The sequence below is a fragment of the Drosophila teissieri genome, chromosome 3L (genome assembly GCF_016746235.2).
Source record: "Drosophila teissieri strain GT53w chromosome 3L, Prin_Dtei_1.1, whole genome shotgun sequence".
Lineage (NCBI taxonomy): Eukaryota > Metazoa > Arthropoda > Insecta > Diptera > Drosophilidae > Drosophila > Drosophila teissieri.
Window position 1 is genome coordinate 14,449,011 of NC_053031.1, and position 121,354 is coordinate 14,570,364.

Below are 121,354 nucleotides of genomic sequence, written 5' to 3' on the forward strand. Positions count from 1 at the left end.
TATTGCACTGAAAAGCTGCTCAGAAATATACTATAATGTAATCAATAATGAATTGATTGGAACTTGCATCTTATATCAAAGATATGCAATATATAATATTCAAAGTAATATAGATATATATAATATAATTTTTGTAAAAATATCATTTGTAACGGTTTGATTTTCAGTGTATCTTGTGATAGTAAGGGGGAGACCGAGAAAAAGAGCCTTTTTATGCGGCGCAACTTTGGCGCTTTTTATTAAACAAGCCGACGAAGTGTAGAAGCGAAGAATAAGCATAGCGCGAGGGGGTGGCGGTGGGGGTGAAGGAGCCAAGAAGAGAGCGGATAAAAAGAGCAAAGCATAAAGTGAACTTTGCCGGCTAAACCGGTAACACTTGTTTAACGCAGAAAAGAGTGCGGGAGAGCCGGGCTTGTGCTGAAAGAGAGCGACAGAGACAGAGAAAGCCTGATCGGAGAAAAGGGTTCTACAGGTGACAAAGACAAAAGACTGGAAGACTCCTCAAATGTCATCATTATTGTCAATATAACAAGTTTATTGACTGCCAGCAGATGCCTAACTCCCCCCTCAGCCCCCTTTGGCGACCCACCACGGGGTCATTAGAGAAATTCCCGCGATAAGTTCTCTTCACTCATGCTAAGGCGCAGATTAAACGCAAGTTAATGACTTAATTAACTGTCGGGGGCAAAAAGAGAGCAAATAAACAAACGACAGCAAAAACCAAAGATAAAGATAAATGTTAAATGGTAAATGGTGAATGCAAGTGCGCAGAGAAATTGTCGCAGAAATCGAGGAAATTAACGCGTGCAAATATGTATTTCCACGAAGAGAGAAAGCCGGGGAAGAGTAATCATCATAGGTCCATTCCAGAGGAGGGCTAATGTCTTCTAACGGCACTTGCAACAGCTGAAGATAACCGACGAACAATGGGAAGTGTAACGGGCATCGATGGATTGATAAAAAAAGATAAGACGGTGCGATGACCTAAGCATTATGATATTTTGAAAACTTAAAAATATTTCGCTGATATGAATGTAACTCTTTTAACATTTGGTTGTATATGTTCATTTTAGCAAGGATTTTAATGGCAAAATGTTACTGTTATATCTATTTTGGTTTGCTTTTAATTTATAAATTAAAAACATGAAATTTTAATTACAACATAAATGTATTTACCAAATTAATACCGATAGGCTCAAACGTTCTCCATCGATTGTGGCCAACACCTAAAGGCGGATATTGCTTCCGGCCCTAATTTTCTATTAGCATAATTATCTTATATTCTAATTAATTAAATGCTCCCGTATTTAGCTGTTTGTTGATGTTTTCTTTCTCCTGTCGGCTAATCAACAGGAGGCCAAGAAGTTGAGAGCAGAGAGAGTGCGAACGGGACAGCATCCAAACAAATGGCATAACAGCCCTGTCTTTCACATCGCTCTCTCCGACTCTCCCTCACTGGCTCTCCCACCGAGAGTGTCAAATTCAAGGTCGCCCCCAGTGCTATAGTGCACAACGTATGGCTGAATAAAACCTCCCCTCCCGCGCATTATGCGAAAGAGCGCATATTCAGCGTGGGAGCGCGAGAGCGAGTCGGCGAGAGAGCGGCTTGAAAAGAGCCCCATGCATTCAGTTCCTCAGTTTGTCAGCGTATGCCCTGCCATGCGGATGTGCTCGCGGATTGAATTCGACTCGAAGTCCGGCTCCGTTTTCGTCTTTTAACGTAAGTCCCGTGCGAGAGAAGTGGAATTCGACTCCGCTTGTTCGGTTATTTTTTGCGCGTTTTTCGAAAAAGTGGAAGAAAATAAAGAAATTCAAAAAGCGGGGGAGGCATAAATGATATACAGCTTACGGTATTTATGCGCAAACAGAATGATAAAAATGTGGCTGCTAGAAAAGTAAAGCCCGGTACTTTGCCAGATAAAAGCCAGCGCCAATAAGTTCTAAAGAGCTCCAAAAATTCAATTTTGACACAATAATATTTTGGCAACAACAAATAGCAACAGTCGAATTCAAACGGTTAAACCAAATGAAAGCCTGCAAATCAGCAAAATAAGTCTAAACAAAATTCAAATCAAAAGAAAAGCAATCGCAAATAAGAGAATAGAGATAAATATTTATTATTTGCTTATAAGTCCCAAACTAAATATTTGCCGGCGGCAAATGTTGAAAAGGTGTTAAGTGTTTCGTGGGAGTGAAGTTTTTAAACAGCGAAAAATAAATCAAATAAATATCCAATGGTGTACCATTGAGTGCACGAAGTTGAGCAACATGTGTGTGTGCTGAAAGTGTTTAAAGAAATCGAGTGAAAAAAACCCCAAAAGTTCTTTGACAGCGATACCGAAAAATTCCAAAATGTGGCGTCAGATCCTGTTTATTCTACCCACCCTAATACAGGGTGTCCAGCGCTACGATCAAAGCCCCCTCGATGCGAGTCCATACTATCGCAGTGGCGGCGGATTGATGCCCAGTTCTGGCACCGAACTGGACGGACTGCCCCATCACAACCGCTGCGAACCCATCACCATATCGATCTGCAAGAACATACCCTACAACATGACCATTATGCCCAATCTTATTGGCCACACCAAGCAGGAGGAGGCCGGCCTGGAGGTCCATCAGTTTGCTCCGCTCGTGAAGATCGGCTGCAGCGATGACCTCCAGTTGTTCCTCTGCTCCCTCTACGTTCCGGTCTGCACCATTTTGGAGCGACCCATTCCGCCCTGTCGATCTCTGTGCGAATCGGCGCGCGTTTGTGAAAAGCTGATGAAAACCTACAACTTCAATTGGCCGGAGAATCTGGAGTGCTCCAAGTTTCCCGTCCACGGAGGCGAGGATTTGTGCGTGGCGGAGAACACCACATCCTCGGCCTCCACGGCGGCCACGCCCACCAGGAGTGTGGCCAAGGTCACCACCCGTAAGCACCAGACGGGCGTGGAAAGTCCGCACCGGAACATCGGGTTCGTCTGTCCCGTGCAACTGAAAACGCCGCTGGGCATGGGCTACGAACTCAAAGTTGGCGGAAAGGTGAGTTAAACTAGTTAAAATAAATCTATTAAAATGCAGCGGATTTACAGAGCCATAAAAAAATAGGAGGTCATTGGGTTGAAAGAGCGTATAGGATTTTTTGTTATTTATTTTGATTTCTGTGGAATGCAGTAGTTGGGTTTAGAACATTTTATTGTAAACATCTCTTTAGCTGAATTTTATGATTTTAAATCATTATTATCAGTGTTAAAATCAGGTGCAACCATTATCCGACGGCTTATATTAATCAGACAGTTCATGTTTAAATTTCAACTGTTTAATGAGTATTGCTTGTTTTTTATTTATTGCTTTCTGTACTAAATAAATGTTTTAAAGCCCCAAACCCATTAGCTAGTATTGCTTTTATTCCTGGAAGTTAACATGCCAGTCTTTTGTTGGCCCCATGTAGGTCAATGATTTTTTATGTCTTCATTTGAACTCCAGACTCAATTTGTAGGGCAGCGCAGAGTAGGGAAAAAATGCATATCCTGTTGCGTCGAGAAAACAATTTCCAACCACCAGGGAAAACAGCAGGAGGTCCTTGGCAGGACAGGAATAACAAAAAGAAGGAGAGAAGAGCGACGAGCCCGCATTCTACCTGCCAGCAGCTCACAAAAGATGGTTAACAGCGGCAGGTAGATCGTTTTTTTGGCTTCGGCAGGGGAAAGGTAAACCAGTTCTTTTTGGAGCCGTGTAATTTGTAATGCCTGCTTAAGAGTATTCCCGAAGAGAAGTGAAAAAAATATGTAACATGAACCAAGGAATGTTTAATAACTTGAACTGAGGGTCAGCCTGTTGCATTTTCACGTTCCTTAATTAATTTTCCACCCGTTTCCTTCAGCAGCTTTTTTCGTGTTCTTAAGCTAAGCCCCTCAGCAGACTGATTTTCCACGATTTATTTTCTGTTTGTTTTGGATGAGTGATGATCATCAGCTATGTGTTTCCAATGTGTATTTCTTTGGCTATTTTTAGCCGTCTCTCTGTTGTTGCCGGCTGCCATAAGTAAAGCGCATTAAATACTTCGAGGCAGGATAATTCACACTTCCCTCGGTGTCTGGGTATCTAACGGATACATGTGTATCTTTTAGCTACTTTAGCATTGCGATTCCTCGGTGTTTTTTTTTCTTCTTTCCTCACACTTGTTTTTTCTTGATTGGTCTGGTTTTTCCTTGGCTGTGTGTCATCAGTTCCTCTTGGCCTTGCTGCCTTCCTTCCTTCCATCCTACCATCCCCATATCATCATGGCTGTCAGCATCTTTGGTTTAGCCGGAGTCCCCAGACCCCGTGCTTAAATGCCTTTTGAGAGCTGCGTGCGAAATTTAGCAGCTTGTTTGCCTGGATTGCATTTGGCCCACATCACGATTGTCTGTAAGCGGAGTATCTGCAAATGAATCCGTATCTGTATCTGTATCTGTGCTCTGTGTGTTTTGGCCCTGTTTGCCGTGCCTCATGAGCTAGATACGTCTCTTTGTCTGATAATGATAATGGCGCCGTGTTGAAGCGTGAATTAATGTTTATTGGATAGATAATGATCCGACCATATAAACATATAATTGCCATGCTAGAAAGCAGGGGAATTTAAACTCGATTTATAAGGGCTCTAATCGTAATGGTTTAACAAGTTGATAACTTTATCATTATAAGATTTGTATTTATAAATAATAAGTTTGTTTTTTTGAAAGACTTTTGATAGGTGTAAAAAGACTATTGAGTTTCCACGTGCTTCCCTGGCAATTAAAGAACAATAATATTTGTATGGCACTCCAAAGTAAAATCATTAAATTGTCGATTGGTTATTTCATTTCAAATGCATAAAATAACATTATTGCCCGACACCTTTGAACGATTTAACCCAAGGGCAACTCCTAACATTTTCCTTAAAGTCAGCAGAGTGTATTAAATATTAATTCCATTCAACAAGGCTAATTTTTCAATTTTCATCTCCGAAGTTTCCCGATTGGCTTGTCAGTCAGACCTTTTTGACTAAATTAACCAGTCACTCTTGTTGAAATTCGTGCAAACAAAAATCTGGCATACGAAATATGTAATTTCGCAAATCAATTACCCAAACCAAAGGGCAAAACACGGCCGGATGAATTAGAGTGAGAAATGCCGAATGGAATTAGTTGAGAATTCCCTCGGTCTGTGCTGAAATAATCATAGGCAATAGCCAGGCCGTAGGGCATGACACAACTCAACCCTTTTGCCGCTTTTCACAGCCCTTTTTCTTGGCCTTTTCTTGCCCCGAATCCATTATGCAGAGGCTGCCGCTGCGCTGTGCGGGGCAGGAAAATCTGTTTTCCTTCTGAACGGAAACTGAGTGGAAAGCCAGCAGTCATAAGAGGGCACAATCAATTACGGATTCGTCCACAATTAAAAGTCCTGGTCGGGGGCGAGTCTCCTCGCCGGATGAATCAATTTAGGGCCTACAAATAATCCCCAAATCGGACTGATTCTCTTTCACTTCCACTTCGCCCCTCCAAATGCGTCGAAAGCGTTCTAAATGAGGCTTTTAATGGATTTACGATTTCCTAAACAACCAAACTGAAATCCTTCCCGCCTTTCCGCAAACTAAACTGTTGTCCTTTCGCGCTCTTTGATTAATTTATTTTCGGCTGCCATGGGCTTTGGCAGTGTTTGCGATCGGAGCTCGGGCATTCTGTACAAAAGTGGGCGGTGGGCGGTGGGGTGGCAAGCGTCTGGTTACCCGGTTGTCTACACATGTTGCCATCAATCGGACATTGCCCCACGGTAATCTGTTTGCTCTGAAAAGGTTTTGACGTCATCTAATGGTATACGTTTCGGCGCAATTCGACACGGAAAAGGGATAATGATGGCCGGAAGTAAATGGAAAGCTCAGTAGGATATGGAAGCCATTTTCTGTTGGGAAAATACACCAACTCAAACAGCTGAGCTGAATAGCAATTTCAAAACAATTGGCAGGATGAACAAAAATCTATAGAATCATTAAAGTCTTTATCTCTCTTCAGAATAATTGCTATAATACGATATCAAAGAATATGATTTCGAATTCACATAACAACAGTTTGGAAAACAATTTGTAGTCCGATTGATTACTTTTTTATTGGTGTTTTAGTATATTTGCTTGTAGTCTTATCTCAGTTGAACATTAAAGGTAAAAACAAAAAATAAAGGAGCATTAACAATATATATCAATAATCCCTAAACTACTCTGCTTATTTTTATTGCCCGGACCACTTTTATACCCTGGCAGTTATCGACATCATTACCAGCAGCTCATCAGCAACAATTCACCGTTAAGCCGTGGGATAATCTCTCGTTGGGTTTTCCACGCAACCTTCTTGTATTTCCATTTCCTTCTGCTATCTGTGCAATTTATCCCTTAATTTGGGCCTTAATATATGTACCAAACTATGTAAGAGGCTTTTGTTGTTTTCGCCATGTCGGTTTGTCTCCATTAAAACTATAATCCACTTTATATTTCACGCCTGAGCTGTTCAATTTATAACCAATAAATGTTAAGCCGATGACGATTATTTATTTATTTTTACACGTATCTCATTTTGCCCCCAACGATGCGTGCAGAAATTGCAACAACAGCGTTTTCAACTCAATTAATTTGACGAGGGGGGAACGGGAAAATCTACTTCCGGCTACTTAAGCACAGATAAACAATGATACAGGAAGTGGGCTGCAGGAAAGCTAGCGTGTCCTGTAAATCCATAAAAATGACCAGAGAATCGGCAAGCAATTTATCCGCACACGCTTTTGTTAGCTGGCCTGGTCCAAAGCGATAAGGACAACAATATCGTTTTGTCTAACGCAAGCCAAGTCCTGCAGGACATTGTAACTGTATGCGATGACAAGGCGAACTCCAGTTAGTCGAGTGACAACCAAGAACGAAAGTAAAAGCTGAAAAATAAAATATTTACCAAGAAACTACAAATATTTTCATTCATTCGTACACTTGAGACTTCAGTCCCACACAGAAAACGCTTTGGAGCTGAAGTTACAAATCGTAGATTGAAAGCAGTCCCCGTGCTCCGATTTTATGACACAACTTTTGGGCCGCCCACAGAAGTGGATTTTGTTTTGACATATATTTTCATGCTCCATCCATTGAATTCGAGTGGAAGCTGCTAACAATATGCTAATGCTTGGCTTTGACTTTCGGCTGACAGCGGACCAGTAAAAATGTTTAAATATTTAATTACTGCTAGCCGTTTAATGACAGTCCATTTGGCGGCCAGCACAGCCCATTTACCATTTGCTTTAATAACTCTGGCCAACCGCACCCCAAAAATGCAATTCACAATTCAGTTGTCACCTTTAACGGCTCCCCAAAATATATATATTTTTTGTATTTTTCGTTTACTAAAACTAAACGTTTTGCAGTTGGCCATTTTGTGTTCGCTGCAATTTAAATGCAGCACAAAAAGTATCTTGGATATCTAGCAACGAAATGTTGAGTTTTTATTTCTGGTTTATGTGAAAGACAAGCTAGAAATAAAAATGTTTATATGTTTTAATATAATGCGAGTTAGTAGAGTAAAGCCATTGATTCTTGTTGAAATTCCTTTAACAACTTTAACAATATATTTTGGTTTTCTTCTTTTTTATATATCTCTTCATAACATCATGCCAAAGAATATCCTTTTTAGGCGCACTACATATAGATATATACAATGTTTCTTCCGAAAAAACTTGTATTTGCTTTTTAATTTTCGCAAAACTTTTCTGTTTCCCTCAGAGCGATTTCCGCTTTTGTCGGATGAACTAGAGCATGAAACTGAAACACATATTCGCCCATATTGTTTGTCCCTTTTAATCAGAGAACTAACGCCCGTGTGCTGAACTAAGCCCCCACAAAAGCCCCTCAATTCGAACCTACATCGGTGGCATTCACATCTTTTTGTTAGGCTCTTGCCACAGGATTCTTTCAATGAAGTGGCTTTCATTTGCACCTATGTGCACCGCAGTGCTCCACTTTGCGAAAAGTCCACCCTCTTCGGGCCATACAAAATTTGACACAATTAAAAACAAAAGGAGAACGAACACAAATGTCAACCTCAGACGGAGTTTTTTTTTTTTTTTATTTTTTGCTTCTCCTCTGTTGTTTGCTGTCTGCTTTGCTGTTTTGCATTGTTCTGTGAAGCGCTGCGCCATTTTGCGATGGCAAAAGGCATCTTACGGATACTTCAGATACCCCCAGATTCAGATCCAGATACATTATGCAGGACTGGGGCCCGCCGTATGTAAGCCAGTCTGTCTGATGAATTTATAATGCCCATTGTCTGTTTGTCTGTTTGTCTGTTTGGGCCCAGACAATGGGCAAACAAAAGTAAAACCAAAGGAGCCATAACTTCTTTGAACATAAACTGAAATATTTGGGTCCCGCCAAAGATGGCTGACTGACATACTAAGTGGACCCTTTCCCGGAGGCCAATAAACCTCAATATTTTTAGATTGGAAATGGAACTCCTCGGAGCTACAAATTGGCTTCGTCCGTTGGAAGTCAGTTAACACCTCGCATAGCCGACACAAGACTTAATTAAAAACTCAACTGAAATGGGCAAAAAAAAGGAAGCCACGCAGGCGCTCGAAGTCCACAAATGGAAAGGCTGCAAACGAGTTTGTTGGGGACAAAAAATAAAGCGGGCAAACCGAAAAGGCAAATCATAAATTTTATGCTCCTCGGTTGGAGGAAAGGAGGAGCAGTCACACAGACCCGTCCTGTTTGCATGTAGGCTGAATCGTACCTATATATAAGGCATATGGTATATGGTATATATGGCGAAGAGAAAAAGAAAGAAGTTAAATGTCAACGGTGCATCGCATATGGACTGGATTTCGGACGATCAAAGTGGGATTCATTAGGAAGCACTGGCGTGTTCCGAGATAAAAAGATCATTTTCTCCTATAAACCTTTATGGAATGCTGGAAAAACATCCATAAAACGTGCCAATAAAGTGGAAATGACTTTAGACGGGAAGTATACGTTAAAAAACTGCAGTAAACAATTAAGATCGGTTTTAGTTCGATCGTCTAATGAAACCAAGTGAGCTGTTTTTTGATTTATGTTGATTTATTGGATCTTATCAGGTTTGTGGCTTCATTTGAGATTGCAGTCCTTTACATTGTCTTAAAAAAAATGTTTGCTTTAAATGATATGATATAAAGGATTTGATGTGATGTAAGAACGGTTTCTATTGATCAATATCAATTAAGAAATAAATATCCCAGCCTACGTGGCTCACGTATCAAAGCTCCCTCTTCAACACGCGATTAACGATAATCATCAGAAATTCTCCACTTTTTCTGAGTTCCGTAGCACTCCTCTGTGAAAAACTTGCCACAACCAAATAGAGAAAGTTCTGTGCAACATACTGCTGGCATGTAGGAAGAAAAAAGTAAAACGGTTCTGGAATCTCAAGCAAGCAAAAATCATTCAATTAACGTTGAACCCGCTCCCGCCCCCAAAAACTCACATGGCAGTCTGTTGGAAAACTACGCAAACAGCCATTAGTTAGATATAATTTAGCTGTGTAGTTATGGCCATAATGCAGCTACTTAAATGCAACTCAAATCTGTGGGCCAGTGCGGGGGCTCTTGGCGGATGCTTTACTCAAAAATGCTGACAGTGGCTATTAATTAAAGTGCAGACACACCACGAAACTGTTTGTGGAGATCCAGATGAGCAGCCGAAGCCGAAGACCGGGGACAACTACAAATGGATAACGATCGGGGTTTTCCGCGGGGGAATGGGATGGGGGGGTCTTCAGCAGCCATAACAAGGCATCTGTAATCATCTTCAATCATAACACAGACATTCAGGCACGCACACAGCCATTTGAAGTAATGTATCTGTGTGTGCCACTAATGAACCAACTCAAAATTGTCATAACTGTAAATCATCTCGGACTTGTGGAGCGTGCATATGTGGAGCAATCAGTTAAGACCTCGAAGAAGACAAAGCCATGTGGTCGTGGGCGTGGGGTAGTATATAATCAAAACAAATAGAAAAACGCGGTATTTTATGTAATCAAGGCTTAATTGTAGGAAACTATAGTCTTACGTCAGTTTTCCGGGAGATAAATACAATGCACACTTCTGGATAAAGGAAAAATTAGCTGAAGCAGAAAAAATATCTGCTGCGATCGTGCCAAATTGAAAACTCTCTCTTTAGAAACTGTTAACCCTTTTGGATCAAGGGCATAGATTACTATCTGATAAAGCCAATGATGAGGGTAAAAATAGATCGCCTTGGTGGGCAGCAGATAATTATGAAGCTGCATGATGGCCAACTGAAAGCCAAGAGTCTAGTTGGCCCAACCGAAAAGGCCAAATGGTGGGCAGCGGCGCTTTTGGCCATTTTGGACATCTGATGTCTGATGTCTGACTGATGTTCGGATCAATCATGCGACATTTGGCGACTCAAATTGGATGGTCGCGATAATTGCAATGAGGGAATCGGAATGGGAATAGGCCAAGAATGATGAGAATTCATCCTGATTTCCCCTTGTGACGAATCGCATTGCCAGCAATGATTTGTGATTCGCCTGTTTACGGTAGAGCAAAATTGCGTTTGGGAGATAATCTGCAGCTTTCCTTATTCACCCCCGCCCCCTTGGGCTTCCTGACATTACGTCAAATGAAATTTCCCTTTTTTGACAAGTGGAAATTGTTTTCTTTTTTCGACTCCATTTTCATGGGTATGTGCGTTGCTATCGAGATTTGCGTGACGCGTCACAAAACTTCGATTGTTCCGAATGGCATGGGAAGGTCTCTTTTGATTTATGTCGGAGCCATAAAAACTAGTTCCCATTTTGCCGGAGAACGAGGGTTTTGGGGATGCGGAGCTATGGAGCTGTGGAGCTGTGGAGCTGGGGCGTTGTTCACATTACAGTGAGAAATTCGGTGTAATTTGGCGCATGTTTTTAGCTAAACGCTTCTTATCAGGCAAATTGGTTGATTGGCTGTGTGGCAGGAGAAAATAGAGCTTTGCATGTTGATGAATTTTTGGCGTGTGCGTCGTCTAAATCGTGACCAAATTGTGTTGGGTTTACGAGCCCCGTCTATGGAGCCACATTTGTGCATGTTTTTGTCGGATAAAATACCCCAAGACACGATAGATTCACTTTTTTTGGGGAGTGGGTAAACAAGTCAAATGTTTTGCGAGCCCCGTGAAATGTGGAAAAGGTTATTTATGTGCTGAAATGAAAGTGGAGAATAAATGGTGATATGGGTCAGGACTGAGGGGAAAATTAGGTGGATAAGTCAGGTCAAATGCGAAGGTGCTTGGTGTGGATTTTGAATGACTTTATTATGAAAAAGAAAGGATGTTAATCCCCTTTTCATGATAAATATACATCTTGGTTTTTGAATTTAATTTTAATGCATGTTGTTTGGTGCTTGATACACAACTGATTTCTCTCACTGCAGTCTTCAAATGGTTGTTAGCCTTGGCAAGGCAAACCAATTGAAATATTCGCATCCACACGGGCCTCAAAAACCCAATCTCTGGCAATCAATTAGGGGCCTCTTCCTCTGGCAAATGCACGAGAATAGCAACAGAACCATTTTTCATGCAATTAAAACCGAAGCACAGTCCCAGCTTTAATTGAATAACACAAGCAAGTACAGACTGGTAGCAGCACACAAAAAAATTGTCGTAAAAATCGTACGGCCCACAGCCCATCGAGAGATGTCGATAGCACGAGATGCCGGCCAGTCCGTCTGACACGTGTCGCAGAGTAAAGTTTAATTTAATTAAAATCTCTGTATTCACTTCGAGGGTCCGAGGCAGATTGGCACAGGGAGTCCCGAGTTCCCCTGCAGATCATCTGCAGCACGCATGCCGGACAAGCAAACACAATCAGAGCACCTGCAGATACTGGTTGAAGCTGCAGTCTCAGCATCCATCTGAGGCTGACTCTGACTCTGTATCTGGATCTGGGAAATCGGGCTGTGTGTCCCATCTCGGGCTCAAAAATACTTAAAGTGCGGTGTGATAAAAAAAAAAACTAGCCCGCATGACAGCCCTTAAGGGTCTTTTGACTGGTTCTTGAGGTTGTGAGGTGGGAAAATTCGATGTTGGCGCTCTTTGATTGAAGGCAGTTGGCATATCACACAGGACAGATTGTCTTGTGGGACAACCTACTTATATACAACCAGTAAAAAAAATATAATGCGTAATGTTTATGCTTTAAATATCATTTTTACATCAAATACTTTTCTTAGTAGTAAAACATTTGTGTTTATATTTCGTCATTTCCTAGGGTATTCAAAGCTGACCATCTGCTTGCAATAAAAGCCGTTCATATTCAAAACTGTCTATATTCTAGAACCCCAGCTCAGTCAGTAGTCTAGCACACATTTACTCACTTCCCTTTCGCCTGCATAGCAGGTGAGCAAACAATCAAGCAGAATGCTGATTTTTTTCCAACATCCGTCGCAGACTGGACATATTTTTGTGGTCAACTGTGGCCGGTGTGTGTGTGTGTATGCCCCACCTGCTCTCACCTGAGTTCCCCTCAGCTGGCTAAATGCGACGGCAGCTCCTTGGGCTTATGCATAACCAGCATTGCATGTTGGCCACCTGTCAATGCATCGAGTGAAAATTGCTGGCCATGTCAGGGAGCCGAGGACCTTATATGGCTGGCCGGCATAACGCCTATGGCCATCGAACTATTACCAGAGCATTATTTTAATGCCGAGCCAAAAGCAAAGCAAGCCGAATCGAGCCATTAATAGTCTGTGGTCGATATGGTGTGCCACTTTTTGTGCGAAAAGATTTACAATTAAAGTTGGCGATTAAATTGTTGCGATAGCCTTGCCTCGATTACCAATATGCCTTGCATCGATTATATTATTTGCCGAGTGAAAGCCCCCGACTCGAATTCAAACTCAATCTCAATCGATGGCTATCTGAGCCGATAGATCGATCTGAGCACATTTATCTTGGGCATTGGCTCGTAAGTGTAACTTTTAGTGCGTAATTTATGGCCATTGCTCTGACTGTGAGTTTATCTTGAAAGGAAATTTGCTCGGCGATAAAACGATAAACGATAGGCGCGCTTGCTTACTTACTTGCTTACTTACTTGCTTACTGCTGCTTTTGGTGTGTCCGAAGTGGGCGGTTAGGGGGCGGAACGGCCACCAAATCAATTTGCCACGGCTAATATGGGTTAAATGCCATGATTTCTATTTTTTGCGATATCGAATTACAACACTAGCAGTTATTTAGCACATTTATGTGCCGTTTTAATGGCACGGCTCAAAATATGGGTATCCGCTTTGAAGGTGAAATGAATGCAAATTGCCGCTTTAATAGCTTCTGATGGTTCAAAATTGCTTTTCAGTATCGGCTGGCACTTACACAAGTGGGCATAAGTATTTGGACACCATTAGCTTGCAACTGTCGAGCAATGCTTTTCATAGTACAGTCAAAAAAAAAGTAATCTATTGATATTAAATCAAAGAGTGCAATTACAGTTACACGCGAGAGGTATGTTTTGCCGTTTACCTTTTCAATTATGCTTCTGCTGATAAGAAAGCTAGACAGACAACGTTGTGGGCGATGGCAAAAGTACTTAGACATCACATTAAATTAGTTCGCATTGATCTGTTGTTCGAAGAATATCAAATTTTTGACTTTTTTTAGATCAATTGAACATTTTTTCTTGATCACGTGTTACTACCTACTTGTATTTCATTCATAAATTTGTTAAACATGGTGAAAACACAGGAACTGAGCGAATTTATAAAAAATGAAATAATAATTAAGTATAACTCTGGTATTTCGGTAAAAAATATCATTGATTTATACAAAATTCCACGGGCAACTGTGTATTACCAAATAAATAAATATAAAAAAACACACACAACCAAAAACGTTGCCCGTAGTGGCCGACCACGTAAAACAACTAAAAAGGACGATGGTTATATTTTACGGAAGTTTAAGCAGAATGTTCTACAAACTCCCCGATCGGTTGTCAAAGAACTAAAAGAAGGAGCCGAAATCGATATTAGTGAAAGAACGGTTCGCAGACGTCTAAAGGAAGCCGATTTTGGAACATATGTTAGCAAAGTTATACCACTTATAACTCCACGAAATAAGTTAAAGCGCCTCGATTTTGCCAAAAAATATGTTGGTCAGCCTGCATCATTCTGGAACAATGTATTGTGGAGCGATGAAAGCTCTTTTGAGTTTCACTGCTCAAAAAAAAAAATGTTCGATTACCGAAACAATTCCGGAAAAAGTGGCACCCCTATGTCCGAGAATAAGTCATTCAGGAGGGTCTGTTATGTTTTGGGGATGCGTAGCCTTCACTGGATTGGGAGATTTAGTTCCCGTTGATGGAACCATGAATCAAACAAAATATTTGGATGTCCTAAATAATCATGCATTCCCCTCTGGTGATAAATTGATCGGGGAGTCCTTCATACTCCAGCAGGATAATGCCCCCTGTCATAAGGCTAAACGGATTACGCAGTTTCTGAGAGATGTTGGCGTAAACACATTGGATTGGCCACCTCAAAGTCCAGACCTCAACATAATAGAAAACCTCTGGTCATATATAAAGAAAAAAAGATGTGCAAACTTATCTAGAAGTCGCGAAAAAACGATTTTGGAGATTCAAGCCTTATGGAAGGATATTTCAATAGATTATATCCACAGCTTGGAACAGTCTGTACCAAAACGTCTCCAAAAAGTAATAGACGCTAAAGGGGGATGTATTTTTTATTAATTTGTTATAATTTTTTAGTTCACATTTTTCCCTTTTTAATTTATGAAATTTAAATGATTTGTCTAAATACTTATGCCACCGATAATTTATAGAAAAGTAATTTTTCTTAAATCAACAATGAAGTTATCCCTATGTTTATATTACCTAATTTAACTACGATAGTCTACCTATTTACTAAAATTATTAAACAATTTTCCTGTAAGTAAACAATAAGTTACAAACAAATATAATGAATATTTTTCTTGTCTAAATACTTATGCCCACTTGTGTAGTTTTGGGTTTTTAGGCGCTTTTATTTTGGTTGCGAAATTATTGTTGAGAAATAATGGCCTCAGGTTGTGGAAAGCCTTTACAGAAGTTGCTCACCTTTTATTGATTGGCAATTCGGTTATCGCTTAAACTAAGAAACCTTTTTAAAACGTCTATTCAATAATTTTTTAATTTTTAATTACCATTATTAAGGAGTAAAGAGATTTTCTGCTGCAACTGCAACTGTGATTTTATTAAATTATATACTAGCAGCAGAATGTTCCTAGTTTATACTTCCGCGGAACAGTTCTCCTTTCCTTGACACCCAGATTAGGTACACTTAAGTACTGACTTGGGGGCTTGGCCAGCAGTCACTAGTCCACTCCTCAGATAGCCACTTCCTATGAGTCGTTGGCCCCACGGTAAGCCAGCCCCATCATTTATAACTGTCAACAGTTTTTGTGGCCCAAACGGGCCAAGCAAATGCGGAAAAAAAACAAACTGCATACATCTAATATTTAAGCCATCAGCGTAGCCGGCAATTGCCACTCGACTTCAGCGAAGACCACCCCTTCACCTCATCGTGGCCACGTTAGCTAGACAAACAAATTATGGCTACTGTCAATAGACGAGCGTTTCTAAGCCCAGACACTGGAAAAACAACAGCCAAACAAGTCCAACAGGAAAGGCGCAGAATGGAGGTGCAAGATGCACCCACAGTTGCTGCAGTTGGACATTTGACTGATGTCTGGAGAGGAAAAGAGGCGATTTCGGTTGCATTTTTTCTTTTTTTTACCATTCTCCACTGCCTCTTGACAAACTGTGAAAATTGCCAGCGGGCAGTTTGGGGCGGCAGCCAAAAAAGCAACAGGCACTGGCAACTGGCAACTTGCAACAGCAAATCAGCGACTGTGCAACATGTTGAGCTTCTCGCCAAATTGCAAATTCTAAGCCAACTCAATAATTGCCATACCAAAACAAAACAAAACAGAACAGCAAAATCACAAAATGGCCTGCGTTTTTCTTTACCATTTATCCGAATTGTATTTTATTTTATCAAATTTTTTTATTGTTCAGTTTATTGCCTCAGGAAAATTTACCGAGAGATATTCAGGCCAAGCCAACAAGTTTGTCTGGATTTTGTTTTTAGTTTTCATATCCTGCAGCATTTATCTGTTCTCGCTAAATTATTTTTTTTATATCCATTTTTCCTGTTTGTTGCTAAATATTTGTCCATTCTTTATTGTTTTGCAGACAAAGCTCAAAATGGCAGTGTTTTAAAGTGGCTTAAAATTTTATAGAGCTTGGGCAGGCGTTTTAGAAATGTAATATTTCATAGAAATGCGAAAAAGCTTTAAGTATGCTTTAGTATGCTAAAGGCTATTGAAAACTTTATAGCTTGCTTGCCAAATAAAATCTTTATCCATAAGTACTTCAAAGTGTTTAAAGCAAATGACAACTAAAAGCATTATGACATACATATACGTTTAATGGAAATTTTATGAAATCTCTTACGATATTGTTCACCAATACATTGCATTTGAGAAATGTTAACTTAAATGGTTGTTCCTGATAAAAACCACAGCAGACTAAATTTAAGCCCTTATGATTTATTTCGGAACCATTAACAGATCTATTATTCCTCGGTGTTCAAATTTACATACAATTTCTGTTGTTTTCCTGTCGGCAAAACTGCAATTTGCATTTGACGAATGGCCAGACAATGAAAAAGCTGACTGGAGTTAAGTGGAAATCGCAGTCTGCCGCTTGGAGCGTATCACCGAAAATAAAGGGCGCCGGCCCCAAGACACGCCCACAGCTCCACCCGCCCCCTTTGGAGTCCTCCTCGAACCATTCGCTGGCATAATTAAAAACGTGCTAAGCGTTTTAACGATTCTTGGACACTGATGGCCGATCTGCTGTCCCTTTTCCTGCCCCTACTTTTGTCTCCTTCCTTTCACATGCCCCATCTCTTTCTGCGGGCCCGACTTTTGTCTATAGCCAGCGATGATATGCTGGTTTCAAGTGCTTCATACACATGATGAGAGCAGAGCCAGCAGGGCACAGAATAAATGTTCAATTCAGTGCTGCCCTCTTTGTCTGTTTTGTTGTTCCATCTCTTTCGCGCTGTTCCGTCTTTCTTAAATTTTTTGTTTATTTATTTTTCATTCTATTCATTTTTTTCGCTCTTCAATGGTTTTAAAACTGAGTTTCCAGCTTCAGATTTGTTAATTTTTACACTGAAAGAAACAGGTAAAAACAAAGTATAATAAGTGTTGGCTACAGTTTCCTTTTCACATTTTCAATCATAAGATACATCATTTTTTGAGAAATTAATGAACTAATTATTTAAGAAATAAATTAAGTTAAACGTGTTTTTGCAATGTAGTGAATTTTGTTGGTCTCAAGAGTTTATGCCACCGTTAAATGGGCGGGGAAGGGCCATGATGAGGCAGCCTGCAGCCACTACGGGAAGTGCTCTAATGAGATGAGACTCGGACCCTGGCCCTGCGAATGCTCCCAAGGCAGCTGTATTGCATGGCTTATATTTTTTTTAATTACGAAAATTGGATTTTTATGTTGACGGCGGGATGGGGGAATGGGGGGATGGGGGGATGGGGGGAATACGAAACACACGAGGAGGGGCTGCGGCTAAAAACACTTGACATGCTTGGTGACGATGAGTGGCCACCAGGTTCACAGCCACATGCTGCATTCAATTCTCCGCTCCCATTTCACATTTCACATTCAACTGCAAATGAAAGTGTTGAGGTCTGCAGCCAGCATAGTGGTCCATTTGATTTTTTATCTCCGGCTTAATTGAGTTGGTGGTGACTGGGGAGCCAGCACCGTTCCCGCCGGCAAAACTCTAATGAAATTAGGTTAAAGCGGTTGTAAATAGGTGAGCATAAGAAAAACAGATGCCAGGGAAACGAACTCACGTTTTTTTTTGCTCCACAGCCTGAACAAGTGATTTGGTTCAGCGATATCAGCATGTGTACAAAATTACAGTCGACTCGGTTGGAGTGTCCACTTTATGGCCCCTGGCACCAGCAGGGGGTTAAGACCTGGGTGAAAGCATCGAGAATGCTTCGCCACAATTGCCGGTCATCTGGATTGGGAGGCGGTCTGGCTAAAATGCTAATGATAGGATAGGTTTCTCGATCCGCGAAGGAAAGCGGCTGGTTAACAGATCGTAACTTTGAGAGCTCTGAGAATTCGTGCTGAAATACTGTATGCCTTTGGTGAAGCATAAAATTGCCATATAAAATCGGTGTGCTTTCTTTTGTAAAAATTTGAATGTTTTCCTTATGAAACCGTAAAATTTTATTAACAACTTAGAAGCATTCAGAAAGTGCATATGTGCTTTAGCGGTACGAAATTATTTTCAATAATACATTTGGATTGTTACCTTTTCCATTTTTATGAGGCTATAAAATATAAGCACAAAAAAATATACAAACGAAATTACCCCATATAAAAATTTAAGTTTATAAATAAGCAGGTGTTTTTATTACCATTATTGCAAGCCCCATTTTATCACCCTTTTCGTCACCTTTTTAAAGCACACACAAACACAAATCGAACCGCTTAATTATGTGGAAACTTAAAACTTGTCACGCTGGGCTACTTCCTGTTTCGAAATCAAAAGGGATTACCGGCCAATTGTTGCTACCTCAAACCCGCAAATCTCCACTCCTTACACCACACCACAAAAAAATATTGAAACAAGAACAATGTGAGCTTGGTGTCTGGCTGTTTGTTTACCGCATATCATATCATGTTTCGCAACCGGCAAGTCCGACCGCAATGTGTGCTATGGTGATACGTGGCTCTCCACTTCTCAGATTTTCTCCCTTGGGTTAGTTGTAGTCACCCTGGCAATGACAACCACATTCAGCTCAGCTCCTGGTGCTGCAGCTCATCATCTTAGCCCTCTTAGTAAATGGCGCCCAACGTGGGACCCAGCTCCCTGTACCAGCAGATACGCCACCACTACTTGTACTTTGCAGATCCATCTTCATAATGAAACGTGTCAATTTACATGAAAATGATTTTTCTCCTCTCCCCAGCAAAGTGGCAACGTGTTCTTAAGCAACCCATTAGGGGCTTTCCTCCTTTCCTACCGCCTCTGATTCACCTCCTTTAAGTGATTTTTACGGCACGCTCAAACTTTTTATGGCTGCCTGCCTGCATTCTGTGATGACTCTCACGGACTGCGAGGAGAATTCTCCTCTTGTTTATTATTTAAAGCAAATTATCAAAATGCTTTTGCATATCGTAAAAAAGGATTTTTATGTTGTACATCATTAAGCATAATAATCTTGCCACCGACGGAGGAGTGAGTTCTTTTTATGGCTACTAATTTTTAAGCTGATTAAAAGCCATCAAAATGAAATCAGGAATCTTTTTGAGTGATTGTATCTCTTGCTTAAGGTGCACGGAATTCTGATAAGCCAAGAGATTCGCTAGATTGTAATCGTAAAATTTTTAATGCTTTTTCAAGGAGAGATTACTGGCGATGGATAGTTCATTTAGTATTTCGCCAGCTGTGTAAAACTTGAATTGCAACCCCAAGGAATTGATTGTGTGTTAATGAGTGTAAACTTTTTTTTTGCATTTGTGTGTACTTCATAACTTACTAATTTTTATTTTACTTTTTTCTTTTAGGTAAGTCTTCAAATCCTGAGTATTGGTCTTTAAACCCAAAGTGCATGCTTGGAAGCCTTAGCATTCATCGAGAGTGAGTGTCAGTAACACAATTATTTTCAAATCTATGTGAGGCACACTAACTCAAACCTAATTCTGAGCACCAAGCCCTGGGCATCAGAACTGCCAGAAACTTTCGCCCAAAGCCAATTGCCAAAAAGTTTTCTACAGAGGGTTGAGAGTTTGGACCTACATAAGTTGAGTGGAGGAGATCGTGGCCCGAAAAAGGGTCAGCCATAAATACGCAAATAATTCGACGAGCCAAGTGTCGCACTCAGTTAGTTGGAATCCTAATAAAAAGTTTTATGGAGTCTTACCTGTAAGTCCTTTAACTTAACCCCTGTCAGGTGATTTTCAGAGTCAACCGTGTGGCAAAAGTTTTCGGTTTCCATTATCTGCAATGAGCCAGACGCACAATTGGTATTTTTATTTTGGTTAGCAATTACCAAAAACCAAAATTCACTTCGAGTTCTCAAAAGTTTGGCTTCCCGTATATATGCATGTTGTCAGATAGCAAAGGTTTTTTCATCTGTTCGGGATTGTCTTCGGTTGAACAAATTTGAAACAAACATTTTCTTGATTCTTTGTCGAAACTTCCGCAGCCCTATTTTATTATTTTTTTTTATTTCGACTACCCATTGTGGCAGGTGATGCGCGGTTCTAGTTTCGGGAACTTTGGTGGAATTCGCAAAAAATAACCATTTTTGTATCTTCTAATTTTCCTTTTTTTTTTCGCTGGAATGGCTTAATTTACTTTTCATGGAACGGAATATCAACAAAACAAACAAAATTCAGAGTCTCGTTTTTTTATTTTCCTGTGCTTTGTTATGCGAACCATTAACTTTTATATCCAGAGATGTGGAGAACCCGAACCTCATCGAAAAAGAGCCGAATTGAAGTTTTTCTACTGCCATTTTGTGTGTCGTACTTTTGGCTGGCACTGTTCACGCTCAAGTGAAGCGATGTTGTTTTTAGCTATTGCCTATAAATTTTCCTGTGGTCGTCGGTCTACGGCGAATGAATGGGATTTCGGGTTGAGTTAGTGTTTGCAGGGGAAGGCGTGTTTTGGGGTTTCGGTACTCGGTATCGGTATTTTTGGTGCCATTTTTGGAGCAGCCATCCGTTCACCCATTCTTCTCCTGCTTTTTTTCCACCCCTGCTTTCTCCGTTCCCTCTTTCGTGCAGAGGTGCGTTGGGCAACGCATTTTTGCATGCCCCATCCGCCACGCCCCAAAAACACCTACCACGCCCCCGTCCATCCCACGATCCCATGTGTTGACAAATGGCTTAAAGTTTTCGGTCATGGGTCGCGTCGAGGGTAAGCTGCCTTTAATTTGAGGCAATTTGGGGGACCAGAGAAGATGGCATAGGAAAGAGAGCAAAGGAAAACTAATGTCTCTAGTAGGAAAGGGAAAAGCAAGGGAGTCAGTGTATCCATCCACTGAAATTTGTTTCTTATGAAGTGTTCTATGTTAAAAATGAAGACTTAAAACATGAAAAAAAAATTATAAAGACGAAAAACTACTGTGTCATTTTAATGACAATTGAATAATATATAAATGTTATTTTAAACATTTTTAAAAACTCTTTTAAGTTGTGTACTTATCTATTACCTTATCATATTCTAGTCTCCTCTTCGATTACAATTAATTTATGTGGCAGACAGATGAGGCAATTAATCAAACCTCAAACACGAAAGCTTTAGATTTATTTAAACCCTCGCCGGACCAACTTGAGGTCCTTCTGCCCATCCCATCGTTATTTTCAGGCCACTTTATTCAACGTCTATCAGTACTCTATCTTATTGAAAAGCAGAACCTTTAAGCCCCGCCAGCGATGACTGATAAATGTGGCCTGCGAGCGGCATTCACAATGGATTCAATGCCAAATGCTGAATCACTTCCACAGGAACTCTATTCCGAATCCCGTTCCCCGATGGCCAACAGCATTTCCCGGATCAGGTGCAGGGCTTGAAAAGCGTTTCCTGTCCGAGCGGCAGGTTGGGCCTTCATTAGCAGATAGTTTTCCATGGACGACGCAAAGCATTTTCCAGCAATTGAATATGCAGAGAGCCACACAAAGCATTTGAATGTTGGTCGGCACATCGACGTTTTTTATTTTTTCCTTTTCATTCACTGTTGTTGCTGTTCAAGCGGAAATTAATGAGACCGACAGGCTTTTGACGCAATTTGACGCAGTTTCTGTATTTTATTTTGTGTTCCCTTTTTATATAGCATAATATTGAAATCATTTATCAGCCGGGACAAAAGGAATTGAGGAATGAGGCATGGGTCACCGAGGAATACGCGAAATCAATGAAAGATTTTGTTTTGTGTTTTACTTTATTTCGTCTGTTTTCCTTCCAGTTCCATGTTATCGCAGTGCAAAAAACACGCACTTATAATAAATGGAAATAAATGCTGCATAAAAAGTCGTCGGCTTTATCTTAGTTTGCTGCTCTCGCCACGGGTGCCACAGTCATTGTCCGGTACCGCTGTTTAACAAAAAAATATGGAGAACTTTTGCACAAACAACTTTTGCATGGCAGTCGCATTACCAATGCGATTATATAAAGTCCGAAAATTAATCAAAGCATTTCGGATTAACTGCGGATTGCATTCAGTAAATTGAATCGGCTTAAAGTGTTCAAGGTACTCAAAGAGAGGCTGAACGGTTTCGTCTGAAAAACAGTCGGTAGTTCAATCGCAAAATTGGGTGTAGTGCGCGAATATCCTTTCACGGAATGAAAAGTGACTGGAAAAGAGTTCCAGATGAAAAATAAAGTCTATGGGTTTTATAAACAAAAAATAAAGATTTGTGTCTATGAAAGTAATTATGTTATTTGCGATTTGAATAGCTTAGATTAGCTTAGAAAACTTTTTACATTCCTACTATAAAACAAGTTTTTGAAATTGGTTATTCTCATCTCACATAAATGATATTGCAAATTTGTCTGCATAAAAATAATGTAATATTAGTTTAGGCAAATTATTAAGCAGCAGCAGATGATCTGATGGTCCAGAAGTAGGACAAGTAGAGTCTAAGCCTATGGAAATGCAGTTTCAGGAATCCGACTAGTGAGCACTGAACCCATCGTACATCAATGCTTTGCCCTCAAGCTCATCAATTACGGACTTTTGTACCATGGATAGTCATGTTCAAATGGTGGAACCGAGCAAGCCCGCATAGATAATTAGGCTAACCTCACCAGAAATTTGCAAAAGCGAGCAGGGAGGGCGGGGGAAAATTGGTACTGGTAGGGAGCTAGAGCGGCAGAGCCTCTTGATCCAGAGAATTCTGCTGGGCTGTCATCGATCCGAGCACGGTTGAAATAAATACGAAATCATTTGTATATTTCCCGGAGTTTCGCAGTTTGTGTTTGCCATGCTGAAACATTTATCGCTGTCGCAGGGTTAGACAGTCTGGGGAAAAGGGCCAGGAACAGAGCCAGGGACCTGGACAATGCGGATGCGGACTTGGCAAATGGTCCGGCAGGAGAGATGAGTCCGATGATTCCGATGAGCCTGCCGCTGAGCAGCTAAAAACTTCCCCACGGGCCAGTCGGTTTTGTTTAGACTGCAAACTGTGAGATAAATTGTGGCGTATATCTGTATCTGTATCCAAGCGAGGCATCTGCAGTAAAATGCAGAGCCGTGCACTGCAAAAAGCCGCCTTTTATTGCCTAATAATTTTAAGAGACGAGGATCCCATATATAAAAACAAACTAGGTAATTTTCATAACTTGTGATATATGAAAAGGAGTTTAGGAAAAACATTCAAATAATAACACTTAAATATCCTTCTTTTAGAGCCATCCCCGCTTTTCAAATTATTTTGTAGTGTGCAGAGTCGAAAACGCTCACTCCATGGTTGATTATAAAGCGTTGGGCAGCGTACTGAGAAATGGAAATGCACTGTTGCATCCACGAATCCACTATGGCCCATCGGTATAACCCATCTAGCCCATCCTCATGCCCCAATCCCCCTCCCGTCTAAACGTCAGCGTTTAAAGTGTTAAAATAAAAGCAAAAAAAAGCACTGGACCCCGTTCATCTGGCTGGGGTTTTGTGTGAAAAATTATGGCAGCTGACTGTGAAAAATTGTTGCAAATAGTTTTCCGTAAATGTTTTTTATTTCGCTCCTCCTCTGTCGATAGTGGCGGCTTTTAGTTAATGCGCACTCGGCTTAGAGCATCCAACGTCAAGTGGTTTTGGTTTATCGGTGCTGGAATGAGGAATATGGGGATTTCAGCTGGAGAGCAGAGATTATGCAGCTAGCATCGATGGGATCGATGTCAGTCGATGAGAAGTGCACAAGTGCCTGGCATTCGCGTTTCGAGTGCAAAAGGTTTTGTATCTGACAGTTTGCATTGCGCGCTGGGAAGCATTCAGTATTCTCAATTTGTACGTGATATGATAACTGAAAGTTATCTATTCGGTAAAACGGTGGCTGCAGGGAGCCACCTAGCCATGCTGATTGATTGTTTTCGCCAATCACAGAACACGAAGCTTGAGATAGCTTATTGAAATTGAATAAAGTCGAAATGAAATTGGCACACGGAGGGAACGCTGTATAGGAGACTATGCTAAATAAAAAAGGGTGAATATATATGATGAGCATAAACAAGAAAAAGAGGGGAAGATCTATGCGTAAGCTGAAACAAACAGCTTATGTACAAAATACAGAGAGATTTTAGTAAGAGCTTCGTTTAAGCAGAGGATTTAAAACGCTTTGAGATTTCAGTATAGGCTTCGTTTAAGCAGAGGATTTAAAATGCTTTGCATTTGAAATTATATTTATTTATTAGTCCGTCTCCAGTTTCTAAAGAATTAGACTGGTTAAGTTACGACCAAAACTGCTGCTTCGCATCCGCTCCATTACCAGCCTCTAGCTCTAAAAGCTTCCATAAAATTCCCAATAATTAAGCTCCTAATTCATACACTAAGTATATGGCTGAGAAAATACCCCACTTTGCTTCGCTTTAAGCAATGACATCTGTTCTCTCCCTTTTCGCGGAAATCGCACACAATGCGATGTGAATTGGCCAACCCACCTGAAGAAACTCCAATCACAGTTTGATCTTTCATTTCCTAGACGTTTTGTCTCGGCACGAGTATTTCGTTGATGTAATTTGATGCGTTATTATTAAAATGATATATAATTTCCAGCATTAAATCCGCAGCTGACAGACCGGCTCGGTCTCTGTTCACATTTCGCTGGCTTGGTTTTCATGGATCCCTGGCACCTGCCATAACTTGTTGTTCTTGTAATTATAATGGTACAGCCCGGTGTCCAGGAGCGAGGAAACCGGCTCTGCAAACGCCTTCGTCTAACTGTACGTGTAGCCTGGCATCTCCACCCGATCCGATCCCATCCCATCCGATTCCATCCCATCCTATCCCCAGTACATACGACACCCCCCATCCACGGCCCCATCCCATCTCCATTCCATCTTTGATGTACGTGCATGTACTTCAAGAGCGTCCAGCGCACACTTTTCGCCGTTAGCCGCGTGGCTTGTGGCGTATCTGTATCTCGGATGTTGCATGCCACAGACGCCATCGCCGCGGCGTCCCATCGCTGTTGGAATCGCCGTCGTCTCGAAATCGTAACAGTAACAGGCTTTATGCAAATTGTTGTAATATTTTGTGTGTTCTATGTTGATTTCTCCTACACTGCGGCAAACGAGAAATGGTATTATGAAACGTTACAAACATGAGTCATACACCTTTATAAGCCTTCGATTTAAAGCAACTAGTTTTATTCCTTGGATATAAAGAATATTTTCGTGAGGACTTTATTTTTATATTCATAAAGGATAGTTCAGCTATTTGTATGGAGGTAAATGACATTTTTTGTCGGTGTACACTTAATACCCATGATTTTGTTCCTATTGCGTGTAACCAAAGATAGGAGCTGCGGGGTAGGTGTGGCGAGTGGTGTGGTGTGGTGTGGTGTGGCATGGCGTGGGGACGAGACTTCAAATGGACCGTTGGATGTTATGGGCTTATAGGCGACACTCCATGAAACCAAATTACCGTTTTGGTAGTTTGAATCTGACAAAGCTCATTGGGCATCTCAGTTTATAGCCTCGACTTTCTGCGCTGTGCCGAGGACTATTTACAGTCCACTTTGATATATGGTTAATGATCGCAGTTAAGCTTGGATTTGTCGCAGATGGGAATCTATTTGGTTGCTCCTACAATTCCTAATGATCGAGCAAGGTTGGACTATCCAATCCTGGTTATTATTATCTGGTATAAAATAATAATACAACGTAGATATGCATTCATAAAAACTATGTTCGTTTTATCTTTATCTCTCTGATGAAAGCTATGAAAACTGTGCATTAAATAATTTAAGCATTAGCTTTTAAATGCCTCTTTCTGTACAAGACCATCAACTCAGTTAAATCAAAGCCGAAAAGTTTGAATAAATTATCTGAAAACTGTGATAAATGTTTCACAATTTCATGGACAAATTCTTCGAGATATTCCTAAGCCTTGTCGTAAGTAACATCAAGATATTGCACCCATGTCTTCCCTCCATCGGCACCAGTCACGCCCACTTTAACAGGGGGTCCCCGCTACATGCCACCCCTCAGAATCGCCCTGGGATATTACAGGCATATAAATTTCAAGAGCAGGGCTACCACAAATTTGTGGCCAGCAAACACGTTCCTCTCTATTAAATTTCATAAATTTATTAAATTATGCCCCAACCGTCGGGGCTCAACGCCAGAAAAACGAAGACAAAACAGAATACCCGATGAAGTCGCTTAAATATAGAATAACATGTACACTCACAAAAAGTATTGCAACATTTTTGTATGACAGCATACATTTCTTTAATATATTCATGCTATTACCTTCTATGTTCTTCTTATATTCCATATATATAGTAGACATACTATTGAATACAATGAGAATTTTATTTAATAAAAAAACATTTTCTTTATGTGTATATTAAAACCCAGTGAAATGCCACCAACTGAGACGGTGCATTGGGTTAGAGAACAAAAAGTCATCTCAGCAGGGGGGCATATGTCTAAAAGGAGGTTTTCAGTACGGCTACCAAAAGTGGGAGTTGGGAAAAGTCGATGGTTTTCCTTTTCTTTTCTGCCTGCTATGCTCATTAGTTGTTGTCATTCAGAGGCTTGACAACCAACTAAAAATTAATATGTCAAATTATGCAGCAGTCCCCGACTGGAAATTGCCTGTGGAAAATGGGGGGAAAACCGAACTGAAGCGTGTCGAGACAGCATGCAAAGATGTGCCTAACCTCTCTCACTCTTTCACTTTAGTGTTTTTCCAGAGTCTTACCCGCACTTTTGCCCCTTGTGCAATTAGAAAGAAGCGGCTGAAACGGCTGCCAAAATGTCAAACCAAAAATTTGCTGCGTTTGCTGCTGTCTGCATGTCAATGTCAAGAAAGAGATAGCGCGCGGTGAGGAGAAAGAGACGGTCATACTTGGCCAGGTACAGGTTTCGGTAGAAAGTGGGAATGTTCTCCTTCTCGCCCTCTCTTTCTTCCCACTTATGTCTATCTCTCTCAGGCTGCACCTGCTAGCCCCACTTGAATTTCAGCAGCAGAGAACTTCTTAGAAACCGTTAGCCACCAATTTGGCCAAAATTTATTGATAAGCTTTTATAGCAATTAGAAAATTATTCACATCTGTGCCTAAAAGCACCAAGCACTACTACAAATTTGTGTCAATTGGGAAGTTGAATAAAACTTTATTACTCATTAGAAGCTTTAGATGATGTATTAAAGTTTATGTATAAAAGGCATTTAAGCGATTTGAAATAGTTCATGTTTCTGTTCTCCCTACCTAGATCCTATGGACAACTTTCTTCTTCTTGTCTGCCAGCTTTTCTGCATTTTCCAAGCTCACAAACATTCCTGGCAGCATATTTGCAACTGTTTTCCCAACAAATGCTTCAATTTGCATTTGACTTAATGCCCCGTGATGTTGAACGATGTGTCTGCAGATCAGCCACGCCCAGCCGCCCCCATTCCCCACATTATTCATGTACATATACGAGTATATATCGGTTAGCATGGTTAACGTGTATTCGAGGCCGTCAGCTGGTCAATGAGTGTCAGTGTCACGTTGTCATCTCCCCTCTCCATTTCCAACAATCCGCCAGCAATCCGCTTTCCCATACTCTGCACTCCACTCGGAACTACGTGATGTGCATGGCCGATAAATATTTGTTATATACTCAAATCGGGGGGCGTAGGATATCCTTGTATATGCGTAAAAGTTTTGTGTGGGAAATGCTTTAACTCGGGCTTAAGTTGGTTTTAAGTTGTAAGCATTTAGTTGACATTAACTGGGATTTGTATTCTCGAGGGGGAGAGCAACTTGACTGGGATTGTATATCGCAGATGATAACGGGGGCTAAAGTATGTCTTTGCCTGCAGCGAAATGGGATTAATATGATAGATGGAATGTTTGTTAAATTGTTTAGGTACAGAACCCAGCAATTCAAGCAAATATAGATGCATATATTTTACTAAATTCGGTTTGAGTTGCAGTGCGAAATAGTATGTTGAATATTATTAAATAACCTAACGATCTGGAAATAACAGCTATATAGAAATTAATGATAATGTTTAACTGTCATAACGAGTAATGTGCCACACTTATTTTCGCGAGCAGTGACAACCTTTAATGCATTTTAATTTAATGATGAATATTTTAAGTAATTAGTGAACAGTCATGGCGGACAGCCACTCACCTCAACAGCGCTAATTCTTCATGTGCAGAGCCCTTTTTTTCGTAAGCTAACTACGTAGGTTCTGAGGGAGGTGAGGGTAACTGCGGAAGGGCTGCCCACCTGTGGTCCTTTATAAATATTATATTCATATGAGCGACGCAATGCAAAAAAAAAAAATCCCCCAGCTTAACACCTTGCATGTAATGCCGCTTTTGTGCCTGCACGTACCTTAACCCAACTCCGGCCCCTAAAAATGACCCGACAACAATTCACATGTCCCCGGGCCTTGGACCTTGTGCTGTGTCACCTTTTCGGGCGGGAAAATGTAAGAGGAACGAAAATAAGTAAAAATTCAAAACAGATGCTCATTATAAATATCCATTAAAATTACATGGGCTGTAATCAAGGGGTGGACGCAGTCTGCCACAGGCTTTAAGGAGATGGAGATGGAGATGCCCATGCCGATGCCAGTTAACCCACCTCAGTCGTCCTTCAGCCCATCGACCACGCCTCCTTTTACTCGGGTTTCTCTTTTGTGCCCTCGCTTTGGGCATAATTTGCATGTAGTCAAGTGTAGGCCTTAACAGCCATTTCTGTTTGTCTCTTTGTGCCCTTATTTTGGCCCTGAAAGGGTTAAACGCAGCGCCGCAGCTCCGACAACAACAAAGAGGAGGCGTTAACCCAAATGGGTTAAAAGGAGGAAATCGCGCCAAAAGTTGTTGGGCCTCCGGTTCCTAAAATGCCCGCTCCTTCCTCTTTCCATAAAAGCAACCAACATATGGATGGGTCGACATTTTATAGCCTCCGGATCGGTTTCATTTTTTTGGCAGACCGCAAGCCCCAAAAAACGTTGAGCTGAAAATCCTCCAATATCGAATCAAAGTCCTTTAAACCCTTTTCTCTCCTGCCTTTTAATAAAGTGTCGACATGTGTAATTTGTGAGGGGGGTATGCGAGTTGTTCTTGGGGGGGCAACTTGGCTGACCTCCAACCAATAATATTAATAAATTATGAGCAGGCATTTTTTCGGCGGCTTCTTTTGTGTTGCGGTCAGCAAAGTAAAATGTGTGACTCGCTTTTTATTTCTTTGGGATATTTCGTGTCTGGCTTTTTGACTCCTCTTTAATATAATTCTGGGTATTTCTGAGCATTTGAACTCTTGACCTGAGTGGGAAACGTGCTTGGCTTCTTCGTTTTGCCGCTTCCTTATTGAATTCAAATTGTTGTTCCTGTCCGTCTGCATGGGTTTTTCAGCCTGTTTGGCTTGCAAGGATACGAACAGCAAGGCGAAGGACCAACAGCTCACAGCCGTTCCTGCCTATATCTTCCTGTTCGAATCCTGTTCGAGTCCTGTTCGAATCCACCCCCAGGACATCGAAACCCTCCGTCTCATTTTCCTGTCTGTTTGCTCTCGTTCCTGCTGTCTGTTGCTCTGTCTATTTTGACTTTAACAACGTCAGCAACACCCCCGAAATGTGCACACAGGCTAACATATCCCGTCTATATGGCCAGAGTCATCATTAACGCTGTTCGAGGGTTGCCTGAAAACTCCTAGAAGGGGAATCGATGTCAGGAGAAGGCAGGAGGTTGTGGAAGTCTGGAAACACAACTCTGATCTGAGGTACCTTCAGAACAAAGTTTTCCAACTCTGGCCGCACAGTGGCATGGAAATAGTTGTTAACAAGACATCGGTGGTAAACTATGGGACTATATTATACAAGGGAGAAAAGTTTGTCAAAGTAGTTGAGAGCTATGGATAAATAACAATTCCTAAGAACTTTTGCACTGTTTGCAGTAGATTGATAAGTAGTGTTGTAAACGACTTTAAAGCAGTCCCATATATTTCCTAAAATATAATTCTCGTAAATAAGAAAAAATAAAATTTGTTATGTTTTATTTTATATTGCAAAAGTGTGCGTCAATTTCTTGCCCACTGTTCCCTGTGCGATGACTTTGCCTGTCCGTCTGTTGCCTCATCTCTCGGAATCGTAATAATTTGCAGCTTCCACCATCATCATCAACACGCCCCCAACTAAAACACGAAGTGAAGGCCAGCTGGAAGATTCCCTTAGCTCTGTCCAAACTCCATCCCCACAGACCCTTTAGCACCACATAACTCGCGACGGCATAAAATTTATCTATAATAAATTAAAAACTCCTTAAATGTTGGCAAAACTTGGTTTATGGCTCTGGCTCTGGCTCTGGCTCTGGCTCTGGCTCTCCTGCACTCGGAAACCCTTGCCCATTCCTAATTCCTTGCCAACCTCTTATTTATTGTGCTTTATTTGTTGCCTTTGGCGCAAAAAAATACAACTACTACGAACATTTCTATATTGTTTCGGTCTTGTAGTTGCCACTTTTAGCCAACACAACGAGCAGAGTATCTTAAACAGCTTAGCACGATTAGGTTACTAGAAAGTACGGGAAAAACATAAGATATTATAAATTGCATATATGTATCAATCAGTTTGTTACTTAAATATCGAGATATTGTGAGTTGATTTTAATTGCTTGTACTTCACCTTCACATAAAAGAAATTCAATGTATGAGAGTATTAATTTGTTTTATAGCCACTTTTTATTTTTTGTGTACATGGCAAAATGTGGAATTCAAGGAGGAGGTGGGCGGCTAAGTCGGACTATAAGACTATACTCACTTTAGTGACTCTTGCAGGGCAGTTTAGCCGCTGTCCGGTTCTTGTTTTACTGTTTCCACAGCTTTTAGCTGCTGCTGATGGTCGGATGCTCACGCGGCCGGCATGAAAACTTATGTCGGCGGCCTTTGGGCGCAATTATTTATACATGCCTCATAAAAATCGCAAGACAATGGGACCACGGCCTGGGACCCTGACCAAAAAGTATATGTATGTATATATAGAAGGGACTAACAATGCAAGTCGCCCGACTCCTTTTGTTGTGGTCAATGTTGCAACTAGTTGTTGTTGCCGCTCGCTCAAGGGGCACTTTATTCGCAGAGGTACAAGAAATGGGGAGGGGGCTGCAATTACCCGTAGAAGAGGCAGTCTGTTTGATTTTGGTTCGGTAATAAAGATAGATCGATGGATCGGCGGATAGATCTTTCGGCCAGGGAGACAGGAAGTGATTGCTGATAGAGCCAAGATATAAAATGTTAAGTGGAACGAGCCTGATAAATGTTATGGCGATATAGAGAAGATTCCAAGATTAGATGAACAATTTAATTATATTTTTGCGCTGAGAATAATTGGCCCACTACGAATATTGGGTGAGAAGAACATGAAATGAATTCAAGCTTTGTATTTAACTAGGGATTTACAAATATATTTATATATATGTATATTTACAACTACATGAAAGAAATACAGTACAACAAAAACAGAAAATGTTTTTAATTATATCACGAATATTGTTTAATAAAAAGAGCACTTTAGTTCTTCTGCAAAAAGGTCGCTGAAATGTTTAATCTAGCTTCGTTTGCCATTTCCGCTTTTTTCAGCCCTTAAATGAAGTCCCATTTTCTACCGCTGGCCAATTCGAATCCCTCAAAATTAGTTCATTAAAATTTAAATTTAAATTTTCATCTCTTTCCTGGCTTAAAGTGGCTTAAAAGCTCGGAGGATAATTTCAGATAAATATGGCTGGACAGACAAACTGAAGGCAATTTAGCAGAGTCCCACTTTCCCCATTTCCCTCAAGAACCCACGGATCTGGTGCTTTATGTTATTGTTGCGGATCCGCATCCTTATGCCCCCCAAATATGCGTAAATATTGCCCCAGTCAACAGTTCTGTGCGCTCCATCTCCCTCTGTCTGCACTTGCTTATCGCCACCATCGATGCCCCCCCAAAAAATCTCTCCCTTTTCGCTGCTCCCCAAAAGCAGCAGAAAAACGCAATTTGCGCCGCTAACCTAACGATGATTGCCAAAAACGTTGAAAAGCCAGGGGCTGCTGTGCTCGGGGGGAGGATTTTAAATTTTTAATGGGAATTTGAAATAAAGCACAGACAGAGACAGAGATGGAGACAGAGGCAGTCGCTGGAACAGGGACACTCAACACTTTCGGGGGAATTTGCTCTTTGACAGAGAAGCTGACGACTGCAGCAGAGCTTTGGATCCGTAATTCTCTGTTTTTCCATGTTCCAAAAGGGTTTTGCACTGGAAAACATATTTGCTGCCATTAAGCATTGCACTGCAAGCCTGCTTATTATCATGCATAGGCTTCACTCTTTATAAACATTTACCCAATTTTGAAATGAGTATACAACCATATTTTTGTATAATATCTTACAGCTTTCTCATTTAAAAATATGCATTTACTACAACTTTATTGTTAGTTCTGTTTAAACGTATGTTTATAATAATGATTCCACAGATCCGGTTTGATTCCAATTAAAACATCTTTTTTTCAGTGTGATGTATGTTTTATAGTGTGAGAAAGGGGGACAGAGAGTAGCACTGCAGTCCGGAGCTCTTCTTCATCTCCAAGCCGATTTCTGAGCTTACTTTGAGAGACTCTTTGCGGCGAAGCCATGCAACAATATTTTTTCGTACCACTTCAGTCCCTGCCCCTTTCTTTACTTTTTGCCGCCCTCGGGGTTTTTGTTTGAGTGTGTTATGTGCGTGCGTGTTATGCTATCTAAAATTCAAATCTCTTGTGGTTTACAATGCGCCAGAACTCCGAACTTCATTCCATCTGTCCCGCGCTGGGGAATTGCCTTGGACTGTCTGATGTCGGGTACAGTCAATAGTGCCTATCGCGAACCAGGGCCAAATGATTTCTTGGTATATTTTGGAACATTATCTTCAGTTTTATTGAAACAGCGCAATTGATAAAGATGTTAAATGTGTTAGTTTAAGTCAAACAAACTGAATGTGCATTTTCAATGCCGACTGCGAAAAATTCTTTTTAAAGAGGTACTACTGTGCATGCCCTTAAGAGTTTTTGTGTGTGAGTGCGTTTGCATTGTTGCCACACTTCGTAATGCAATTGTTTCTGCGGGGGTTGATTTCGCCTCCACTTTTTGAGTTCAAGGTTGAGTTGGGGTATAGATTGAGTTCGGATCTCTGTACCGGGAAATCTCATTAAAGTGCAGTTATTGTTTGAGTCCGGAGTTTGGACTTGGATGTGCAGAGTTGTCAACCCGGTGAGATTTTTGAAAATGGGGGTTGTTACTTTGTTTGGGACTCTGATAACATTGGTGTAGTCACCCTGAAGGCACTGTTTTGAAATTGTGTTCCCAAATATATGCTAATTTGACCTCTCCAGATATTACCAAATTTTAAAGTGTACCGTGTAATTATAAAGGAATAGGTTTTTGTTTAGTTTTATCTCTTATATTAATAATCAGAAAATAGCTGAGAATATGAACCGGAACTGCCAGTTATGTTATAGAGTTGTATAAACATGTACAATGCATATATAAGATGGCAGATTATTAATTAGTCATTTATAATAGGATTTGGGTATTTTATTCATCAATCCGTCTGCAACTTAGGCTTTCAATGCATTACTGCTTACATTAATTTGTGTGCTTTTTGTGTAAGCCTCCTCCGGTAATCCACTTTAATTACAACTCTCAATCCAATTTGGGCAACATTTAATTTAAGCCATATTAATTAATCTCTGCCTGCAAATGAATTTCGTCCTTTGAAAGCGACTTGCTCCCACTCTTTCCCGCATCACTTCACAATTTACTTACTCGCCTCTGTTCATTGTTCCTTTGCAGGATCTCCATGACTGCGGAGCCCCATGTCATGCCATGTTCTTCCCGGAGAGAGAAAGGACTGTTCTTCGATACTGGGTTGGATCCTGGGCAGCGGTCTGCGTTGCCAGCTGCTTGTTCACGGTAAGTGTTTACCACTTCAATTGTACTAAGAATTACAAGGAAACGCGGATTAACCACTTTAAATAGTTGTATTGAGCTCCAAATAGCTTTAAAGTTTGATTAGGTGGCCTATGTCAATATGACAAATTCGACAAAAATAGTTTCATGACTAAGGTATCTCAAAGTGCTCCTAACTATATTGTTCGTTATTGGTTCCCCTGCCATTTTCGCTTACCCTGAGTGCCTGAGTGCTGCCATATTTTCTTTAGAGCTGAAAGTAAACATCTTCTACGGAGGCCAAACGAGTGAACTCCGCTCCAACAGCAGGTCTATTATTCTGGGGAAAGGGGGAAGTACATATAAGGCAGGATAGGATGCCAGGACGAAGGCGTTGGCACTTTAGCAAATCCCACGCATTGACATATTACCTGTCAGCGCATATTTTTCAATAAACTTGGCAAAACATATGCAGAAGCCATCCTATCAAGGACGCCCACCTACCACCACCTACCCACCCATCAAAAGCCCCAAGGCCTTCTTGGCAAGGCAGGATACCTTTGATGAGGTTGGGATATTGTTGGCATGTCGAATATACCCAACCATATAGGGGAATAAAGGGACACGAAGGCTCCTCTGCGCGCCTTGGCATGTGGCATGTGTGAATGCGGCTGTGGGAGGACAAATGGCAGAACAAAAGTAAATTTCAAATATTATTAGAATTGCCCTTTGATATTTCGGAATGTCCTGGGCATACCATGTGCCCTGCTCCTTTTGATTCGACTATATTCGAATGCCTTCGGGATGGATCAGCTCTGAACTAATATTGCAAATAGTTTTCGCATTGTACTATGTCTATACCTTGCCAGTCTCAGAGCAAGGAGCTGGAGATGGAATGCGAACTTAAAGAGTTAAAGGTTATAGGTCAACATGGTTGAGGGGTCAGAATAAATGTGACAGAAATGTGAAAGGGAAAATTACGTACACATTATTAATGCTTGTTTGCAGATAAGGTTAAAGAGAATAAATCAAGTGAAGTCAAAGGATAAGTCGGATAAGGCTTATTGCTATAATAATTTCCAGTCTAGCATGTGTTAGGATAAATTGTATCTAAAGAAATATTTAAAACAAATTTATTATTTTTATTTGTTATTATTTATTTAACTGAAATACAACAAGTACAGCCTTCCTTTTTTTTAAACACCACTTATTCCGCTTCGCCTGAATATGTCCCATGGCAATAAATCAATCAATTGACTTGTCTAATTATCTCATCTCCCTGGAACTATTCATCATGTGAAAGGACTTGTGAGGGATGCTCTCTGCCCATGCCCCACTCCGTTTCCTCCATCACTTTCACATATGGAAATCAACTTGTTAGTCAGGCATTTGCCTGCATCGGAAAATGTGTTCGTTTTTTATACGCTTTGTTTGCTCTTGCTCATATCCATCAAGTGAAAAAAACTGACAAAATTTGAATAAAAAATCAATTTAGGTGCTCTGGCCCCAGCACATGACAGGCACTAATCAACAGGAGAAACAAAAAATGAATATGATCAGCGTGCTTATAATTCCCAAGCAATCAGGCGGAGGAAAACAAAATGTAGGTATGCGGGTTTATAAAGGATAGGCGACCCGAAAAGCACATCCATCAAAACTGGAGAGGTTCTGACTGACTGGCTCACACAAACACACACCCATCATGTAGTTGCGCTACATCTATCAGCCCCAGAGAAATAAAGGACCTTTTTTGGGGGGGATTGGGGGTAAAATTCACCCCTTGAGAACATTGTCACTCATATGGGGACATGTTTTGCATGGCATCTCCTCCGCTCTTTTCCGTCTTTTCACTATTTTCCCTCCGTGTGTGTGATAAATTTTTGCCATTGCATATAATTTGTCGCCCATTGTCAGTGCCAGATATGGCCGTCCTTCGTGGGCGTGGCATATCTGTGCAACTCATAATAGCAAAACAACAACAAATTATATGCAAATTCCGAAATTGTTTTTCCAGGGCCAACGCAGAAGACTTTCAGTTGGGAGCTCATTCTACTTACTTTTTACGATTATTATTATGTTCTCTGAGTGCTTTCCATCTCATTTTCATTTTCATTTTCATTCGTTGGATTTTTGCAATTTCCACGCATTCATCAGTTTCAGTTCATGCAAATTTCGCCCCTATGTTTTGTTATTTAGTCAAGTGCAACATTTTGCCGGTGATGATGATGGGAATATTCCCATTCCATTACATCAGTTTATTTTATGGAATTCTCTGATTGATTCCAATGCATGAAGATCATTTAATTGGAATTGATTGGATTTTCTACTAATGTATTTTTAGTGCACACAGAGGTGGGAAAATTTATATTTTTGCTATACTACTTCACTGCTTGAAAAGTAATTTATTCATGAATTTTAATATTGCTTTACAAGCTTCGACAGAGAAGAAGTCCTTTTTGTGCACTTTGGGACATCAATACAAGTGGCTTTCAAATTGAAGTTGTTGTGTGAGGTATTTTCCCCACTTTCGGTTGTCTTTTAAAAGTTAACCCAAATAAGCCTTCATAAACCCTGGAAAATGCTCTTCCTCTGGCGCACACACATTAAATATTTGAATGGCTTTTTATTTGGCTTCCTCTTGCGTTTGCTATTTCCCCTGTTTATGTGAGAATGCGAATAGTGCTCAATACATCTCAATAAATTCCCCATGAAATGTGGGTTATGTTTGTTTGTACTTTTTGTTGCTTTTAATAAACTTTCTCTTTCCCTCCATATATGTCTGTGTGAGTGTGGAGGGATAAAAAATTGCACATCAAAATATGTCAATAAAAATGGAAACAGCAAAAAAAATGCATACGAGAGCATTAGAAAATTTCAGTTTATCCTTTGGTTTAGATGAGCAGGATAGAAAAACACATATCAACAAATATTTGTCGAACGATGAATGTTTGGCTTTGAGCTTGAAATGCTTCTAATTTTTATGGATTTTGTTGTGACATTCAGGCGAGGCTCGGTATTAAATAAATAAAGTGCTGACCTACTTGATTGAAATGAAAACAAATGTGTCAAGGAAAATATTGAAATGTGGTTGATGTAAAAGGTAATGAAAATACTTGAATATTCAAACAGCAATTTTTGTAGAACGCCATAAATGTTTAAGGTGTAACCTGAATAATCTAAGATATAAAATGGTCTGCAGGACATTTTTCAGATAAAGTTAAATTATTTTAATATCTGGTATGAGAACGTCAACCTCAAGCCAAGTTAAAGTTACTGAAGGAAAGTAATCTTAACTTTTTCCCCAACCAATTTCCTACGACAGTCCAACTTTTACTAACCTGGGAAAACCTTTGGGGCTTTTCATTTCAAGTATCAAGTGAAATTATAAACAAGCACATTTTATTTCAATTTGCGCGAACTAAAGCAAATATTTTTGCACCCGCAAAAAGTTTTACTTGTGCGACAGGTGAAATTGTTAGAGGAATTTTCGCAGAAGTAAACTTATGTGCGGAAAATGAGAAATGTGAAATGGGGGATTCTGTGTGTCACGTCAACTGTCAACAATCAACACCTTTTTCATTAAGCGCATTAGATGAGATGAGACAATGAGTGAGCTTTTCCCCACTCTCATCCTTCTTTGCCTGACATGTGTTTTCCAATGAAAAGCGAAAAGAGGAAATGACATTGTGTGTTTGCCGAAAGAGCAAATAATCGTCTAGTCGTTGACTTTGATGACATTTTCTTAATTACAACCCCTGATGCGAAGAACCCGAAAAAAGAGGAAATCGAAAGCCAGAAACTGAAAGTTCAGTGAGGCGCATATTTCGATAGTTGCGACTGAAGAAGATATGAGCAAATATGACAGCTCATGGTGACTGCATCCAAAAACCAGCGAACATGAACCCTTTGCTGCATTTTCCCTTTCAGACAGACTTTTTTGGCACAAATGTTTTGACAGCTGGCTTTTTTTTGGGGTTTTGGAGATATGGGATATATACAATGTTATTAATAGTCGTTAAATATGCACCAAATATTTAATCATTGATATGCATAAAAAACACATGTCATAAACATCAGATGTCAAAAACAGCAAATATAAAACTTCGCCGCAAACATTTGCCGCAAAATTTATGCCGTAATCTCTGTCCAACCTGACTTAAATGTTTATGTTAATAGTTAGTTATTCTAATGGACGATACACCCTCCAAAAAAAGCGAACCATTGTTGTTGCTTCCTTATGCAAATTTATACCATTTTTGAACGAGTTTTTTTTTTTTTTGTTAGTTGTGAGTTAAATCTAATTTATGCAAAATTCAAAACTGCCAACCGCTGGCGAAGCTCTCAAAGCTTTTCTGTGGCTTTTAGTTTTCAACACTCCAGCGAAGAAGAGGGGGCGGTGCGGTTTTTAGTTTGGGAGGTTAGGTGGGTGTAACCACTTTAGTTTTTGGGCTGATTTTAATGACCCGACTCCACGAAATTTATGAGCGCTAAAAATTGAAATTACTTTTTTAACTGACCATGAAAGGCGCGGCGGCTCGAGTTAAATAATTTATTTCCTTTTTGTTGATGGAATGTTTGCAAGAAGTTAAATTAAAGAAATGGGCATTATGGAAATCCATTTGAAAAATCCATTTGTTGTGTTAAGGTAAAAGCAATTTCAACAATTGCGTTACATGAGGCGCTGTTTTTAAGTTTCTTAGAAAAATGGCAGTAAATTAGATTGGTATTGGTAAACGGTATTAAGACTTACTAGAAGAACTCGGTCTGAAATATCAAAACAATTTTGCTGCAATATTTACGAGTGCCACTCAAACTAAGCTCTTCCTCGAGCCGAATTTCCACACAACTTCGAGTGGGTGTTGCCCAAAAAACGCTGCATGTTATTTGCCAAGTTGGGAAAACTTCCGCCCCCGATGACGCATAATTTGTGGGCGTGTCAACTTGGGCGCATGTGGCAGAGGGACAGAAGATTTTGGAGGAGTCTCTGCTGTTTGCCAATTGTTTCAGCATTTGCAGCTTATTTCGTTTCATTTGTACCTAGTCACACCTACTCGGGAGATTCGAGTTCCATTTTGCACCCATCATGCGTGGCATAACAAATTGCTACGGGAAGTTGAAGGAGATGGGGTTTAAACACCCTTTTTCATGTTGTTTTTGGCATAAATAAACAATTCTATTCAATTTCTCAGCTTGTTTCTTCTGCAGTGGAGCGTAGTCAACAAAAGGAGTTACAAACTGACTCACTTCCTATCCACATCTCCTCCCTGCCCCGCCTGAACGAATATATTTTGCATTTAAATGAGGATGGAAGGCACTGGTGGAGCAGAGAAGACAATGCGTAGGTGGAAATTAGATGAAAGCTTGGCTAAGAGGGCTATGATTTCAAGGAAATACGGGTCGAACGACCATCTATTCGTATAATATCGACAGACTTGAACTTAAAGTTGTATGAATTGTAAAGAAATCTAAGAAATCTATAAGATTTAATGTCAGAATCAATTGAAATGCAATAAGAATGTTTAAAAGAGAAAGTGAGGAATTGCCATTTATAAAATATGAAGTAATCACCTAAAGAGGTATTTTTCCCAGTGCAGCCGTGTGGTTTTCTGATGGGGACCGATGTTAGCCACGACTCAGAGCCGAGAAGTGCGTTCTGCATCTATGAATAATTCAGAGGTTTCGTCGTGGCAACAATAATACTCAGCACATTAATGCAATGCGAACAACTCAAACGCAAACACAGCCCACACACAGATACTCCCATGGACACACACATGCGAGCGCAGCACCCACACAAACCCAACTGCCAGCTAACTGTTTCTCTCTGATAGTTTTGTAATGATCAAATTAAATGACTTTGCTTGCGTTTGGGTTTAGGTTTGGGTTTGGGTTTGGTCGGGTTTTCTGGTCCGGGGTTTCTGGCTTAGACAAAAGACTCCTTGGCCTGGCTTAGTGAGAATGTTAATGAATTTATTTAAATGGCGCGTAATCAGACAAGCAACAGAGAAATTTAGAGCAGGGTGGTGAAGTTTAATGTGTGAGTTTGCGGCTGGGGATAAGCAGGGAAAACAGCATCTGTGTGTGGATTGTAATTGCTTTTACAGCTTTGAGGAATTGTCAACCATTATGCTGGCCTTATCTCGGGTTTTATAGTTGCCCGTATATACATATACATACGTACTATTGGTCCCTCTGGCAAGCCGGAAGTTGTGTCCGTCTGAGGAGAACCCTTTATTGTTGGTTAGCCAAACTGGCAATTGTTGGTAAAATGAGTTAATATACTCGACGTCTCAATTAAGGCACGATAGATATCTATCGATTTCTATCCACTTCTGCAGGGCGCCACACTGCGTATGGGTAATAAACTAAAACCGGAAAGTACTTCTTCGTCATTTATCTCCCGAAATGATAGGATCATTATAGTTAATTTCTGCTCTGTATACACATTAAGTGGTTGAACTTAAAAGCCAACGTAAATTAAGAGAAATCATGATAAATTAAAGTTTGATATTTGCAACTTATATGACGCTACAATTACGACTAGGAACTACAAATATTTGTTAGAAATAATTTTTTGAGAGACATGGGAAAATAAAGTGCTTATTTTTATTATTTGGCAGAGAAGTAAATATTAAAGTGATTAAGGTTTCCCCGCCATTTTCGGCATTTGTCTTAGCTCTCTTACGAAAAGCAATTCCAGTTAAGGACATCTCAGCCATATTCATTAAGGCCAACTTGCCGAGGGAAAAGAAGAAACCTTGCGAATTAAATGAGCCTCGGCCTTTGGAGTAAATGGCACAACAATCACAATCAGCTAATGTGTAGAGCCTAATGACCAAAAGGCGCCGGAGTGGGGGGATCTCCTAATAGGTTCGCTCCTCTCCTTTAATGTGCCCGCACTGATATAGAGCCTAATGCATTTTTAAGGGAACATCAAAGCATATTCGGGCTTAATTAAGGCGAACCTAATTAAATTTAAATTTATATTTAATACCCATTCTCCCCCTTTATGACTCGTTGCAGGTGCTCACCTTCCTGATTGACTCGTCGCGTTTTCGTTACCCGGAGCGGGCCATCGTCTTCTTGGCCGTCTGCTACTTGGTAGTTGGGTGTGCCTACGTGGCGGGCCTGGGGGCGGGCGACTCCGTGTCGTGCCGGGAACCATTTCCGCCGCCCGTCAAACTCGGCCGCCTGCAGATGATGTCCACCATCACCCAGGTGAGATGACCCCAGAGAAGCGCCTCTGCAGTAGCAGGGAAACCGGTCTTCAATTACTTGAAATGCAACCGAAAGGGCTAATTTTATTTGCTGCAGTTTTACTGCAGAGATGTAATCTCTTACAGACAGTGCTAATAAAAAACCAAACATATATAGAAGATTTATAACATAATTGATATATTACGATAATTGAAAATAATTTGAATGCCACGAATGTATAGTTATACTTATAGATCTGTCTTGAAAGCACCTTTGATTATATAAGTTACAAATATATTCCTTCTCTGCATGAGTACTTAAAGCTTTGACCTCCCACCGTGTTTTCAGTTAATTGTTATTTTATTGACCGAGTTCACTTCTCTCTCCTCCAACAGGGCCACCGGCAAACCACGTCCTGCACGGTTTTATTCATGGCACTCTACTTCTGCTGCATGGCGGCCTTCGCGTGGTGGTCGTGTCTGGCATTCGCCTGGTTTTTGGCCGCCGGCCTCAAATGGGGCCACGAGGCGATTGAGAACAAGTCGCACTTATTCCACCTGGTTGCCTGGGCGGTGCCCGCCCTGCAGACCATCTCCGTGCTGGCCCTGGCCAAAGTTGAAGGTAAGTTCGGCTCAAATCCCCGCCCCGATTATTATCGATTATCAGCCAGCAAATATACCAATGCGACCTTGATCCAGTGGCTCATTAATCTGCCCGTGTCCACATCAATTTCCGTCACACACTCCGCCCAAAACTTTACCCAGCCATCGGCTGCGGTTTTGGGCAATTTCAACGCGTAAGACGAAACCGTCATTAGACATCATTTGCGGCATTAACTATATCTATTTCTCGTGGCTGCGGCTCGGTTGCTGCTACCAGCCAGAAAGAGCTACTAAAATCTTGGAAAACCAACAAAAAATTAAAAATGAAAAAGGAAAAAAAGCAGTGGGACTGCGGCGTGTAGAAAGTAATGAATGTATTTCATCTACAGAAATAAACTCCTTATTATGAGAAGGTTTTTATATTTAAAATATCATCTACTTATTCTTTGTATTAAAATGAACCTAAAATCCCTTCTTCATATGATAATACATCTTCTGTTATTAAAAAAGTATTTAAAATATTCCTGGTGCCAGCGATACCGAACTTTTTAATCCACTTTCAACTAGTCTTTCAACCACTGTACAGATTCTGGTGCCACCGTTTGTCAGTCATTTTGTGGTTCATTTGAGAATGGGGTCTTGGGCTGGGCTCGGTTATTTGGGTCTGGATACCGAGATACTTTTGGAATCTTCTAATTCGGTTGTCCGCGATTTCTAAACAATTTAATGACCTACGTGGTCGCGTAGTCGGACAGACACGAAATAAATCTTGGCGACCAACAAAAAAAATGTAAACCGCGGAGGGGAAAAAGAACGTTGCCTGAAAACGGTCACGTTAAAGTGCCGTAAAAATTTGTGGACTTCAGATGAGTTGCCTGCTTTTTTTTTTTTGCTTTTTGTGGGGTTCCAAGTCAAAGAACAAGACCAAAACTAATTCGCTTAACGCGTAGCCACTAAGCCAACTTAGAGGCCTTCTCGTTGTTGCCCATTCCTGGGCTCATTTCACATTTTTGGGCTTAATTAGATTGCGGCTTAATGACTCAATTGTGTTTGCCATCCAAGCTCCAGTGCTCCATCCCTCTCGTCCTCTAACCCAACATCCCTGCTTCTCTTTCTATAGCCCGGACAATTTCCAATACGACCAGACCAGACGGTAGTAATTAAATACAGCAGCACATGATTATGGCTTGTTAGGCAAATCGAATGAAAGTCATAGACAATTTGGAGTGGCCACCGAGTGGGGTGGGTGGAGCTGCCCCGTTGATGGGCACTTATAGACCCGGCATTAACTGGCTCTACTTGATGACCCGGTTACGTAATTTCAGGGAGCGAGCGAGGTTAGCTAGGTGCCAGCTTAACACTGGATTACTGCTGCATTGTGGTAAACGGGGCAACGAATTATCCTGACAAGTGTCGGGACATGAGTTATAGGATTTGCGAATCAATGCCATACTCAAGAATTTGTACCATCAACATTATGATAAATATTAGCTAAGATATAATTTTTCAGGTTTATATTGCGATAATAACATATTAAAAGTATGTTATTGCGAATTCTATAGTACTAAATGACAATCTTTATCACTTTAAATCTACAATTCGACGGCACTCATCCCCTTCCAGCAATGAACAATTTTTCAATTGCTTAATAAATATAATCAACATTTTTTCACTCTATCCTAAGCGCACACAGACACTCGAGAGACACTCGCTAATGCATGCAAAATGCCAAAAGCCATAAAAAACATATTTTCCCCTCATCGCGTCTTATATAAATACATTAAAATCTCAGGCAAAGGAAAAGCGATTTATGGGAAAAGTCTCCGAAAAAAATTAAAATAAAATGATGACTTAATGCACTGCAAGCGACTGGCGACCATCGCTGTTGCTGTAAGGGGCACTCCTTGAGATGCTTCGCCGAGAAAATAACAGTAAATGGAAAGGAACAGGCGCAGCCGGTTCATACACTGAGATCAAATATTTGAAATTTTAAATAGTAGATAAACCTAAAAATATAGTTGTAAGGTCATAGAGAAGACTTACCATACGAAAGACTTCTCAATGCGTCTGAGCTAAACACATCTTAAAACCGAAAATTGCTGCTAAGAACCCCCCTTTTTTCTCGCGGTGCTGCAGCCCATTCAGAAACCATTCAGCGGCAATTAATGTTAAATTTAAAAATACATTATTTTAATGTGTCGTCAGTTTGAGTGCGACAGCGAAAGAGGGATAGGACAGTTGTTGCTTGGGCGTTGATGATGGCGGTAGACTACAACAACAACTACAACAACTACCCACCGAGGCAACAACAATATTAGATGTACATACAACATCGACTGCTCTTGGGTAAACAAAGTCTGAATCGCTCGAGGCGGGAAGCTTGGAAGCTTTGGCCGCCGGCTACGTGCATTGAATCCGTAATTTGCGCACGTTCGTTGCAAACATTGAATAATGCTCACAGATATACCCCCAGAAAATACATCCCCTCCTCCATCCACCCAGCCACTGGCACTCCCCTTTAAACACTTCTGGCCAAGTAAATGGCAGGGAGGATCCACTGTAGAGGGCGTCAAACGGGGAAGCTAACAATTTGTATTGACTCCACAACGCGTTGGCAGCTCATTTGATGGATTTTCCCCCCATTCTGTAGACAGAAATTCAGTGTGGAATATCGCAGAAAGAGACCTATGAATCACCTGAACCTGTCCACCTGCAAATGTCCAGTTCCGAGGGATTCCATTTGCTTTGTGCTGCGAATATTAAACGGGCAAAGTGGGTCTGCATTTGGATTTTTGATTTTTGGTCCAGTCAAACATGAACTGCTAGGCTTTCAAAAGTGGAACAAAATTTACTGAATTAAAGGCCCCAGATGAATTTAAAAGACTACTCATAATTGTGCGGTTTTTAGTTTACCTATTACAATATTAGATTAAAAGGTTGAATTATGATTTATAACCATCTAAAGGCTTATAACAGTACAGCATAGTATTACGATTTACAATGCGCATTTCTGTTCAACTCACGAAAATCTTAAGTATACCCCTAAATAGACGAGCAACCCAAAGGCAACAATTTGCTTTACTTGTCTAGAATTTATTACCATTTTGTAGACACGCTCAACAATTATTTTTCATTTATAAGAACGCGAAAAAAAACGAAGCAACGAAGAAAATATGCAAATTAACATAAACCGAAAGAGACGCAGAGCAAAGGAAAATTAACAATTTGTTGCGCTTTTGCGAAATTATATGCCTGGCAGTCGTAAGTCCGTTGAAGAGACTTCTCTGCCCGCCTTTTTCTTTTCTTCATTTGTCAAGTTATTAAAGAGCAAAGTGGAGTGGAGCAGGCGGCATGGAACTAAATTAACATAATTTATCCAAGGCGGACCTATTTTTGCTTACTGGAGAATGAGCGTTGAATGGAGAATAAACCTTTGTACAGTGACTATTGGGAATATGTTTAAAAAAAGAATATACATATGTAATGAAAATATAAAATGTTGTATGGTATAAACAAATCAGAAACATATTAAGCAAATTCACAAGCCTAAGCTATTTTGAGAAATTATACGTAAAGCTGAATATGTTGCATATGATCGCATTTAGTCAAGTTAATAAAGTTACATTATTTTTAAAGATCACAAACTAATCTTTAATAAGTTGCTAGCTGGCCTGAACCACTGTCCATTGAAAGGGATTCTCCAAAAGAAAAATAAGCAATTGAGAGCCACTTATCGAATGGCATAAAAATACTGGCGCATGAATGATTTATGAAACAGAGTGGTTTAGCAGGAAAGGCGGAAAACGGGGGGGTTTTCAGTGGAAGGGGAAATGCACTTTGAAATGCATTTGTCAGTCAGGTGGAAGACAGCTGGAAATGTTATGCAAGTGCTGGCGGACTTTTGTTCAAGGATCATACAAAAAGAGTTGGCTCGCTCTTTGACCTAACGTTCCGTCTCTTTCCTTTGCATCCCACCCATCTCTTTCACTCTTCTCAAATGGCCTCGCATAATCAAATAATGCGCTTTGGCATTTGCAGTTTCCATGGCAATCGTGCCAAACATAACCCACACAGAAACCAAATGAAATGAACGGCGCAGAATTAGAGTGAGTAGTGAGTAGCAGCAAATGAAATGCTAAAGTCGATTCACGGAATGAAGCACTTTTCTTGCATGCAAGTCACATATTCAGACAAAGGCAATCGACGGACGTAGCCTCTGAGAAATAGAAAGAGACGCAGCTTGTGCTGGCGACAGAGACGGAAAGTATGCAGCTCTGGGGACGAAAACGCAGTCTTTAAAGAATTCACAAACAGTGGGAATCGATAAATTCAATGCATGTCTTGAAAAGAGCGATACTCTATAAAGAAGTAGTGATCTTGGTTCTGCATAAATGGGATTGAATATCAAAAAAGTCATTTAATGCTTGCTCATAACTTTATCGGATTGACATCAAATACAATTATCAATAAAACTTAATGATTCCAATTATATTAATTCCATTTCAATGCGTAACAAAATTCAATTGCATTTTTCGCGACCATATCGAGTTTTTATGACATATTTTTAAAGATATTAGCTGCCATAATCCCACGGTCCGTAAAATCCTTGTTTAAAAATGGGAAAATGGGAAACTATAAAATTTGCTTCGTGTTAGCTGTCTTAAGCCGATAGCTCCCAAGTTTATGTACCCATTGAAATGATTGAAAGTCAATCCATATGAAGAAGGCTCCATAGCCGTTGACCGCAGCAGCAGCAGCAACAGCAACAGCATCTGCAGCAGCAGCAGCAGCAACAGCAACTTGCAGCATAGCAACACGAACAATGTGCGTTGAATGGCATGTGGCAAAAGTTATGGAGACTTTGGCGCGTAAAACCGGTAGCTAAAATGGCCGAAACAACGCGTGGAGGGGGGGAATGGTGTTTTGGGGGGATCGGCAAGAAACGGTCTTCGCAGACGCGATAAAGACAACAGCAAAAAGCGTGAAACGTGTGCGTGAGTCGCAGCAGCAACAACAGCACCAGCATCAGCAACAACAGCAATAGTAACAGCAGCAGCAACAGCAAAAGCAACAGCAACATTGGCGACAGCAGCAGCAGCAACTGATACGCAGTTTGAGATACCGCGAGGTTGTTGCTACATTGTACATTGGCAACACGACTACAAGTTGCTATTACCCTGGGCATATCCAAACGGCATCGGGCCTCAACTTCACTTGGTATTGCTGTTCGTTGTCATGGCTACTGAAATGGCATCGCTATAGCTTTCAGAAATACGAGGAAAGGTGGGGCAGGTGGGGCAGGTGGGGTGAGAGCCTTTTTCTGTCATCCGTTTGATTACATTTACAATCTGAGCAGTCTGCGCTACCCTAACAACGATTATAAAAATGCCAAGGCATTGAATGAATGGATTCTATCGTGCGTTAGTTTAAAGGTCAAGGGCACAAAATCATTAAACAAAATATCATACAAATAGCTATTACTTATTTATATAAGCTAATCTATTCCATAAGGTAAGCACAACTCGCTGTGCTATAAATAGCATTAAAGAACTCATTGCAGGGTATGAAAGGTGCCACATTTATTCGAAACAATTGCGCAGGCAAAGGTTTCACTTTTTCTCGCTTTGCGCATCATTTGTGCGGCTTCTGTTTCTTTTGCCCCGACTCGGAGATTATTTGTTTGATTTCATTTTTATATTTTGTTTATATGAAAGCTTTTGGCATCATTTATCTTAGCGGGATCCAGTACGTGCTCCATTTGGCTAATGTCATTTTTATGAGTTTTTATGCCGTTTTGTGCCATAATTTGATTGTCATGTCTGGTCTGGCCCTTCTTTTTGTGGATTTTCCTATTAGATGATTGGGCATCAAAGTGTTTGCCAAAACTCAAAGAGGCTCTCATTCACATTTGGCTGGCGACCAGAGTCCGGCATGAATTATCGTATAATTATATAGAACTCGTAACGGCTCGGATCATTATAAAGTCATAAAGCTTTTGTCGGCTCCGGTGGTCCAGCGTGCCCACTAATTTGCAGCAATTAAAATCATTAATTCAAATTAATATGATTCGAAAAGCATTAAAGCCGAGTTAGGCATCTTGTTGCCCGAGGGCGAATAAAAAATGAGCGAACTGTTAAAGGAGAAGAAGCGGCATAAGGGCCAATGACCAGAAGGGAACAATGGAGACCGTACAAAATGACTGGGCTAAGTGTGAAGACGGCCAAGTTAATGAATCTTCAACAGCCAAAAGGAAACTAATGAATGGTGTGTAGAGGTTGGCTTACCATCTTCATGCCAAAATTAAAGCTAGTCAAGAATATTCTTAGAACTAAAGGTGAGAAACCCGCATTGATTTACAATAATACAATTAGTACGCTGAATACCGTTTTCGTGTTTAAAGGTATTTTGGAAATAGTTTGGATTTGATTTGAAGCTCTCTATTTTCATATCATGTTTTTAAATATTTTCTTATCTAAACACCAATAATGTGAATATGAATATGAGAATATGTCAAAATGGTGTAGCTCTCTTTCGTTATTGTACTCGGTAGTTAATGGTTGAAATGGTTTATTTGCAAGGTCTTTGATTCCATACTGCTGATTTTCAATTTTATACAACAAAGTTAAAGATAATGTGTCCCAGAAGCACCCCAAAATGCTGATGACTTTCCATCGATCCGTTGCAGTTAAGAAAGTCTGAAACTCTATCACCTCCGGCGAATGGATTCGATGCCTACACAAACACCAGCCATATACCCTGTATAAACCGACTAAAGTACCTCCCTTACGGGCGGCATCCTGCTGTTCTGTTTATTTCTAATATCCTGTCAGATGCTTTTTTTTTGGGAGGGTAAATGCGAGGGAAAAGCGACAATAAACACGCCCACACGAAATTTGCGGACGAAATTGTCTTTTGCGGCGGCCATAAAGCGCAGCCGATGTCATTAAAATCTCTTTTCGGCACGAAAATTCGCACGCCGCCATATCGATGGGATATCCCTCAGCCAGGGGGCAATTCAAATGCTTCCTGCGGTGCTTGCCAACACCTTTGACCTGCTGGGTTAACGCCACGCCTTTCGCCCACATTTCGCCCAAATTTCTCCCTTTTGTCTAATTTGATAAGCGAAAGGAGGAAATCTTTCGGCGTGTAAATTGCTTTTTTCGTTGGGTTCTCCTTTTTTTATTTGTTTGGATGGCGTGGGTTAAAGTGCTCAAATCGCTGTTGGGCAAAAGATTTTCGTACCCAGCCTTCTTTGATTTCACTCGATTTCAATTGTGCGGCAGCAAAAGTTTTCTTAATTACGTTCACTCATAATTTTTTGGGTATTTTCGAAACTTTTTTTTCGTTGTTTTCTTGTCACGTGCAGGGAGCTGTCGCTTAACCCCACAGTGGTAACGCACAATTTATTGGCACAACTTCAAAAAAGTTTTCCACATTTTTGGGTTTTCTTTCTATTTTCCACTTAGTATTTCTGCTCTGCTTTTGTTCTAGGCCAACACCTTTTGCATGTTTTTGGCAGCGCCGGAAAATAAAAAAAAGTGCCAAAACTTTCACACTCTATCATGCTACCTCTCCCTCTCTCTCGCTCTCTCTCTACCCATCTCTCTTGCTCACGGCTTGCATGACGCGATGAATAGTTCTCGCAGTTTTTTGTTTGTTCATGTGCCAGGTGCACGGTAATGGGTTAATTAGCCCTCAGTGTGCACCGCCAAGGGTTAATTAAGTGGCATGAAATTTGGGAGAAAAAATCCCTGACCAAATTGATTAAAACAAGAAATACTAATAGTGACATCGACATTTTAAGGTTTAAATAGAAAGGTGAATATTTGCAAATTCAACTTATTTTATTAGGCTCAAATAAAGTTAGTGAGCTTGAGAATCACTTTTCTTCTTAAGTTCCTCAATATAATATTTTTTTAAGGGTGACTTTCGATCGGTCAATTTATACATCAAATAGATTGCCTCCCCTTAAGCTTCAATTACTTGAAGTACAATAACTCAATCCAAGATGGATAAACCCAGAAGATGACTCAGTATCCCACACTTGATAAGATTCCAAGAAAGCTTCGGAGATACCTATAAAAACATCCCTTAAAAATCTCCAGCTCCCTTTCAAATATTTACTTTATGAAGCTTACAAGTTCGTGAAAAAAATATTTTTGGGGGAGCCGCAGAATGCATTAGAATTGGTTGAAAGGAAGGAAAAATATAAAACCGAAACACAAAGGAACTAACAAGCGATTCCACCTACTCCGCCCACTCAGCAAACTCTTCTAAGTGATTTCAACCCGGAAATGCCCATAAATCGATTGGATCTTGGGCGCATAAGGGGTAAGACGAGTTTTCAGTGTCCCACTACACAGTGCGAAAAATGCTGATAAATATATACATAAAACCAATACTAACTTAGAAAATGGGAGTATGTATTTGTTGATATTCCTTATATGTATTATTTATAAAAAGAGTGCCAACCTGAAATCATACAATATAATATGATTCTGTTCTTTAAATATTACTATAGTTATGTGTACCTAAGCGAATACAGTCTTTACTTTAACAGCACGTTAAGTTACTGTGTTTTAAGAAGAATATATAAAAAGCCAATACGTTTCTCGCTGTGTATGGGTTTCTTTGGCTGCGGATGCATCTGGCTTTATGGGCTAAATGAATGAATTGAAATGGGTGTGCGGACGAGTGTGTGCGGTTTGTATCGACTTGTGGCACACTTGTCTGGATTTTCCAACCCCATCCCCTCCTCCTCCTTGGGAAACGCCCCCTCATGTGGGGTACAATGCAAATAAAAGTTCATTACAAGCTCAGGCCAAGGCGCTTAAAAAAAAAACCGTTGTAACCGAGGCTTTTGTTATATTCTCCGGTCTGTCCCACTTTGTGTTGTGTATTCTGCCTCTTTTATGGTCAACGGCCCCTTTCTGGCTCTCTAGATCGTGGGTGGGAAACGGAGAAGTAGTCGCCTGGCCGGAAATGCCACATCCGTGTACGAGTCCATAAAGTCAATAAGGGAAAATGGTAGAAAAAGCTGCGAAAGCGAAGGAAATTTTGAAAAGCCAAAGGGAAATGAATTAAGCATAAGCAATGGTTTAGCAACTTTGCCTTACTCACATTTATGATATGGATGTCCGGTTGGGTGTCCTCAGATTATCCCCTTCGATCGTAAAATCTCTTTAAACTATAAGACTTTTATGAGCGATAACTATGGGCGGAATAAAATACGACTTGGTTTTACGACACGTCAGGCATTATTAAATCTACAACCAGCATTAGCCATTAAATATATGGTATTTTTATCTATGACAACTGTTGAGAGACCTCCTCTTCGAATTAATTGAAAATGTCACAGATCTGTGGCAATTATCGTAAATTATGCACACGCGCCCGAATCCAAATATTATTATTATTTTTATTACGTGCGTAGGCAAAACAAAAATCAAGAATCTCTAGCCACCCTCTAAAATTTGATATCGTCTTCAGGGTGAGTGGTTCATAATGAAATGTCAACAAATGTGAACCAAAAAGGGGAAGTTGGCGAAAGTATAAAATAGGACCAGAACATGTTCTTTGTTTCAGCGGTGGTGGTTGCTCGACTTCCCTCGAGTCTTTGAAGTTGACTTGCGGAAATTGAAAACATAATTGGCAGAGCTGTCTTGTGATTCAAAGGAGAAAGAACAACAATAGTAGGGGGATTTCTAGATTGAATTTGTAATATTTCCGAATATAAAACTGTAATTGAATAATTAAATAATTTATAAACATGCAATATTTCTAAAAGGCTTTTTTACATACATGTAAAAACCAGCACCACGTCCTGAAATCGGTATCTCGTGCGAAAATCTCCATCGGTGACTCACGAGCAGACATAGCAAATAAATTCCCCAGAAAATCAGAACCAGCCAAATCCCGTAAATCGCAAATTTTCTATGCATTTTACCCGTTTGCAAACTCAGATGTGGAAAAAAGGAACCAAAGCAACCCCAGACAGTAGAATATACATATATATAAAACGAAACCATAAAAAATGCAACAGACCATAATAATTTCAACGTTTATTTTTTTGAACATTTTCTGCTTTTGTCGCAATCTTCCAAAGGATACCTCCCCGCCAGAACCCCCCTTCGTCCATCAAATTCAGGGTCTGACTATGCAAAAATGCAGCAGCCAAAAAGCACATAAAATTATTATGTGACGAGGAACGTGGGGAGCGAAAATCGCTGGTCCATGGGGAAGGGAAAGGGGAAGGGGCAAAAGCGGAGGACAACGCTCAAAGGCATTTCGGACTTGGCCAAAAATCAGACTCAGCATGTGCGCATAAAGCTCAAATAAACTCAAGTTGTTGACAAAGGGGTTAAAGGCCATAATTGTGGCCGTCGGCAGAGGGGGTTAATACGAAAGGGGTGGCCTAACCCCTCTCCATGAGGCACCTTCGAAACGTGCCAGACTGAAAGTGGAATTTTCATTGGATGTGTAAACAAAACCAGCGGGGGAAAATGAGCCAGATGATCTAGTCGGAAAAGCTTTTTGACGGCGCCACTAAAGTGAGTTTTTAAAAAGGCTATTCTCTGCCTTATGGCCGTGCTAATGGATTTCCTTTGGAAACATATAATTTGATTTTAGCAATGTAAATAATTTAGAATTCCTTTTGAATTATTTAAAATCTCTTAAACTTTTTAAGGTTCTTTTAAAATGACTATTTATTATGATTCCATAACAAGTGGCCAATAAATTCAATTTATTGTTACAATTATTTTAATAAACTTTCAAGTTTTTTTCTAAAACTTTCTCAAATATCCTTTTCCCCCATTTTCCTGCAAGCTTGCCTTATCTCCCACGAAAAGATTTCTTTACAAAGCTAATAAAATGTATTATCAAACTTTTGCAGAAGTTCTTTGAAAAGCAACTCCATAAAATCAAATTTATGTATTACCTGCATTGCCCCCTTCCACTTGCTTTCCCCCACTTTCCAGCTGCTTTTTTTATACACTCATTTCCCATATCGTCTTTGCTCCCCGAACTGCAGGAGGACAAAAGCTCTGGTCGCACTTTAAATAAGCATTAAATTGATACAGCATAAAGTTGTTTCCCTCTCCCTCCCCGTCGGTGTACCCCGCTCTTTCTCCCATGACGCACTCCAGACACTCTCTAATCGCTTTATAACTTCTAACGCAGTTTATCAGAGTCCGCAGTCCACAGCCCACAGCCCAAAGCCCACGGCCCCTCATCCCTTAATTCCAACACCCCCAAAAGTCATCCTTCCCGTGCCATTAAGGCGGCTCAAAGGCAAAAGTTATTGTCACGCACTGAAGTCGCTTCATGTGGAGTTGTGTGGTGCACTGAGAAGAAATTTGTTTATTTGCAAAATCATCTCATCCGTATGAGAGCTAATATATGTAAATGCGAAAGAGAATAATACGTATTCATATGTATAGTTTGAAAAGAAATACTTCGATTCAGAAACATTATAAAAAGTTGACGTGCTTATCTGAATTAGTTTACAGGGAATCACCATTAAACATGCACTTAATAAATAAGTCATACTCACTACACTGACAAGAAGACCACATTAATAAACAAGTATTGATAAGCAGAAATGATAACAAGAGTTTGTTTCTTTCTGTGCTTTTTTTTATTGAAGTTGTCGAAAGGGGGAATATACAATCACCTCCACCCATGCCAATCTTCATGCAAAAGCTTTCTGGTTGTTGCCTTCCTGCTCGCACTTTCTCTGCGATTGGATGGGTATCTTTAGTGTCTTTTTGGTTTTCCTCGCTTTTCTTCTTTCGTACTGTATTTTCTTATTTTTTGTTTGGGACTTCGTCTGGCAAACAAGGCGAAAATTATTGTTGGCGGCGTCTTACAGTTTTTTTTGCCTTTTAGGTTTTTGTTTTTCAGTCATCATCTGCTTGCATCTCCAATATTTTATTGCAATGTCAAATTGTTATTATGTCTGCGAAATACGTTGGTTTTTCTTATATTTGCTTTAACTGTCATTACATTCGTTCACAATGGAGAACAGAAAAGCACTTAAAACTTATGAATTAGTTGAATGAGTAATTCTCGCTCCATGATTGCGCAAAAATATTGCTATCTTTATAGCCCTATTGAGCATTAGCCATAGAATCGAAGTGAATCCCCAGTGAGTCAGTCGAATACACACCCCTTTCGATAAGATAAACCCGCGCAAAACAATCCTATCTGAATTGTCAAGCTGTTCAAGTGGATACTGTATATAAATTGGTCATATCTGCGGATGGGAAGTCAGTTCGCATTCAACAAGCACCGAGGGAGCAGTTCTCGCAAGGAATATATCAGTTTGAAAAGTATCAAAAGGATTTAATAAACAACTTAAAAATGTCGCCGCCGCATCACGATCGCCTGTTCGGAATCCACCTAGGCCTGAATTTGGGTGGAGGTGGACATCATCACCACCACCATCCACCACCGCCTCCGGTGCACCACCATCACCACCACGGACCCCCAATGCACCACCACGGACCTCCACCTCCGCCGCACCACCACCACCACTACGGACCCCCACCACCGCCGCCCCACTTCGATCACCATCATCACCACCACGGAGGCCACTTTGACCATCATCATGGTCCTCACCATGGACACCATCATCACCATTGCTAGGGCAATCCTGAAGGAAGGGTTTGGAGACCGCAGTCATCCGGCGGGGAAATGGTGAAAATAGTTATAAACGAATTTAATTTATTATATAACGCGTACTAAAAAACAAAAACCAAAAAAAAAACATTAAAACCACTACCTTAAACTTAAACCAAGGCTTTTATTTTTCCGAGTTGTGTCGTTTTAAGACATCTAACTAAAATATTTATAATTTATAATTCATGTAAGCATTTTATTATAAATGTAAGTGCCTTCTGCACACCAAAAAAATCTGTACTGCGCACTTTGCTAACAAATGTCGATGCGATAAAGTTTAAAATAAGAACTAATCTTATCTTGATTGACATGACACAAAGAATTCCGCAAAACATTATTAAACGATTCTCCAATACATACAAAGCTAATTTCAAGCCAAAGGCCAAAGGAATCAAGAAAAATTTTAGAACCCAATAATTCAAGAAATTCTAAGCCAATAAGAAGATTAATTGCGACCACAAACACGAAACAATACCGCCCACGAAAACAATTTGGTAAGCCGATAAATACAAATGAAATTAAATATAATTTTAGTATGGCTTAAATTCGCTTCGGGTGGGTCAAACAAACTGTTGGCCAATTACAAATCCATTTCGAAGTGTTTTTATATTTTTCTGCGGTTGTCACAAAACGCTAATTAGACAGCAGCTACCATATAAAGTGGGTCTCTCAATACCCGCATTTATTTGTCTGTGGGTTATGGCCTGTCATAAAATGTAAAATGCTGCCCCCGGCGTGGGTCGTATGGGTATCGACACCTGGAAAATATTGGTAATTAAAATTTGCCAGTTGTCGACCAGAAAGCCGAAAAAACCGCTTCCATTTTGGCCTGTCTAATAATGTTGTAAAACATGTTGCCATTAAGTCAAGCGAGCGACGCCGAAACGCCCCAAAGGTAAAAACTGAAAAAACAGGAAAACTAGGGAAAATGATTAAGTGCTTGTAAAATACCCTACACATAAATTACAAACTGAAGAAAAAACAGAAAAAAAATGCGATTTCAGTTATTTATTTTTACTAATCTAAAACTGTTTTAAAAGATCCTGTTTCACAACTATAAGCAAATTAACTTAATATTACAAAATTTATAATATTATTGAAATATTATAAAATTGAATAAAAATCTTTAGCTAAGGCTGATACTCAGCTTTATTTGTAGGATAAATTGGCGTACACTGTAGATCTTTCATTGACATGTCGCGCTAATGGAATTGGTAGCAGTAAGTGACACTCGAGCACTCTCTTCAGGTTTTCGGTCCAAGACTGTCAATTAAATATGGACGTTTTCGGGGTCTGGCTATCAACGAATTTTTGACAATTTCATGGGACAGCTCGAAAATTGATAGGCATGCGAGTAAAGTGCCCCTCCCCCTTAAAATGACTAGATGACAATTAACGTCTCAATTCATAAATGTTGCGCTCGGAAAAATCATACCTCAAACCGCGTGGCTTGCTTTTAATTAAAAAACTTAAATTATGGCCGAGGCCTAGCCTGATCCATACTTCAGCCTCAAATGGAGCTGGCTGGCAACTTCGTATATCTTAATTGTTATTTGGATTTAATTATATGGCAAGTCGTCTCTAGTTTGGCGCAAAAGTTGAAAATGTTGGAAAAACAACGGCAAGTGGGTGAGGAAAAGAAGTCAAGTCAAAGTTGCCTCGCTTTTTTCGTAATTAAAATGTTCACTTTACCTAGTTGGCCAAGTGTTGGCTCTACCAGTACAAAAAAACAAACAAGTGAGTGGAAAGATGAGAGAAAACAATAGAAATAGGAGTTGCTTGGGCATCCGTCAGAAACTTTCAGTGATTATGCAAGAGGAAAAACATTGCACATCACGATAAAAGTGAAAAATGTGTGAAAGCATTGAGTCACAATGACAATTACTCGGCTGTATTTCGGAATAAGCTTAGTGAGTTTAGATTATTATTGATTGAGACTTTATTATGAATATGATCTAAGTTCAGAAGTCTGTCTCTCCTGTCTTACACTATATGAACCCCCAATTAATAAAGCACACACCAGCAGACATCTCTTGGATAATCAGAGCACTAATTTCCCAATTTCCTCTTCTTTCAGGTATGTACTTAAGGCAGTTCCACGCCATAAACTAGAATTATGCAGAGTGTAAGTAATGAAATGTTCATACACTGATCACCAATTCGGCCTGATGGTCTGATGGCCCATTAATGAGTTTACTCAACTAAAGTACAAGCCAATAACGCGGAGCCCCAAAGAACGCCACGCATAGAGAGCAATCAAATCGGGAGAATAAACCCATTACCGCACTCACAGCCCATCGTGTAATCATAAGCCCATTTTCATAACAATCAAAGGCAATTTCAGGAATTCAGTTCGCAGGATTACTTCTAATAATTTAATAAACCCATGGAAAGTCCAAAATACGATAAGTACGGTGGGACAACGGGGTTATGGCCTCCTTCCGCGCGGTGCTATAAAAATTCCCCAACAAAACTTCTCATTAAATAAACATACCCGAACCGAAGACAAAGCCATTCCATATCGAGTACGCATTCCGAAAAACTAGTCCCAAACTAAGGCCGCGTAATGTCGCTTGTTAGTACTAATGATGGGCTGGACCCCGGTTCCTCAGCCATATCCTCTTGAAACCCCCGCCCCTGGGAAAACGCAAAAATAAATTTGTACATCTGCGATAGAAGCCGCGATATGGGAGCCATGGCCAAGACCTCGGAAGGCCAAGAATGAAAGAGCGTTGGCCATTTCGCCTGCTTGTCATAAATTGCCATGGAGCGCCAACAACAATTTTCCTTCCTCTTTGGAGCCTTTTAGGCCCCTTTCTGTTCCTAGCGATGGTAGCGTGATCTTTGGTATAAAGGTATATAAAAAAGTTACTCAAAAGATTATCACTGGCTCAAACAGAAGCTGTAAACTATCTAAGTGCTTATAAATATATTTTAGTAGTTATTAACAAAGACCTATATACCTTGATTAGAACATAGTCAACTTAATAACCTATTGAAAATAGTCTTTGATACAAAAGCTTCAAGTTCTTAAATTCCAGTAATCCAAATTTCTTAGAAACCATCTCTAATACTTTGTCATAGACCCCCAAGCCAGACCGAACCAAAACGGACTCGGCCACAGTCCATTGGATCCCAATCCCAACCGTCGCGTCCAGGCTGTAAAAATTAATAGCCAACATAATAAGCGGCATTTTATGACAAGCGTGCACCTCAGCACACTTACACACAGACACGCTCTCACGGACATGGGGGACCACACCCCCTAGACAGCGCCTCTTTTGTTTTTTTTTCGGCACTTGGGCTTTTGGGCAAACATTTCTCATAGACTCACACGGCAGAAGTCATTAGGTGAGGGATCAGTTGGCCACGCTTCTTCATCGCAGACACTTTGAAAATTACGCAAATTGAAAGTTACATCGTTATGTTGCCGGCAAATGGGGAAAATCAGGAGGAAAACGCCATCCCCCTCCCCCCCATCGACACCCCCTCAAGTAGACACCAAGTTGACCGGCAAGTTATGGACATCGTATAGGCGCTGCAAGATTCCGCTTTATGATAATTACATGCAGCGTTCAGATTTGTTTTTATACGATTTTGTCCAGGAAAATTGAAAAACTTTTCGCAGGCTTCGGTGTTTGTGTGCCATGAAAATAGATGGTCGATTATGTAAGAGGTGATATGGGAAGTTTATTTATATAAACAAGCTAATGGATTTTGTGGCTTTTAATTGGAAGAGAGCCATTTGCGAAATGATGAAGTGCCCATAAGTCATGACTTCATGCCGGTTAGGCTCAAGTATTAAACGGTAAAACTTCTCTTGAGGCTCTCATATTTATAGTTTACTACATAAAAACAAAATATATTCTTCTTCGATCTATACCACTCTAAATACTTCGTGTCATAAAGAGAACCTGCCACAAAAAATCGTTAGCCTGCAGCTGAAAATACCATTAAACTAAAGATCTCGGCGGGAAATCGTTAAAAGTCAAAGCCTGACTATTTAAGTCCCACTTTTGACCAAACGAAACCATGAAAATACAAATACGAATTCACAAACACTAAGCACAAAGTAACCAAGTTGAATCTTTAGATTTAACTTAGGCTTAACTTTTTATTGTCTTTATACGGTTAGAGTCTCAATAAAATTGATTGAGTGATAACTTCAAATGGTAATGACAAGAAACCAAATTTATGATGCTAATTTGCTTTGAATAAAGACGTGCCTAAACAAAAAATATTTTATCCTACGCCAGCTAATAAATCTTTCAACAAAACCAATACGAAGACGAATTACATAAATGGGGATTTGTCAAAATCTTTCGAAAGCCCAACGAACCCGTCTGGCATATAAAATGCAAATTAGCCACAAAATGGGTTATCTCTTAGCCTCCAGAACCCTCCATCCATTATTCAGTTTTCCCCATCCAGCACATTATATTTTCTTATCTCCCTCGAAATGCATTTTCTTGCATGCGTTTTTATTTATTTTTCCATATTTTTCGGCTTGTGGCTTGCATTTTTATTACTTGTCAAAATACAATAAAATTTATGGCAAGTTGGCAATATTTTTAACGCCAAATGCACAGCATTGGGTGCTGAGGGGATCAAAGGGTAGGGAAACTGCAGACAGAGGGCAAAAAAAATGCAAAGAAATCCCCCCATAAATCATGCAAGTGAAGTCTGGCCAAAAACAAAAGGAAATCTGCGAGGAAACGAGGGAAAACTGTAAAACGCCAGAGCGGAGCGCATAAAAGTCATAAAAATAAAATTAGCCAATGTGGGCGGAACTCGGGCAAGGGGAGGGGAAAAGTGCGGGAAAAACAAAAAAAAATTCACATATCGATGTTAATGGGCATGAAAATTGTATTTCCAGAGACGCAAGTGAAATGCCAGTCAACGCATTATTGTTAGAAATATACAATAGTTAAATGAAAAACCTTATACTAAAATACCTTTTCTTTTGTAAAGAGTTTCTTCAATTTTTGTTTCTTTTGTTTTAATTGTATAACTACCATTTAAGTATTTAACAATGAACGAACTTTGTTTATTTTTTGTCAGTTTTCACAGGGAAAATTGTACGTACTGTTAGTGCCAGTGAAAAAAAGTTCATACCCTTGGAAAATACATCATTGGCTTACAGTACGCAACACCCAGATTCATTAACTCGAATCGGGTGCATTTCCCTGAGAGCTTCGAGCCTAATAATTAATGCCCACACATTTTTCATTGCCCTTACCTGCGGCTCATGATTTTCGCATATTTCTCAAGAGCCTCGAATACCCGCCTCATTTTCCCTGCTCAACGCTTTGCTAATAATGTGAAAAATAAGAAAATGAAAGGCATTTTTGTCTAATGAATTTCCACGTGCCATCACCGTTTCTTCTGACTCTTTCAGCTGGCAGCCTGCCTTCATTTCTGTATGCGGTACGTGCCTATGTGAAAAGTGTATTTAAATGCGGTTGTGGCAAATTAGTTAATAAATCACATGTGGAAAATTGATGAGATGCCATTTTCCTCCTTCGGTTGGCAGCTGGAGGGATGGGCATTTCATTTGATTATTTGCCATTTGTTTGGAAAATTATTTTCCTTTTGCTCTTCGCTTAGCAGGAAGAGGAACTCCCCATAGACCCAGTCTCTAATTAAGGCGAGTGGCGTTACTCAATTGAATACCAAATGCTGATTATGATTTTGAGCACGAATCCGAAAGGGCAATAATCCAGCAGACAATTGCTGAATATTAGCGATTGATGGAAGGCAGCAAGAAGACTTACAAAGCTGAACGGAACTGAAAAGTTCATGGAATCCAGACTTACCTTAAAATTTAGAGACAAAAGCAAAAAAGCCCAAATGAACTCATTGCCATTGTGCGAGCAGTGTTCCCAATATCTCATTGTCATGTAGCTCAAATCGCTCCAACAGTCAACAAACTACAACAACCGGCAATCAGCAACTACAACAACCAGCAACCTACAACCAACAACGACAACTTCGACCAATAGGAAACAGCACAAACAACACTTTGCATGTGTAGCCGAGTCTCCCCAAACCCAAAGCCAGAACACTGCCACACAAACAACCAGAGTAGCAACCAACAAACAAGCCAAAAAAACCAGAGGGAGGTGAAGAAGACAAAAGCAGTCCAAACAAGTAGAACTTGTCTAGGCCTAAATCCAGAGGTGGAGATTCCAAAAAGGGGATTCTAGACTTATGTACGTCTAATAATATCATTAATTATATCTTAAGCAATATACATTTTCAAAGATTTTACTTAGATCTAAAGTAGTTATTCCTACCTTTTTACGAACGCCCTAATGAACTTTTTCCAAGAGTAGTAACCCTTTTAAGCCCGATTTTGCCACCACCCCTGATCATTTCTTGCACGACCAACAAATGTTTCTCTGGGGATTTGTTTGTATAGGTTTCTGGAAATAAGGAGACTCCAGCTTTGGCTTTATGCCCACAGGCCATTTAAATGACTTTTCTTTGGCTTTATTTGCCGGTTCAGTTTCGCTTAGCCTTATTTTATTTTTTTAATTTCGTTTTTCCTATGCACTGTGCTCTTTTCTGGCCCAACTCTCTGATGTCTAAAGTCAAGATCACAAACGTGATTTGTTGTTGCCGTGGCTTAAGCTTTTTGCTCATTTTGGCAAATGTTCGAGCGACTGTGGAAAATCGTGATCTTTAAGTTAAGCAACTCCGTGGCTCGAAGGCTTTGTCTTTGCATTGTTTTCTTAGGTTTCGTAGGTTTCTTTGCTATTTTTTCTATTTTTTTAGTGCTGTTGCTGACTCGATCAGTCGTCACTTTGGTACAGAAGAAACCAAAGCGAAGGAGACTTCCTTTAAACAAAACTTTGAAGTTTCTTGTGGTTTGTTGTGGTGTTACCCGATTTATGTTGTTCATTTATTTTGACAAAGCCTTTGGCTCTTTTTCGACCCAAGCAACATTGTGTGGGTGTTCCAATGGCTGTCTCCTTCTCCCTCTTAACCAGCCTATATCCGTCTCTTTTCAACTGTTCAACTGTTTGTGCGGCGCCGCCTCAGAAAAAGATTTGTGTATTTATGTAGAAGGAAAATCCCCTGACCCCCCGCCATTTTTTATTCAGTCCCAGTACACTCTGATTGATGTGGGGCACATTAATCAAGCCATTGAAGCGGCCGTCTGTTTGATGTTGGTCCGATTTTTGATCAAGCGATCTTGTGCCACTCATAACATCCCCCCCTCTCCAATCTCATTCCCTCTATAAACTCTATATATAGTATGACCAGGTCTGTAATCGAAGCGATCGCCAAGTGATTTTGGTTTCGTTTACCGATCGCACGCTCGTTTCTCACTTGACTATCGTTTTACTTTTCGTTTGTTTTTTGGCCAAGTTAATGGGCAATTTGTTTTCAATTAATTGGCGTGTTGTGTTAACTGCCTACTGATTACTCGAGTGCTTGGGGCTTCCGTTCAATCGGAATGTACGATCTCACCACCGATCTCTGCTCGTTTTCGTTTTTGTTTTCACTTGCACTTTTTCCCTAGTGGCTGATCATAAATTTTGATTCGAATGAGATGCAAAAGTTGCTGTCTTTTAAGAAAGATCAAAGCAAACGTGATGGACAGTGGGCTTTATAAAGGAAATGAGAGAAAGAGCGGAAGATCTATATAAGCAAATGCACTTTCTAGAAACTGACTCAATTTTATAAGGATTATCTAACATACATTTGAAATTTCAATTGCTAATTAAGAATTATCACTAATTCACACTGAGAACATCTTAAACTAATGACTGTGGTTTGGGACGCCCACTGTTTTCTAATGAATCCCAGACAAGCGATGACACAACCGCCGTTCATTCATCTTTCCATCCATCCAACTATTTGCCATCCTCATCAGACCATGCAAAATACAATTTATGCCACATTAACAAATGAGAGCAAAACTTTGGAGTGGTGGGGGATGGGGGGATGGGAGGAGCCAGGTTAGTCTGGTCTGCCCTTTTTGATATGCCGCCGTCGTCTCGGCTTTTCTTAGAAATTGTTTAGGGGCAAATGAGGAAATACTGAACGCGTAGAGTTCATGCATGGAACTCAGAACATTCGAAATGGAAATGATCGCGGATGGACAGCTCTGGAAACTGAAAGATGATGATGAATGGCAGATGGTCTGTGATGTGTCTTTGAAGTTGAAGTGCTTTTTGTTCATTAGCTCGTTGCCACTAATTTGGTTTCGGGCCACAATTTGCATACACATACAGTATAGCAGCTCTGAGAAGTCTTCATTGTTCGTTTGAAGTTTCGTGATGTAGATTGAAAAATATCTGTTCTGACAGGCCGGGAAAATTATTTGGGAAGTGTATATGGTTGATGAGCTCTGCTGATGCCCCTTGAACATTCAATGAAGTCTCAAATTATTACGAAAACAGTATCAAAATAGATGCATTCTAGGAAGGTCCTAGAAAGAAATGGAAAAAACGCGAGAATTTTGTATACTTCGAATAAATACGAAGCTTTAGTTTCAGTTCTCGTTCAGTTTCCATCCCATTAGCCCACTTTTCCAATCGCAACTTAACCTTATGACCACATTTTCCGAGTCTCGGGTCCGACCCAAAGATAATATCATATTTCCAAGTCGAAGCCCCGCACAACCCACAAAAACTCACACACACCTTTGTTGGATGTTGGCATCTTAGAAATTTAGTTACACCCAAGTATAACCAACCTAGAAAAGTGTCTAAGTAACTCATACAGTTAACCACTTAAAGGTGTTCGCTTACACCTCTTTGTTGTTTTTGCGTTTTGTGTTGGCTTTTTCGTTCTTTTGCTCTTTTTAAGCACTCCCCCCCTCACACCTTTTCCCAGACCCTCCCCCCTTCACTGTAAAATGCCTTGGGGCCGGGAAAGTGTGAAAAGACATAAGAAATGCCGCGCGCTTAAGCAAAATCTATACATAAAAGCCAACTTTCTGCACTATAAAAAAACCTCTCTTACATGACATGACACAATTTGTTGTCAGTGTCGCCTTGTTGTTGTTGTTGTTGCTTTGGTTGCTGTTGCTTTTGTTGTCGGTCGGACACTTCGACATGTTTGTCTGAGGTTCACTTCAGGTAAACCAAACTCCGCTGCTTTACCTGCACTGAAAGAAAATAGCCGCTTAACAAATTGGTTGCCAATCTACAGCTGCACCATACCATTCTTAAATACCTATCATACATAAAATACAATAGGATACAAAATGATCCAAATTTAGTATGTGTAAAAACAAGGAAACTTCCTTTTTAGTACTTATTCAAAAAAAAAAAAAATTTTAAATAGAAAAGGAAATCTAGTTTGTAGAAGAGTTTTCTAACTAATGAAGCATTTCGTAACTTTAGAGGGCGCCCTAAATATGTCAGATAATCTTTATGAGAAACGCAAAGAAACAGATTCAATTTGTTCCTTCTAGTCATCCTCCCCCCCTATTTTTTCGCAGTGTACTGTGCTGCCTGATACTCTCCTTATTTTCTGCTGCTGCTCTAGTGATATTTTGCCCGGTTTACCTCAGCGCTGTTTGCTCTGCCACCCCGGCGTCCTCTTCATCGCCAGCGCTTTGTTTATCGCGTGTGAAAATATTTTTTGCACTTTTAGTTTTACCGAAAAGTTTTCGGCACACATAAAAATGTTTAAGTTTTTGGCAGCAAGAAGAAGAGCATTTGCTGGGGAAACTGCATACGAAATTCATACGAAACGCGGTCTTTGCTTGTGTGATATATACAAACATACCTAAGATGCTTTGATGTGGGGAATAAAATAGTTTATTTTATCGGACGGGTGAACTGTTTTAATTAAAAGTGCGGAAAGAAGTGGCTGCATTTAGGTGTGTTCTTAGCTGCAATGGAATGAAAACATGAATAAAATCAAAACGAGGAAACTATTCACTTAAGATCCCATAACGACTTTAAATTATTAAATATAAATATGCCTTTCTGTTGATTTTAAGCTTAAATTGAAGTAATTAACAAATCAATTCTTTTCAATTGAATAAATACGTTCAAAATACGTACAAAAATATTTTTTTAAGGAAAGTCAAAAGAGAAAAAACTGCGCTCATAATCAAAACAGAATAATAAACAGAAAAATGAAATCCGTGCAAATATGTTGCACTGCATTGAGTAAATAATGACGATGAGTGTGTATTGTGATTTAATCAAAGTTTATTAATAAATCATGAACGAAAATTGAGCAAAAGCAGTTGAATGCATTCGATTGCTTGTTAATTAACATATCGGCAAAGTTCAATTAATTGGCAATCAATCATTTTTAATGAAACAACAACGGCAACAAGTCGGAGACTTGTTAGCGAAGAAACCACGAAGAATCGGGCGACATTATCGGCCCACAGCGATCTTGAACTCTGTGCGGAAAAGGCTTAAAAAACAGAGAGAAGGAAAACGGCAAAAACAAAAAAAAAATAGAAAACGTGCCTGGAGAGGGGAGATGCAGAAATAATGCTGCAATTCTATTGAGCAGCCAGCCAGCAGCAGCGAAACGTGCCACACGATTGACAAGCGGTTTTGGCCTGGCCCGGGGACTCTAGGCCCCTCTTCAACACCCCCCACCCCACCCCTGTTTTGTCCAACTCTTTCAGCCGTTGGCAGAGTGGCCTGCAGCTGCAGCAAATACAACGCCAATGGCAAAAGCTGCCAGCCAACCTGGCCAACCTGGCCAACGAGCGGCTCAGTTGCGGGTGCCACTGCATTTGGCATTAACACCCCCACGCCCCTGGCAAAAAGCATCCCATCATCATGGCCAAGATCCAGGGATCCAGCGATGCCTGTGGAAACTGCGACTTTTCCGAGCGGCACAGTGTTTTTCCCGGCCAGGGGGATGGTGGAATTTGTGGGAATAGTTTAAAAAGTCAGCGGAAAAACGTTGTGGGAAAGGCAGTTACTTAGTTGCAGAACTTCCAAAAGGTGGCAGGGAAAAGGCGCGGGGATGGTGCAAACTTTAATCAAAGTTTAACAAAACTAATTATTTTATGGCACACAAATATTTCGCTGTCAACTGGCTAGCTTTTCATAGAAATAAATAAGGGCTATGTAGTAAGTAGCCCCAACAAAGTATCTATTTTATGTTACTACAAAAATGTTGATTAGGTTTAATACTTACCCATTTAGGTTTATATTATTCCTTATAAAATAAATTAGAGCACCTCTTATAAAATTTGTGATCACTAATAGTGCTTCCGTCCCTCGATTTCTCGATAACTGTAATCTTAAAGACTACCGAACACCAAGAAACAAGATACAAGCTATTAAACTTCTCATTTGGCTGAGAGAACAGCGCGCGGAACCCTCGCCTGAAACTCCTCTAGCATATTTCAAACAAATTTATTTGCGCCTGCAATTTACGAGGCTCTTCCATCTCGAAAGAAAGAGACGGCAGGGAGGCGGCAGAAAGAGGTAGAACCACTCCCGAGACGGAGTGCAACAGAATCTACAGCAACAACTAACGGCCAGGCATAATTAAAATGTTACAACAGCATCAGGCAAATGAGGAAGCCAACTGGGAAATCTTGGGGTCTTGCGGGAGTGAGATGGGGCACAGAGGCCCTCCCTTTTACTTCTTTTCTCGGCGTATCATGCAACTGCAACACTCGACATTCAGATTTTGCAGACAAGTTGCGCATGCGCCCAATGCAAATTAATTTGCAGCATTTTTCTCTGCGCCTCAGCTTCTTGCATAAAGTAGACAGTAAAAAATTGCAACCAACAGCTCCTGAATTGGTTGATAAAATTTTATGAATTCTTACTATTTCGAATATATAAATTAGCAACATTAAAGTTAAGAAATTGCACGCCAAAATTAGAGAGCAAATGAATATACAAATTCTTCTTGAATATAATTTTTTTTCTGCAACTGTAAAGGCCTTCAGTTCAAGCTAATTTCCTGCCATTTTTCTTTGCCGCTCACATTGGCTTTTGACGAATTGTAAATTTGTTGGCCATGCTGGGAGCATTTGGAGCATGCCACAAAGTTGCTAAGCAATATCCTCCGCCCCTGAATTTGCCAATCAACTTGTTAAACTTTTGCTCTCTCGAAATTGCCCATGTGTGAAATGAAATGCAGGAACATGAGAACCGTGAAGAGGGAAAGGCCACGCACGCGCTTTTTCACTTAGTTTTCATGGAAGTGTGTGGGAAATTTGTTGATTAAACTTGTGCAGAACTTTTTAATTGCCTCGATGTAGTTGCAGACGACGGTGAATATTTGAGTTGGCCCGAGGTGAACGAAATATACAAAAAAGAGACAGCAACGTCGCTGAGAAAGAGACGGTAGATTGTGTGTAGTGGGTGGGGACAGTTTCCTGACAAGCTTACACGATTTTTGTGTGTCCTATGATCTACGTACTATATGAATACGCAAATTAGAAAAGTTTATTGAGCCTGGAAAAAGTGGGGTTTGCAAGGAATCTTTTAATTTATAATCATACGAAAGTTGCTTACACCCAACTCAACATGAAATACATTACATTACCCAAAATTTAAGCTCAAAATCAACTTATATCTGTTACAAATATCAAGCATCTAAAATCCCTGCCATCCCCAAAGTTTTCAGCTTATTAAAACACGTGTCAGTTCCAAATTGCCTTTGAAAATCAACCATGAAAACCGTCCACTTCTGGCCGGTCGTTGTCACATTTGACCTTTTGTCAAAGGACGGTTCAAATAAAGTTTAATATTTAATAATCCGCTTCAGTGCACAGAGGGCATTATCTACCCCAGTTCCCCACACTTTTGGGTGCTCCAAGGTCCAGGTCTCCCATACGATTTAGTTGCAGCCGTGTAATGATCTATGGCGCCTTAAGTCAAGATTTATGCCCTCAGCCTCGACGATTGGTATACTATATACGTACATGGAAAGAGGCAGCTGATTTGGGGGGGGGTATACAAAAATAAAGAAGCAGCAACAACCGAGAAGCCATAAAGCCAAAGAGGCGAAAAGTTTTATGCAGAAGTCGAGCGAGCGCCTTTTTTATACAATAAAATAAATAAAACAGACAGAACGCGAGAGTGGAGGAGGCATAAAATTGTATAAATTTATGAGGAGACCCAGTTTGGTAGTCCTAACTGCCATCGATGTTGGCTTCTTGTTTCTCGTTTTTTTTTTTAGAATTTAATTGGACATTATATCGCATATTCTTATATAGGCAAAATCAATGCCTTGCCATATATCAAACAGCGAAAAGTACCAGGGAAGTGGGAACAAACAAAAAAAACAAGAGACATCCAACGGTAATGGCCAAAAAAGCTTTGCCATTGTCTGGGTTAGTTTCAGCTGGTTCAGCTTCGATTGTTGCTCTGGGCATTATTTATGGTTACTTAGCCGACTGCCGAGTGCTTCCAGAAAGCCCCTCCCATTTCTCCTCCTCCGATCTCGGCGATGTGTGAACAAAAAGTTCCCGTATCTTCCATCCTGGGAACGGGACCATCTGGGTATGGGAAATCGGGAAATCGGGAAATCACACTAAAGCGCGGCCAACTTCCTTCTCTGCCTAATCACTTGACTTTTCCCTCCTTCGAAAAGGAACTTACAAAAGGAAAACAGATTTCACGTTGATGTGAAAACATTCATTCAAATGTAATAAGCGGATAAAATGACTCCAGCATATTCTGGCCCGTTTTTGATAAAGCACTTAAAGGAAAAAATATTCACTTTGAAAAACTCATCTAATAATTTCAACAAGTTTATTACACTTCAAGAACTTTTGCAGAAAATTGCCGACTATATTTAAAAGAAAATATAAAATAAAATAATATATGATACAACTTGAACATAAATGTAATTGGTATATTTTCTTCGTGTGTATACATATCTTCATCTGTCCAGTTGGGCAAAAAAGCTGTCGCATCTAAAGCGCCTTATCTTTTCTCTATTGTGTTTGTGAGCCGTGATGCAAGCCAGTGCCACGCCCACTCCTGTGTCGTCTGAACGCCCACGGTCGACTTAACTGGCGCCACTTTTTAAATCGGCTTAAATTATGAATGGCTGTGCAAGAATGGGATGGAGACTGATGTGGAATGAGCAAAAATTGTCTTTTCATTATTATTATTAAGCTGTTTACTTTTGGGACTAACGAGGTACTGCGCTTTAATTTGCTTAAGACGAGCAAAGTGTGTCTTAACATACAACTCGCTAGGTTAAGTAATCAAGTCAATTAAGAAGCAGAAGTGAGTTTAAAGCTTGGTTTAGTACAAATATTATTGTTCCTAAACTATTCCAAAGGCCCAGAAATCTTCCGCCAAAGTTTGCGTAAGCAATTAATGGCAAGAAATTTAGAAAAGGCATACTTAACAGATAATTACCAAAAAAGAAAAGGCATACTTAACATATAATTACCAAAAAAAAGGCTGTCAAAACAAATTCCTCCTAGTTGATTGGCATAACAAAACCCTTTGTCTCCTTCCATTTACGAAAAATATTCCGAACGCTAAACATCTTAATTGCTCTGTCCCCAAAGTGACCTGTTTTGGAGTCATATGTTTATCTGGACCCTGGACAATGTGGCACGGCATTAGATGCGAATAATACCGGACCCTAATTAATGTTGACATGGGATATGTATCTGCAGTCCTCCATTATTATTCCGTAAGCTTTTGTGTCCACTGTCCCCAGCTGAAAGTAGAAAGTATGGCAGCCAGGCAAAAAGAGAAATAAAATATAAATCTGCTAGATTAGTGCGTTAACAAGGGGTCATCAGTTGGACCGCTCCGCTCTGCTCAGGTCAGGTCAGGGTAAAAGAAAAGTCTACCCTCGTCTTTATTTGCAGATTATCAGTCGGTTTAATGGGGAAATTTAATTTCGTACCATTTTCCTTATTGCACTGAAAATTTGCCAACCTTTAACCTCAGAAACAGGTTTGGTGCTTCGCCTTTTTTTCGGCTATAATTAATTTCGAATGTCAAATTACAGCACGACGCCTCTGACAGGGCAGACAGGATGACAAGTGGAACTTTATACACATAATTAAATAATTTTCTTTTCACGTTCTTTTTCTGTCACTTTTTCGCCACTTCTGGGTGGAAATAAAAGTTAAGCTGCAAAGTCTGAGGGCTGAGAGCTGAGGGCTTCACCTGGATGGCAACTTTACTTGCATAATTTACAATTCTTTGGCGTCGCTGTTGCTCTTTTGGCTCTCATAAATTAAGATGAATCATGAAATAATAAAAAGTGAGAATGCGTCAATTAATTAAAATGCCTTGGTCATGTTGAAAACACAAAATGTTGAATAAAAGGTGAGGGTTGAGGGCCACAGACAAGATGACATCGAATTGAAAGTGTTTAATGTGAGGAAAATTGCTAATGTGCGTCAGCATGATTTTTACATCTGATTTTTTTATCCAGAAAATTAATTATTGAAGCCTTATTTATGCAACATTTAAATCTTTTAAGCATTTGTTCAAATGATTAAAGAAGGGCTTTGGGCTTATTGTTACAAGAATCTAGGACGATATCGAAGCTCATTAATTTCCCAATCCCACCAGTCTGCAGAATCCCGACAAAAGGCCCATTAATGATATTTCTTTGTAAGCGCATTTTCCACGAATTAATTGAAATATTGCCGGGGCGATGGTGCGCCGATTGAAAGGGAAAATTTGTTGCGGCTACGCGAGAGCATTGTAATCGCCAGAACAAAGGACACATAAATCTGCTGGCCGCCAAGGAATGCGCCGTATTCTTTTCAGTTTTGGTTCTGGTTTTGGTCATTTAAATTGCCCCCCGGCTTTGGGGACTTGGCGACTTTGGGCCACGGCTTTAACTATGCCGCCTTCTTGTTGCGCCTTGTTAACTCGACCAAGAAGAGCCACAGAAAATGCCAACCAATGACCAACAAGGCCAGAAAATACAAAGCAAAAAGTACAACAATTCAAGCGAACACTGTTTGGTTGAGAAGCTGGGGGAAAAGTGGAGTCCAGAGCACTTTGCATACAAGTCTCGTTCGGCTGCTGTTTCACGTGCCTTCTGCACTCCACTTAAAAAATCGTTAAGCATAAAAACAATAAAAATAAATACCTATAAACACTTAAAATGGCACAGCTCCTCACCGGCGAGTCCACTGAGTACGAGTACATCAGGCAGTAAATACCCAATGCGAGTTGGCCAACTTGGGGCCAGTTGTAAATGTCAAGCAAATTTGGCTCGCTGCATTTTTCGTTGTTCTCCCCAACTTTAACCCCCACTGTCCAACTGTCCAACTTACACGGCTTAACCCCCCAACGGACTGGGTGCTTTTTCTGTGACCATGAAGAATGGGCATTTCAATAAAAAGATTGTGATATAGAGATGGAAAATTAACACACTCGAAATAAACTTTAAACTTAACTTAATAATATAGACAAACTGAAAACTATGTGTTTTGGGCAAATACTAACTCCATGTTTCCCACATTCTTTTCATTCCAGGTATGTAGATTCCATCAGTTGTCTGTTGATTGACCCGAACGAGTGAGTAGGGCTACTCCTCCCAGGAGACCCGCATTGATTTATGGCACTGCTCCGGCTAATTTGCCATAATTAGACACGATAAACACACACAAACACAGCGCAAACTCTGCCAGTGGAGGGCACTAAATATTTATGCATGCATATATATTTACTGGCTAGATTACCAACATCGATTTGCACTCGAGTTCCTCTCAGCCGGCACTCACTTGACATCGCACATGGCACATGGGACCACAAATGGTGGCAATTAGGCCTGCTCTTGAGGTCTCGACTTCGGTCGGATTTATGAATTAGTTTAAAGTGCAATTGGGAAGGCAGAAGCTCACTTTGCTTCCCCTACAATTATGCCATAAAGTTAATTTTACTTTGATTTTGTTGCACAGCCGCTGGGCCTGCTACTATACTACTATAACTATATAAATGTAATCATAGATATTTAGGGGCATGAGGGGATCTTCTTGTAAACGAAACCGGTTAGGTGTGTACTTCACTGTGAGAAATGGCATACCTATAAGTAGTGGTATGGAAAACAGTAGCTTATTGATAGCATTGAAGAAAAGGAGATGGATGTCTAATACCAAGAAGAGGCAATCATCAGATATACATATATTCATATACTCGTACATATATGTTTAATGATTTGTTTTTTATTACCATTATTTTCTCCGAGTGTTTGTATCATCCTCGGCTTCTGAGGAATATCAATCTCGGTCTCGGTCTCGGTTTGAGTTTCAGTTCCATTTGCGGACTGTCGGCATCTGAAGTACGGCGCTTGCCAATGGGAATATCTCCCGATGGCAGCCCAGCACAAGACCAGAGCTCCTCCTGTCCCGATCCGTGGTCATGTCCCTCCTGTGGCAGGCATTCCCCTGATTCTCGCCAATCCTCCACTGCCCACTTGAGCTGGTATTCTAACGCACTCGAGACTGGTTTCTCAAAAAGCCACTCGAGCTGCCCGTCAAGTGTCTCTGTGTGGCTGGGCTGTCAATAGACATCTTGCCATGACTTGTGTAAAATATATATCCACAAAAAGTATATGCAACACTATATTGACGCGTATATACGGGCAGTATGTTTAGTTGGTTGCTTGTGCGCACTTGAAGAAATCATAATTATGGCCAGTCAACTTTTTTGAGTGGTCCCAGACTGGTTCATAAATTTACATAAAAGATAAGCACTGGCACCACCGAAACGATTGTGTATGTGAAATAAAAGGCCACTCTGTGTGTGAGCTGAATTTGGTGATCCGAAGAGATCTGAAATGATCTTGGCGCTCCATTAGTCATATTGAATTGGCTTCGGACACACACAAATTGCCTGATGGGATCGCTTACCGATTCAGAACTTTATTTGTGTTGCCCTGCCAAGCGGATAGCATCTACTTGTGTTAAATTTGTAAATTCATTAGAATGTATAGTATAATTGGAGCCATTTATTAGAAGGAACTGCAAAATTTAGAATCAATAATGATAATTTATGTAGTAGAATGTCATATTCTAGCCCAAAATATATTTATTCTAAGACACAACGTCATAGTAACGCCATTAGTAAAACATTAAGTTAAAAACCATTAACAATAGATGCAGTTGCTCAGCCAAATTATGGAAAATAATTCACACAACTTTATAAATAGGCTATTTATGGCCCAAACAAAGCCGTCCATTAAGACGTCTATTCAAATAAATCATAAATATTTTGTTGCATTTGTTTTTGTGGTTTCGAAAGTGCGTTTCGCATTACCGGGCCAAACTGAAATCGAAACTTCATGGCACACATGGCGCAACATGTGGCTAGATGGCTAGGTGGCAACCAATTAAGCGACTACCCACCTAGACTGTGGACTCTAGTCTAGTGTCCGCAGACCCGGGACTAACCCAACCCATTACGAATACGAATATGAATCGGTATCCGAGTCCAATCCCAACCTCAACCCAACCCAAACTGCAGCTGTAAATCAACTTTGCAGCTCTCGAGAGCGGCAAAGACATGCGTGGCAAGAAAGCCAAGTGAAACATACATAAATTAACATCAATAAAGCAGCAGCACAAACTAAACTCGGCTTATGAATACTGGATATACATATACGAGTATGCATACGATTCATACGATTCATTTTTTGCGCTGCCGCATATAAATCATTTTTAATGGCCAGATGCATGAGAGTTGAGGGCCCCACGATTGCCTCCCTTTCACACTGATACGGTGCATGTTAAACATGTGTAGGGTTACGATATGGCAGGACCATCCGAAGGACCCCCTTTCAAGATCCGGTTCGGTGTACAGTCGGGAAGTCATCTGTCGGCTGCTTCGCAACGCAGTTGATTTGCAAATTTAGATAAGTTTTCCACTGCAGTTCAAGAAATATGTGCATGACATCGTTTTGCCTTTTTGGCAAAGTGTTTTTTTCTACCCCAATATGTTTTGGCAGCACTTGCAAAAACTGCTAAAACAACTTGTTGTTGGGTGCGTGGCTGTGTCTGAGTGTCTCAGTACCGTTAACTGCTTAGATACAAATGCCGAGATAACAAATCGTTGTACAACGCACGCGTACAAAGTTTCGCCGCTTTCCTTATTTTCCAGATTTCGTGTTTTCTTCTCTTTTTTCGGTGTGTGAAAAATTGCCCAATCCCAGGCTTGGCTTACTCCATTTGTTTTCTCCGTTCCGATCTGCTAAGCCATTTTTCCCCTAGCCAGCTGCACTGAAATCAAAACTTCCCATCCTGCGATAAAGCATAAATTGAACCACATTTTTGTACTCAAATCAAAGTAACTTGAAAATAATCCGTCTTTATTCATCTATTTTATGGTTGTAATCCTTAAAATCACTTGGTATACCCACGTTTTCCTCAGTGATAGAACCTAGTATCTTTATCTGCAGGACTGCCATCTTTTCATCTGCATCTGCAGTTGTCCATCACCTGTCCCGCTTACTCGTTCGCCGGGATGCTGCTATCCCGCTCTAGCCATCTCCCTCCCATTTTTGTGAGCGACATTTTGACGCGGCCATTTCAAGTGCAATTCGGCGCTGGCTTTTGAGTTTGGCTTCTGACGTGGCCAAGATGGCGAAGTGGTCAGGGAGCCGTAACAGTTATACGCTCACTTTGGCCCACCTGTCAACCTGTCAAAAGGTAACCGGCCCACCTGACAGCGGGAAAAGCTCGCTGATTAACTGCATTTTGCAATTGTCACTTAGCTCGAGGTCGTTAAAGTGTTATATAAAGATAAACGAGGTTTTCATTGTCATTGGAATAAAAGTATTTAAAAAGTATTAATGCTATATGAAAATAAAATCATTTAGATATCCTTAAAAAGAACTCAAGTTACAAAAGTATTCTAGTAAACAAGTTAACTTAATGTTAGATTTTTATTAATTTCCCAACAATGTTTTCTTGAGATTACCCGGTAATACTCTGAAAATTCTTGCCGTAAAAAGCAGATATCTTTTAATCAAACTTTAAAGTTATGCATAATTAAGCCGACCTTTCTTGTCCACAACATTAGGGTCCAAATAATTTTCAATTATGCCCACCCTCCCAGAGGTCCTTTGTTGAATTACCAAAGGACTCCGGGCTGGCTGTGGATTATCTTCCCCTGGATGGCAATGGCATCAATCGGCCCTCGCTTATCGTGCTCAACTTGCTGCCAACTTCCGCAGCGCTTCATTAATTTTGCAAGCACATTAACAGTTTCATTATTGCTTCTGTCTGAATTTGAAGGAGCGCCAACTCCCCAACTCATGCCCTCAACCATTTTCCCAACGGAGCAAGTTCTGGCCAAAACTAATCATTTTTAATAACCAATAATTTATTTTTAATCAAATTTTAATGGAAACTTTTCCGCCCCAAAAGTGGGCGGTCGGCAAAGAGCAACGCATGAAAAATTCAACAAAACCTGGAAAGCTGGAGACGCAAAACGCCGATGACCAAGGACATGGGGGGACATGGGGGGAGGGGGCCTGAAGAGCGCCAAACATTTTGGTCAAAAGACTTTTGTGGGCCTTGTCATGCATAAAAATTAGAGTAGAACAGAAGCCACGTCATGGCAGGGGCCTCAATTCCCAAGTCTAAGGCGTGGACCAAGATTGAGCGGAAGATTTATTGGGCCCGAGATTGAAGGAGTCCGAGATGTGAGACTCGCGATAGCCCCAAACGAAGGTCGTGCAGAAATCAAACGACCCACCCGACAACGCTATCCACTTGCACTTCCAGTTTCGAGTGCAGAGGAAAAAATATTGCATCGTTTTGTAAAAATATATGAAACTAGATGGTACAGATGGGAAACTAATTGAATATTAACATCAATAGAATCACATTTAAGACCTCTAATTTAAATGTTTACAAAATACTTTAGGCTTTGGGAACCAATTTTAATGAAATCACTTTAAACAATGTGACCCTATTTCTTTCGGTGTCAGTGTGGACAACGTCGAGTGCGACGCCTCAATCGCTCGGCCCCTTGCCTTAATTAATTTTCCTTTTGCCGCCTCTTAGCTGGACCAAAAGGGTTACACAGCTCATTATTTCTGCCCCGTCCACCACCCCGAAATCCATCTTGAGCTGCTTCAGCTTCAGCTTCAGTTTCAGCTTCTGCCGTTGTCATCTCATCGCTTCAGTTGCTTCAGTTGCTTTATTCTGCTCCGCTGCCAGGCGACACTTGCAATTGGGATCTGAATCAGGATGGGATTGGGAATCAGATGGGATTCGCGTTGAGTTGGGGCTCTGCAATTGCTTTGATTGCCCACAACACACCGCCGAGCACCGAGCACTGGACAAGTAGAAAGCTGTGGGCGCAGTCCAGTCCAAGGGAGCTAAGACAAGGGCGTAGTCAAAGCAACACAGCTGCAAAGGGGAAGTACCTATGAAAATCCACAAATAAATTAAGTTATCGTGGCTGTGATAAGCTCGGGCATTTAGCAATCTCCCATGCAACACTGATATACAAATAGTACTACAAACTGTTGCTGAAGCTGTTTTACAACTATTGTCAATCGCATTCCACTTAACACGAACACAGAACACAGAGCCCCCCGCCGAATCGCGATGCCGCCGCCCCTGGCCAGCACTTTTACCCATGTTTGGTCATTCTTTTTGCGCCTCTCCCGGTTTTTCTTAGCCCACTGCAAGTCGCAGCTATTTGCCATTTAGTTGCTTGTTCTTGGAGTTGGCTGTTGGAGTTGTTGCAGGCTTTTGCCTTCGATGCGGCATCTCAAAAATGTCGCTGGTTAACTTGCTTTCAGTTTACTTTGCTTTTCTTTTCTGCGGTTCTGTCATGGACTTTGATTGTCGTCTTGCAGTTGGATCTGTAACGTGGACTGGGGGCCTGGAAAGGAGCCGCCCACTTGCCGCTGACCAGAAGATGAAGACGAAGATGATGATGATGACAATTATTGCCACTGCAGAGGCTTCCTGGCCGGCGCAGTCTCCTGCCATTGTTATGGGATATCTCAGCCTTCGTCTTCCCTTTTTTTTCACTTCCCCTTTTCGAACAGAAGTGTCGTCTGGCTGGGGCACTTTTTATGGCTTTTCATTCGAGACTCTGCCGCTGGGGAAAGAATCGGGGGAAAAAGAGGGGCGATAGAACCGCAGACTAACCGCCACTTATAACTATTATTTTAAGCAACGTGCAGCGATGAGGCAACAATTATTTTTCAACCGCCTTTCGCTGTCGCAGACACAAAAAAACTAGCAAGCGCGGACAGTTAAAGAAAAAAGTATTTAAAAGTTATTTTACTTCACTGAAGACCAACATATATACAAACAAATAACTGAAGAATAAGAATGAGGCATCTTCTGGTACTTTCGTTTCAAATTTCATTTCTGCACAACTAGAATCGTAAAAAATATTCATATTCTTCAATTTAAAGAGGATGCACCGCTAACTTTAATAAATCGAAGATCTTTAATAATTATTATGATTATGATCTCTAGATATGTATACACTTTTTGTCCCACAGAACGAACACATACACATTTGGAAGTATATTTTCCATTTTTTCCCTGTAGTTTCCCGTTCCATTTAATTTCGCGCTCTATTTCCCTTTTGGTTGCACTATCGTGACAAGCAATTAATTAAAAAATTAAAGACCGCCGAGGTTAGCTAAGCAATCCATCGGTTGATTTCCGTTCCATCAGGCGAACAAACCGACGTGGATGTCATTCACAGACCGCAAATATCTTCCTTTCTCCGCTTTTGTGTGGTCAACTTGATAATTTGCCAATGAGGCACATGGGAAATGACCAAAACATGGCCAAGTCGAGTATGTTTGGGCACTTATTAGGTTGGCCATTAGGCCATAGCCATATAGAGCACCAATCAGCCAGAAAGAGCGAGCGAGATGGGGGCTAGAAAGAGAGGTACTCGGTGACAGCTGTTTGAAGATGACGGACGACATTCGCAGTGGACAGTGTTTTGCGATGTCGTCGTTGTCGTCTGTAACTAATTTTGTGGAAAGATAAAACAAACAAGCCAGCTGCTGTTGCTATTTTTGCTCATACTTGATGCTTGATGTACTTCACGGCAACTAGATGGAAAGAGACGGCACTAGAGCCATGGAAAAAGAGGGAACTACTTGCTGAGTAGCAGCAACTTATTACAGACAACTAAGTGAGCCGGGCATATGCTAAATTGTTTTCATGATAAGTTGCTATCAGAGGGGCGGGGGGCAGTAGGGGTAAACGTGGTGGAGGAAGATTTTTGGGGGTGAGAACGAGATGTGCACACAAGCTTCAAACAAGACCCAACAAAATTTCCAAAGAAACGAGACAAAAATGGCAAAAAGCAAACATATAGTGTGCTGGGCCAAAGGGGCGAAGGGGCGAGGGAAGGCGGTGGGGGGAAGCCGGGCTTAGTAGCAAACAGCCATAATGGATGCAAGCAACAACAGCAAACAACTTCTGCAGCAACAAACGTACGAACGTTGACAACATGGCTCAAATGTCAGGCAATGGTCAACGGCTGTTCACTGAGTTATACCCCGTAAAACCCCACCAAACCCCCCAAAGCCCCCAAATCGATCCATATAGTTCCTCCAAGCGCTCCCTTCTGCCTCTCAGCCGGAGCTTGTATCTATTGTCTGTGCCTTTTTCCCCATACCGTTTTGGCCATATGTGTCCGACTCCGGCTGCGACACTGGGTCTGATGCGAATGTTTAGTCAGGGCTGGCCATTTTACCATTTTACATGTGTGCACTCCGGTCCTGTGTGTCCCCCTCAGTGAACACCCCCCTTGGAACTGTCAGCTTCCGCCTGCCAAAACGTAACATTTTTCGGAGAGTTCGGAGCATTGATGAGGGGGCGTCTCACGAAGGCAAAGATGTCCCTCGACAAACAGGCAAACAGCAGCGGCCAAGGAAGTAGAGGCACTCGAAATAATATTAAAGATTCTTACTCAAGATATTAAATGCCCAGGTTCTAGAAAAACTCCGACATGAAATTTATTATCTATGATTAGAGTAACATACACCAAAGACGATTGAAATTAATTAGCTGGGTCTGCAAAAAATATGTAGGCCATTTGATGTTAACATTATGTTGTCCATTAAATCACTGTCAGATATTCGTTTCTATATGGCCACGATAACTTTATACTTCATAAATTCCCAGATAATATCTGCTTGATTTACTAATATGTTGATTTAAATAGCGTCATTAATTAGTAAATAATTGCACTTAATTTTAAAGAACATCTAAACAAACACTACACACTATGCTATTGCATTTTTAAACGACAGAGAGGTATAGTCTTCGCTAGCATCTTGACCAGAGGTATTCAGTCATAAATGTATGTATGTCTGTACCAGTAGTCAGGAGGGGGTCATAACTTCTCCATAGAAGGGCATTACGGCTTGATTGGGGAAGAGGGCTCGAAGGGGCGGGGTAGTGGGAGCAGCAGCAGTCCGAGAAATTTGCATGCAAGGACAACGTCATCAGCTAGTAAGATGAGAGGAGAGATCTGAGTTTCCAAGGCTCGGAGGTGGGAAACTCAAGTAGCATCTGCACTGGACGCTGATGGGCGATGTATAACAGTGTGTATAACAGCAGGCAATGGGAAAATTTGTTGTCTTTGGGCAGAGTTTTGGGTGGTGGTTTCCTGTTTGGGACGGACACAGACTTCCTACAGGTGCAAAGCTGTCTATGGCAGTTAAATGCAACATTATGGAACATCGGTGTGAATAAGTAATGTGGGAAGTAATGTTGGCACTTTCTATCCCTGGAACTATTTAAAAATGTGTGACTTATGCCAACAACAGCTTGGTTATGCTAAATAAAAATCAAAGAGACGGAATAATATTTAGTAGTTAAAGCAAAATGTACATTCCGTATTAGTATTTGCTTTAGCAGCTTGTTATGACAGTTTTGCACGTATGTTAAACAGTCTGCAAAATGCTTTAAATTCGAAAGCATAAATTTACAAGCTATCGGCTGGCACAAACGCCAACACAAACCAACTCCCCCGATTTACCAGTAATCAAAACGCGGCCTCGACAGACATTAAGTCCTCATATTTATGTGCTTAATGCTCGGTTCCCTTGTCACCCGCGGTCTTAACCTGGTTACATGTTAGTTGGATTTATGTGCTGGAATTTTTATGTCTAATACATGCAGAGGGCTGACTTTTCCCCCTCCACTTTTTATCCCCTCATACGGAGGCCTGTTTATTAGCAGTTGCCCACCCACTGCAAGCCGACAGACACGTAAAAAAATATTCACATTTTAAAGTTGCGCCTATGCAGTTACAAGATCACCGAATCAAGCTTAATAAGTAATATCTCTTTTACCCATACAAATATAGGTAAGAGGTACATTAGTTTGCACACTGTAATTTCAATATTATATACCTTAAAAAACCCATTGAAGAGAAAAAGTTTCCGTGCACTCACGAATATAAATACGAGGCTTTTCAACTGCGGTTTGCTATTTTCTTGAGCGTTTTTATTATTTTTTCCTTCCTTCGCATCGCTTTGGTTTGTCATAATTTTTGTTTATTTTCTTTGCCACCCGCCGTTTGTTTGTTGAGAAAACAAAGCTAATAGAGGGGGTTTTCTGGGACGGAGCTTATGTGGGATATATGTATCTCCAGACCCTGCACAGCTGTTATACTCTTCCTTATGTCGAATGCCTTTGTGCGATTTGCTCATCTCGCCAAACTAACAATGCCCGACAATTTCCATTGTTTGCTGGGTAAACTTTTCAAAAGTGTTTGTTTGGTCAACATTTTATATAAATTTTCTATGTATTTATCCTGCTTTTCAGCCGCTCTGTCTGCCACTTAAGTTAATTTTCTACCCGCATGGAGATTTCAGCTGGAAAAGTCGAAACACACAAATTGATTAAACTGTCAACTGACTTTCTAACTGACAGACAGACGCAGGGGCAGCGTTGACATTTCGATTATTAATCATTTGCCAATCGAAAAGCCAACATGAGTGGATGTGAGGGGCGTAGTAGGCGTGGCAGGTCGGTGACACAGCGACTATCTCGCTCATCAATGCGGGCCAAAGTCGTCTTTTGACAGCGAGGCAAATTGCATAATCAACTTAAGCTCACTGGGAGAAAACCCAAAAATGTTTCAGAATGTACATAATTGGAAAATGAATCAACTTATGTGAATAGAATATTGTTTGACTACGAGATTTTTTGTAACTTGATTGGAAAAGAAAACTCAATATAAATCGAACTAAGTATTATTCCTAAAATGGAAGAACTTTTTTAATTGTGTAGCCAGAAAGCCTTATAATTAAGGGTATAGCTTACGAGAGACTTTCAATTCTGACTTTTCCCTTTTCCCCCTCTTAATAACTTTTACGCAAATGAGCTGAAAACTTTTGTCTCAAACTATCAACAAAATGGAAGAGGAACAGCACCTGTTGGTAATAGTAGGATAGAAAAGTAGGGTGAAAGTTGAAAATGTGTCAGGCACTAAGTCCCTCAGTTAGTTTTACAGCTTTGAACTTTTGTGTCTGCCAATTGTGTTAAGTGCATTTTGATAGTCCATAGAAGAGGTCGAAATACTATAAATGCAGTTGCCTCGGGTCCTTGAAGGAGTGTATTATAAATTGTTGGAGAAAGGAGTTCAGCAAAAGTTCGTAAGCTAAAAATTTGATTTTATTCTTGATATATTGACCAAGCAATTAAATAAACCATAACTTTAAAAAAGCAAACTGTATGTAAAAATAACAAATTTATTCGGGCTCAGCCTTAAAACTTTAATTTCAAAAACTAATGCTTCTAAGCTGAAGTGGCGAACTGCAAACGTGGAGCCCCTCGAAAGCCTGTCAAAGGAAAAGCGTCTCCCCCGGCACTCAAAACTCCTTCAAATGGCAACAATTTCCTCTTGGTCCCTCCCACTTTTCCCCAGCCCGCTTTTCACCATTCAGACAAAGCAGAACAACAAACACTTCAGATGTTAATTACACGTTACAGGAACAACTCACAAAAGCGTGAAGGCGAAAAGGAAATCCTCCAAACATTTGAGGAGCTCCGGGTGCGACAGAGACGGAAGCACAGTGCGAAAGAGAGGGGGCTAGCCCCGCTTGAGCCGGGCTTCACTTGAACTTAATGAGCTCAGCTGCCCGACTAGAGCGATTTCCCCACAATTTTCCCTTCTTTTTCCGGGATTTTCCTCTTTTGTGCTGTCCAGTCTGGAAATGCTACCCTATAATGATGCCGCAATGGAAAACAAGAAGCGGAAAACCCAAAAATACTATAAAATCACGTATAAAAAACAAAAGGGCAAAACCCGAACTAGCAAGGAGATTTTCGGAAGACTGTGGGCGGCCAGGAAGAGGAACTTTTTGCCCTGGGGAACGGTTTATAGTTACGACAAAAGCTGCTTAGAATTTGGGAGGATTCCCCGCCATCCATCGTAGGAACTTTGTTTACCTTTGTCTTAGTGCTGGTGTGTCTGGCTGTGTGTGTGTGTGTGTGCAGCTACTACCACGTTAGTTGCACATTTTGCATTTTCTGCCTTTTTTGGCCCGACTTTTGGCTTCCTTTCGCCCGTTTTTGCCCCACCACCAACCGCCTTGGCATTGTCTTGGCGCCCCCTGGCGGGCGCTTCACCCATCAATATTGCTTATTTGCAACACGTCTTTTTTCTCGGTATTGTTGTTTGGCAGTTATTGTACTTGCTGATGCTGCCGCTTTTAACTATTACACTGAAAGGCAAAGGGGAAAAAAATATAGAATTTATAGAGGAATTTAGAAAAACAGAACACTTTATTTGCTCTCTTAGCATCACTTTCTAGCCAAATGTAATTTAACTACATTTTTGTTTGATCATTATGCAAAGTTATACATTTTATTTAGTGCTTAATATTTTGTACAGTGCAGTGCCTCTTCTGCCTCTCTTTGTCGTTCATTCAGGGGAAGTCCCGCTGTACAAATTGCGTTCACTTGTTGCGGTGCTTCTTCTTGCTCTTATCCTGCACTGCTTGGCCGCACTGCTTCGCCCACAGTGCATCTTCTTCATGTGTCGCTGCTTGCTTCCCCACCCATTGTTATTGTTCCTTTGTGCGTTGATTTATGGTCTATGCGGCATGCAATGCATGTGTGTGGGTGGTGACTGGGTGCACTTGGTGTTCCGTGAGTTGCAGTTGTAGGAGCACCACCCCCTCCCCTTTACCACTCTGCCCTGGCAGAGCATACAAATTGGTTTTAGTTATTAATGGTGTGTATAATTAAGCGAACTGCCTTTTGTTGCCAACTTTGCCTGCAGTTTGCTAGAATGTTTCTTAATAATTTGTGCTGCGCATCCCTACAGTCTCAAGTGTAAGAAGGTCCTAACAACGGGAAAGAGAGCAACGATTTTCCGGGAACGAGTTTTTAATGGGCAATAGAGCGAGCTACAAATTTTCCGAATAATTGAAAACGGGAAATAAAACTTGTATGACTATCATAATGGTTTGAGGGAAGACTGTTTATTTTGGTGGCCAAGTTAATAAGGAGTTTTACGATTGTTTATACACAACTGTACCCATGGTTTCCCTAGTTAATATTCCCTAATTTCAAGATCCACAGAATAGGATTAGATTGGTTAATAAATCAATGCAAAAAAAGAGGCTAAAAACAAGAATAGGTCGTACCCTCCATGAATTTGTTTGCTATCAATCAGAGTTGTGGCCTTCCGGCCAAAACAAATTTACTGCATTTGATGCCCGAAACCTTTTTCAACCAGTGAAAGAAAAGTCTCATTACAAATGCAGAAGCCATACAATGTTTTTGTTCAGTCAGGAAGCAGAAAACAAATTGGTGGTTTGTGCTTTGACCTTTCAACGTTATTTGTTTCCATTTGAATTTATTTCTATTTGTGTTTACGCATCTGACGCCTTCATAAACTTTGATTTCCCCTTCGTTTCTCCTTTTTTTGGACACTAAATGGTAAACAAATGTTGCCCAAGCAACTTTTAATTGAATGTATACAAGAGCCCTTGTTCTTCGGAGCCCTGATAAAATATTAATAAATTTCCTATACAGATTTTCTGTGTGGATGGGCAAAAGTTTTGTCTGCGCGCTTTTGTGAGAGGCGAGAGCAAACTGGAACTTTTCTAATTTATTTTCCATATGCGTCTCTTGCCAGTGTTAATACATATTATATAATACTTGATATTTTTCTTTGCGCCTGCCCTGCGTTGCGCTTTTCCTACCGCACTTCGGGAATTTCGGCGCCTTTTGTTCTAAGACCAGCTCAGGATGTGGCGGAAAATGTAAGCAAAACTCTTGGGAAAAACTCCCGCAAAGTTTGCCAACTGTTTTCCAAGCGGAGTGGGCTGTGAAAAGCGTAAGGCACCGCTTACCTAGATGGGTGGGTGGGTTGGTTGCTTCCTCGTGGGTCTCAACACCGCTGGTGTTGACTGCTGTGGCCAAAGGAAAGCTTTTCTCCGGAGATATGTTGCCTGATTTAGGTCCTCTTTTTGTGACCCGTCTACTTTGTGGTCGCTTGGTGTAGAGTTTAGGAAACTAATCTGATTAAGACAAGAAGTTGTTATATATGTATCTACTAATATATGGCTTATATATAATAGTTAAATGTTATTATATAAATAAAATGCATTAAAAATAACTGCAAAATGTGGAAGTACTTATCCCAGTTACCCGACCAATTTGCATACATTTTCTGTTTTTCTGTGGCCTTAGCTGTACATTTTCATCAGCCCAACAATAATCGTTACCATCTCCTCTCCAGAGCATCACCTTAAAAATCACATTCAACATTTTCAGCACTCAAGTTGAATGAGGGAGCCAAGTGCTTGTACCTCCGACTGAGTAAACTCGAGCCCAAAACAATTTCGTTAAATGGAATTTCCCCTAATGAACATTTTTCTACTGCTCTTCGCGCTGCCTGATTTTTTATGCGTGGTCGTGTCGCTGGATAATTGAGCTGAAGCTCACAGCCAGCACGCGACAGTCGGCACGGAAGGGTTAAGGTTTGCTTGGGGGCCAGCGGGTTAAGGATGCGGAAAAGGGTTTTATGGGTCAGCCGCAGGAACCGCACGCGAACGTGGGCCAGTAATAAGAAAACGAGCGAGGAGATTTATTTCGCCCTGTTTTCTTGTCCGGAAAATGGAAAGCTAAGAATTAAAATGCCAAGGAGAGTAAAGAAAATAAATCTGCAGAAGGTGGAGAAAATAAAAGGATATTTAGGAGTTATTTCAGGGCCAACAATCTGCAAATAAAGGATTCCGGTATCAGTTTCCGGTCTCAGGAGGATTCCAATTAAAAACTGGGATTTCTGTTTTCTCTTGACTTGCGCTTCTCTTTTCCATACCAGCTATTATTATCTGAATGAATTTTTGTCATATAAATTCTAGATAATATATGTGTGGAAATAGAACCATAACTCAAAATTGAATTTAAGTAAAAAAAAAGGTGAAGACTATTTCCGTTACCTCGCATGAAAAGAAGTGGATAATAAAACTCACCATATATCACGATTTATGTCAAATGACTCCCACTTTTTTTTAAGCCATTCCCTTATTTATGGATCATACATCTTAAGCTTAACCCAATGTTAACCCACAAGCACGTTCCAATTCTATTTCCCCTCTCGACCGACCGCAAATACCAAAAACCGAAGCCATTTCATAAATTTTAATCCTTTTTTATTGCTCAGGTAGCACGGAGTAGAAGAAGACGCGGAAAATGGAAAGTGAAATACACAAAACTCATTTCCGCAGCACGTGCGACCGGAAAATGGGAAAGGGGGGCTCTAAAGGGGACACTCTTCTGCCGAAAGGGGAATGAAAAGCTGTGCTTAACTCCTTAAAAAATTGTACACTGAGGAAATATTCTAAAATTAAAGAATCACATGTTTAAAACCTATTTCAAAAGTTAAAACAAAGCTTTTAAAAGTGTTTGTACAAAGTTTGCACAGTGCTCAATTGACATTTTGGAATGCTCAAAATATTAAATAATTTTGGTAATTAGCAAATGCTTGTACAATTTTTTATTGTGTACAGCAAAGTGCATGACCACGTCCACAATTACTGGCGCAGACTGAAGAAAGGGGGGCTGAGCTTGGGGGGGTGGGAAAGTGGAGCTCTTTCGGCTGCTCACTAATTACTTTGCCACCTTCAGCGCATTATGAGGATGCGAGTGCTCGCCGACAGAGGGCGCCACACTTAATGTCAAGCATATGCCCTGAGCTCACTGCTTGCGGTTACCTCTATCTGTCTCTGTCTCTATCTAAGCCTTGTCTCCCCTTTCTCTCTCACGCCAGCAGCTCTCCTTCTCTTTCTCAACTGCTCGCTTTCATTTAAATATGACGCAAAAAAGAAAAACGAGAAATAGAGGAATGCTAAAACACAAAACGAATGGGATGATATGACGTGAGTGTGAGATTGGGTGTCAGTGTGCTCGTGGCGTTGAAAAGCGCCGTCAGTGCGAGTGAGAGAGGTATACATAGGTGCAGAGTCTGCACACTGAACTAAAACAAGTATACGCCACGTGCACCGGAGAACGGTCAGGGAATGGAATTCGGGGAAAAATCATAATTTATATCTAACTCAACGGTGTAACTAATCTTTCTTAAAAAAGAAAGATATCAACATATGCATACGTATCTAGTGTTCTTTGTGCATTAATATTACACGATTTTAGATGGATAATTTCTACGTTCAAAAGGAGGGTGTCCCTACAAAAGGCAACGCTTTTCTTTTATTGCTACCAAGTGCAATTTGAAGAATGAAAAACCGAGAACAGCGAATGGTGAAGTACTTTTTGTACTGCGAGCTGAAAAGATAAAGATCCGAATGATGGCAGGTTGAAGGATTGCCAAACTGCAGCATTTCTGCTTGCAATTATAAGTCTCTACCCCACTTGAACCACTACAATTCCCTCTCCTAACACGACTAACACAACATGTTCATTCAACAATCAGCAACATTCCATATGTTGCATGCCACACAAACTAGCGCAGAACTTGGTCCACTTCAGAACACTTCATGCCCACAGTGAAACCACCGCAACACAACCCTTCTGCCAACTAATAAACTAATAACTAAATCTGCTCGCACGAAACAAAATAAGTTAAAATTATTGGAATTTAAATGCTATTTCTAAATATTCTATTATTGACTTTGACAGTAGCATTTTTGGAATTATTTCGTTGGCCTTAGAACATCCAAATTAGATTAAGTTGTGTGTAGTTTCTGTGATCCCACATAGCTTTTCTTTCGACTTTGGGAGGCTCCACGGCCATCTCCGCCCCCACTTCGAGCACATTTGCTTACAACTTTGAACTTTCGACATCCAAGTGCGCTGGTGTGTGAGCTTGTAGTCGTGTTGGGGGCTTCCTCTACATGCAAATTGAAATTGTTTGCCTTGTCTCAGTGTGTGAACCGAATTGAACCTTGGCCAGTGTTGTTGCCGCCAGCTGTTGTTGTTCCTAATTGTCGCTGTTGTTGCTGGTTTAGTTGTTGATGGTGTCGCCGGTGTCGACACGTTATATAAATTCCCAACGAATTTTGGGACAAACATTTATTCTACCCCTTCCATTGCCCCCCCCCAATGTTTCGCATTCAAATATTTGCAGCAACTATATGTGTGAAACACGAGGCAGAAACAACACCACTTAATGTAACTTAAGGCACATGTTCCATCTACACAACAGAACTAAAGTTATATTAATAGTCAAAATAAATTTAATTCTTTAAAATGAATTTTTATTTAAATAAATGTGTTAAATACTAATATTCCAACCCGATTTCAACACTTCGAAATTCGTGATATTATCAGTGTCAACAACAAATTGCATTTTTGAATATATTTCTTTTGTTTACTGTGCACCTTTTTTGCAACATCGCCTCTGCGGTTGCCTCATGAACTTTTACTAAATAAAATACCCAACCAAATAACATCAAATTGTAAAAAAAAGTAATAATTTAAGCCTTTTTTAGGGGCAGTGGGTTGCTAATGACACTTGTCGCGTGTGCGGATTTTATGTTCCTGCTGTTTTTACTCTGCATTTTCCTGCATTTTCCATTTTGTGTGTTTCGCTTCTCCGTTGCACATTTCCATATTTAATTGCGCATCTTGATAAGAGTGACTCCCCCCTTCTTCCCCCACTGCCACGTTTTTCCAACAACAACGTTTTGCTGTTGACATTTTCAATGCGAAATTATGCGACACGGCAACTCTTTTTCCTCCTTGTCCCACTTGCTGTTTTTCTTCTTTTTTCGCCAGTTAGCGTTTTCTTTGTTATTCATTAGCTGCCGTTGCTGTTGACCTCAATTTTTATTGCCTGCCACGTTTTTAATGTCGCGTGTCGTAGGTTTTAGTTGTTTTTTTTTACGTTTTTCTGCGTCTTGGTTACGAATTTTTTCTTAAATTTAGCAGTTGAGCAACAGGTTGTTGAACCTATATTTTTGGCAATGGTTTATTCTGGTATTTCGCCGAAATATTTAAGTGAGTTCCAGATAATTTAATCAAAATGTGCATTACGTGAACGATTTTTTAAATAGCGTTTCAACATTTTTAATTTAAATTTGTTAACTTTTTTAATAGAGCGTCCATGTTTATTTGATAAGAGTAATTATAAAATGTTCTGAGTTCCAAAAATGTGTTTATTTCTGCGGTAATATACTAAAATGGTTATAAAGCCTTTTAAGTATGCTGTTGAAAAACCCCCACATTAGTTCTTAAATTAAAAGCGATTGTAAGAATACAAATTGCATAATAGACTACTTTTCCCCTAACCCCACAAAGTGGGGTCACTATTACCCATGGCAATTTTATGACTTTGTTGTCAAAATGTTTATCTAACACTTGAGAAGCATTGTCCATAAAATGATGAAAGAAAACGCATTAAGAGAGCAAATAAACTTTTATTGAGATAGAATTCTCGTTACTAAAACAGATGTGTCCCAGCTTTATCCCCCCTCCCCCATCCACACCCCTGGAGCCCCACAAGCCCCTCGGCGAATGGGTCAACACTCAGAAAGAACAAATAGCAAACGACGATCATGAGTTCGAGGGTTTAAAGGGGGCGGAATATACACTTCTATAGGGAGTGTAAGGGACCATCATCGCAGCTCGACAATTGTTTTATAATTATTTTATCATGAACAATGGAGAAAGAAATAAGTGAAATGGAATCATAAAACAACAAAAAAGATACCCTGCAATGCATTTTGAAATAATAGTAAGCTGAGCATATGCTATAAGAATATATAAAAGATTGGCAATTCCTTACGTAACATGTTATATTAAAATTGATTGGTTATTCAGGTGCATATATCTATAAACTAAAATGACTATGACTAGTAATGACTATTTTAGTATCATTGCCAAATTATCTAATTCAAAGAGGACAAATATTAAATAATTGCAACCAATTAACTTTTAGTTACGAATAAGCAAGATACGAGTTTTCCAGCATGCCCGAGCAGTTGGCCACCGAGTAGCGGGTAGCATAAAAGGAAAATTGCTTAATTTATGTGTCATTTATCTAAATGGAGCAGCCGAGCAAAAGCAATGAAAGCAAAGAGCCAATGACGCCTGCTCCGTCTCCCATTATTATTTTTATAAAGCTCCGCGATAAGCAACTGTCAGTCGGTGCAATGGAAGCCAAAGGGGGCCAAGGGAGCCAAAGGGGCCAAGGGGGAGGAGAAGGGGGCCTAAGGGGCTGTGGTGCCAGAGTAATTAAAAATCTTCAACTCTCGTTGTTTCTGCTGTCTTCTGCTGGCGACAATAATCGCCGACAGTGTGTGGAAAAGAGACACACAGGGGGGAAAAGGGCACAAGGCGGCGGGGGGAGGGACAGAACATGCGATTAAAATTTTAAATGACAGTTGACAGTTTCATCATCAGCATGTGTACAAGAGTTTTACATAGATACGAGGCAGATAGTGGCTTTCAGGGAGTTCCGGGGGCCGACGGCGACAGGAACTGGTGAGCAGGTGAAATGTCATATGAGATCGACTTTGCTGCGGAAACTGAAAACCAGAAAGAGGGCAGCCGATGAGAAGCAGCGCAAAGTATGCAAATGCTTCTCAGTTACCTGTATCTTGACTTGTGTGTGTCGCGAGGAATTAATATCAGATGGCATTTCTGATTAAAATATATATCGATAAATATCTGGTAACATAAAAGTTTCCTTTGAGATAAAGTAGATCCGTCAGAACAAGCACTTCAATTGTGTGGAATTGTCACCCGGACAAACAAATCAAGCGACAAAAGGTCACTTTGAAAGTCACTTACTCAATAGTTCCTAATATTTTACTTGAACAAAGCTATAGCTTTGATGGTGTCTAAGTTCCAGTATTGGGCCAACTTATTAACACCTTTTGTGATTATTGTCTTGCCAAAGCCAAAGAGCTAAAGAGTACTAGCAACCAGAACAATGGCAACAGTTGCAGCTTCTTCTCATAATGAAATGCAATGTGGCATTGGCTAAAAATGGAATTCTGTTGCATGCACTTCATCAAGAGGAGGAACAGGAGATGAGGGAGAAGAGTCCCTGACTGACTGGCTGACAGCTGAAAAAGTCACCTCACTCCCGTCCTATCCCCGGTGGAACCCGTTTCTCTCAGTGCAACATGCATTCCTCATGCCATACAAAACAATTGACATGCATTGTTGCTGTTGCTGCTGCTGATGCTGCTGATGCTGCTGCTGCTGCAGGCATGTTGCTCTTGCTGCTGGGATGTTGCTGCATCTCTCAGTTCCTGGCAGCCTCTCAAGTGCAGAGCCCCAGAAATTGTCACAGCAACTTGTGCCGCGCACAATTTTCCAAAATGAAGCTGAATTAAGTGAAAAAACTCAAAACTGGTTTCCAAAGATGCAGACAGAGAAAACACACTTCATAAAGAATCAAAACAAAACATAAAAATGTATCAAAAATCCGAAATACGTCCTTTCTGAAATACCAATTAAATCAACGATTAGCATAACTACATGTATTTAGTAGATTGTATACAGAGATCCCGCTGTAGTTTTCTCTCAGTGATACTTTTTGCAATAAGGACACGAATAGAACTGGTTCTTTGTATAGGCCCTGCTCTTCATTTATCAATACCTGATCGGAGACCGAAAGTCCGGTTTCCCTGGTTGGTGCATTTCATTTGATTTTATTCCATTCGGACTGCAAACCATTCTCAGGCTCAGATATAAATTAAGATCCATATCGGAAGGGAAACTGGAACTGCGATTGAGTTGGTGGAAATCGAAAGAAGCCAACGGCAGGTGGCATTTCGTATCGCAGTTTGGGATATGTTCCCGATTCATATCGAGACCCAGAATTGTGATTTATATTCAATAGTTGTTTACGTGGGCTTAGCTCGTTATTTCATTTGCTTAAATTTTCACTTGCGAAGAATTCTTCTACGTAAATTCTTCCTCCACAGAGGATGTTGCCGACTGCCCGCTGTTATTTATTGTATTCGTTTATCGGCGTTTTCCCGGTTTTCAGCTCGCTTAATTTGCCCGCTCCAGTCTCAAGTAAGCCTCTTCTGTTCGATTTAGCTATTTTCTCTCATTCTGGCCAAGGCAGGCTCTTGGTTTGTCAGCATGACATGACTTTTATGGTATAAAGTTATATTTCAGCCTTCCACTCGTAGATAACTTCAAAGGCTGGCGATTTGTAAAGGCGCCATCTGGCGTTGAGAATGCGAATTCAATGGCTATAAATGTCAGGCCATCGATGGGTTAAGGATTTATGCTAAAGGCGGTACCATTAAATCGGGATTACAATGTTTGGGGCTTGGGAAACGATTCCAAGCCACGGAATCCGCTTAGAAAAATTAAAAAAAAAGAAAATGTTGTAACAGATAATTAAAATAATTGGCTGCAACTTAAAACCAGCTTTTAATTTAAATTAAATATTTTATTATATTAATAATTGGTTATCTTCAAGAAGGCTTCCAATGAGCTTAGAAAGTATTTTATTATACGAATAATATTTTAGATATCTGTTTATTGTATTAATTCTTCATAAAATCTAGAACTCTTTGGATTACTTATTTCCAACGCCATATCATGGCTAAAAAACAAAAGTGGAACGAGACGCATTAATTGAAAGTATTTACAACTCAACGAAGCGTGGCAAATTTCCCAGCGGCAACAGCCTGGAAAAGCGCGACCAGTTTTATTTTTCCCAGGGAAACCGAAATTAACATGTCACCTATAAGGAGAAAAAGAGCGAAAGGCAGAAGCTTCGACGAGGGGCTAATCGATAATTTATGAGCGGAAATATGGCACGCCGAACGAATGATGGATTAATTTGTGGCACGGGAAGCGGGGGGCAGGTGTGAGCTGGGTATATTGTAACATGTTTATAAATAACGCTAATGAGCGGGGCAGCTCGGGTGGCGGGGGGCGGGGGGCGGTGGTGCAACCCAACCGCTCGTAAAATGTTTAAACAAGCGGCGCATTGACTTTGAACTGAAAAAGGGGGTGGGGGTGCGGTGGGGAGGGGAGGGCCCCACAGACGCTGCTGTTTGGGGTTATCGTTGGGTAAATATTTACAGCGAAAGAGGTACATGAAATGGTAAAATTAAACATTGTTTATCTCCCGCGTTTTCCCCTTCTGCAGTCAGTCAACGGGTATTTTCAACTCATATCCCGCGCAATTGTTGACATTAATGAATGTTTAGTTTAAAAGGTCAATGGGTTTTGTTGGCAGTGTCCCAATAAAAGAGTTTACCTGTGGTCTTAACCAATGATGAAATATCACTTTGGATTAACACCTTTGCAAGGCTGGCACTGAACAAAAATATCAAGTTTCAAAAGCCAGAAGAAATGAACAAATCATGTTGACTTACAAAATTTTATCTTTTTGAAGATGACTACTTACGAAGAGAAACATTTAATGCTAGACCTTAAAATACGATTCTTTTATTTGGTACATATTTCTGAAAATACAAATATTTAAATTTATTTCTTTTTATGTTACTTTCAGGTGACATTCTCTCTGGCGTTTGCTTCGTAGGCCAGCTGGACACCCACTCCCTGGGCGCGTTCCTGATCCTTCCGCTCTGCATTTATCTCTCGATCGGAGCACTTTTCCTGCTCGCCGGATTCATTTCGCTTTTCCGCATCCGTACGGTTATGAAAACGGACGGAAAGAGGACGGACAAACTGGAGCGCCTGATGCTGCGAATAGGTTTCTTCTCTGGACTGTTCATACTGCCCGCCGTGGGATTGCTGGGCTGCTTGTTCTACGAGTACTACAACTTCGACGAGTGGATGATCCAGTGGCACAGGGACATCTGCAAGCCCTTCTCCATCCCGTGCCCGGCAGCCAGGGCGCCGGGCTCCCCAGAAGCCCGCCCCATCTTCCAGATCTTCATGGTCAAGTACCTTTGCTCCATGCTGGTGGGGGTCACTTCCAGCGTTTGGCTGTATTCCAGCAAGACGATGGTCAGCTGGCGGAACTTCGTGGAGAGGCTACAGGGCAAGGAGCCCCGGACCCGGGCGCAGGCGTACGTCTAGTATGAGACGGGTCCGGCGGGCGGGGCCAAGTCCACGCCCCTTACTCCCGATCCGGAGGCGGCCAACGAGAGTTACTTAGAGTTTAGCACATAGACGGTCCCCAGCTCCACGTAAAAAGTAAAACGCAGTCGTAGTTCTTAGTGGCTTTGTATAAAGTTCATCATCTACCTACATATGTATGTCCCCGAAAATCCATGAAAATGAGAAAATGAAAATCAAAAGTTGACCCTAGGCTATTGTTTGAGTTAAAAGTACATTAGTTGATACGAAAGCAAGCTTGTTGAACCAAAACTACGCGTATAAGTTGAGACTCTAGCTCTAAGTCGAGTTGTATTCTGTAGGATTTCCTTGCTTTCGTGGTATACGAACCTGTAGCATCTATGGTACTTCATTTTTGACGCAAGTTTTAAGTTAGGTTCCGATTTTTTGAAAGCTTTAAATGTGCCCTACGATTAATGAACATGTAGCTATAAATTAGGTATTACGAATACGATTATTAATGTTAGGCATTAAAAGGATGTGAGCCTGGGCTGTTCTGCAGTAGATTTCATAAGTCAAGGCTTCAAGGCTTCAAATTTCATTCATTAGTCACAGAAGAAATTATTTTCCACCCAGACACAACAATTATGCATATATGGCACACAATTCGTACATAAAACAATGCTTCATCTATGTATAAACAAAAAGGAAACCATAAACTATATAAATGTATTATGTAGCAATAAATGTCCTCCATGTGCTAAACTTAATGCAAATACGATTATTATAATTTTAACCATAACTCTAACTGTATTTGTATTTGTAATTCTAACTGTAATTGTATATTTGTTGAACTAATTAATTCTAAACGCGTAATGGAATGATTTTTAATTCGATTTTTAAATGACGTTGTAGTCATAGCACATAAGTGAACAAACAAACAAAACACGCAAAAATTTTGTTGCCACTTTATGGAAATTTTTCCCTTCACCCCAACTAAATAAGAGTCGAAACTGCCATTTAAATATTTGTAGACACATGCAAAAATCACAAAAATCACCGAAACGAAGAAAGGAAGCACTGCGATGTTTGCCAACTGTTGAGCATTTGTTTTCAGCGCATTTAATTGAGTCCTCGATTTAAATTGGCACTAGTAATACGTGAAATTATGTCCAAGCCAGATTTGTGTAGCATTTAAGCTGATGGAAATGCATATTAATTATAGCAATTATCGATAGTCGGTGTAACATAGCGAATGCCCAGCGGCAAGCGAACAATTATAAGTGTATAAAACAAATATAAACATGCAGAACATCATTGAAGCATTCAATGGCAAACACAAACGGAAAATGCAAAAATAAAACTTTATTTTATTGTTAAAGACTGAAATATAAAAGCAGTGTTTTCAATTGGACTGGGAAACAACCTTAATTGAACCTGAATTGAAGTAAAAGTGTTAAGTGGCATTCTGATGGTATGGGAATTCCTTAATCTGTATCCTTTCTCATATCGCTCTTGCTGTTTACACCTTTATCTTTCATTTGCACTTTTTATTACGGCTATTTGTTTGAAAAGTATTTGAAAGCTATTGAATTTTAAAATATATATATGCGTAGCAAGCGAAAACGGATACATTGAACTAGAACGGAATGGATGCCAGTGTTATTGGATTAATCGTCGACTGAAGATCCTGCGCACATCAGCGTGTAGAGCCCTCCGCCTGCAGATCGGACAACGATGGGATCTGCGGATGGCAGTTCTGATGCAGTTATTCCCGAAAAGGTGTCCACATCGGAGTGAGACCACGCGATGTCCGCCATGCGAAGTCCATGGTGAGAGGCAGATGGGACAGGTAATGTCCTCTTGCATGCTGCTCAGCCGCCGTTTGAGTTCGATTAGTCCTTCGTGCAGCCGGTTCACATACTGACTCGTATCCATCGCTATACGCTGCTGTTCCGAAATCAGACTGAGTATTTGCATCTGCAACTGCTCCAGGATACGTGTACGCTCGGAATTGAACCACACCATCTGGCTGTTGAGGACCTCCAGTCTGCGGACACGTTCTTCTATGCTGGCTTCGGCATCCAGCAAGTGCTGCGCAGTCAGGAAAAGGCGTTCGGTGAACTGCATCAAGATCATCCTTGCCACAAGGGACTTCATACCGCTCAGGGGATCCGTGCTGCTCGACGACATTGTGTATTGTGACAGGTGCCTTTCTTGCTTGCTAGATTACTAGGTTATTACTTCTTAAAGTTTATCAGTATGACTTAAAAACTTTCAGTCAAGCGTTTGTATTCATAGAATATGCGATGACAAAGTTGTTGTTAAATCTTGAAGTGAATTTCCAAACATATAATTTCGGAAAACTTTTTAAGTAACCCTTACAACTTTCTGGGATTGTATCTTTTCGACAATATTTTTAAGCCAAGTCTTCGGGTTTCAACAACCAAAGCATTTTTCGAAATAAAGTTACCTGCCACACATTCACCTCTAAGAGCTCTCGAAAAATCCCGATTCTTCTCACCTCCATTTTGTTTGGGATAAAACTTTTCCCATTAGAAGCAACTACACATGTAAGGGGGCAGACAAACCATGGCCACAAAAGCAGCTCGAAATTCAATCATAACTTGCCAACACCCGCTGGCCAAGTTGCATGGCTTTTTCCACACCCCCCACACCCCCCACACCCCCCAGACCCCCCACCGCCAAACACTTGAAACACATGGCCGAAAGCCTTCAAATTTACGAGTCGCAACGAGAAATCCACGCCCATATAATTTTGATTACACTTGTTTTCTAAATACTCTACCATAGAAACCGCAAAAAGACATGAAAAGCATCGAAAAAAGGAAAACTCACAGACAAAAACAAAAGCATTCCAAACACATGTGTACGGTAAAAAGGCGAAAATAAAATCCAAACTAAAGACTATACTTCTGGGGGGAGGCTGGTGCAACACAGCAACAAAATATTGGAAGCTTGAAGTCAATAAATTTAAGATTTCCCGGATATTTCAATATATGTGAATATTCCATTTGATTTTGAATTACTTAGTCCTTGATTATTTTTTATTATATATTTACTATTAATTCCAGGTAATCATAATATATTCTAGGTCCATTTTTTTAATTAAATATAATTTGACAATATGAAAAATTTTTTCCCAAGTAGACTACGGGATGTATAGACGCTAAGCTCCTTGGCAACAAATTGCAGTTAAAATTGGGAAAGTGGTGAGGGGGGAAATCACTCTGGCCGCCCACGCAGAGAGACATGTATTAAAGGATATTAAGGATATGGCAATGTTGTACAAAACACGTGTGCGATTTAACAACTACAACAGCCACATAGAAAACTTTTTTAGCAGCACGGCGAAACAGAAACGGAACGGAAAACTGCACACGAAAATGGAATCCAATGTTCGGCGGTGAGTTTTGTTGCGTTTTTATGCGACCACCATAAAAAAGTTATTAATGTGTGGGATTCGCGAGTGTGTGTAAGTGTGTTAGCATGGGCTGTTCGGGGGCGCAGAAGGGGGCGGGAAAAGCCAAATGGGGGGAAAGGAAAAGCTGGGTGCACACGGCCACAAAATGGCGCGGGCGTGTGCAGGCGTTAATGTGGCAAAAAATGTTTCTGAACCAGGACGATTCTTTTGCCAGCCGACTGGGATACTCTGAAAATAGAATATTAAAGTATAATGACAACTTTTTGTATGGATGATATCTGCTTAACTTTGTCTTATATTCACAAACGAACAAATATTCTCTTTGTTACGTAACAAAAACATTAATTTAAAGCAAAAAAGTCCTTATTTGGCGTTAATTACCTTTCATGTTGTACTGGTTTTAAATTAAATCTTAAATCATAGATGCGAAATCTGTGGTATATAAAAGGGGGGAATATAGTTTTTTTGTATGAATATTTTGCACTTTTTATTATGCTATTTATTATTTACCCAGTGAATAGTGTATGCAATCTTCGTCATTGGTTTATGTTACGGTTCATTCGACTTTTATTATTTGCAGTGCAGTTGTTACCACAGAATGCGGGCGTGAAAATCATAAAGCAAAGCACATGAGTAGATGCGAAGTTAGTAAAAAAAAGTTAATAAAAAGAACTGCTTTGCTGGAAATGTCGAAATGCTTTATAGTACATTTATGCGACCGCACGTTTAGAACATTTTAAATGGAGCCAAGGATTAATTAGAGATTCTCATCTTTCATAGAAGTCGAATTAATCAAACCGGCGTGTGCCTGTAATTTTAACACATATCATTTTGAATTTGATTCTAGTAGTTTCACAATCATCATGCAGTCAACCGGTCATGGAATGAAATTCTGGCTTTACGTGGCCCTAATAGCCATTTTCGTGTTACATTTTTATGCTCAAAATAAGAGTCCGATGACTTTGGATGTTGAGATGACGACCAACACAACCATATGCAAAATTCTTTTGCAGATATTCCTATATCTGCAAAAGAATTTTGACTTTTTTATTGGTATGGTCAAGAATGAAGTAGAGGTGACTGTTAGAAAAGTACGAAGATTGAGGATGCTGGCCAGAAAGGAATTAGTACGTCGCCGGAAAAAGGGTATTCTCCGGATGAGGGGCAAAAGGGGATTGATCTGTCCGTAAGAATGCTAAATTTTTGATCAATTAATGGCAGCGAAGTTAGTTGCACCGCTTTTAAAGCGACCAAACAGAAGTTACACTTAATTAATTGCCAAATTCGTTGCGACACAAACAAGGTCGAAAAAAATTGGCCCGAACAGAAGCCGCTTTGTGAGCGCCTGGGGGAGTTTGCAATTTAATTGCCATTTTCAATTAGGCAACTGCACAAATGGACCAACGAAGAATACGCTGGGGGCGGAGAATAGTTTACTTAATTAATGTTTTGCTGGCGAGGGCTTAAGGGGATTCTAAAGGGGATTCCCAAACGTTCGGCGACACTAAAAAGAGACCCGGAAAGTATGCAATGGAATTGGTTCGACAGGAAATTGATGCAATCGGATTAATATAATAATCTAATGCAAGAACAGGCCCACAAAGTCGATCGAACATGCACGGATATCCATCTCTTTTCGAAATTGGGAAATGAATGAATACCCAAATGTATTACTACCTTCCATTGTTGAATACAACATTTGTAATCAATACATTGCAATACATTGTACACACAAGAACAGGCTTACAAAGCCTATCGAACATGTGCGGATATCAATCTCTTTTCGAAATTGGGAAATGAATTAATTCCAAAATGTATTACTACCTTCCATTGTTTAATACAAAATTTGTAATCAATGCATTGCATACTACGTACTTTGTATTTTTGTATTACTTATGTACTTATTCCTCATTTCTCAACCAGAAATGGTTTAATGAATTTTTGAGTACTTTAATCCATTCAAGGCATATACATATGCAACTATATATTGCAATTACGCATTTTCGAAAGGAGGAATATAAACATTTCTTTGAATATAAAATAGATCTTCAGCCATAGAAATTTATTGGCTTTCAGTTTGTTGCGCCACTCACGCCAATCTATTTTCAAACCGTGCCCTGCAAAAATTTCGACAGCTGCGCTCAACTAGCAATGAAATTTCATTGCCAAAGGGGGGCTGTAGCCCCCGAGAACCCCATTGCCCATAGACCGACACCATTTCCGACTAGCTGAAATCACACAAAAGGCTGCAAGTCCACCGCAAACAAAAGAAAGTTAATTGCCAGGCCAAATAACAAGTCGGCACCCCTCCATGCCACACAAATCTGGGCGAAAAACGGGTGGTTGTTGGGTGGGGGTGTTGGTTCAATATTTGCCTTAGTTATGCGCCGAATGGGAAATGGGGCCCATGAAGTAGCTGCTAATTTTTCGCCGGGAAAAGTCAATTAAATTTCCAAAGGGATGCGATGGAAGGCTGTAAAACTTTTCGGCGCCGAAAATGAATAAATGATAGAGCATGAATGTCAATCAAAGTTAAGCACTGCATAATGAAGACAAACAATCGAAAGGGATCGAAGCTGAGAGGAGCGTGGATGGAAGCCGGAATTAAACCAACATCGCGATGAGTCATTGGGGCGGGAAAACCAGCTTTCATTAGTTCCAGGAGGGGGTGGCATACATTATGCCGCAGCCACACCCACAAATTGATAAAGTTTCCCCGTTTCGTACACCCCGCCCACCGCCCACCGCTCACTCGGCTAATCCAACAATGCCTAATGACAGTTGTCGAAAAGTTTTGGCCGAAAATCGATTCTAATGGCATCGCAAATAATCGAATCGAGTTGTTTATCAGAATGAATAGTTTTGCGCATTGGTGGAGGTGGGGTGCGGGGTTGTGCCGAAAAGTTGTCAAATTTTATAGTTATTTGGGGGTGGCTGCGAATTCGAAAACATTTCTGCCCGATAAAACCCTTTTTGGCCAACTTTTGTGTGGCTTATTGATAAAGTTCCACCTATTATTCTCTGTCTCCTCTCCTCTTTTGGCCATAAATCAGTTTGGGCCAAGAGCTCCTGCTGAGTGGCGGCAGGGAAGGTGAATCCATTGGGACATAAACTATGCAGCAGGTGGCCCTCTTAGGGTTTTTTGCTTTCAGTAATTAAAGCAATTGCGACAAAAGAGCCACAAATGCCACAAACAGCATGTGGCCAAGAAGATGAAGTGGGGGGTTTCTAATCAGATTTACACTGCGGCCGCCAAACGAGTTCGCCTTAATTGTCATAATTTCTTTTTCGCGCCTTCCAAATGTGTCAAAAGTTAATGGTACATGAAAGCAGAGGGAATGGATAAGGAGTTTGTACAATTAGGAACTTTTCAAAGTACAATCCACTTCACCAAAAAAGTCGCTTCAGGCGATTTAGATTATGGTGCAGTTATAAGAAACAAGTAAGTAAATAAAATATAAAAAAAAGTTATGTTTTAAACGATAAATTTGGGGTATCTTTATAGGCCGTTAATAGCCCTAACTATATTGAATGAACTATAAAAACCGTACAAGCTGTAACATTAAATACTGCTCAAGGGGTCAATTAGCAAAAGCATTAGATTTTATGGCAAGACCTGCAGCATTCATTAAGTTAAAGGCTCACGAAAAGCACAACGTTGCGGCCAAATAATTAAATGCCTTTCCCTCCACGTACTCCACAGAGATCCGTTGTCGGTCGCCGCCCAATCTGGCCAAAAAAACCTAATGAAAACCCATCGAGCTGTGAGTGATCTCATGTCGAAGCCCGCTGTCAGAGGTCGCCACCAATCGAGTTGATCGCCCAAACAATGGAGACTCATTAACGATCTTAGGAATATAGAAGTACTTCTCCTGCCCGCCAGAATTATGCGCGGCCAGCGCAAATAAATAATAAAAGGGGGTGGAGGGGAAAAATATGAAAATAATTTCCAAGAGTATAGGTGGGCTGAGGGGGGGCGAAGACGCCATCGCCAACGAACAGTAAGGGTCGTGAGCATAAATTTCAAAATTGTTTCTTGGCCTCGGCGCGCGGCATTGATGAAGTACATGGCGGTGGGCGGGGAACTGAGAACTGGGGAGCCTCATATGCCACAGGGCAACTTATGGCCAAGAAAGGTGCAGATTGGAGTGCCACAGTGAAATAGAGTCGGGGAGAGTGTGCACTGGCAGAAATAAGTGGCTAGCCGACAGGAACTATAAACTTCATACGTCTATAAAGTATATCAGAAATATTTAGAGTAAGAAATGATCTTAATGCAAGTTGTTTCAAGCCTTTCGATGTGGAAAGTGATGTTTGTTCACGATTTATATTATGAAACGAGTGTAAGTTTTTGCTGAGTGCAAAAGGAAGCGACGCCAAAGACGCAGACCAGGAAACCATTGTGCTCGACTGTTCCCTTGGCCATTCTTGATGGTCGATGCTGTGCGGGTGATAAGTAACATGAATCACGTTTTATTTTGCCTTTGGACTTTAACGATGCAGTGGAGCGTCGGGCAGGGCAAGTCAACTCCAGACTGGCTCAATGGCTGACTGACTTCGTCTTGGCATCGAGTTGGCTGAAAGGTCAGAGCCGAGAGTCTAGAGTCTAGAGTCGCGAGTGGAGAGTCGAGAGTCGAGAGTCGAGAGTCGAGGTTTCCTGCAATTTTTATTTACCTTTTGTGTATGAGAACAACTTGGTTCTATTCTTCTGGCGATTTTACCCCTCCCCAAGCTCTCCCTCGGCTTTTGGTTTATTTTGTAGAATATGCTTGCAGGGATTTTCGTTTCTCGCTGCTTTTTTTCCATTTTTTCCATTTGCCTTGGAACGTGAGAATTTAATATTTCTTTTCATTAGCCACGCTCGACGCGAGTTCGAGCTTAGGGTTCTGTAACTGCGAAAGTGGAGCTGGGACTTCGAAGGAGGCAGCAGGCAGGCAGTTCTGGCGACACTTACAAATTTCATGGTTTCATTTTGAGGAGGTCAGCAGCAACAGAAATAAATTATGTCCAGCTAAATTCATAGTTAAGCGAAGGCAGGCGAAAATGAGTCCGCAGTGCCGATGGTTGTAAGGGCAAATAGTGGACCAAGCAGCCTGAAAGTGTGGGATTGGGGTCTCCTGTCAATGGGGCATTTGCCAAACTAATTGGTTTTTTTCAGATAAATCTTCTTTGCTAAGATAAAACGTTACAAAACCGTCAAGACAAACGCCATACGTAATTAAGTTCGATTCAATGGCATGCAGACAATTATAAGATCATAATGAATTCGTTTTATAAGCCATAGACACAATATGTCAGTGCTTCTGTACTTACTAGCTATAATTGTGCTTTTCAGTTGCTTTTATTTATTTTTTTTTTACATTTTAGGGAGAGCATTGTTACAAGGCATCCTGCCTTCACCAACGCTTTTACCTAGATGTCCCCCAATTTTGTATGCACATTTATGTCCGCCGATTTTCATCGTTCCACCTTCAATGTGTCAGGACTTCAGTGTGTCCAATGCAGCCACAGAAGTTTTTCCACCTCAATTCCAATGCGGTTCCCTTGCAGCATTCCACTCGTGTTGGACCACTAACATTGCTAAGACCCTTGTCAAAACTTTCGTTGCTGGAAAACAGAAGTTAAACCGAAACTATTTGCCAGTCACGTTCGTCTTGATAACTTGTCGCCAGCTGGAAATCTGCGGAGCATGCGAGCGACATTGTCGCCAAATCCGCGGCCAAGTGTTGCGACTGGCAGCACGAGGTAACAATGTTGCATCCACTCAGCCACTCAGCCATCGGAGCCACTGGATCCTCTAAGCCACTCGGTTCTGCCCCACTCGGTTCTGCCATTTCGGTGGCATCCAGAAGTCGCCGGCGACCAAGTTGGCAAATATCAGCCACCAACAGCCATCAAACGCAGCTTAGGCGCGAAATCCGTCCGCTTAACCCCCCCTCACGTCCACGTCCACGTCCACGACCGCCCCCACCCCCGCTCCGCCCCCTCAGGCCATCCGGCTTATTTTGCATGTGTCGCACTATTTCTGGCCACATTTTGGTTGCCACTCGGCTTCACGACTTTCCGTCCTCCCGCCGAAGGCTGCAAAAAGCAGCAAGTCTGATATTTGGCTGTTCCAGCGAAACAGTTTGTGCACTCAGAATAAAAATGCCACTGTAACCAGAGTGCCCCAAGGTGGAAAATACACTTGACGAATTCGGTTGCTTACTCCAGTTTGGAATTTTGCAGTAGAAGGTGGCTTACTTTGAGTAAGCAGCTATAAACATTCATCACTACAATGAATCTTGTTTACTAATCCAACTAGTACTTATGTTTCTACATAGATACTTTTGCCAACGCACTCTTTCAATTTTAGTTTAAAATGGCTTACAACTTCAAGCGCTTCTTGTGCTGTATGACAGCTTGGCTCAAAGATCCTGAGGGCTCTCTTGGCCCTCGGAAACCCCCCGACCCCGTTTGGCCATCACCTTTTCAGCAGCATGGTATTCTGATATTCGTGTCCCGCAAGCATTTAGCATAGCATCATCAAGTCGGTACCCCTAAACTGCCCTCCCGTTTTCTGCTCTTTCTGCTTTTGGCGTAACTAATTTTTCTCCTGTGTTTTCTTGGCTTTTTCTACGGCTCTTTTCGGCTGCTTTGCCTTTGCATTATGCATCTTTCTGGCCAGAAATGAGCGGGGGCGGGGATTTCACCATTGTTCCCCAGTGCCGAGCAATGTTTACGCTTGCCACATTTACTTTGCATGGCAATCCGCCCCACACCGCCCCCCATACCGTCCCCGTCCCCGCCCCTCAAAACCCTTGTCCTCCAAGTGGGTAATGCCAATTTGGTGCACTCCACTTGCTCTTCTCGGATGGCTCGCAGGCGTTGGCTTCTCCGGATGCCTCTGCCTCGCTTTTCGCCTCGGTTTGGCTTTGCTTGGCTTGATAACACCACCAGCACTGAGAAAAAAGAAATATCCCAAGTCTTTATTCACTGAAAGAAAGTAAACATGTATCAATCTTATCAATGATGGTATATTTGCTTTAAGATAAAATAGTATATCATTTAGCGCTAATTCAAAATGTTTTCATTAAATAAATCATTTAACAAGATTTAATTTATTTTATATAAGGGTGTGAGCAATAGGTTTCTTTAAAAATATTTTAAGAATATTATATTAAAACCAATTTGGAAGTATCAACAGTTTTGCAAGTGCCTGCCCTCCCTAAAAACACAACTTCCTCTGCGTGGAACTTTCGACAAGCTGAGTTAACTTCATAGTTTTGTGCCCCTAAGCCAATTGAGTGATTATCAGTTTGGCTCACCTAAAGATTTTCTCGACGAGAAGACCAAGACCGGTCTCCCAGGGGGGATTTCTCCCTGCAAGTGCGTGTGGGTAAATTTTCTTGGCTACGCTTTAATTATTGAATCGCTGGTCTGAGCTGGAATGAACTGAAGTTCACTTTGCTGGCTGTCAAGCTTCTTTTTTTTGACAAACTCACTTTGCATATTAATTGAATTCGTTATAGTTGTGGCCATCAGACTTTCTACTTGGAGCCAGAGATGACAAGGGAAGATAAATGGATTTGAGGGCGAAGGTCAAATCTCAATGAAGAGAGCTAATTAGAAAAAACATTAAATGTATGCCATCAAAATATAGGTAAGAACAACAATAACCAATTTTCTTTTATGAAAAATAGGCATCTTTTAGGTTGTTAGAGAAGAAAACCTGAAGAAACCTTCACCGTTTTTGTTTATATCTTTAGGATAAATAACTGAATAAATAAACTGCCTTAAACTCCACTAGTCGCCAAATAATTTGATAACCAATCACTCCATTAAGAGCAAACATGCTAAAGCCATGCACTCAACTCCCCTTCCTCGGCTGTTTTGATACTATATTTATTTCATATTCATACAAACAGACCACAGCATAAGCAAACCAAATTTATTATTTTATGAAGTGCAAGGAGCGAGCCTCAAGGAAGCGGCACAAACTCGATGAGTTGTTCAGGCTAACCTCAAAATGAAATACGAGTTCCGAACGAGAAATGCCTGGCAAATAACTGAAGACTTTCCAGCCATGCACGAGCACAAATTAAAACCATAAAATATTTGCAATCACAACGAAAGGACAACAGCCAGCGAAAGGGCAAATAACTAAATGGAAAGCCCAGCAAAAATAAATTCCCAATGGAGCAGAGTGAAGGGCAAAGAGCTGGAGTGCACCGCAAAATCAAGCAAAGTACGGCTGCATTAAAGAAATTAAAGTGCCTGCCTGGCCAGGAAGTTTATTCTTCGGATCGGGGTTGGTCCTTGGGTTCGTCCTGAACAGGCTCCTTTCTGTCGATCCTTTGGCCGGCCACTTTCAATGCTGCTCCCAACAACTTAACAACTTCTGCCCCAAGGAAAGTCGGGCAGAAAGAATTACATGAACGCAGTCATATTTATGTTTTCATGCCTCAAGGGCGGACTTCGAGTTCCAGGTTAGCGCTGAATGAGTTCGCCTGCTTCTTTGCATTACCCTGGGTTTATTGTACCTGTAAGGCAAGGTGTTTTCAAGTCACTCGATTTTATCTTGTCTAAAATGGAATACTATAATAGTCTAGACCCACTATCTTGGTTATTAATTAATCTTTAAAAGGGAATTCTTGTTTTTGTGGCTACACAGACTGGCTATTTTATTAAAGCGTTCTTGCCACTTATAGGTCAACAGCAAACCTCTAGAACTCCACAGTGGGGTATCTGCAAGTCGCAAAGCGGAGCGAATCGCACTCACATGTTTTTAGCCCGTTTCCGTGCTTTTTGTCAATTCCGCATGCAAGACGTTTTCATTGCCAACTGCAGACTGGAATTACTCCTGCGGGGCGAATATAGACGGGAATGTAGCTGGGAACGTGCACAAGGAGCCAGGCTCCAGGCTCCAGGATCCGCCGGGATGGACGGATTCCAAATGCATCCAGCATGCGGCAGTGGGGCCCAGATAAAAGGAGCGATACACGAGCAAACACGCAGACCAAACAAAAACAAACAAGCCGCAGAAGAGATATTCAATGGAGCGGAGAAAGGGAAAAGGATGTGCGGTGGCGGTGGCAAGATAGATACGTGACTCGCGGGGTGGGGAAAAGGACTTCCAACGAGAGCATTTCGAAAACAGCTAATAAGGCTAGAGACCTATATATATATCCATTTTTCTATCTCCCTATTTGCAAATTCTGTTTGGGAATATTTATCGTAAGTATTGACCTCTATTTCAAGTATTTGTACGCTAATCAAAAGGAAACTATGTACTAGTTCTCACATGTTATACAACCTATTATCTCTTTATGTTAGCTTACATTATTATGCAAGAAAGAGTCCACTTTCAATTGAAAAACATATACAATCACATGTGAGCAATGATGTAGGATTTGTTCAAGTGTATGACCCCCAGGCTCTCACTTCACGCTTTCATCTCGAACTGCTGTTATCCGGCATGCGCCTCACATGAAAACTCGAGCAAGTCATCAGAATTCATAGGTTGTCTTTTTCGTTCTTTTTTTGTATATCTTGCAGAAAACCCCCCGCAGACATCACTATTTTGCAGTGCCGCACGGTTGCAATTGCAAGTTGCTGCTGCGTCAAATGCAAAATGTGATTTAATGCCCTTTGGTGTCGCATGCTAATGAGGCAAGCAAAAGTTACTTCTTTCTGCCTGCGTTGGCAACTTTTTCCTGGCACGTGCCTGGATCCAAGTCCGATTTCGGGTCCAACTTGGCTTCCAAATGCGGGTCACCCTGGTGGCTCAGAACTCAGAATTCAGAACTGAGTACTCAGAACTAGGCACTGTGACGGGAATATATTTAAAATATGTAGTAACATGCTAAATAGTTTCCCCTTCGACTTGAGTTATGAACCCTCCTCCATTTGCTAATTGTGTGGCCTAAAAACTGCAAAGTGGGGTCAGTGAAGTTTTGGGCGGGGAATAGAGAAAGGGGAAAACTCTCTGGACGTGACTGGAAATGCATATGGAAAAGTTCTCCATGTGGCTAGGCAGTAAAGAGTTGAATTTTGTGGCACATGTTAAAGGTTTCCATAATGATATTCGCTCATAACTTATCTCTGTCATTGTGTTTTTCCATTTCTTGGAATTAACTCGAAATCGACTGCAACAATGTTGGCCCTGACCATCGTATTGTTCTTGCTTGCTTCTTAAAAAGCTCTCTTCTAAACACTTAATCCACCCAGTTTACTACTTCCGCAGAAGTTGTCTTCCTCTTAGCCCCTTTTTCCAATTGAAACGAACGAAAACGAACTTTTCCTTTAATTGCTCCAACAGACTGGGAAAACTGTGCGGGAAAAACTGCCGCTTATCGTTTGATTTTCATTGCGAGTACTCAGAACTTGGCCGTTGGAGTTTAGGTTTTAGTTGCAAACAATACGAGCGGCGCCACAGATCTCCGCAAACTTATCTGTAAAATGCACTCAACGAAATATCTACAAAACATGAATATTTCGATGGACAAATCTTAAGGTAACTTTAAACATTTTTGAATATACATAAAAAGATACAAATAGTTTATCTTTTGTGATTTAGGTTTACTTTTCCTACGTTAGCTACGTTCCCTTTTTAGAGTGGACCACAATTAAGCGCAGACCAAGAGCAGCTCATTACAGGCGAACGAGGAAAAAGTGCCACTTGAAGGATTCTTTCAAACTTAGCCGCCCACGCCCATCCACTCCAATCCCGATCCCGATCCCAGCTGGATTAGGGGGCAGTGGGAGTAGGCTATGGTGGGCTGCCGCAGGGGGCGTGGCTGCTGTCTGTCTGCATTTGTTGACGCCACGTCAAAGTTGCCTGCTCGGCTGACAAACATTGTCAACGCCCTTGGCCAACGTCATCATCAATGTCAGTGGCACCACCACTGCTCACCCCCGCAGTTTTCCATTTTCCCACCCCCTCCGCCCCCGAGGGGCTGCCAAACTCCGAATCCCACTCGGGACATCACTCAAGTTGAGCTGAAAATTTCGCATTTTTGTTTGTGTGTCTGACAGTCGGGAGACGGGATACGGGAGACTCGCGATTATTTGGCTCTCCCTCGGAAGAGAAGATGGCCATCAATTTCCATAAGTTGTCATAAAAGCGGAATGTTGCCACATCTCGTAGTGTATCTATATGGGGTTTGATGGCCCATTAGGGCCACCAGGCGACAGTTTTAATGGGGTTTGATTTAAATTTTATGCGCATTTGTCATTAAATATTATTATTTCGACAGCCAGCTGGTGGCAAATGTCGTTAATAAACGTAGGAAGTGGGAAGATGGGTCCTTGTAGTTCTACAGAAGCTCAAGGATTTCGTACTTTCGTACTAAGGTTTTTGAATTATAAACATTAGAAAATAGCATTTTAATATACAAATATGTTTAAACTTTTATAATTTAGTTGAAGAGAGGAAACTGCTACATTGAACAATTTATTGTGGACAAAAGAGTGTGAGTAACCAAATATGGTTATATCGCGAGTGTTATGTACAACTGAAACTTTATCAGTCCTTTATATACTTTAGAATTCCTGTTCCTACGATTGTCTTATCTACTTCCTCTGGATTGACAGTCAAAACAATGGCAAGAACTTATTTTTAGATATGATGATATATTTTAACACATTTCCAACAGTTGAAATGGTACTGCAATCAGGCACGTTTTAAAAACGAACCACGTTCAATTATTATGAAATATTTATTTCCACTGCCGAGTATCGGAAATTAAGCCCATTTTAATTACGGTTCTCACTGCCACGCCGACTCCCCCTTAGTGCCCCTCAAAAAATATGCATTTAATATGTTCGCATTGCAAATTATAATATGCAAATTGATGTTGCCCATATTTAGGCTGCCCCGTTCCCTTCGCCCCTCCACCGCAAGGCCCCTCATTTCCTTGGGCAATTCATATGGGAAGCACGTAATCGAAATGAGCACTGAAAAGGCTACTCCAATACCAATGCCAGCTTAATTACGTTAATGTGCGGGAGGCATCGAATAGCTTTAATGCCAATTTTAACTAATTACCCCGTATAATTGCATATCACGCGGCCGAACGTTCATAATAAATAAATGTGGGGTAATTCGAGCCATACTGCTGGGCGCCAACAATCCAAAGGGCATAAGAACTTGGTGGAGGGAATTATTGGCAGATTCGGAGAGAGTGAAAAGTGCATTAAGCTATTCCCAGTATATTTTCTATATACGAGAATATCAGTATATCTGTCACAGTTTAAAATTGAATATGTCAGCAAACCAAAACCACACAAACACGCATTTAAGAAAACCCACTGCCTCCTATTTGTATTCCTGTACCGCCTCCATCTCGGCGATTTTCAAGTGACAATTTCCCACACACGCCAACAAACCGAAGCTTCTTTACTGCACTGAAAAATATTAATACCAAACTGGAATTATAAGTTCTTTTTTTTTACATTTTTACATTTAAATTGATAAAAATATAAAAAATGAAATTCAAAATTATTTTATCCAAAGGTTAGATTTAATCGTAGTTCATACATTTTTTATTGTGGACTAAAATGCTATGCAATTTCGTCCTTTGACGGGGAGACAGCCACACAAAGAAGTGTGTCGGGAAGGGTTGAGGAAGGGGTGAGTGGTGAATGGATAAGGAGCCGAGTGGGAATGGGAATGGAGAATCGAAAGGAATGTCAGCAGTCGCACATATTTTTCACTTCGATATGTTCAAAATATCTTTGGAATAGTCCCCACGGTACTTAAATGAATGTCGTCGCAAGTAGTCGCCTGTCACGGGATTTGCGGGAAGCGATGAGCAGCACAAACTGTGACTGCGAATCGAGATTTTATGTCGGTAAATCAAAGTGAAAGCCGCAATATTGAAATTATTTTACATTAAATTTCGCCTAATCTATTTCTTTATGTGGGGTGTTAAAAGGAAATCTCTCTAATGAAGTCGCATCTCGCCTCAGAAGTGATTAGTTTACAGTTCCTGGGTGAAATTCGTTGCATTTCATTGTGAGTAACTCAATTTCCCAGTTAGTCCATCACTTTCCCGGACACTTTCATCTTTTCAATGTCGCTGGTAATGTTGCTCACTGACACTGTCGATGGTGATGATTGTGCGATGACGATGATGAATCGATGGCGTGACAAGCCCCTAGCTTCCCTTCCGTACCTCGTAGCAATTTCAATTTTGCCTGACATATAAATAACTTTGAATTCAAAAAGAAATATTCACAGAATTTGTTTGATATTGGGAACGCTGGGTAAACATGCCTGTTGTGGTGTAATGTGCATTACATTTGGCTGCTGGGGGCGTTGATCGGAAAGAATTTCCCCAAAAAAGTGGAAGCTGATGGCAAAATGGATGGATAAGTTGGTTGAGTTTATTTTGATTGATTTCTGTTTGCCGTTTGCGATTGTGTGACCCTGTGTGGTATTTGCCTGTTCAAAGAACCCACATAGATATGCCATTATACACTTCAGCAGTAAATTAGAAGAGCATGTTATAGTTTTGCATACTGACTTAGTTTTAAAGAGGTCAATGAGTACCTTTACAGGCCGCTTACTTGAACAAGCACGAAGATTTAGAAAAGCCACTCATAAAAGGTATTCTGCATTTAATTCAACTACAGCTTCGTAAACTTACCCCTTAAATCATGGCTTAAGTATGTTATACCCATACCCCCCAAACCGAAACGGAATATGTAAGCGTTTATCAAAATTGCAGTAAGGAAATCTCTGGCGCTCGGAACTCCATCCCCATGCCCCATCAACCATCCATCTCTATCGCCTGTCATTAAATTATGCATTTGCGCAATCACTTCCTAAAATATGCAAAGGATGTTGCAGGCGGTGGGCGTTGCAGCAGGACATTCAGCACGTTCCGAGCCTCATTGCGATGTGGCAAGTTTCCGCGAATTTCCACCAACACCCCCACCACCACCACCACCACCACTTTTCCCCCGGGTGGAAAGTTTTCCAAGGAGCTGGCTGCGCTTGATTTGCGTTCATAGTTTGCATCCCAACCAGCCTGGCACTCACACCGCCCACCGAAACACCTGCTATAGTGTCCTCGTTGTCATCGCTCACATGCCGGAAGTTGATAAAGTGCCTGGCAAGGCAAAGGAATTCCGCGGCATGTCGGCCCCTCTGCTCCACGTTGCTACTCCACTCTGCTTCGCTTTCCACCTGCCGTGTCTTCATTAAAATATTACTCACATGCAGGCAAAGACGGAAATGCATTAAGGTACCTACTCCTTCCTCGCCATTCGCCATTATCCTTTGTGCGTATGCAACAGTTAAATCCGGCAACCGGTTCGGTATCACCATCAACAATCAAAATCCAAGCGCCGGGGGCACAAATTTGGTTTATTTTCCGTCAAACGGTATCAGGGTTATAAATTCAATGAAAATGTTCAGCATGGAAAATATATTTCGTACAACAGATTTATTGAGATACAAAAAAACTGAAATATAATAAACGAGCATTTTACTTAAACGCTACTTAGCTTAAGATGACTACAATTTTACAAATAACTATACACCCTTTGTATATTTGAAACGATTTCCTGTCATTTTGTATTAAACTGCTACTTTAAACTTTATAGATAACATGACATCAACAGGCATCATCACCGATACAGGTCAATTCCAGGTTCTATCTGCAACTGATCCGCTGCTCATAAATCACGCATACGCCGCGTTGCACCCGTGCGGTGTTGACAGTTCATTAAATTCGAATGAGCGGCAGATCGCGCATTCGATGCGTGCTAAATCTATATTTTTATGTGCTTTCCATTCGGATTTGCTAAATTAATGCGCATTGGAGGTCTGCAAGCACAGCGATAACGTTAATTATGCCACATAAATCAGGGGTTCGGAATTGCCCCCAGTTATCTCCCCAGTTTTCAGCTAGATGAATGAATGGAGCCGGCAAGGCGAAAGGAATTTTAAACCGAACAAATGAAACTTAGCTGAAGTGTGAAAGTATTTAATCGGATGGAAAATAAAACAGAAATGGTGTGCATGTGCGTATAAATTACTTGCTAACAACCACAAGAACTTAATTATTATTATTATTATTCTTATCATCCACCCAGCTGGTAGCAGCTGACAATTGAAACTGCTGGCTCAGACAGGCTTACAATCTTGCATTTCCTACATTCCCCACCCAATCCCGAGCACCATCGCGTATACGCAACCTAATTGATTTCTCAACACAAGTTGCCATCGTTAAGCTTCTTTGGCAACAGGAGGCGAAATTATATTGGGGCGGTGTATGTGTGCTCTGATTGCACCCAAATATGTTCAATATAATTGTGGAGTAATTTCAATTAAAGTAATGAAACATGCATGCAGCATGGTCCTCCAACAGAGATTCCAAATTCCAGTCTCTGTGCCCCTTTGTCACTCTGCACCCCGCAAAACTCAATTATGTATGCAATTTGCATTTGCTTTGGACCCAAAAGCACACTTAGCGAAATAACGAGTGGGTTAAAAAATCTATCTGTAAATCTGACGCTTAAAAGCATTTTATTAAATGTTGTTAAGAAGAGTGTTAAAAAAGAAATACTAAAAAAGCATTATTCATTATGTACATCATACACATATCATAGAACAGTAAGTTCAATATCACTTTCAACAATTTCTTTCCCTACGCGACAATTTCATCTCTGTCATACGAGTATTAGATGAATGTTTCGAATTATTTACACAAATATATTTCGTTTGCTTTATACATTTTTTGTAGAAATTTATAGCTCAGTGTTGTGCTCTCAGAACGAAAGTGAGAAGAGTTATAAGAAAGTCATGGCCCGAGGCAACAGAGTAGTCTATAAATTTGTGGCCAAACACACACATCTACGAATAAACAGATTCACAGACAATGGGAATTGTTATTATTGTTTCTGCTGCTGCAGCTGCATATTTTAATGCATTTGTTGCAGCTGCCGCATTTGTTGTCATTTGTCTGCAAGCGTGTTGTTGCGTAAGCGAGTTACTTTCGCTTGTTATACGTTCTGCATTAATATATGCAATAAAAATACATCAGCAATTAAGTAAACTGTGGGTTTCAAAAATGCAGCAAGTTCACATGCCATGTGTTATTAGAAACAAAGTAAAGTATAATGTACTTTTTGATTTGTATACAATAATTATTCCTAATAATAGTAATAATAATTATTCAAATAATAATAATTTCTAAAACGAAATTTACTAATCCAAAACATTTTTACGCTGTTAGCACAATCATATTTAAACATGACCGAACTCATATTCATTAACCAAATGTGGGTAAATGTACTTTGTGGCTGGTATAGGAAAATTGCCAACCAGTGCGTATGAGTGATATTTAATTCTCTACTTAGTCGGGCAGAAAATTGGCAGTATAAAAACTTCGACCTTAGCCACCCGAAGTCTGTTCCAATTTGGAACCAAGATGTTATAACTTGTCAATAGCCCATTAGCATACAGGAAGGGGATAAAAATCGCTCTTTCCATAGAGATAAGTCCTTTGAAGGACACTTGGCACAAGCTCTAATTACCAATTGACCTGGCGGCAAATCAATAAATTGCACTCATATAGTCATCGAATGTTGCCAATGAAATCCTCGAGCAAGGATTCTCGATTCTAGCATTGTCTGGGGCTCCAGCTTTTGTTCATGTTCATGAGTGTATGATGGGATTACGGAGCCCAGCTCCACTAATTGGCAAGCGAAATTAGTTTACACATCACCCATTCCATCGAACTGCTCAGCACTTCAAGCTGATTTGCATTTGGAGTCCGAGAACGAGACTTATGTGTTCTGGGCTGGAGTTTGGGGGTCAGCCGATGGCTTTGAGTTCCCTCCTGCTGTTTGCCACCTTGTTTACAAGGCTCCGTTGGAGGCGGATAGCGGGCATCTGGTCACTGGGAAAACAGTTTGGGGCTAAACTTAAGCAGCTTGTAAGGGCACATACGAGGGTTAATTGGTTCGGTTGGGAAACGTGTCAGTTTAGGAGAGAGTGAAACTAAGGTCCCTTCCAAAGTGGTATTTAACCTGATAGATATGGTTCCCAAGGTGCCCATCAAAATCTATCCAATTGTAATTATAAACAAGAAATATTACTATAAATATAAATATTATAATTGTATAGAAAAATGATTCGTTAATAAGCATCTTTAATCAATAGATAAATATATAACAATGTGCAACTAATCGGAGAACTTGAAGGCATTGGAGGACTTGTGTGACGGTCACCATCCAGCAAAAGCATAAAAGCACTATCGCAATCTAACGCAATCCGTGCGATTTCCTGGCGGTTGAGCTAGCGGAATTTATCAATTTAAACGGGTTCCTTCATCCGACCGCATTACAAAGCCATTTTGAAGGCTTTGGCGCGGCGCTTAATCAACGAGGTCCTGGCAAAAAGGACATCCCAGCTAGCTGTCTCTCCGGCGGACTGCAATCCGTAACCCAATCCCAGAGGCGCAGTTTAGCCAGCGAGTTTCCGTTTTGAGCGCCGTAATAAATTTCTAGCCAGCGACTTGACTTCAAAGGGGGCTGCAGTTAAATGGGGTGGAGCTGCATCCCGGCGTGGCACCCACCTTCTCCCTTTCTCCACCTTCCGTGGTTGCTTTCTCCGGCAGCTCAGCCGGATTCTTCTTCCCGGTTGCCGTCGCTTTGTTCCGCTTGATTTACGCTAACAAGACATGAACGAATGGACACGGAGACAGATGTACAGTGGCGGTGGTCAGGGGCTAAAAAGGGGGTGGTTCGATGAGGAGAAACAGAGGCGTAATGGTATAAAGGGGGGCAGGGGCATTTGGGGAGCAGATGAAGCAGACACCCGGAGACATTTTAAATGTGGCGCAAAAGAACGATTACAGGTTGCCATCGTCCGATGGATGCACTCAGCCCACACAAAAAACCGCAAGAACCGCAGGAGTGAGAGGCACCACAGGAGCGAAACACTGAAAGAAATTTCATTTATAATTCTTACCTTGCGCTGTCCCCTTTCACAAAAACTTATAAACTTTATAGCATAAATTATAATTAAATTAAATATTTGTGTTGGTGGAGAAAGAAGGTAAACGGCATAGCGAACAGCACATAATGAATATATTTACACATTATATGTTTATACATTAAATTTCCGTTGCGTGTACAGGACTCCTGGCAAAAGTGCAGCCAATGGGGGAAGTGGAAGTCGGGTGGAGTAAGCGTTGCCAATTCAGGCGAAAAGTTGGCGCACTTTTCTATTTCCGACCGAAAAAGAGGAGAAGACGTGCCCACGACGTCTACGAAGATAGAAAAGATAGATAAGCTGGAAAAGGGAAAAGGGGGCTGGGGAAATCTGGAGAAAGCAGTGGTGGAAAGGGGTGGTGCCGTGGGCAATATCAGCAAAGAAAGAATTTTCAGGAAATTACAGGAAAATGAAATAAATGAAGATGGATACGCAATTTGAATAGCATTGAAATTGGTCCTCTGTGGTTGACAGACAGTCCTCGTTCGGATAGAGACTGGAATTATAAGCAGAAAAAAGGGACAAGCTATCGGAATGAAGTGAGTAGCATACTTAATGATCGAGACAAAAACTTTCATCGGGTTTTCTACTCTAATTGAGTCGAAATTAAAGTGCTAGCTGCTACCAAAGTAAAAGAGAGGGTGGTGTAAATGGATAAGAGTATTGCGGTGAAGGAGTAAAGACTGTGGTGCTAATTGTGGTATTACGCAGGTGTAATTTCCTTCCTGGGACCTACTAAACTTTTTTAAACAACAGCTGAAATCAAACATAGAATTCCTCTTAGCTTTTTCTGTGTTTGATCAACACTCTGAAGACCCTGCAAGTGGCATTACTGCCAATTCGATGCACTTTGCTGCTGAAAATTTTACACATAACGCTGAAATGTTGAACTCGACACAAGGCACATTCTGTGGAAATTTCACTGAATTTTGGCCAGTAGTTTGAATAAACTACTTTAGGCCAGCCGCCGCGAAAAATCCCACTGCCCGCCGACCGGCAATTTGACTAATTGTGTAAACAGGAGCTACCAATATTTTGCAAATAATTAGGGAATATTTTCGCCCCATACCAACGAGTGGAAACTATTTGTGCAACTTCTATTTTGGCCCCTCTCAACCTTTTGTGGCAACCACAATTTTCCTGGCAACGTCAATAAAGCCACCCAAACCCAACCCCTTCCCTGAAACCCCCTTTGCCTGATAGATGGAGCTCCATATCTGTCTGCTGTTATATAATTTTAATATTTTTTAATTGCATTTGTTTCCGCAGAAACCGAGAGAGAGAGAGAGGGATAAATTCTGTATTTTCGGACTGCAGCGTTAATTTAATTAAGTGCTTATTAGCCGGCCAAAGCCCACAGCCCCCTCGAAAACCACTTTTTGTTTGCTTGATGGAGGGAGATATTCGAAGGGAAATCAGGGAATTAGAATGTTTACAGGCCAGCTGGTTTATATATTATCTAGCTCTATGCATAATTGGTAATCCGACATATGTTTGTATGCCACTCCAATCACTCGAGTGAACTCTGCTGTGATAATTTAATTAGCGCACTTGTTACCTTATTAGATTTCGATTTAATATTTTGCAAATACATAATAATATATATAAATTGAATAATTTAAAGCAAAAGGAAAGAATATATTTAAAATGTTACTTTTAAAGAGCAGAAACCATAAAGAATGATGTCTGTTTACAAGATAGCCAGCTAAAAGCAGTGCCTAAATTTATTTAAGCTTATAATCGAGTTCGGGTCATAAGAACTTTGTCCTTAAATGCATTAAATCTCCCCTCTGAAAATAAATCTGCAACAATTTACACAGCCATTTTGCGTCTCCTTTGGCAATTATTTAACAGCAAGTACAAAGGAGGAGCAAGCGACCGAACACTTGTTTATTTATCATTTAACTGCCCTGTGTTTTGCAACCTTTTCAGAAAGTTTTGGTACGAGTCCCCTTGGAACATTTCCTCGCTTTCAGTTTTGGATAAATGTTGCTAATCGCTTTGCAAGTGCACGCAGACAAAAAGTCAACTGCTGGGAAACTCATTTGCATTTATTTGCTGTCCATCTCTCTGCCTTCACCCCATTTTCCACCCCACTTTCCACCCGCATTCCCTGTTTTTCCCGCACTTTTTCCTCCTTGACCTCTCCTGCAACTAATTGCCCCTCGCCTGTTACTAATTGTTTTTGTTTTTAGTTTGCCGAGCTAAGCAACACTTCGTGCCATTACTTTTCCAGCACTCGTTTTTATAATTATTTTGCTCGATTTTTTTTAGGCACAGGCACAGATATAGAGATGGATGCCTGCAACTAATTTCCGCTTTTTGCCACTCGTTATTCACACACTCGGTGGCGTATGGAAATGGAATAAACAAATGAAATAATAATAATAAACAACAGCAGCTACAGCAGCCTCGATGACAGCAACAGAACATATTTTTTGTCGGGGCAAGCAAACAAATCCAAAAAAACCAAAGTCGCTCGGAATGACAAAAGAAATGCGTACAAATTACCCCAAAACGCATTGGACAGAAACAGCAGCAGCAACAAATACGGTGAAACTTCAGTAACTATTACACTGACTAACATTTGGTGACCTTTTACACACTATTATTATCATTATTCTTAATGTTGCTAAAATGAATTCTCTGTAAATATTGGGAATATTTTAATTTTATATACAGCTACATTTATTACAGAAGTTCAAGTTTATTCCGATTGGCTTACCGGTCGTATGAGTAATTTATATGTCATGTACACACGATCTAACTGTAAAGCACTTTAAAGTTTGATTTTAAATATGACAATCTTCCTAAATATGTTTAATGTAGAATGCTTTATAAGCATATAAAGTAAAGTAATATATTAGTTGTACAATAAATTTGTTTTATATTTAATTAAATTTGTTAAATTGCTACTAAAGTTCGAGTTAAGCAAATTCGCCTGTGGCAACTGGTGGAAAAGTTCCTGCTGCTGACAATGACAAAAACAACAAGTGCGCCACTGAAAGCGAAACAAGAGCAACAAGAAGAGGAAGACAAAAAATATGGACACTGACACTTTACGAAGATTTATGCGTTTTAGTTGAGTACTTTCCCCCAGCCACCCATTCACCCAGCCACCCATCCACTCTTCCCGTTCCGGTTCCCAGTTTCCGAGTTGCGAATTCTTTTCCGAAACAAATGTGAGTAACATTTTTACATCTGCCCCACTGCCCCCACCCCCCACCACCCTTTTTTGGCCAGTGGATTGCCGGGTTAAAGTTGAGAGGCTTAAACAAATTGCCATTTAAATTTGCATTAGCCCAGAGACGGTGGCACAGTGAGTGCCAAGAGTCTGACAACCGTGAAGCAATCGCAGCTCACTTACAATATATTCGCATTTGATATTTTAGTTGGTCACGGAAAGACAGTTGAGTATGCAAACAGTGGGAAATCAGTAGGGAGTTGAGAAAATTATAAACGAATTTTAAAATACTAAGCTAAGAGGACTCTGTAGAAATATTAAAAAAATAAGTATTTAAAAATGGCAAAGAAGTAAACGAAAATTTGTTTAGTATATAAGAAATGGGATTTAAAAATACTATTATTTTAAAAACTTTATATGTATATGTAATAGTAAAGATAAATTCAAAAACTATTCAGATTCACCCTATTGTAGCCCACTGTATTCAGCAGCACGCCTTTCAGTTCGCCCGAAAATTCATAAACAAATTGCCAAACAAATGTGTAGCAAATTGCACCAAATATTTACAAACTTGCGGCAGCGACAAAAAATTAGGCAAGCCAAAATAAACCAAAAAATTATGATGTATGCAAAATTAAATTTTGAATATTTTATATTTTGAATTTATGGACAACACGGTGTCGGCAAAAAGGCAAACAACTATTTATATTCAATGAATTTATCAGCAGTTTTTTGGAAAATGATTTTTGCGGTACAAAACAATATATTGTTTATTTATTGCAGAAAAACGAGAACATTTAAATGTTCACCTGACACCCGCCGCCGAAATTGGGCACGTGTCTGAAACTTGTGAGTCAACACCCGAGCCCCCCTTGCGTCCTCCATTCGTGCGTTTTGGAGTTGGGAACTCCATATTTGACGCCAGTTGAGCATGAAAATGCCATTTAACAATGGCGCAAATAAATAAAAAGCAGGCTGGAAACGAAAGCGCGCCGAATACGAAAAACAAACGAACGATAAAATGTGTTGGAAAATGCTTTAAAAAACAATGCCGGGCCACCGTTACAACAATAAGCGATGGGAACCGCCGATATGGCCCAGCAAGAAAGAAAAGCGAGCAAAAAAAAACAGCCAGCAAACAATAACAATAAAAATGTCAAAAAAGCAGCGAAGCTTAAATCAAATTAATGTGAGCGGTCCAATAGGCTCGCGTTAAGTTGCTTTTTTTGCATTATTTATTCGTATATGCGTTTTCGAGTTCCGACATCGAAGTTCACCAACGAGTCCTGTTTCAAACCGAATAATTACTGGTCTTTAATATTGTAAACAATAGCCTAAATGTTAGGAGATCTACTCTTTTTATATTTAAAGTTAACGCTGTTATGCCGAATTAGAACACAATATCCTTAATTTAATATACTTTCAATTGTTTATACTCCTCTTTAAAATGAATCATTGGTTCCTGCCACTTTCAGAATGCCCCAGTGCGTTATCTTAACCAACTGGTTTTTCTCCTTATTTATTAATAAATTTTCTGCACATAAAGTACATACAATTGAACATGATTTTAAAATGCACCAAGAATACATAATGTTGCCGCATAAATCGCGATGTGAAACGCTGTCGTTGTCAAAATTGATAGTCCGCCACTTGAACATTTTCCAATGAGCATTTTCGAATTGCGTTTGTTAACAACAATCCGCGATTGAAATTAATGGCTGAAGCCAGAATATTTATAATACGAGTACCATAATTCGTTTCGGGTGGTGGACTTAATGAGCATCGAGCATTTGGTTAATTGATTTCCCTGCCATTTGGCTCTTGCAATTTATGAGGGTGCTGCATACTCATTTTTATTCCCAACACTTCAAATGAATATGAAATATATAAACAATTTCAACATTTATTATAAAGCTACAAAGTCTATAAAAGTACTGACACTTTAAAAATGTGGTTTAACTATTAAATTTGGTGGTCCTCAGTACTTTATTATTTATCCAAAGATTTCAAGTTCCAGCTTACAAAAAATATCTCGTAGTGCATGTACATATGTATGTAGATGCCTGCCGATTTTCAATTCGAAGCATAAACTAACTGGAAAATACAATAAATCGCCTGACCCACAAGGATCCCGGGCGAAACAAATGGCTTTAATTATGCCGGAGCATTTGTTGCAGGACATCAGTGGACAGTCCGGTGTCCTTCCCCTCCTCGACATGCAGGTGCATTGACCAGGCGACAATGATAATAAATTCCTTATGCCGGTTGCCACCTCTTTTTAACCCATTGGCTCATCGAGGAGCTTGAAAAAACACAGAAAAAATATTTTTAAAATATTTGTATTATTTTATTGTTAACTTGCTCTAAATATTGCACCTAAAATCAGAATGATACCTTGCGTGACCAAACGTCAAGTAATAATAAATCCGTGAACAAATGATCATTATTTGTCTCAGTGCCAGTACACAAATATTTTCATCCAGACAGGAGGACAACAAGTCCTTTTCTCCGATGCCCTGCAAACTATTTACCAGGGAGGAATTTTCATTTTGGCAAAAGGAATTTGCAAAAACAAAGGCGGGAGGCAACGAATATAAGTATGTGTGGGTGTTGGCGCTTGACAAAGTGTGACCAAGTGTCATAAATAACTGGGTTAAACAGCTGCAGCAACAGTCTACGGCAAAAGTATGTGTCATTAAGTGCAAAACTTACAAGCTGCAAACACGCAGCTCAACTCGAGCGAAGAAAACTATGGGAAAATTGGTAACGGAGCTGGCGAGTGAAGAATGTTGCCCCCTAAAGTTACCTCAATTAGAAGTTCCCTGGGAAATTTATGGAAAACTCAATAAGAACTGTTGATAAGCATTTTCTTTGGCAAGCTTAAATAAGAGTATATCCGAAACCCACGCCTAAAATGAGCCTGTATTTTAGTATTTCATGTAAGTCCAATTCCTTGAGTGGCATAATAAGCGAATCTGCGATCCCTTGCATCGAATTTGTCATAAAACTTTCAACAATGCCGGGTAGCGACATACAAAAATTACGCCGCCATAAATAAAAATAAGGAATGAAAACAAATTGGGGCTTTAAAGTCCACCCCCAACGGCACATAAACAGGATGCCAGAAAGAGCTGCCAACTCCCGTTTTTTATGGCCAAAAATGCAAATCCCCGCCAATGACTTGCCCAGGAAAAAGGCCACTCATGCAGGCCCTAAACTCACCTGGTGGTGGTGTAAATTTGGCACACCTTTCACACCGCGTCTAATAAAATATTTATTACCAGCAGGGCTAAAAAAACAACTGAATAACGAAAAAACCGAAAATGCCAACCGAAAAAGAAACGATGCAATAAAATACCAAGGCCAAAAAACTGAGGATGGGATAGAAAAAGAGAGGGGGGTACACAACATCACGTACTGCGGCAATTGCTTGCTAATGCGGCAAAATGTCAAAGTTGCAACTGCAGCAGCCTCCAGATGCGACTCTTGCCCATCTGCCCACAGCTCCATGAAACCGGTGGCTAATTAAATTTATTTCTACCAAAAATAAGTCTCAAAATGCACCAACTGAAAGATGAATCGCAGGTCACGAGCATGAAATTGGCGACGCAATAAAAATTCAAGGAAATAAGCTATATAAACTGCA

The 121,354-nt window shown here is 40.6% G+C and overlaps 3 protein-coding genes and 1 long non-coding RNA gene across 4 annotated transcripts; 2 read left to right on the plus strand and 2 right to left on the minus strand.

Annotated features, from left to right (window-relative positions):
• Nucleotides 1-1,651: 1,651 nt before the first annotated feature.
• LOC122616737 (frizzled) lies at nucleotides 1,652-94,486 on the plus strand. Its single transcript, XM_043792295.1, has 5 exons — nucleotides 1,652-3,024; nucleotides 34,141-34,260; nucleotides 41,260-41,454; nucleotides 41,829-42,054; nucleotides 92,579-94,486. The coding sequence occupies exons 1-5, from the start codon at nucleotides 2,353-2,355 to the stop codon at nucleotides 93,109-93,111; spliced, it is 1,746 nt and encodes a 581-aa protein (XP_043648230.1). The 5' UTR covers nucleotides 1,652-2,352; the 3' UTR covers nucleotides 93,112-94,486.
• On the plus strand, nucleotides 54,298-54,831 carry LOC122616739 (histidine-rich glycoprotein). Its single transcript, XM_043792297.1, has one exon. It carries the CDS (start codon nucleotides 54,399-54,401, stop codon nucleotides 54,681-54,683), a length of 285 nt encoding a protein of 94 aa, XP_043648232.1. The 5' UTR covers nucleotides 54,298-54,398; the 3' UTR covers nucleotides 54,684-54,831.
• Nucleotides 68,621-69,652, minus strand: LOC122616741. Its single transcript, XR_006325919.1, has 3 exons — nucleotides 69,549-69,652; nucleotides 69,081-69,356; nucleotides 68,621-68,751 (listed from the first exon to the last, which is right to left on the minus strand). It is a non-coding gene; the product is annotated as an uncharacterized LOC122616741 (long non-coding RNA).
• Nucleotides 94,487-94,678: 192 nt separating the features above from the next.
• LOC122616738 (RING-H2 finger protein ATL22) lies at nucleotides 94,679-95,363 on the minus strand. Its single transcript, XM_043792296.1, has one exon. The coding sequence runs from the start codon at nucleotides 95,281-95,283 to the stop codon at nucleotides 94,753-94,755; it is 531 nt and encodes a 176-aa protein (XP_043648231.1). The 5' UTR covers nucleotides 95,284-95,363; the 3' UTR covers nucleotides 94,679-94,752.
• Between the last annotated feature and the right edge of the window lie 25,991 nt (nucleotides 95,364-121,354).

Coding starts and splice junctions, on each gene's coding strand:
- LOC122616738 (XM_043792296.1), bottom strand. CDS start 95,283: ATGTCGTCGAGCAGCACGGATCCCCTGAGCGGTATGAAGTCCCTTGTG.
- LOC122616739 (XM_043792297.1), top strand. CDS start 54,399: ATGTCGCCGCCGCATCACGATCGCCTGTTCGGAATCCACCTAGGCCTG.
- LOC122616737 (XM_043792295.1), top strand. CDS start 2,353: ATGTGGCGTCAGATCCTGTTTATTCTACCCACCCTAATACAGGGTGTC. Junction 3,025..34,140: donor AACTCAAAGTTGGCGGAAAG/GTGAGTTAAACT, acceptor GTTCCTTTGCAG/GATCTCCATGACTGCGGAGC. Junction 41,455..41,828: donor TGATGTCCACCATCACCCAG/GTGAGATGACCC, acceptor CTCCTCCAACAG/GGCCACCGGCAAACCACGTC.